The 136,266-nt window shown below is 40.1% G+C and overlaps 4 protein-coding genes and 1 non-coding gene across 12 annotated transcripts; 1 reads left to right on the forward strand and 4 right to left on the reverse strand.

The window, feature by feature from the left end:
* Positions 1 to 2,118: 2,118 nt before the first annotated feature.
* On the forward strand, positions 2,119 to 26,809 carry GINM1 (glycosylated integral membrane protein 1). Of its 4 annotated transcripts, none has more exons than XM_067542386.1 (8): positions 2,119 to 2,236; positions 13,283 to 13,342; positions 13,631 to 13,727; positions 17,831 to 17,982; positions 20,088 to 20,244; positions 21,452 to 21,585; positions 23,671 to 23,834; positions 25,786 to 26,809. In XM_067542386.1, exons 1-8 carry the CDS (start codon positions 2,141 to 2,143, stop codon positions 25,883 to 25,885), a joined length of 960 nt encoding a protein of 319 aa, XP_067398487.1. In that variant the 5' UTR covers positions 2,119 to 2,140; the 3' UTR covers positions 25,886 to 26,809. The 4 variants fall into 4 exon arrangements, with proteins under 4 accessions (XP_067398487.1, XP_067398488.1, XP_067398489.1 ...); XM_067542387.1 differs by having other exon boundaries at positions 21,455 to 21,585; XM_067542388.1 differs by lacking the exon at positions 25,786 to 26,809 and adding an exon at positions 25,301 to 25,639.
* An 829-nt stretch (positions 26,810 to 27,638) lies between these two features.
* KATNA1 (katanin catalytic subunit A1) lies at positions 27,639 to 63,841 on the reverse strand. Of its 2 annotated transcripts, none has more exons than XM_067542385.1 (11): positions 63,754 to 63,841; positions 49,173 to 49,346; positions 48,339 to 48,496; positions 45,310 to 45,493; positions 42,580 to 42,701; positions 41,155 to 41,260; positions 38,204 to 38,362; positions 36,040 to 36,166; positions 34,196 to 34,330; positions 32,914 to 33,040; positions 27,639 to 27,990 (listed from the first exon to the last, which is right to left on the reverse strand). In XM_067542385.1, exons 2-11 carry the CDS (start codon positions 49,341 to 49,343, stop codon positions 27,792 to 27,794), a joined length of 1,488 nt encoding a protein of 495 aa, XP_067398486.1. In that variant the 5' UTR covers positions 49,344 to 49,346; positions 63,754 to 63,841; the 3' UTR covers positions 27,639 to 27,791. The 2 variants fall into 2 exon arrangements, with proteins under 2 accessions (XP_067398486.1, XP_067398485.1); XM_067542384.1 differs by lacking the exon at positions 63,754 to 63,841 and adding an exon at positions 49,878 to 51,347.
* A 319-nt stretch (positions 63,842 to 64,160) lies between these two features.
* Positions 64,161 to 64,231, reverse strand: TRNAG-GCC (transfer RNA glycine (anticodon GCC)). Its single transcript has one exon. It is a non-coding gene; the product is annotated as a tRNA-Gly (tRNA).
* Positions 64,232 to 67,251: 3,020 nt separating this feature from the next.
* On the reverse strand, positions 67,252 to 102,737 carry LATS1 (large tumor suppressor kinase 1). Of its 4 annotated transcripts, XM_067542392.1 has the most exons (9): positions 102,622 to 102,737; positions 92,738 to 93,250; positions 87,808 to 87,958; positions 84,893 to 86,424; positions 80,179 to 80,761; positions 78,835 to 79,017; positions 76,694 to 76,800; positions 72,086 to 72,200; positions 67,252 to 67,731 (listed from the first exon to the last, which is right to left on the reverse strand). In XM_067542392.1, exons 2-9 carry the CDS (start codon positions 93,086 to 93,088, stop codon positions 67,682 to 67,684), a joined length of 3,072 nt encoding a protein of 1,023 aa, XP_067398493.1. In that variant the 5' UTR covers positions 93,089 to 93,250; positions 102,622 to 102,737; the 3' UTR covers positions 67,252 to 67,681. The 4 variants fall into 4 exon arrangements, 3 of the variants coding, with proteins under 3 accessions (XP_067398493.1, XP_067398492.1, XP_067398494.1); XM_067542391.1 differs by lacking the exon at positions 67,252 to 67,731 and having other exon boundaries at positions 67,745 to 72,200; XR_010918660.1 differs by lacking the exons at positions 67,252 to 67,731; positions 80,179 to 80,761 and having other exon boundaries at positions 72,090 to 72,200.
* Positions 102,738 to 114,306: 11,569 nt separating this feature from the next.
* Positions 114,307 to 128,356, reverse strand: NUP43 (nucleoporin 43). The gene is made up of 8 exons (XM_067542394.1): positions 127,969 to 128,356; positions 126,771 to 126,896; positions 126,405 to 126,482; positions 124,273 to 124,453; positions 120,477 to 120,612; positions 119,572 to 119,723; positions 117,025 to 117,147; positions 114,307 to 115,555 (listed from the first exon to the last, which is right to left on the reverse strand). The coding sequence occupies exons 1-8, from the start codon at positions 128,086 to 128,088 to the stop codon at positions 115,344 to 115,346; spliced, it is 1,128 nt and encodes a 375-aa protein (XP_067398495.1). The 5' UTR covers positions 128,089 to 128,356; the 3' UTR covers positions 114,307 to 115,343.
* Positions 128,357 to 136,266: the final 7,910 nt, after the last annotated feature.

The raw sequence follows: 136,266 nt of genomic DNA on the forward strand, positions 1-136,266 counted from the left end.
GAAAACATCTCCCAGCAGGCCCTGATATGACAGAACAAAATGAGGAATCATTACCATCAGTCACATCAAAGATTCACTAACTCCAAATTCTCAAAATAGGTTTTATTTCAACAGACAACTGCAAACTGTCAAGCAAGTAAGAAGGATTTTTAAATGATTGTAAGCAAGCCTAATTATTTTTTTCTTTTCTGTTAAAGTGATTTATAAAAATAAAAACTATTATTTTTTTAAAAAGATGTGTAATGAATAATACTTTGGGGCCCAGTTATTTGTTTTAACAATCTGGGGACCTAATCCTACAAAGAGTTGTCGACACACAGAAAGCCTGATCCAAAACCCACTGAAAGCAATGATAGTCTATCTTCTGACTTAACAGTTTTTGCCTTAGGACCAGTTACTGCTATGCAAAATCCCAGTGCAGTCAGTGGATACAGGAATAACTATAGATGTGTTTGTAACAATTTTCATGATCAGACCACTGTATTATTATTATAATTGAAATAATTTAAAACATCTAATTTTCTTTTCTCCCCTTATTCTGTTTGTTTACATTTGACATTTCATCCAGCTTGAAAAGTTTCATTTTCCACTTATAATAAATTTAATTTTCTAATTACCCTTGACTGGTATCCTGCTATTGTAATGGTATTTTCAGTGAAGTGTCTTAAGGCAAAATAATGGCAGACTGAAAATGACAAACAGTGAGATTAATCTTTATTTCCCTTAGGAACACTGCCTTTTAACAGAGGACAGAAATAAGGTTGTCTGGATGTAATCATGGTTGAGTAGGGTTGATTTGCTAGGGGGAAATAGATAGTGTTTGTTTGTGACAGTTCAAATATGAGAAGGATGTAGAGATAGGATTTTGTGTGTGGTTTTGAGTTTCACAAAGTGTTTTGATGTTTGAATATTTATTAACCTTTGGAAATTTTTCCTTGAAAGATGGCCAAAAATCAACATGCATGACTGTCCATCCTGGCAAGCAATAGTCCGCTTTGGGATCACGTTCAATGCAGATAGATGGGAGAATACACTTGCAAAAATGAAATGCGGATGTGCCCACTCCTTGGCTCTGAAGACTTTCCTGGGCTGGAAGTAGAGCTGGCCTCGTCCCCAAAGATCATCTCCCATAGCAATTATCAGAAGACACAAAGCTTAGGAAAGCATCCCATACAAAACTGGGTACTTTCAGAGCCTGAGTCTTTCTCCAAACACTGTGCCCCTTAGTAGGAGAGGGAAGAGAAGAGAGCAGGGTGGGTTTGTCTCTTTCCTGAAGGCTGCTCCTGCCAGGAAAAAGTTGCCCTGAGACTAGACAGAGCCTTTCCTGCTTGCTGCCTCCTCACCCCACCCTCCAGGATGTTTCTGATGGAGGAAAGGGTGGGTGGAAGGAAGCAAAGAAAGTGGCTTTCCTCATCCCAACACATAAATCAGTAGCTCTCAATGGTTCCAAACGACTGTACCCCTTTCAGGAGGCTAATTTGTCTTGCATGATTCCATTTCAGCTCACTTAAAAACTACTTGCTTACAAAATGAGACATATCAATACAAAAGTGTCACAGCACCCTGTTACAGACAAATTGCTTACGTTCTCATTTTTGCCATATACCTATAAACTAAATCACTTGGCGTATAAAGACTGTACTTACATTTCAGTGTATGGAAAACAGAGCCGTTCAAACAAGTCATGATCTGTGTGAAATTTCAGCTTGCACTGACTTCAGGGGTGTTTTTTATGTAGCCCGGCTGCAGACCTGGGCAAATGGCTGGAGGAGTGGATGCCCTGGAAGACCCAGGGGCAGGTGTATCGCTGGTTGAGACCCCCTGACACAGACTAGTGGGGGGGAAGGGATGGCCGGAAAGCTCAGATCCAGAGGAAACCCCCATCTCGGCCCCTCTTCCAGATCACTCCAGCCCTACCCACCGCCGCCAGGGGCTCCAGTCAGCCAGGGCCGGCTCAGCGCCTCAGGCGGCGGGGCGCGCGCGTAACCCACAGGCACCGCCTGCCCCCCCTCCCCCCGCCCTCACCGGCGCCGCGGCCTGGCCCCGCCCCTCGCCCCGCCCCCGCCTGCCCCGAGCGCCGCCCCCTCCCCCCGGCGGGGCTGTTTGTTTCACGAGTTTGCTTTAATTCCCGGGTCCTAAAATGGAGGCTGCGCTGGGGCCTGGCGGGCTCCTGCTGCTCTTCCTCCTCGGCCCGGCGGCTCCTCAGCCTGCCGCCGCCCAGCTCCTCCTCAGCCAGGTACCGAGAGGGGAGGCTGGGCCCGCCCCGGGGGTGGCCAGGGCGGGGCTGGGCGGGTGCGCGGCTCTGTACAGGGCTGCGCTGGGGGGGGGGGCTCTGGGCATATGGGGGCCTGCGCTGGGCTGGCATGGAGGGGTGGGCAGGGGTGCACTGCGCTGGGCTGGGCTGGGGAGGTAGGGGTGTGTTTGCTTTGCGGGGAGGAAGAGGTTATTTCATTTTTTACACTGGGGGTGCTGAGAGCCATTGAACCCCATTGTAAACCCTCTATATCATGGAAATCACTTCAAGCCAGGGGGTGCGACAGACACCCCCTCCCTCTCCCATAGCCCTAGTTTCAGCACCTATGGTAGGGTGCGCTGTGTGTGCTGGGTATACAGGGGTGTAGGGGTGCACTGGGTATATGGGGTGCGTGCTAGGGGGTAGGGATGTGCTGGGTAGATAGGGGTGTGTGCTGGGGGGCTAGGAGTGTGCGGTGTGAGCAGAAGTGTGCTGTGTGCGCCATTGCATTGAGGGGTGAATGTGCATGGCTAGAAACAGGTTGTCACTTTGAAAATATAATCCTGATTTTTGTTGGGTGCTGAAACTTGACATCCGTGATCTCAGTTTTCCAAATGCATTTTATTAAAAATGATATTAAAATGTACTTGGGTGAGTCCAAGTTACCAGTCTGCACCAAAATTAGTTTACCATGAATGGATCTCCTTTTTTCATTTTACTCTCTAACTTTTCTTGTGTATGAAATGGAATGTTGCATAGTGATAGTTTATGCCCATTTTAATAATCAGAAAAATTGCTGGTTGGGGAAGAGAGGAAAAATACAGGTATTAATGTTAAAAAAAAAAATTAGTTATTGCACATGTTGTATTTTTTCTTTGTGTTTTTAACACACACATGTCCACATCTTGATAGCTCCGTGCAGTAGACTAACAAAGTTGTAGGTCCAAATCTTGCTTTCAGTCAGTGGTGTAGGATAGGGCTAAGAAAATGTGGTATATAGAGTAAATCAAGGGGTGAGGGTTGGTGCTGAAATATTTTTTGTGAGCAAAGGAGTTTATTTTGATACCATTTAAAGGTTGCTTTTGCTGGAATTTGAGGAGACTGCATGAGTCCTGTAAACTATGACCTCTAGGATTACCAAAAACCTCAAAACAAACAAACCACATACAATCTCCTTCCCCTCTTCTCCCTCCTCCTCCCCCCAAAAAAACAAAAAAAAACAAACTGGTTCTATGTTGATACTGAAATGGTGAGTAAAGCAACCTTTAATTACAATAGTTTTGAACTTAAGAGCATTTTATCATAGAAGTACCAAATGGGAAACATCTGTTGAGTTATCTAGTCAATTGGCTTGTCAACATACAATTGATAACATGGACTTTGTTACAAAGTTCTCCTCAAGGTAACTGTGTAAGTAAAGAAATATTTCAAAAAGCCTGGTCGCAAGCCAGTTGCTGGTACACCTTGTACAGCAAGGTAGAAAATTGGAATTTGCTTCCTGGTTTCTGCCTCATTTCACATAGGGCCTTAGTTTGCTAGCTGGGGGACTCTCAGCTGGCAAACTATGGTCCTGATGCTGCAAACACATAGCATCTATGTGTAACTATTGGTAGGATTGGGGCTTTTTGGAGGTTTGCTGTCCTTAAAAGATAACAGCTGTCAGAATTAACAACTAATTTTCTGTGTCAGTGAGATGTATCTACACTGGCCCAGAAACAATGAGTGTGTGGATTGAAGATTGGGGGGGGGGGTCAAATGATTGAATGGGAACAAATGTTTCTTAGCTTGATACATTTCTATAGCATGCACAAAGCTATTTTGGATATAGAAGGAACAAAAATGTGGTTGCTGAGCAGAATTTCTCTTGACTAGATATGAACTGACTTGTTGCAATGTGGCTGCTACAGCAGATTTGGAATTGAAAGTCCCAAGAATTGGAAGAGCATGAGTTTTCCTTTGTCCATGTGGCTTACAAGCCAGGGACTTAGAGGTGTTGTATAAGGACTACAGTGAATGGTAGACTAATCTTTACTCTGAACAGTTCTGGATCTGCAGATCTGTGAGTGTTTCGCAGCTCAGAAAGTCATTATCATTTTTAGCTATGTCTGAATTGGGCATGATGATTGTGGCATTCTGTAACCTTGACAGTATTTGGACGGAATACTACCAATTGCTTGAAGTATTAAACTTTTTAAACATGATGTTAAAGTTCCCCTTCAAGTGTAGGTTAAGACTGTATGTTTGTTTTTAATTTAGGAAAGATGTTATGGGAAAGCACAATGTGAAAAGATTGAAAAACCTTGACATACTGAAATAACTTGAGTATGATTCATTTTGTAGATTTGAAATGTTGTTCTTTAGCTCTGGTGTTTGGGTACGTACGTCAGTTGTTGCTCAGTGCCTGTCATTTCCCAAATAAGCACTTATGAAACATGGACTTTCCCCTCCTTTTCACAGTTTTTTTTGGATAGCAGCACAGATTTTTTCCGTGTAATTTGAGTGAGTCTTCTGAATCATTCTATAGCAGTTCCTGAGATATTTCACAATTGTCTTTTGTTAAGCTCTTCTTTCACAAATATGTTCAAACTAGTCTAAAAGTCTAAAAAATGAGGGAGGATTACAACTGTCTGGATAAAACATCCTTCAGGTCTTCGAGTTCCTTGACAAAGCAAAAGAAGCTAGGAAATCACAAGGCAAAGTAGTTAATAATCTCTGCTATGTAAGACTAGCATGTAAAAGAAATACAATGCAGCTTTTAATGCTAGGTCAAGAGTTAGATTAATTTTAGGTTGTGGGGTTTTATTTGTGTTTATTTTTAATTCTTAATATGATCCTGATGATAAGAATACATGTAGTGTGAGGGAGCTGGCTGAAAGCACAATGGGATGGGTCCTAAACTTTTTTGATTGTTCTGATTTACATTGGCAGTAACTGAGTTTAGTTATCTAAATGAACTGGTATGCTTCATTTTCCCTGGATGATTGTTTCCACTTTTTGTGAATGTGATTTTTGCCTTTTGATTATTTATGCTGATTTTTTTTAAAGCGGCCTACTTACCTGTCAGAAATATGACACATATACTTAATATGCATACCATTATTTTTCCTACAGATATCTATCTATGTTGTTGGATGCTAAAAACATCTGAGATGTTTTTCAAACAATGAAAAACTACTTTTTCTGTGAGATGTTCAGATATTCTCCACTAAGTAGCCCACATACATACTATTAACATATGTTACAAGCACCACATATAGTTATACTTCAGAGGAGTAGAAAAGGCTTGTTGAAAATGACTTATTTAAACCAATAAAAAAGTAACTTTTGCAAGTATCTTGTTTGATAACCTGATATGTGCTTTGAGCTTGTGAAAGCTTGTTTAATTGGTATCTTTCTGTGCATATTTTATTAATTGAATGCAGAATGATGTAATGATGTCCCAATGTCTTGGAATTAGGTATTTGATTTTATAACATTTGGTAAAATAATCATATGAGATGATTTAACAGTGAGACAGCAGAAGATTAATTCTAGCAAGGTAAGTAGGGAAAAGGGGAGAATAAGTGGTGTTTTCCAAAGAACCTTACTAATTAACCCTAGTACTGGGACACCATTGTGAATTAATAAAATGTGCAAAATAGGAAGTAAACAAATATTTATAAGCAAAAAGAAAAGCAAGGCTAATGTATCATAGTGTAATGCCATTTATTTGACAAGTGTAGCTTGATTTATGATTATGCTAATACTGTACTTCTTAGACTAATAAATATAATGAAGTTTTAGTAATATAAGACCTCATTACATGACTGTTCTAAAAACTTTGCTGCAAAGTATGCAGGGACTGCCATTTTTGTCTTACAACCACATTAGGAGACCTGGTTGCAGCATGGAATATTTTAAGGAAGTGTAGTGTAGACATCCACTTGCTGTAACAGGCATTAAGAACTGTTTGGCCATTTCTACCCTAGTATATATGTGTAGGGTGGTGTGTGAGGGGAACGCATGTGTGTTGTGTACGTTGGAGTGCATGCGTGCTGTGTGTGTCAGTATATTGAGGGGTAAGTGTACATGGCTAGAAACATGTTCTCACATTGAAAATGTAAACCCGATATTTATTTGACCTGTATTTCTTCTTCAAGCCGAAGCTTGACAAGGATGGTCTGTTTTTTGAATGCTTTAAAAAAATTATTCAGGTGACTAAGTTATAAGACTGCTAAAAAAATTTAGTTACTTTTAAAAAAATTATTTATAACTTACAACAGCTTTTGGTTTATGAAATGGAATGTTGCATATTGATAGTGTATGTATGTATCAATATTTAGTAAAACTGCTGGCTGTGACGAGGGAGAAAAATGAAGTTATTAATATTAAAGCTATTCCACATATGTATGTATCTTTGTATTTTTAACATATATACATTAATACCGTAACCGCACCATGCTATGGGTTACTGTAGTGTTGTAGGCCTTGTCCTTGCTCCCATGATTTCAGTGCTACAGGATTGAGGCAAGAAAATGTTGTGGTGTACAGTTAATTGTGGTTTTTGTTGTTGGGGGGCAGTGGGGAGAAGGGAGAGATTATAAAGTAAACTTGGGTTTTCTGAAGAGTTGGTTTTATTTTGGTACCATTTAAAAGGTTACTTCTGTTGGAATTAAAGGGTGCTTCATGAGACCTGTGAACTTGGACCTCTGATTTAAAAAAAAAAAAAAAAAGCTGGGTAGTTCTATGTTGATATTTAAATTGTGACTAAACATCCTCTAATTACTATAGTTGTGAACTGAATAGTGTCTTATCATAGAAGCATGAAATGTGAAAAATCTGCTGAGTTATGTGGTCAGTTGTCCTGGTAATATGAGATGGTTGGTGTATGAATTTATTACAAAGTTCTCCTTAAGGTAACTTTGTTTAAATTAAAAATAAATAAATAAAATTAAAAAGCCTGGCAGCTATTCCAGTAGTCGCCTATCCTGCACTGTAAGGTAGGAAACCTGAGTTTACTTCTGGGTTTCTTCCTGTCTTGACGAAAGGGTTGGGAATTGTGCCAAAGCACAACTGTGGGGGGACTTTCTGGGTATGTCTACGCATCAATAAAAAATCCGTAGCTCCGAGTCTCCAAGCCTGGGGCAATTTGACTTGGGCTTACAGGGCTGAAAGTAGCAGTGTAGACATACAGGCTCAGGCTGCAGCCCAGGTTCTGACACACACACACACACACACCCCCTCCCCCCCCCCCCCCCGCGCGCAAACAGCTACACTGCCATTTTTAGCCCCACAAGCCTGAGTTAGCTGACTAGGGCCAGCGGCATCACAGGTCTTTTATTTCAGTGTAAGTGTGCCCTCAGAAAGCAAACGAAGGACCTTGGGATTGAGGTTTAAGAGGTTCTCCGACTAGCTGTAATAGATTATAACTGAGAGAGGGTGGGTGAGGTAATATCTTTTACTGGACCGATAAAAGATATTACCTCACTTACCTTGTCTCACTAATATCCTGAGACCAAAATGGCCACAACGCTGCATGCATAGATTATAACTGTCAGAATAACCCCCTACAGTAGATGCTCGTTAATAGCAACGTACTGGTGCCCTTTTGCTATGTTGCTCCTAAACAGCTGTTGCTGTTATGGGGAGTGTCATCTGATTGAAGGCCTGTGGAGAGTTACTGGTGTTTCAGAATGGGTGGGGCAACCATGGTGTGGGGAGGGAATTCGGGGGGGGGGGGGGGAGGCGGCAGGGGAGCCCCAGTTAGCAAAATGGCTGAGTGAACCACCCAGCTGGTGGGGATGGGCTGAGGATGCTCCCACTTGCAGCTTCATGCCCCACGCTGATGAGGGATGGATGGCTGGAGGGAGGGCACTGTGCACAGCCTGCACTGGAGGTGGCGCCTAGCATGGATAGTGGAAGCCGGGGGGGAAAGGGACAGGTCAGTGCTCGGGGGAGAGAGGTCCCCTGACCCCTCACTGCAAAACAGCACATCCCGGTGCTGGCAACTGAAAGGGGACCGCTCCGTGCGTAGGGGTGCGTGTGTGTGTGTGTGTCTGTCTGTCTGTCCCCGATACTCCCCACTGCAAAATAACATATACATCCTGCCACCTGCAGGCCAGATGCTGAGGAAGGGAGGAGGAGACCTTTCAGCTGCACCTCTACTACTGCCCTGATCATAGCTTCTGCCCCTGGAAACATCCCTGTCTTCCAGACACTCCCCCCGACACACGCTTTCCAGGCAGGCTCTGTCAGGCCAGGCATGTGGACGGGGCTGTGCGCCCTGGAACTGCACTGAAGGGCCAGGATCAGGAGGGGTGTGGAAAGATGCATTTTGGGGGGTAATGCCCCGCCCCATCTCCATTCCTGGATGTGACATCACAATGTCACAAATGTTGCTCTTATGCGGTGGCTCGGTTGCTGTTACTGAGTGGACAATTCACAGTAGGGAAAGTGTTCCCAGGGGAAATGTTGCTCTTAAGCAGTGGTTGCTCTGACAAGGTGTTTCTGCCAACAAGCATCTACTGTATTTGTGTTAGTGCATTGTTTCTGTGCCAGTGCAGACAGTGTTGAGGCAAGGATGACTGAGACTCTATCATTTAGCACCAAAAATACCAAGATCTATTTGGAATGTACCTTAGCCTACTTGGTAATCCCCTGAAGGCCTCTGTTGTGTGGATACAAGATGGGTACATATGACAACATGAATAAATGTTTGTCAATTTTTTGGGGCGCAGACAAGCCAATTATGGATATGAGAGGAACAAAAAAAGTCAAACAGTCACTGAGCAGGAGTTATTCCTAGTTAAGTATGAAGAAACTTTGAACTGAAGACCCCGAGGGTTGGGAATGGAGAAAGCATGATTTCTCTGCTACCTGTGTGGCTCCACAAGCCATGAACAGGGATGGGGCTGTATGTTTTGCAAGGGCTACAGGCAGATGTGAGTGTGTTGTGTAAGGGCTGCAGTGGCAGAGTCATGAGCTGCAGCCATTTTGATGTTGCACACTTCCTAGAATTTTGAATGTCTAGGGACTATGGCTGTATCCCGTAGCTTTGACAGTATATGGACAGAAGTCAGATGATCGCTTTCATTTTTTAAACTTCTTAAACATATGGAATTAAAGTTCCCATTCAAGCAGGAGTTAAGAATATATTTTAATTTAGGTCTAAACACTAGGAGATGAAAGGATTGAAAAACTATGAAATTCCAAAATAACTGAAGTATAATTAACATTAGAAACTTGAAATGCTTGGGTTTGGCTCTGTCTAGTATTTGATTACACATTTTTCTTTTATGCCTTTGTCATTGGGTGGTCCCCAAGGGTCCTTCCCAGCCTCACTCACTCACCATAACTTCAGGTCGTCTTCACCACCACCATACTTTCTTATATTCTTTCCACAGATGGCAGTGTTGTTTACATGTATTTAGAGTCCATAACCAGCTTCCCTACTTGTCTCTAGGGAAGGGAACAGTACTAATAGTAGCCAGTCCTGTCTACTTCTGCCTTCATTCAGGCTCACAGCCTTTCCTTTCTGTCTGCTTACATAAATCCCAGCTGCTGGAGTTGCTGCCCCTTCAATTAACCCCTCAGCTGTAGCTCTACTCTAGTTAATTGGCACCTTGGTCACCTACCTTTCTTCCAGTTATTCCAATTAACACATATGGGTGGGGAGCTGAGTGACAGGGTGCTGAGGTAGCTGCTGACTCAGAATGCCCTTTCATTTCCCAATCAAACTCTTTGGAAACATGGACTCTCCTTTCTTCCTTTTCATATTTTTTTATCAGTGGCACAGTTATTCCTCCCCGCTCATAATCGGAGTAATTCTATAACAGTGATCCCCAAACTGTAGGGCATACCCCCCTACAGGGGTGCAGAGGAATGTTTTGGGGGGCATGGTGGGGCCTGGAGTCAGCTCCCCCGGGAAGGGGTGGGGAGGGAGCGCCACCGAGCCCTGCTCTGTTCCCAGCTCTGGCCCCTAGATGCAGTCCAGGACACAGTCCCTGGTTGCTGGGGGTGGAGGAGGGAGTGCGTGCAGACAGGTTCCTTTACGGGTGGGGGGGGGGAGGTGATGGAAAAAGTTTGGGGACCACTATTCTTTAAAGATTTTGTGTAAAATACCTTTTGCATAAATATGTTCAAAATGCACTGGAAGCTTAAAAAATGAGAGAGGATTAAAACTGCCTGGAAAATACACCCTGTGGGTCACTCGCTTGGCAAAGCAAAAGAAGTTAGGAAATCACAAGAGGAAGGTGGTAGTAGTAGTCTCTGTTTCATAAGGTTGGGATGTAAAAGAGATACAATGCAGCTGTTAATGCTTTATCAAGAGTTAGATTAAGTATACATTTTAAAAAATATTTCTTAATATGGGCCAGATGAGAAGAACATATTTAGATTAAGGGAGCTGGCAGAAAGCCCAATGGGCTGGGATCCTACAATTTTATTATGGATCTGATTTACATTGGCAGCAACTGATAATAGCTATGTACATGAATTGGTGTGCTTCCTTTTTCCTGAATGGTTGTTTCTAGTTCTGAAAATAATGTTAGCGTAGACATCTGCTTTCTGTAACAGACATTGAGTTGCCTTTTGTAATTAGTGGGCAAACTCTTTTCAACCCCATTTGACTGGGGACACAATATCTGTGGTTGATACATCAATAATGATCCATTTTCCTAGAGAACTACTATCCGTTGGGCTTTGAGGAATGTTTATACTCGATTTAAACCTTGTTCCAACCAAATCATTTTCAAATGTGGTTGGATGGGCCAGCGTACATGAGGCTAAATTATTATAATTTGTATTTCAGTAGTGCCAAAAGGATCCACTCATTATGGGGGCCCTGTTGTGCTGTGCACATACAGCAAGACGTTCCCTGTCCCATAGAACTTATTGAAAACTAGATTGGATAAAGCACTAAAAATCGTGTAGATAACTTGGCACTGATGTGGAATGGGAATGGACTAAGTGTCATACTGTATTACCCACTTGTAAACCTTGATTGCCTGTTGTAACCCAGTAAATAGCTCTTGGACAAAAAAAAATATTTCTTACTCACGATACATAACATACATACTAATGTAATAAGTATGCCATACACACCATAGTGGGTAGTTCCTATCCTGTGGGACTCCCTGATCCAGGCATTGCAACCTCCAGGGTCCCAGCACCGTTCAGGTTTGGTCCAGCCCCCATAGTGGAAGATTGGCCAGGCCACCTTTGTGTGAGTGGCATTGCCAGCTGGCGCACAGGGTCACAGCACCACTCAACTCAAATTTGGCCCCTCCTTTTCATTCTGATGGAGGGGTGGCTGGGCCAAATCTGAGTGGTGCTGTGATTCCAGGCAACAGGTTGCAACACACAAAGTGGGAAACTAAGCCTAGCCAGCTGCACAGGACTGGAGTTGCTGCTGCAAGGAGAGTGCGGGATGGGCTCTGCAACCCTGTCTCCCAGGGTAGGAAATTCTTCCCCACCCCTTGCCTTCATGCGACCCATTGATACATTTTGGTGACCCAGTTTTGGGTCACAACCCAGGGATTCAGAAACTCTGCCATATTAGGTCTCTTCTATCTCCATCTACTATACTCATTGTGACCTGTCCGTGCCTAGGATAGCTACCTGAAAATGCCAAGGTCTGTAAAAGGAGAGCAGATTCTCCCAGCACTGGTGGGTGACACTGAAGTCAGACTTCCCAACCAGCCACAAACAGTGCTTCTGATTCCCCACACTGGTCATCAAGAAGTCAAAATAAAATATACACAGCCCCCTTTACTGCATTTCAGTCTCCGGCTCCCAATCAGTCACTAGGTCCAGTAAAGAGACCAGTTATTTAAACTCTATGCTCTTTACCCAAAAAGGTTCCTCCTGACCTCAAAGGGTCAGCCACAGTACCAGATCAATACAAGTTTTGATCTTACCCGAAATACCACGCTGCCAGCCAATCCTTTAGTAAATAAAATTAAAGGTTTATTATAAAAAGAAACAAACTATAAGAGAAATGTTAAAGGATTAAAGCAATCAGATACATACAAATGATTTGAAAGTCCATATATATCAAGTTTCTAGAAGAATTGTGGAGTTTGCAGACTTGTATAGTCCCCCTGGTGTACATCCAGTACCTGGATGGGTCTCAGTCCTTTGTTTCACAGCTTCAGTTCAGTTGTAGATGAGTTGATCCAGAGGTAGGCTGGAGACTAAAGACAGACTAAAGACAAAATGGATGTTGTGCAGCTGCCTTTTATGTCCTTTGGTCTTTGCCATGCTGCTTGTGGAATTTTACAGGAACAAGATGGAATCCAGAGTCACATGAGTAAGTTCTGTTGACTCATCAGGTATATCCCTGGCTTCTCTCCCTGGACCCTTGTACCTGTGAATCTCTTAATGGGCCATTAAATAGGCTATTGCTACAGCCATCCTGTCTGAGGTGTCGCCCAGGCACAACACAATTTGAAATACAGATATATCAAACATATCCATAACTTCCATTACACATATAACACATGAACATAAACATTATCATCTTAATTAGCCTTTTTATAGCCTTTCTAACAGTACTTGACACGGCATATCTCATATGAATTATGATTTTGCCATACTGATGTTAAATAATATAATATAATAATCTAGCCAGCGTGACACCCCCAATGTGAGATTGGTGTAGAAGGGAGTAATCAGAGCTCCTGAATACACCTCAAGGGACCCCCAATCCAGCCAGCATCACACTCATCTCAAGCATATTGGTATGTGAAAAATATGGTAGATTTTCTTGATCTTTAATTGTTTTTTAAGGATCATTCTCTCTCTTAACAGGGAGTGGTGGTAATTCTTTTGTAAATTAGTCCTCTAAAAACTGACGTGTGGGAGAAATAAGCATATTCCACTTGGTGAAGTTTGCCAGACAGTGAGCACAGGGAATGTTCTCACTTGTCCTACACATGTTACTTGTTCTTCAGTAAAGTATGTGAAAGTAGCTTGTAGACTTACTGTCTTTTGCATTGCAAGACAATTCCATTTTACAGGACTTGAGACTTATTTTTTCATTACTGGTTTGTTTGTTTTTTTTTTTTTTAGGAAAGCATCAGAGTTAATGTTACTATGTTGAAAACCAATGAGGAATATCATGAAGCACAGGTTTGTATTTGTTTACTCAGCATATTAATAAGTTATGAACCAAACTCTATCTATGGATGTGAATGTGTGGCTTTCTCTAACTTGAGGATGTGTTGAGCATGTGCATTTGAGGACAGAATTTGACCCCATGAATCTGTATTCATAAGTATTCAGATTTTTCTGATTTATTCATGTCATTATTTTATACAATAGTGACTCTCTAATCTTTTCTTTACATTATTTATTTCTGAAACTGAAAATCTGACAGTATATATTAAATATTTTGCCAATTATCTTTTATTTTTTAAGGTTGTCTTTAATATCACCTACATTAGTGGACAGGTATATGTAAATGACTTTCCTATGAAGAGAGGTGTTACCCGGATTAAGTGTCAAACTTTAATATGTGAGTACTGCTCAATTCTATATCTGAGATATCTTCTTCCATGTCATCTAGAGAAGGACATAACAAATAATTTATTGCAATAGTGTGCTTTGAAGGTCAGCACTGTTTGGAAACAACACATTTCCAGAGTTAGGAAGTGTTTAAAATCACCATGAAACAAAATCTGACATTCTTATTTGTTCCCACGTCACAGTCATGTCCTTGCATTTACATGCTTTCACATGAAATACAGTCCTTATGTATATTTTTGAAAGGGAGGGTTTGGCTCTACAGACTCGGTAATGTAAATATAATGATGCAACGACATTGTTAATGGCTGTCTTATGTTGGGTGGCACACCTCCAAAGAGCATTTCAGTAGGAGAAATAGGAATTAGGATTATATGGATCTTTAAGTATATTTTGCCATTATATTATTATTCCATATACACTGGGACTGCAGGTTTCTCACATGTAGGGTACTGTACTGTAGGTATTGCAGGTGTCTGTAATGGGGGAAGCTGCTGTTTCCCCCACTAATTCAATGTTGTACTTCTTGGGCAAGAACTGCCATTCAGAAGTGTTAAGATTCCATACCATGGATGTCAGAAGGGCACTGGCTTTTTACTTAGAACTAGATTAGGGGGGTGTCCAACCTTTTTGGTTGAGGGACCACATTGCCGTTTTTTTTCTCACTCGGGGGGCTGGTAAGGTATTAAAAATTTCTTACTATTAATCAAAACAACAAAAAATGTGCATTTTTTATGAACGAGCTTCACCCCTACGCTGGCACTGTGGTGACCTCTTTCCCTGCTGCCTCCTCAGGATGCTGCTCCTCCGCTCCGGCCGGCTGGCATGGGGCTGAGCTGCTCCTCCGCTCTGGCCGACTCGGGGGGGTGGGAGAGAGAGAGAAGGGGATCTGCTGCTGTGGCTGGCCGGCGCAGAGCTCCGGGGGCTTGGGGCTGTGCTGGCCCAGCAAGCCAGATAGCAACCTTTGGCAGGCCAGAGTCTGGCCTGCAGGCTGGGGGTTGGATAGCCCAGAACTAGATTGTTTAGATCATCTCCTCAACTATTTGTGGCAGTCATAGGCAGGATGAAGGCCCTTGCCCCTAATCTTGTTGCAGAGGATCTTGTCCTGGATTTCCTCCTGTATGTACCTGGTGCTATGACGTTGCCAACATATCCCAGCCAAGCTGGGTGATAGCACACTTGACAAAATCTCAAGCAGTGTCTGCAGTGTTTTTAGCTCAAGTGCTTATATCAGACATTTGTAGGGCTGCAACTTGGTTCTCGGTACACACCTTTACAATTAACTAGGCCATATCTCAGCATGCCATGGATGATGCCCAGTTCTGACAGGCAGTCCTTCAGTTGTCATTTAGGTGGCTCTGAAACCCACCTCCAGTTTAAACCACTTGTGAATCACCTGCAGTGGAATGGACATGCAATCACTCGAAGAAGAATTAATTGTTCTTTTCCCCACTAGTTCAGTGTTGTACTCTTGTGCAAGAACTGCCAATCCAAAGTGTTTTGATACTTGGATATACACAGTGTATTGCATAATTAATGAAGCTGAGACAATGATAGTCATTTGACTGAAGATTCTTTTAAATGCAGATGCACTAGTTATGGTTAGTCTCAAGGTTGGTTTCTGAGATCATCTACCCTTTTATGATCAGACCTTTACTGAGAAAGTATTAATGGTCTTTTAAATTGCTTTTCTAAGCTCTGACCTTCTCTATTGAAAACCCAAAGGATGACAAATTAATAATTAAACAGTCTGTCTTTTGCAGGGTAGGCAGTAACTCATTGCTATTTGTCTCATGTAGTAAAAGTATGTTCTTACGCTTTTCATCCCTAGTATAGATTTTAAAACATTTCAAAGTGTAACTTAATTCAGAGGCAATTGACTCAAGAAAAATGCAAGACCAAGATTTTATTGACTAATGCAAGTCCTAATCCTGTGAGATGCTGAGCTTTCTCAAATTTCATTTTCTTTCTAATAGTCCATCCTGTGAATCTACAATGCATTTGAAATTTTACAGATACGCTATGTAAATCAGAAACCAGGCAAAAACCAATGATTTGACCCCAGGCCTAGGAACCAGGAGCTCTAGAGTTTTGTTCTCAGCTGTTACTTTAGCACAAGACTTCTAACCTCTCAACAGAATTGTTGTGAGATTTAATTAGATAACATTTGTAAAGTGCTTTGAAGATATAAAGTGCTATAGAAGTACTAAAGTCCTCATTCTGATGTCTCTTATGCGACTGTAAAAGCAGGGTAACTACACTGACTTGATCTGAGATCTGAATCAAGCCCTAAGTATTAAGTTCTTGTGCTGGACAGAAGTCTTAACACAGTACTTCTCAGTAAGAACTCTAACAATTTTGCCAAATGCTGCTTAGCACCTCTTAAGCACTCATAGCTCCCATTGAGATCAATGGGTTCAATCTTGTTACGTGTCGAATGTCTTCAGTTCTCATAAAACTTATTCAGAATTCCGGGGATTTAGCACTTAAAGGTTGGGAGGATTGGGAGCTGCAGGTGCTTAGCATCTTTTAGGATTTGGCCCTTTAACTACATGTTCAATACCGTAATTCAGGAAATGTTCAACAAACTTGTGGGTACATGGGCAGATACCTATATAAATTTATCTTAATATTTTCTCTTATCTGTCTGCAATTTTTTTCATAATGTAAGGCATTGCTGCATAAATAAAATATATTTTTTGTTAAATTAAAAAATAATCTTTGATATTAAGGGGCTTTATTGTAAAAGAAATTAACATTTCAGGGTGTTACTGGATGACTGAAGAGACAAGGCCAACCACCTTGTCCCTCACAACACCTACAGTCTGTGCAGTGCACCAATGGCCTGGACATGAAATCCAGACCGGCCTCAATTCATATGCCTGATCACTTGCACATTAAAACATCAATGCAAACTTTGACTCATTTCCATAACAAACTCAATTTCAGTCTAACACACAGTCACCAGTGGTGAGAGTATGATGTTTGGGGAGGAGGACAGCAGGTGTGTCTAGGAAGCATTGAGAGAGAGAGAGGTGGAGTGCTGCTGAGTGTGTGCTCATGGTAGACTTTGGGGTGGTGGGTATTAGGCTGTTGGAGGTAGTAAGGTCATTGGCAGGGGCGTATGAGGAGGCAGGAGCAGTGGTGTGTGAACAGAGTGAAGAATGGGAAAGGGTGTAGCTTGGGCCCGGGATACCCCATTCCCCAATGTGATGGCGAACCCCTTCCCGGCCTTTGGGCCTAGCGTATGCTGAGTGTGGGGAAGGGTAGTGAATATTCTTCTGAAGACTTTGGTGACTGCTGAGGGGGTAGTGGTTCCTTGGTGGCCACCTGAAGAAGGAAAATGGGGTGTTAGCTAAGCAAGTATCCCTAAGAGTAGAGGGTCGACCTCCCTAAAGAAAGTTTATGCAAACTCCTATTGATATTTTTTCTAAGCTTTTGTATGAGTGGTTGTTTTGTCTGCAGCATCATCTTGTTTATTTCTCTGGACAGCTGACATGGGAAAACAACTGAGGTGTAAAGGAGAATGTCAGCTGGATTGCTTGCATACAAGTTTAGACAGACCATTGCACCTTCTAGTCCCCTGGTGTGAAATTGCAATTTAAAAATAAGCACATATAATTTTTTCTACATTGCACCTTTCCCCCTCCAATTTTCCACAGTTATATGATTAGGTCAGTCAGTGAAGCATCAGTGCAGACAGGTTGAAGGGTCTGCCAGATTTTTAAGCATTATATCATCTTAGATCTGCACTGAATGGGATTAAATAGCACAGCAGTGAAAACACGGATGGTGGCTGCTCTACCTTGGAATTCCCAACATGGCTGCCACCAATGGATAGCAATGACAGAAAATTTTAGAGGGAAAAGTGAAGAATAGACTGCAATGCAGAAGTTACAATATCTCTGATCTTGTGTTGTACTTTGCAGATCTAGTGAGTTTTGACATTGGGATAATGGTGTATTTTCTGGGTACATATTCTTTGTCAATGTTTTGTTAGTCCACCCTTGAGAGAGTTAATTTATCTGTCATTTATTGGGTAGGACTTCTCTTTCTCTTTGTAACATTGTGCACTGCATAATTTTCTGTTGACAGTAGAGAATGTAAACCCTGATAACCTATTGGATCCAAGACAGTTTGGAATCGTCAGCGTTCGCATCATGGTTCATGAATGGCCATTGGCATCCAGTTCGAATTTGCAGCTGATTGTCATTCAGGAAGAGGTGACAGAAATTGATGGGAAAGAGGTAACACTGACCATGCTTGTTTGCCCATTCTAAATCAGAATAGTAATTTACACATATTTTAACACTCATATGCTTAAATGCTTTGCTGGATGGGAATAGAGTGTTTAATACCTTGCAGGATCAAGCCCTAAACTATTTTGTCTCCTTATAGAATAATGTGTGTGAATTTTAAGCAACGCTAACCTCTCTGAAAACTTGGTAGTGCCATGAAAATAATGGTAATGTCACAGACAGGATTTTGGAGAGCGATACCAAGGGCAGATGAGCTCCTAAGAAAAAATAATCTAATTGTCTGAGGAAAGATGTTTCTGAATTATAGATGAGATGGGAAATCAGGAAATATCTGTAAACAGAAAAACTGAAAATATGCAGTGCTTATTTTTCAAAATTTTGCATACGTTGTTAACCACTCACTTTTCAAACCAGAGAAGTTCTGCTCTGAGCATGCCTAATGATACAAGTTGTTGCTACCAGTAGGAATTTCCAGGTTATGGCTTAGTATACACTTCTGTTTTTACACATGCTCTGGTTTTTGTTGAGATTTTATGATGAAATTTACCACTGCAATATAGCAGTGATTTTGTTAATAAGAAATTATCAAAATGGCTTATGCTATCATTTCACTGTGTATGCACAGACATTTAACAAGTAGTAGTACATTTGTCAAAATTGACTATAGCTTATTAAAATGATCTAGTAATTCATCTTTTCAAGTTTTTTAGAATGTAAGTGTATATTACACCTTGTATTTTGAAAGAATGTAGCCTAAGCCTGTATTTCACTGGTTCCTAATGTGTCTGTCACGTAGTAATATTGCTTTATTTCGGACCTTTCACTGGTCTATACAAAATAATTCAAATCTTGACAGGGTGTTGCTACTAGCATATTGAACTGATTTTTCTATCTGGGGCTTTCACCCTTTTCAACCCGAAGAAGCGCTCTGTGTAGCTTGAAAACTTGTCCCTCTCACCAACAGAAGTTGGTCCAATAAAAGATATTACTTCAACCATCTTGTCTCTCTAACATCCTGAGACCAACACCACATACAATCTGGTTGATTATCAGTTGAAAGTGAACAGATTATTCTTATTATGCGGTAGTTGAAATTCAAAGCTATGCAATAGTGTGTGTGCATTGCTTAAGAGTAGGATCCAGCCAATAGCTTACATCCTACTGCATTCCTTTTTGTTGACAAACTTCCATGTTGCAGTCTTCATGCTGGACCCAATGCACAAGCTGGACTTCTGTCAGTTCCTGGCCTTGTATTTTCAACAGCTGTTCTATTGCTATTCACACTGAATTTTTTTCCCTTATAAGTCAATACTTCTAGTGATCATCTTTTTTTTTTTTTTTTTTTTTTTTAAATAAAGATTAAGTCAAAATAATACCAAAGAGATTTTTATTTTATTTTAGGTAAATCTAGTATAAATATGGTTACAAAATATGCATATTCAGTTTGTACTTGTTGTGCCACTCCCTATTCTGAATATTGTAGCTTTAAATAAAGAGAGACTAGATCAGCATAAACTGCTGGAAGGACAAATGGAGATATGAATTATGTGGGCAGAACGTTTTTGTTGATAAGCTGCTGGTCACATCAGAAATCACCTTATTGGGTCAGCAGATAAATACACCTATGTAAAATGCATTATCCCTTGATGTCAGAAGTAGGAAACAGTAGCAATAGTGCCTCATGAAAGACCAGTAGTGTAGGCCTCAGTTCAGCAATATATTAAAACGTGCATTATACTGTTTACTTTATTTGGGACTACTCACATGCTTGAAGTGGGGCAGGTGCTTAAATACCTCGCTGAATCAGGGCCATAATGAGCTAGGTATAACTCTTGAAAATCAAACAGATCATATTAACACATCTTCTTGCAGGAAGAAGCACACATGCTCTAACACACTCATGCTAATGTGATGAGAGCCATAGAAATGTCTAAGTAAATAAAAAGAAATACCGTTCATTTTGTTAGTAATATCTGTGCATCCACAAAAATCTTCATTCTAGAGTGTTTTAATGGGGCTTGTTTTTAGCCAGTGGCCTACTTCACTCTTACTTTAAAACCGATATAAAATTCCAATATTTCTCTTGTTTGCAGGTTCAGCAAGAGGAGGTTACCGAAATAAACCTATTAGTTAAGGGCCTGAGAGTACTTAGACATTCAAACTATACTGTTCCTCTGAAGGAAAGCATGCTGTATTCCATCCCCAGGGACAATGACATCTTATTTACACTTCCCAATCTCTCAGGAAAAGGTATGTAATATACAGCACTTACATAATGCTTTTAATGCATAGATCACAAAGCATTGGACAAAGGCAGGCAAGTATCACTATCCCGGTTTCATAGAGGGGGAAGCTGAGGCATGTAGAGGTGAACTGACTTGCCCAAGACACAATCTCTTAATGAACAGGAAAGTGTATTAGTTGTGCCTTATTTTAGCACTTCTTTAGGATTCTGTGTGCTGTTTCTTTTGTTGTTTTTCCTTCAGAGGTGCTTCTGAAATGGCACTTGAGATGATGGGGATGCTATATCACTGTAGTTTGCCTAGCTGTGTTGTATTTGCCATTTCTGGCCTAGTCCTACAGTAAAGGTTGTTATGAAGCTCCCCTGTCTCAAGACAAGAATTGAGTTCTGTAAAGTAAATTCCTGTCTGGTCCATTTCTATATAGGAAATGGTTTGAGTTAAATTTTACCTTATGTTGAAAATGTGGCCAGAATTCAGTTTCTATTAATCAAATTTTTCTTAGGTTTCCCTAAGGCAGTGATTCTCAACCTTTCCAGACTACTGTACTCCTTTCAGGAGGCTGATTTGTCTTGTGTACCGCAAGTTTCACCTCACTTAAACTATTTGTTTACAAAATCAGACACAAAAATACAAGTGTCACAGCACACTATTGAAAAATTGTTTACTTTCTCATTTTTACCATATAATTATAAAATAAATCACTTGGAATCTAAATATTGTACTTACATTTCAGTGCACAGTATATAGAACAGTATAAGCAAGTTGTCTGAAATTTTAGTTTGGACTGACTTTCTGCTAGTGCTTTTTATGTAACCTGTTGTAAAACTAGGCAAATATCGGGATGAGTTGATGTACCCTCTGTGTACCCGCAGGGGTATGTGTACACCCCTGGCTGACAGCCACTGTCCTAAGGGACTTGATGAATTTCACTTCTCACCTTTTAGCAGATGACAGCTAAAGTACACAGTTGAATGTGGCCAATAATGCTACCTCTGCTTCTGTAAGGGTTCATTGCTGAAGTAAAATGAAAATGTCATATAGAATTATTTGTATTTTCATTATGAACTTAGATGACCAGGCAGTGCGCGCACAAATGAAGCATCACTTTATTTTGCTTCCTGTGTATATCGTTGTATCGTATGCTGCTCCACCAGAAGTTGTGGGTGAAATGAAGAAGCTAAAAATATTTAACTAACTAAGCCTTTCTTCTTTAGTAGATGTTCAAGGCCCACTGCAAACAACCAGTCACTACCTCCTTAGGCAAGCAGAAACTACAGTAGATGAGGAGACATTACCTGGCAAGTTACCGGAGACTCCTCTCAGGACAGAGCCTCCATCATCTTATAAGGTAATTTTTTAAAATAGTTATGGTGTCCATCTTAAGGCCCAGTTAAAATAGAATCAGAAATTTCTCTAATTTTGTGTTTAGTAGTGGAAATGGATAATAAGAGTGAGTGAGAAATCTAGAAGAAAATAACTGCAGTAGGGCGAGTGCAGTTGAGAAGACTGAACAATTAAGTTTCAGTGTTGATTAGTATAGTGCTAATGTTAGTCATATAGTCTCCTCTTCTTCCCCCTTAATACATAGATGGGAAGGGAAGCCAGATGTCCCATCTTCCCTCCAAAAGCATGATTTAGTAAGTTGTGTATTGCAACAGAAAGGCCATCCACATGCTGTTTCAGCAAACATACTGCCTTTCTAGAAGCTTAGAAAGCCTCTCCACCATCCTTTTTTTTTTTTTTTTTGAAGTTCCTAGAATAGCATGTGATTGAGTTTTGTTCTGAAACTCCATCTCTGGATGCTTTTTGTTTTGCATGTAGAAAAAGAAACATGATGCATTGACTTGTTTGTTACAGAAGTATTTTCACTTCTCAGCCCTGCTTTTTCTGAAATTGCAGCTTTTCCAGCTGCCATTTTGTTGAAGGTACACTGTCTACTATTTGACAGTTACTAATATAGTAATTGCTGTTGTATGATACCAATGGTCTATCTATTCCTGTCTCTGACAGCGGCCAGTATGAGATGATTCAAAAGGCAAGTGCAAGAAACCCCTCTATAAGACAACTGAGGAATAACTCACCCACAGTGGGAGTTTCTTCCTAATCCTGTGGTTGGTTTATACTCTGAAAAATGATGAAACTGAAGTGCAACTGATTTAAAATGGAAATACTTCACAACACAAATTGGGGAACTCACTGTCACAAGGCAAAGAAGTCAGAGCTTAGAAGTATTTAAACATCCAATCGGTGTTATAAAATAAGCTCTACAATTTGTGTTGTAAAGTATTTCCTTTCCATTTTAAATCAGTTGCACTTTAGTTTGTTTTTATCCCCTTGTTTCTGTAATCTAGAGGAAAGGTAAAAAAAAATGGGCTAAAAAAGATAATTTAAAGATGCTGGAACTTTGCTTCTGGTGGCCTGGGAAACTTTACTCTGTTTAAGTGCCGGTTTTCTCCTCCTGCTCTTTCTCATCTAGTTATCCGACAGGAAGTCCTGCCTGCTCTTCGAAAAATAGTCAGTTTGATTACAGCAAGAGCAGAGACAGTTGAAAGGAATGAATAGTTCCTCCAGAGGGGGGATTTTCCAGGCACCCCAGCACTCTTATTTCACACTTCTGTATACTCAGGATATGTTTACACAGCAAAGAAAAACCCCTGGCTGGCCTGTGCCAGCTGACTCAGGCTGTGGAGCTATTTTATTGCTGTGTAGACTTCTGTGGTCTGAACCCAAATCAGCTGGCATAGGCCAGCCATGGATTTTACTTTGCTGTGTAGACACACTCCTGAAGGCTAGCAACAATCACACACAAAGGAATCCTTCTGTTCAATACTCTCTTCACCTGGGAGTACAGTTATCACTACAGTGCTCCTGTTTCAGAGAATGTGTTGCAATCAGACATGAAGAGTGAGCACAATGGAAATAAAACACTACCTGCAGGTTAGTGCTCCAGCAAGCTAATGCCTGTCATTGTCTGATAGTTGAAAAAATCACCAGGGTCCTCCTCCAAACATTCTACTCTTTTATAATCTGTCAGGCATCCTTCAAAGCTGCTTCATAGCCAGTATAATGCTGCTGCAGCACCCTCAGTAACTCTTTCCTTGCTACACACTGCAATGGGAAATGCTGTTCTGGTCCCATGCAGCATGTGTAATCTATATCTAAGATTCACTGTAGCCCCACTTCCAGCTGCCTTGCGGTTCTCAACTCCCCACCCAAAAATGGGATTTCTTCTCTCATGACTATTTCAGATTTGCATGTGTCAGATCTTCCTGATCAGGGAAACTGTCAATTAGAAAACAATCAGTGTATGAACTCTACCTTATTATCCATTTAAAACTGAGTGAATCCCTCTTGTAGTGATTCACCAGTAGCTAGACTGTACTTGAGATGTTTCAGAAACAATCTTGTTCTTTAACATGTTTGTTGGTTTCAGGTGATGTGCCAGTGGGTGGAATACTTGAGAAAAGAGCTTTGCAGATTCTGGCTTAAATCTTTTCCTGTGTTCTTTAATCTGATGGAAGTAATTGGGACTGGAGTTGTAGGAGCAGCTCTAGTTTTAGGAATCTTAAAGGTGCTTTTCCCTTCCTGCAAACACAAGTGAGTAATTCTTGCATACTTCCAAAAAAGCAAACTCTGTATAGTAGTAAGACTGGTCAATGAAAGGAGGCAGCTTCATAATGGTAGCAGACTCTCCACAAAAAGCCAATGATTAGCTTTCTGGGGTAAGTGATTTCTTGCTAAGGAAGTTTGGGGGGAAAAAAAAGTCAGTACCACCTATTAAATTGTTAATGCATTATCACTATTTCACATGCATAGCAGCAGCTTGCTGAAGACAATCTGAGACAGGTTTTTCTCAACAGCATTATCCACCTCAGTAAATAGGCCAAATAAGGTTAAGAACCATAAACTCTTTCTGTCCTAACTCTGCCACACAGCCTGGCTTTAGCAGTAATTCTACATTTCAATTAAGCCATTAAAGTGCTTTGAAAACACTGAGTCAAGTATATACACATTCTCACTCTACAGCAGTGACGTCACTTTCTTTTTCACAGGAGTGAGGGGAGAATTAGACTTTGTCTAGACTGAAAAAATAAGTCGACATAATGTGTCCACACTGCTGTCCTTGGGTTGGTGGAGTGTGTCCTCACCAGGAGCACTTCCACCAACCTAAGATGCAGTGTGGAGAGCTGAGAGCTCCCGGGGTTCCTGTAGACTGCCTCCCCACTTCCCGGTCCTTGCTGAGAGCTGGGGGAAGCTGCACAGGGGACTCCTTCCAGGTCTTGGCAGGGAAAGGGGAGAAGCTAGGTGGGAGACTTCTCTGTTGGCCATTCTTGGGGGAACTGGCAGCCATGTCAATTTCAGATGTGTAACTGACAAGGCTGCCCCAGCCAGGAGCTGGTGGAGAAGCTCCTGGACTTGGCTTCCAGCCCAGAGCAGAGACCAGCAGCCCTGGCTGGGAGCAGGGTGAGAAACCCAGGCTCCTGCAAGCTGGGGTGGTTGGTTTTTAGTCCCAGCTGGGAGTGGGGTGAGAAGCCTGGCCTGCTAGTCTCTGCTCTGGGCTGGGAGACAAGTTGAGAAGTCAAGGAGCTTCTCCACCTGCTCCCTGTCCAGGCAGCCTTGTCAATTACACAGCTGAGTTGTGAAATTGACAAGGCTGGCCACCAGCTGCCTGGGCTTACAGAAGCCTGGGCTTCTTGCCCTCTCCCAGGTGGGCCCTGGAACCTGCTGCCCCAGCTTCCCCTTTCTTGTCAATTTCACTGCTTCAGCTGAGTGACAAGAATGACAGCCCCCCCTGCTGCTGTAAGGGGATACAGTATCTACATTTGACATGGCATCACCTTAACTATGCCCACAAAAGCCCTACACCTCTCCTCAAGGTGGTTTTATTTTGTTGAAAAAACAGGGCATTTTGGGGGAGGGGGGAGGAGGGATGTGATTGCAATGTGTACACCAGCACTGTTTTATTGAAAAAAGCTGACTTTTTTTCAACAAAAGACTCCAGATTTGATAGCTAATTTTTCAATTGCAGGCCATGTTTTAAGGTTGAATTTTTTTCTTTATAGATAAAAAGATCACCTTGGAACAAGTAGCAGTGTCAGGTCAAGTTTTAGTGGAGGACTTACTAGGGGTCTCAAGCAGATTGGGAATGCTCATCCCCTAAATTGAACAGCAGTGTGTTGAATCTTCAACAGAGCTCTGTCTTGTAAACATGTTCAGTCACTGACAGGCTCTTTATCTTAGCACTAATGTAGCTCCTGGTGGTGGTGTTTAAACTGTTTTGAAATCAAGTTTTAATAACTGTGAGGTAGGAACTGAATCATAGGTGGATATTTTGATTGGAAACTAGCTTATGTGACTTGCCCAAAGTCACCAAGTATCAAAACAGGCTTCCTCAAGCCTCAGTGCCAATGCTGCCTCTTCATTCATTTACCAGGTAATAAACTAAGCCTGCACTGATCTCAGATGTTGATTTACAATGAAAAGTTGATAACATACAAGAAAAACTTGCATTCTCAAAACAGAGCTATCCTTCTCTAATGTCTTTCAGAGGAATCCTTCACCTTGATGATATCAACAGTGTGCCTGTGGCTGTGATAAATGTCTCTTCAGATGTTTCAGAGAAGACAGACAATTTTATGGAGAAGTGATATACTGAATACCATGTTCACTTCTGAATCTTTGTACGAATCTTCGGTTGACCTGACATTTGGCACTTGAACTTTAAAACCTTCTTTGCTTCCTAGTCTGAAAATTGTAAGTCAACTGATTCATGTTTAAAGGGACATTTCAAGGTTGAGGCCCAAAATGATCTCCCCTCTTGCTACCAAGGAACAACAGCTTCCAACTCTGAGGGCTGTGACTTCTTTAAAATACTCTCCCAGTAGCTAGGACAGGGAGTTGGCCTTTCACTCACAGATAAGGCAGTGGGATAATGAAATACAGATTGTCCTGAAATCTTCAGTGATCAAGCATGGGACAAAGGGATAGAGGGAAGAGATTACATATGTGCCTGCAAGCCAAAACAAACCTAGTCAACCTGGTTTTAGACCTACTACCCTTGAATGTACCTTGTAAAAAACAAATGTATGTAAGACAAGGTATTAGGCAATTTTTGATATTTCAAGCACTTTATTCAACACCCAATTTCACATTAAGCCCCCACCTACTGAAAGTTGTAAGCCACTTCTAGATGACTTGTTTACTATGCTTTTGTATATCTTGTGGTGTTGTGTAAAGTTTCTCAAAAACAAGAGCGCAATATCTTGCAAGACACTGGTTTGTTATCTTGAGTACAGGAGGCATAGTTTTCCCACAAATTTACATTTAAATTGTTTACTAAATTCATTATGTACAAATATACTGAAAAATCAACTATAAAGGGGCTTGCAAGAATACATTAGCTGAAGAGAAAATCAGGCTGGATTTTTAGCTTTCCTAGTCCAACTGCTAGGATATTTTTCTTGTAATATCTAATATTCCTAATTAGAGATTCATGACATCAGCTCAGATGTGTGGTCCTGCCTTAAAGGGCAGTGGACCTTGGAATATTTAATCTTTGGACTTCTTTAAAATTTAAGTTAAGTAAAATTCCTGAATAGGATGAACTGGCACATGCACAGATCAGCCTATTTACAGGGGAAGAAGTTATTCATTTTAGGAGAAGGCAACTCTTAAGAACCTTAAAACAGGACTTCTATAAAAGTCTAGGACCTACATTCACTTGTACATCTCCTGAATAGTAAGGTTACTTTAGAACACCAAGATTCCTTCCTTGACCAAGTCATCTGCCAGTAATCTCTTGCACACTTTCTATAAAAAAAATTGTGAAGATATGTTTAATGCCTTGTTCTCCATGTTTTAGAAAGAATTGCAACACTTGTAGCATACAAGTAGACTGCACACCTAACTTAGCAGCAGTGCTGGCCAAATGGTCCGGTATTAATCAAAACTGCACAGCATATCTAAGGATGTGCTTTTCCCAATGCATCTTAATAAGTGAAGTCTTACTTTACTTCAGTCCGACTTAAGTTTAATTCATTAGCTGTTACAAGTTTCAGGGTTTTTGCACCTTAGTCTTGGCACAATTTCTTTTAACAAAAACAGGAACATTTAAAAGGCAAAATTTGCTAAAGATGAAATGGCACCATGGTTTAGTGAAACTCATTCTTCCTATGTTGAGATTCACAGTATCAAGATCTAGCAAGCACAAATAAGACCAGCTTCTGTGCCACTGAAAAAACTCATAAGAATTGCCAGTGAATGAATCCCAGCATTCAATTAAAATAAACACACTGAAGACCAATGCACAGTTGATCAGTGAAATTCATATCTTTGAAAAGTTAGTAGCTAGGAAAGGGAGACTTGTTCTTGAGTTAATTCAAATAAGAGGCAGAAGTGACATGCAATTAAAAAAATGACTTTATTCAGAATCATGTTGTGCTTATGTTTAAGAAAGTTTAAAAAAACAGCACTAAGTGCACTTGACCACTACCTTTCATTACTTTTGAAGCTGTTTTAAGACAGGTTTCCCATGGGAAGTTTGGTTGGGAAGACTTAGCATGATCCAAATTCAACAATCCACTTTTCATATTTCTCAATGTCCGCAGCCGATACTGATTTAGAAACCTTTTTTAAAGCCATTTCAAAATCCTCCATAGTTGTAGGCATGTGCATTTCATCTCTGGAAAGATTTCTGATTTCTTCTGGTGTCAAGCCTTCAATACGCCTTCTCATAGCCATCAGTGATGCATCTCTAAGATAAGTAGGAAACAACTCATTGATATGGAAATTTAGTTGCTTAAGTCTCCAAAGTAAGGGTTTAAAAATTCTCACCACATTCCAAGTGGGAGAACCAAAAATTAACTTTCATGATAAATTCTGTTCTTAGTACTAATGTCCCTGATTACTGTGCTATCCAAGTTTGGGTAAGAAATGTGAAAGATGTGGCTTTCCAGTTTTATGATATAGTTTGGCTTTGTTAAACTGTTCTGACCATCTCTAGAATCTACATGGGTTGGAGCAGTTTAAGATCAGGCACCACAGAGATAGTCCTGAGTTCATAGATATTACTTTTATCATAGTCAGGAAAGTCTGCTCAGTTTTGATTAAGTAACAAAGCCTGGAAGATTCATCATTTGCAGATGCATAACAAAACTTTGTAGAGTTTTGTTCCTTAAATTTGATAATTCCACTTGCTCTGCACAACTCCCTCTTGCATCATTCTAAAGCAGCCAGTCAGAACTGAAATTCCAAACAGGACATGAAATGGATCCTTCTCCTTGAATATTCTTGTATCCTTAGGACTAATTCAGTGGACCAGGACACTAAACATTCAAAGCTGATGCAGTTAATATTTCTGTGCACTTTGCCGTTGTACTGAGCAGGACCTATACATATATCCCTATTCTATGACGAGTACACTTATCCACCACTACTACAGTTGGACTTGTATGGGTAGGCACCCGTGTTAGTCCCACACCGTTTTTGGTTTTGACTGTGCTATTGGACAGTGCTATTTCACTATATCCCAATCATCACAAATGAATGGAATATATACATTTTAAGGGAAGGGTTTTGAAAAAGCAGTTTACTAAAGAAGGTCTATAGTATCTCCAGCCTGCACATTAGGGAGTGGATGAAAACCTATTAATCCATATGCACCTTAAATTGCTGAGTGCAATAAGTGTTTATAAAAACTGTCCCTATAAATCTTTTGCTGCTGCATTAAATTATTCTATTTCAATTTCCTGTGCTAAGCAAGCAAAGTAACATCTACACACATACTTAGTGAGGGGTTGGACAAATGTCTGAAAAGTCTTCTGCTTTCAGCTTGCACTGACTGAAGTCATTTATTGAAAACAAGTTATGAAAACAAATTTTTATCCAAAAAGAAAAGTTCATGCACTGTAATAACTAAGTAACAAAAACAGTTTCATTGTCCTTCAGCTACTGTTTCATCTTTTTCACTAGCAAATGTGAAGGATAGACCAGGCCACAGGGGGGAATGTGCTGATAAAATCATATTGCTAGATAGAAGCTAACAGACCCAGAGCAGCAGTTAAAGCCATCATCAGGAGATGGCCCAAGTGAATAGTGTAAAAATTTTATTTCAAAGCTCCCAAGGACTTGAACTAAGCTACCTAATTTTTTCTTCTATATTCATCCCCAGGTAAAGAGTATACATTACTCAACACCATAAAAATTAATAGGGTGGAACTTGAGTGTCAAAACAGACAGCTAGATGCTCATCAGAACTCCTCTTCCTCCTGCATACCCCACTCCCCACAAAAGTTGTACACTTCCTTCTGCTCTCCCAGTACTAGATGTTGAAAGTTAGTTTTCCCACTGTGACAATAAAACTGATACTAGTTGAATTAACTGGATTGTGTAGTAAATCTAGTGTCAACCAGCAGAAGAGGATATTTTAAGACACTAGAAATTTTAAAAGAAAATTTAGTAGCGTAGTTATATCCAGCCTTCTACAAACATTTTGGCTAAGTGCTCCTGTGCTTCCCTCATTCATATAAATTGAGTTGAAATAAAAGCCATTAGTTACACATACACACAACAAGGAAGGAGGTACTTACATCTAACACTATTTGCCTCAACTCACTCTATAGTGGTCAAATATTTAGAGGAGGCTTTTCTCCATTTGCTGCTTTTTCACCATCCACTCCTTTGGTCTCCTCTATAGTATCAGGTTACTTATTACTTGTTTTGATAACACACCAAAGCTGCCCTCACATTGGGGAAGTCCTCATCATAGTAGGTGTTGCATAAAGTGGAGGACAGTTCTTGCCCTGGAGAACTTTCTTTCAGTTCAAGCAGACAATGTGAAGGCTACTCAGAATCAGGTCAGTTTACATTAAGACTACATTAAAACTTCATGGCAAAGTTTGTATTTTTTGAGTACTGTTAATTTTATGTCTACCATTAACTTTTCTCACATATGCTAAGGGTCAACTGTTACTCAACCACTGACTCCATGTTTCACCATGGAGTGACAAGATTGGGATTTCATCTCAACATTCTTTAAATGGTTGAAGTTGTTTTTTTGAGCAAAATCAGAGTTCTTAATTTCTTCCACCTACTGGCTTCCATTCTCATCTTTCAGTACTGTCACTTCTCTTCCATGTCTGCTCTACCCACAGCACCTCCAAGTTATCCACATAGACTGCTGCCCTAAGTCCATCTCTGCCAAAATAATCAAGTCTCTCAGTGATGAATATGGCAAAAACCAACACTACTTTGAGGGCCTTCTCTATTACTTCCCCGAAATCCTAGTTTTCCAGTTGTACTTACCAAAGTTAGTTTTGGAGACAGTACAGAGGCTGACTGGTACAACCAGCAACAGATTCAAAGATTAAACTTTTACTGATTGGTTGAAGGGTAGTGACATCTGATGCGGATATCATTACAGAAACATGGAATATTTCAAGATTATTATATTGACATAATGGACGCTATGGAATAGTGGATTGTTCAACATTGTTGTGTTAACTTTGTAAAAGTTTATGTATCTTTATAGGTTGGCTAGTGATTGTAGTCCTGGCTAAATGGGCAACAAAAAATGTTTCCTGCAGGAACTAATGAGAGTCATTAATGCAAATCTCCCCTACTAAAACAAAGCAGGTAACAAGTCTAAGTTTTGCCCTGTGGAGAACAGTACAGAGACTAGTATGACCTGGTTCAAAGGCCTTGAGAAGACAACTTGAGGTCAGAAGTGTTGTTTTATACACTTTAATGAGACAGTCAGACATCATCTGAAAATTAACAGGCATGAGACTATGTCCAACACAATCAGTTTCTACAGGATGACCTGAAGTGTTTTAGATCTAGCAAGGCCTCCAAATAGAAGATGTGTGACCACATGGTAAGCTAGGCATGCGTATAAGCTGCTTATTGTTTAAGACAAGTTCTCTCAAGTACTTTTTATTCTGAATAAATAGTACTTTTCTCTATGAAAGTTGGCTGGTCACTGGATAACCATGTCATTGTCTCAGAGAACAGAACTTTAAGGTACTGAACTGAAGTCAAATCTGAAGGGGGTATAGTCCAAGACTTTGGTTGGGAGGTAAAGAATTGCCCCCCAGAACATAGACAGGAAGAGGCCTGAGACCTCAGCAGCATGCCCTCAAGGAGGCAACAGCTGTAGTTTAGTTAACTCTGGAACTGTGACAATATCTTTATATACAGCACAATTATTGCAGCAGATTGCACTCACTAAAAACTATTTGAAAACAAATCAAACCTTATCCAAATCTCTTTACTTCTGTTTCAACCAAGTAAATATACCATAGGACAATAAAACTAGTTTAGAGTATAAATACTGAGCCCAAAAACCAAGTCTCCATTCTCAACTAGAAATTTGAGAAACATTTTTCATTTGCTATAGCCAATACTCCCTCTATTTAACAATGGATCAACTCATGTTAACTTGTCTATTGATAAATAAAGGACTAGCTTGTTTTCCATAATTGTTGCCACATTTGCTGACCGAATAATCTGGTGTTTAGGACTAATTCTAATGAATTTAGAATTAATGTTTGTACAATGCTTTGAAAATGTAGTTATATAAAAGTAAGTACTATGCAAGACGAAGGCTTCATCTGCAGTGATGCCTTAGTTCTAATACACTGATTGATTTATCAGAGTTTTCTTGCACAGAGTATTGTAACTAGTGACAGAGTATGCATACAAAACAAATTCCCTCCATGAAAGTGTTACCGACCTACTGCCTTCTAAATAAGGTTTGTCAGTACTTAGTACTCAGTATTGTAGCACCCATTATTTCAAAACTTTAGAATCACCAATAACATCAAGACCTGTGGTGAAGAAGCACAACTGAAGACTTATTCAAAATAAATATTTAACTGCAAAAAAAAAAAAAAAAAAAAATGCACGAATTGGAAAACCCAATAGACTATTTGTATAAATGTTTATTTGCTCTATTTGTATTATCCCAGTGCCTAGTACAAAAATTCTTTTAGATCATGTCTGACAGCCAATGCAAAATCATCCTATGGTGATGTACCCACGAAGAAAGGGAACCTGTGCAAATTGTGGTCCAAAGTGGCTGACATGCACTAGCCTCCTCCCGATACCTGATGAGATGCTTGCAATCTTAGTTCAGTGCAAGTTAGCTCCTGTACCACCCTGCCACCTGTGAGGGTATAACTCATGTTGCCTTTTGTTGCCCTAATCCCTGAGGGAGATGCATACATGGGATGATTCCACAGACTGCTGCAAATTAAAAATTTAGTTTCTAGTCCCTTGAGATGCTTCCTATAGAAGGGTTATGGTCTAAATGAACTACTGTAAAATTTCAAATATAGAATAGCTTCATCAAAATAGGAAAAAAATTGATATGCACTAACATAACATATGGAAGTAAAACATGGGATAGAAGAGCAGCATTCACTTATTTTGCTGTAAATAAGATACAAAGACCCTACATTTCAGTCACCAAATTAGGTTCACTACTTGATATGATTAAGGCTGACCTGTTCTTAAATAAGTGATTCAACAAGAAACACTGTTTTAAAGTAAAAACAAGAAGAGTCCTGTAGCACCATAAAGATTAACAAATTTCTGCAGCCATAAGCTTTCGTGGTCTGCAACCCACTTCTTCAGTAAAGTAACCATTTGTCTTTATAAGGTTGCAATTTTGACATACCTGCATACATTGGTAATGTCTGCACCAGAATAACCTTCCATTTTTTCAGCTATATTTGTAAGGTCAACATCATCAGCTAGTTCCAACTCTCGCAGGCTTATTCGTAAGAGTTCCTCCCTGCCTTTTGCTAAACAAAAGTTAAAAAATTGACTTAGAATCAGGGTTAGAAGGGACTGCAAGGGTCATCTAGACTAACCACCTGCCAAGATGCAGGATGTGTGTCTAAACCGGTGTTTCTTAAAAGTGGCCACCAGGGGGTTTTCCTGCAGCCACGACAGCCTCCTGGGCAGAGAGAACAGAAGGGACAAAGCAGCAGCCCCTCCTTGCAGCACCCAGAGGCTCCAGGGGAGAGCTTCAGCCCCTTCTCCTTTGGTTCAGCTGCAGGCTTAACCTCATCAGCCTTGGGGCTCTGGGCGTCAGCCCCCTGGGGTGGTGGGGCTCCCGCCTCCCCCTTCCTGCTCTGGGCTTCAGCAGGGCCTGCCTTACCGAATGCTGTGGTCAAGAGGCAAGGAGCAGGGTGAGCCTGGGGTGCGAGGCTGTGGAAGGGAGCTTAAGGTAATGGGGGGAAGCAGCAGGGGTCGGGGAGGCAGCAGAGGGCAGGGGCACCAAAATACATCTGTACATTTTTATTATTGAGTCTGCAAAAAAAGCCCTACATATAAATAAAATTACAATGACTTGGACATGTGTGTGTGTGTATTTATTTGTTTTTCCTAAAGTTAATTCAATATTTTAGGAAAATTTGTCCAACAAGAGTTGGTGGCCACACTTTGAGGCCACCAAAAACTTTGGTGTGAGAATCCCTGGTCTAAACCATCCAAGACAGATGCTAGCCAGCCTCCTTTTGAAAACCTCTAAGGAGGTTGTGGGAAGCTCCTTCACTAGACTTAAACGATTGCTGCTGGGCACTCAGCATTTCTGAACAAGTCAGGCCACTTTTTAGGAGTGTTAATTCTGCATTGCTACCCCACTCCCGTCTCCCCACTTCTCCATTCTAGGTTAATCTTTGTATAATGCTTTGTCTGTGGTGTTATGGAACCTGATGCTCTCTCCATCACTTGGCAGTTATCTTGCATATCCAGACTATGAATGCATTCAAACAAAAAATACACCCAAGGGAAAGTGCCTTCAAAGTTTAAAAGTCTCTTGGGAGCCCAGATGTCCGATGCAATACAGTAAAATACTACTAAAGTCACAAGATTTATCACAAAATTAAAGGAGCAGTAAGCAGTTTTTGGGTTTTTTTTTTTTTTTTTTTTTAAATTTAAGGAAATCTTTATACCTGATGGTAATGGAATGTAAATTCTCTTTTCTAGTCGTCGTCTTAGGGCCTCATCAATATCCCAAGGAAAATTAGTAGCAGCAAGTACCATAACCATTTTGGAAGGATCATCATTTTCAGCAGCTCCTCCAACACCTGGGGTAGGAAGAGAAATAGTTAAATCTATTCAGCTAATGTGGGAAGATCCGAAGTAGATACAGCTCAGAGCATTCATGGTTCTGTAATATTAAAGTGCTAGTTTAATTTTAGTTCTCTCTGGCATTTTGTGATTAAGAACAGCAAATTCCAGGTTAGAGAACTGAGGTGAACAGTAATGTAAGTTTCACAAGATGGGCAAATCCTTCTGAATCAACATACAGATAATTCTGCAATAACTTCTTGCATTTCTGCCTTTATCAGAGGGTATAAATGTGAAAACCCAGAATGGAACTAAAAAAGGGGCACTCAAAAATTTCATTAACAGCCATGCCAAAAAGTGGAATAGCTCCTTTCAAAATAAGATTAAAAGTGCCCTCTTCCCCTCCAATTCGTAGGCCTGATACTGCAATATCTTACTCAGGTGAGTAATTCTTATTAAAACAAGCAGTCCCAGTCAAGTCATCATTCTAACCAGGTGGATTAGGTCCATGGACTAAACTCTTTTGAACAGAGAGGAAGTATTATGTAAAGCACTTGTAAATTAGTGGCATTATCGAAATAACTTTTACTAAAAAAACAGCCAGGATGTATTTTACTAGAACTGTCAGGCCCTACATGTTACCAGTATGTTTATTTGTAATTAATTCTAATGACAAAAACTACAGATTTTGCTTGTAATAGCGTGATAGACCCTGGAATACCCACTGTACTGTTTTCCCTAATATTAAAGCATATCAAGACACCATTTATGAATATGCCAAAATCCCCTGGCTAAAAAGAGCTATTGAAAAAATTAATTACTGATGCAAAATATCTGAGTTGCAAGGAAAGTGTCAAGGGCTCTGACCTTATTCCTATTTAAGTCGACAGAGAAACTCCCATTGACTTAAATGGGTGCAGGATCAGAACGCTTGAATTAAAAAAAGATTTTGACTCCTGGAATCCTAAAATTATTCTGCAGATTAGCAAAGGATTTGAAGGTTTCTTTAACTGCATATTCAGTAATGTTTAGCAAAAAAGCTGAAATTAAAATTAGCTAATTTTCTGCATAAATACAACTGGTATGGGTTTTTCCTATAGAGTAAGAATTGCTTGAATTAATTGTAGAAAGTAACTGAAGTATGCAGTTTTTATTAAAATGCTGTTTAAAAAACAGTATCATAATGTGAATCCTTTTTGACAAATCGCTGGGCAGTGATGTTAACTACCATTTGAAGTTTAAATTGGCACAGGTGACAGTTATTCAAATCATTTGTATAAAAGCAAAGTCTGGCACACTGATTGAAGGATCTCTTTGAAGACTTTCTGCTACTAGAGCTATATTTGATTGCTTTACTTTATTGGACTACCAAGGGGGAGAGGTTGGATGTAGGATGGGAAAAAATCACTTGTGAGAAGTGTAGGGTTACATAGGATAAGAGTCATGGCTGTATGGGGGAGTTCAATGATTCTAGATCTTTGAAAAAACTCAGTTATTCTGAAGTTACAGTACGAAATTGTGATTCAGATACAAAAGACTGTGGGAGTAGAGAAGAATGCTCAGTATATTTGTAGTGTCTTGTGAGTTTGAGTAATATCTGTGTGTTTATCATTTTAATCTGCCATTTTAAAAACAGCCAATTAAGTTCTTGTGCCTAAAGAATGAAATTCAAACTCTTTATTTTTCCCCGTAACTAGAACCATCACCAATGATTAAATTCATTTACCATCCATCTGAACCAGTAGTTCTGCTTTCACTCGTCGACTGGCTTCATGCTCCTCTGAGGTTCCTCTGCGACTACAGATAGAGTCTATCTCATCAATAAATATAGTAGTTGGTGCATAAAATCGAGCCTAGAGAAATCAGAAACTGAAATTGCATCAGTTTATCTTAAACTTTATTTAACTTATTTCTTTGGAATTGTGGCAACTCCTAGAGCTGTGCTATCTTGGTTTGGTGATTCAACACAATAGCAGTAAATAGCCAACATCTCTTCTCCCTCACCTCCACCCTTTCAAATATACATACCATGAGCAATTATGCTTTCAGTCACAATGATATAAAAGCAGAATACTGCCATACAAAAGTGCAATAACTTGTAGGGTATTACATGCCAGTTATTTAACAGCCCACAGCAACACTGTGCAATAATTTACAGTAGAAATGACTGTCACATCCAGCTCAAACTAAATGTGCACCCCAGAATATAACTGAAATAGACAGAGTAATTAACAAAGGTAGTATCTGACCAGGGCACTAAAGTTAACACCTGTACATGTTACAGGTGTTACAGGATCTTTAACAAAACCGAGGTCAAATCTCATTAAAAGTCAGCACTAAAATGATGCTGGGATAATCAGTTCAATACTACTACAAGGGGCAAGTGTCACCGACTGACTTATCCACATCAACTCCTGTAGTATGTTTCCAAGAAGGATGGCAACCACATGCTAATCTTAGCCAGCCCCTGAGATTTGATAAAAAAGTCAGAGAAACGTACCCACGAAATTCAAATATATTGTCCCACAGCAATTATAACACACTGCCTTGTGCACACATTTTCTGTTGCTGTATGGGTGTTAATTTTAATGCCTTTATCCATGTACAATGTGGTCCAACTTCAATCAATTAAAACCTGAAGTTCCCATGGCAGTGTGATGTGATTTGTAGAATTGAGAGAATAACCACATTGTGGCAAGACTATGCACCCCAGAATGCACTGCATTTGAACTTGGCGATATGGGAAAGCCTTTACTTAGTCCATCGTTCAAGTGTCACATGCTCTGCAGACTACTGAGCCTTAGTCACATGATATGATTTGAACTGAAAATTGAAATTTCTTATGCTCTTCCACTACATGGCAACACTGCACATTTTATATAGTGGATGACTATGTTACCATACCTAATTATTTAATTGGGACCTAATCTTGCAGAGCAAGATTTTGAATTTTAGCGTTATTTCCATCTGGGTTGCAAAGTCTATTTGTAGAAAGCACAGACCCAATAGGGTCTCAGAAAGAAAATGTTTAATTTAATGCATCATATCATTAGTAGGTATGAGTAAACCTAGTTTAAAGAAATCTGGAGCTTCAGGGCATTTCTACTAGGGAAGTTTCACCTATTATATGTTTGTATAACTAGTGATTTAGCTATAGTGATAATTATACTAATCTCCCTGTGTAGACATTTATTCTGGAATAAGAATGGCTTTTTTCAGTGTAGTTTAAACTATTTTCAAACAGACATAAGCTAAACCAGAAAAAAAGCTCTCATACCAGAAGTAGCGTGTCCACATGGGGAATATCGTGGTACAACTGTAATGGTTTAAATTCACATCTTACTGTATACAAGTATATCTTTCCCATGTGCCTAAAGTCTTGTCTACATCACAGTATGTCAAACCCCTCCTCCCACCACTGAGCTATTGTTTCAAGCGGTTTGTTGACCCAAGCAGACATCACTACATTGGTTACACTATTCATGGTTTTTCTTAAAACCATGAGGAATAGCAACCTTTTATTAAAATGAAAGTGGAGACTCTGATGCAGTCACATGAATCCAGTAACTGTAGCCATAAACATGGCCTGTAGTGCTTATGCTTTAATTCAGCCTTAGGTATGAGTACATATGCTAAGTAGAAAGCTGGACCCTCAATTTTTACAAGGATTTCCTATAAATAATATTTGCATGCATATATTTACACGCACGCACGCACGCACGCACGCACACACGCACACACGCACACACGCACACACACAGAGGATCTTAAGCTGCAATATAACTATTAAGGCTTTAGCTTGGAGACAAACTGCCACTGCATCTTGCCTAGGTTTCATTACTCTAAAAGGAATAGTGGGCTGTAACTCTGTTCCCAGAGTTGTTAGTCACCATTTCAAACAGCAGGCGGACAAGTTTCTCAGATTCTCCTCTGTATTTTGATGTAAGTGTTGATGAAGAGATGTTGAAAAATGTTGTTTTGCATTCAGTAGCTACAGCTTTTGCAAGGAGAGTCTTTCCAGTACCAGGTGGACCGACCATCAGCACACCCTATTTAAAAAGACAACCCAAAGTGATGTAACAAAATCTGTTAAAATCTGCTAGTGAAAACCCACTACAACAATCATAGCCTAAGAAACTGTTTGATAAATTCAGTGTTAGAATATTTATTACAAACTTTTGCTTAATTATATTTCCTAACCTGGAAGAGGGAGTGGATGAGATTTTTTTTTTTTTTTTAAAAACAACTAACAAAATCATCCAAAACACAGGACTTGGCGGTGATTTCAACTACCCAGACATCAGCTGGGAAAATAATACAGCAGGACAGAGATTATCGGACAAGTTCTTCGAATGCATTGGAGACAACTTTTTATTACAGAAAGTGGAGAAAGCAAACAGGAGAGAGGCTATTCTGGATTTGATTCCAACAAATAGGGAGGAACTAGGCAAGAATCTGAAGGTGGAAGGTAGCGTTGGTGAAAGTGATTATAAAATGACAGTTCATGATTCTAAGCAATGGTAGGAGTTAAAACAGCAGAATAAAAACAATGCACTTCAAGAAGACAAACTTTAGCAAACTCAGAAAATTGGTAGGTAAGATCCCCTGGGAAGCAAGTCCAAGGGAAAAAGAATCCAGGAGAGTTGGCAGTTCTTTTTTTTTTTAAAGAGACATTATTACGGGCACAAGAGCAAACTATCCCAATGCTTAGAAAAGATAGAAAGTGTGTAAGAGGCCCCCTGGCTTAACCAAGAGATTTTCAATTACCTGAAAAATAAAAAAAAGTCATACAAGAAGTGGAAACTAGGTCAAATTACAAAGCATGTGGATGTGTATTCTCTCACACACAGACATAGAAAGGCCAAGGCACAAAATGAGATTAAACTAGGCAGGGATATAAAGAGTAATTAAGTATTTTACAAATACATGGGAAGCCAGAGGAAAATCAAGGATAGGACAGATCCAATACTCAATGAGGAGGGAAAGACAGCAACAGAAAACGCAGCAATGGCCAAGTGTTTAAATGCCTTTTTGTTTCAGTTTTCACCAAAAAAGTTAACAGAGAACTTCAATATAAATGGGATAGAATTTGAGGCTCAAATAGGAAGAGAGCAAGTTAGATGTCTTCAAGTGATCAGGGCCTGATGAAATAGATTCTAGAGTACTTAAAGAACTAGCTGAAGAGATTTCTGAGTTGTTAGCAATTATCTTTGAGAATTCGTGGAGGATAGGAGAAATACTGCCCCACCCACCTCAGGTTTTCAGGTGGGGGAAGGCACACGCCAGGGTCTCTGGGGGTGGAGCCAGCGCTGTGTGTGAAGCCTGCTGGGAGTGGAAATCAGCACAGCTGTGGCAGATGTTGACACTGACTGACCCACAGGCTGGATGGCCCGTTGAGGTTAGTTGGGGTAGAAGTGGCACACCTCCCCCACCAATGGGCCTGGCCCAGGCCCTGCCACACGAGCCTGGCACGAGCCGCCTGGCATCAATGCTCATCCTCTCCTAATGTTCCTCTATGCCCCCATATGGGGGCACATTCCCCAGTTTGAAAACCTCTGAACTAGAGAAATGTAGCCTAGACAAATCTACAATAAGGTGGGTGCACAACTGGCTGAAAAAACATATTCTGAGTAGTTATGAATGGCTCACAATCTACCTGGAAGGCCATATCTAATGGAGTCCCATAGGGATCTGTCCTGGTTCTATTCAATATCTTCAAAAATAATTTGGATAATGGCATAGAGAGTACACTTATAAAGTTTGTGGAGGATACCAAGCTAGGAGGGTTTGCAAGCACTTTGGAGGACAGAATTAAAATTCAAAATGACCTTGACAAACTGGAGAAATGATCTGATAAATAGGATGAAATTCAATAAGACAAATGCAAAGTACTACATTTCCGAAGGAATAATCAGTTGTACAGATACAAAATGACTGCCTATGAAGCAGTAATGCAGAAAAAGATCAGAGTTATAGTGGATCACAAACTAAATATGGATCAACAATTAATACTGTTGCCAAAAAAAAAAAGGGGGGGGGGGGAGAATCGTTCTGGGATGTATTAGCAGAAGTGTTGTAACCAAGACAAGACGGAATTCTTCCATTCTACTCAGCACTGATAAGGCCTAATTTGGAGTACCATGTCCAGCTCTGAGCAGTACACTTCAGGAAAGATGTGAACAAACTGGAGAAAGTCTACAGGAGAGCAAGAAAAACGATTAAAAGTCTAGAAAACATAATTCATGAGGGAAGACTGGGAAAATGTGGATTGTTTAATCTGCAGAAAAGAATACTGACGGGGGACATAGTCTTCAAGTACATAAAAGGTTGTAATAAAGAGATTTTTCTTAACCACTGAGGACAGGACACGAAGTAATGGGCTTAAATTGCAGCAAGGAAGATTTGGGAAAGACATTAGGAAGAACTTCCTAACTGTAAGGGTAGTTAAGCACTGAAACAAATTACCTAGGGAGGTTGGGGAATCTCCATCATTGGAGGTTTTTAAAGAACGTGTTAGACAAACACGTCAGGGATGGTCTAGATAATACTTAGTCCCGCCTCAGTGCAGGGAATTGGATTAGATGACCGGCTGAGGTCCCTTCCAGTCCTAAATTTCTATGGTTCTATTCAAAACTAAAGCAATACTAACAGAATGCAGCACATGCCAGTATGTTTTAGCCTACACTAACTTCATCTGTATTCAAAAGAGACATAATTGCCTTAAAAGTATTGGATTAAGATAGGTAGATATACTATACACAGAACATTTGTGAGTTCAGGTGCTCCTTTTAGGACAGATCTCAGAATTACACTGCATGCTAAGAATCAGCAAATTTCTTACCTTCCACGGTCTTCTAATTCCTTTAAAGAATTCTGGCATCCACATTGGTAAGACTACAGCTTCCTTAAGCAATTTTTTGGCTTCAACTAAGTCAGCTATATCATCCCTGATAGAGAAAAAAGAAATTGTTTAACAGTTTGTTCAATTCAAGATGTGAACACTTTCATTACCATCTGATAGCTATTTAGTAGCCTCTATGAATGTGTTGGTCTAGCTCTGTTTCTAGGGAATGTCTGCATTGGAGTTGGAAGAGGCAATTTCCAACTCAGTACACAAACTTGCAGGGCAGCATATTAAAAACAGAAGTATAGCTGTGGCTGCCTGACCAGCAGGAAGGGCCAGAAACCTGGAGTACGATCCCATCCAAGACCATCAGTACATATTTGGGGCAATTAGCCCTTCCCGCTGCTTGTGATGCAGCAGTTACACTTCCATTTTTAGCACACTAGCTTGATCAAAGCAGCATGGATGTGTCTCCTCAAGCTAGAAATTATACTTTCCAGCTCTAATGTAGACATACTACTAGTAGGCAAGTTCTCTCACCAATACTGCCATCACTACAACTGGCACATCTGTTGGCAATTTCCAAAGAAGTGTCAAGGACTGAAAAGATATTGAAATTAAACTCCCTTCTCACTTATGCCCTCACCCTTCCTGTGCAGGTCAGGGAGGAAAAACATTGGTAAAAGGCTGTGGTACCTGTGGTAGTGGTAGCTCTCCTGCTAACTGAGGACTTTGACAGCCCAGGAAACCTAATCTTGTGGCATTTTGATGAACATATTCAAGGAAACTATGTTGCCCTTGTTGACTGGTCAAATTAAACTAGGCAGGGATATAAAGTGTAATAAGAAAGTATTTTACAAATACATGGGAAGCAAGAAGAAAACCAAGGATAGGATAGACCCATTACTCAATGAGGAGGGAAAGACAACAACAGAAAATGCAGCAATGGCCAAGTGTGGCCAAACTATGAAACTATGTTGCCATTGTTGTTTGAGACAAGGTTTCAACACTTTCTGTAAATGCGGAAAAATGATTGTCTCCCACACTGGATGTTACACTATTTTCAGCACCAATACAGATGGACACAGTGACAAATCAGTTTCCTACCATAGACCTTACAGCAGAAAAGCCTTGCCAAAAGACACTGGCAGACCCACTATAATTGTACATATACTCATGCATGAGTAACTCAGACGTTGGGCTATAGGATTGATTTGGAGAAGTTTTCCACAACGTAAGATTTCCTGTAGTTAAAAGTAGAGTGCTAGAAACATTCAAGCAAACAAATTTACTTTAATATTCAAAAAACAATGTAGCTGTAATTATCTAATGTGTCAAGAAACTTAATCCCCAAAAGACAGCCTCCACTTTATAACACAAAAAGCACAACCTGGATATAAGCTTAATTTTACTCAGACTTACCATCGAACATTGGGATTTTGAGAAATAATATCCCTTTCCAAAGCCTCTACTAAGTCTTTATCATATCCAGTACCATCAAACTTCTTTGGCTCAGATTCTGAAACATCAGATAATGACTTGTTCTGTTAAAACACAAAATTGACATGTGCATATTGCATGTGACAATATGAATTCATGAGAGGCTGTACTGCAGTATTATACATTGGCTTTTCAATGCCAATGCTGATAGCACCAGACAAAACAGAAGTTCAGATCCTATTGAGGAACTTAGACATTGTTTCAACTACATAAACAGATTACAGGCACCCAAAAATTGCATAATTCAAGATAACACGAAACCATTATAGCCTCACTTTCAAAATTTGATACATTTGAATTCATTACAAATATAAAAAATAAATAAAAGACTTAAGTATATACATGGTGAATATTTTTCCTATGTCTCCTGGTTAAAGTTAGACTATTTGAAGCGAGCAAACAAATCACAACTAACTGGCTTTAGAGGCCCAGTGTACAAGAGAAAATACCATATAATCTCCTAAAAATACTAAGCCACATTAGATACTAGTGTACAACTGACTTCCAAATCAGTGTGCACAACTGATCCTGTGTTTCCTCTAATGAAAGACATGCACTATTATGTTGTCAGAGTGGACGTTTATTAAATAGACTAGAAAAAAATCAGTTCAACTTTAAATATACTCATTATTACTTTTATTGCAGAGTGTTTCATACAGCGATATTACAGGATATGTGCACTGTCTTAATGCATGCAGATGGTGCAATTATGTGCAAGAGAGAAATTCAAGTGCAGTAAACTAATACAAGTTTTAAAATCAATGAACTCCTTAAAAACACTGTACAATTTAAATATTTCCACTGTAAATTAAAAGGAATTTTATCTTTTTTACTTAACCTTATGCAAAGGAGCAATTCATTAATAGTACTTTATAACAATTAGTATTCGATTAATGTGAATATATAAGTGTCTCACTGAAAAATGAACAAGAAGAATTTGTCCTCCTATTAGGACTTGATCCCACATCAAATGAAATCAATGGTTTTTTGCCATTGACTTCAATGGGAGCAGGACGGGGCCAGGACTGAGCAAATGGCCCTTTTCAAGGAGAAAAGTGAAGTAGTTATCACTAGTTGTAATGTATGAAGATTTATTCGTTTAATCACTTTTAGTGTCCTAAAAAGCCATACCACTAAAACAGCCATAGCCAGTCATCAAAGCTGCTTACGTCCTATATTGGTGTTTTTGGTTTTTTGCTCTCTCTAGGACTATATCCACACTAGGCTTCCTTTCCTCCACAAAAGTGCCTTCTCCAAGGTAGATCCACCAGTGGCACCAATGGCTGGAATTCTGAGGGAAAAAGGGATCCCACCCAGCTCTGAAGTCCTACATAAAGATTCTGCCTCTCTGATACTTTTGAAGTGCCTTGACTAATAACCAAATCAGTTCGATATTTTTTGTTAAGAAAAAAAACTTTTCACCATCAGCAAAGCCCACTAAAGGAATAGAGGCAACATTTTAAATAATTTATTTCCTTCCTTTCTAAAGATTCAATGTAGCATTTTACTTATTAGGGTCAATCCTGCTCTTACTAAAATCAACTCCAAGACTCACACTGAAATCCATGGGAGTAGGATTTGGTACTATCACTAGTATAATGCACTGAACCCTGCCTATCAGTTTCATTCCCAAGATAATTGTTTAATTTATAAAAATATACAATATATTGTACATGCTATTACATTTGCAGGTGTCTAATTCTAACTATGCAGTTTATATTATGCATAATATATCCGAACACTTAAGAAATTATCGAAACTGAACCCTGGATTCTATCCATCAATTTTGTGGACAGTAATAGGTTGGTTTTGATTATTTGGCAAAGACTTTGGTTTATTTTGGAAAGTTATGTCAAATTTGGATTTTACATGTTCAATGTGATCTTTTATTTCAGCCATTATCAGGTTAATCTTATGGGATACTATTCTTCTGGAAATTGTATAGTTGTGACCAATAAAGGTCCCCCGAGCTGATTGCAAGAATAGGTCAGTTCTTCTTTGATTGAATCCAGAGATACAAATCTTTTTTTAAAAACAAACTAGCAACAAAAAACAAAGCTGAGATCAGACTGACATTCTAAATGAGAAGTTAAGAGTTAATTGAATCCTGAGAAATTTTGCTTCCAGATGTTTTGAAAAATACAAGGCAACAAAACTTCACACTGTTGTTTCCAAGAGTGGTATGTAAAAAGTAACTCACTTGGATTCTCAAAATTTTAATCAGCTACTGAAATCAGGACTGAAGTAATACCATTTTGTATTTCTTGTAAACAGCTGTCTCCAGGCAGTTCCAATGAACTCATGTGTAAGATCTGAGTTACACAGCAAGAAAGACTTACAAAGAGGCAATATGGTCTAGAGGAATGTGTACAGGACTTGAGGTCAGAAACCGGCAAGTTCTATGCCCTGGCTCTGCTAATTAATGTAGTCTTCAGCCAATTACGTTGCCCTTCAGCGTTCCTCTTCATTCATTAAACACCTTACAGATAGGTTGTGAGGTTTCATGTTTGTACAATGTTTTAAATATGAGAAGCACTATACAAGTGTTAAGTTTGGTCAAAGATAACATCTTCTGCACTAGTCATTCCCCTGCCCCCCCAACATAAGGCTGCAATGAAACCACAAATCTCTAAACTTTACCACAAGTTTTACCTTTTCCTCTCTTCCTTTATTCTGCTGATCCTTCTTTTCTCGGCCACGGACTGCTTTCCCTTTATCATTAGGATTTCGAGAGGAGGGCCGGTGAGGGCCTTTTACTGCTGCACTTACACGGTTATTGTGACCTCTGCAATCATTGCACTGAGCAGACTGACGTTTTTTGGGTCCTGGTGAAGGTCTGATTGGTCATAACATATACAAAAAGTTGTAATTTAAAGTCTATGGTGAGCTTCATCAAACCTCAAAATCTTAATTATAAATTGCAGAAACCATATGCCCAAGATAAAATCTACATGTGTTAGATTAAAGTTAAAAATTACTTATTTAATTTTAAGATGCCATCAATATTACAAGTTGCCAATATAAAAGCCATCTAAGCCCAAAAAATAGGACTTTTATTTTAAAATAAAGTCACTAGATTTCATACTTTTCAAACTCATTTCACCATCTGTCTATAGCCTACTTCCATCAGAAGCTTAATACATTTATAATGTGTTAAATACAAATCTTCTTGGTGCTGTACACCACTTTGATAAATGCATTTCTAGTGCTGAGATGCACATGATCCAAGAGAAACTGAAATCCCTTTACCAGAACGTTCTTTCATCACTGGCACAGAATGAAAAGGCTTCTTATGAATGCTGGGTCATTGGTTTGTAAGAGTCAAAAAACCACTGGAGCATTTCACCCTCAACAGAAGACGACTGACACAGGCTTCGCAAGCCAAGGAGGGGAAGAAAGTTTTGGGGACTTCCAACGTTGCCCCTCTCCATTTAGGTCCTTCATCAACAACAAAAGGCTATGTCTACAACTGCAGCTTTTTTTTTTTTTAAAATGCCACAAGAACCATCAAATTCTGACTCCACAGATGAAATGTTAGTGCACTAATCTACAACATTTCCTAGAAGCAAAATATTAAGAAAGCTTGTTACTGATAAAAGGTAAGGTTTCTTAATACAAAGTTGCCATACCAGGATCCAAGTCTCATATCAAGCCTCCAGAAAAGCAACAACTCCACCAAGGTTGTTTTCTAACCCTGCCCACACACACTCCCTTCCCAAAAACTCCTCAATACGATTAGTGTAACCCAAGAGAAAGCAATTTTTTCTAAAAACATGCAAATTTCCTACTTTGGGAACTCTCATTTTAACTACTAGATGGCTCGCCTGCTTTTCCTGACACTCTTGGATAACCTTTAGAAGCATGCATGCAAAAAAAGTATGGAAGGGTTCACCAAATTATTTTTAAATTCAAGGTCTCTTTTGTAAATACATTTGACACACAATTCCTTCACTTTGATTAGTATGTTTATATAGCAAGAACCTTATTTTACATTCTGTGCCTTAATAAAGCTTAACAGCTCTCTGGCTTCCTTAGCAACGCATTTTCCAACATGGTTCCTACTCCCGTGGCAAGCAGGAGAGGAGGGAACCTACATAAACTAATGCTTATATGGTCAATGTTAAGCAGCTGACCTTCCTGCTCCCTAGTAGTCTGGTGACAAACAGAACTTTCTTTCCCCTGGTCCCTAAAACCTGTAAGGAGACAGAAGGGTAGGTTTCTGGCATCTGTTCAAAGAGGATTGTTATGTTGCAGCTAAAGTGCAGCATTCTGAGGGCACAGTAATGTAAAGTATTTCACTGTTTATTTAAAGGACAGATGAGATTAAATAAAAGTAAAAAAAGCAAGGGTTAAAAAATAAAAATGTGCAGATTTAAATACAGAAATTATAAATAGAGATGGATGGGGTTAATTTAAAACTAGATCAGGCAGGGTTAAATACTTAAGTCTCTGGTTTAGTTTATTAAATTTTATTTTAAAAGGAGGGCAGAATAATAACTATGATGAACATCTGTCATCTTCTGACCATCTGACCCTTTCTCCACCCCATATTTGAGTGTTTTCCCTTTCAGAATGTAAGCTATTCAACACAGGGACTGTCCTAGCACAATGAAGCTCAAATCCTCATTGGGAATTTTGGGTACTACCACAACTCAGGACTAAAGCCAGTAAAATACTGAATTCTAAAGTAACAGTTTAAACATACTTCTTGATCAACATTAAATACTTTACTAACGCCCATTCCTTTAGGACCACAGTAACTGAAACCTTTACAAGAATTACACTTAGTCAAAAATCACAACATTGTTAAAGACTTTGATCCTAAACCTGCAAGCTGTTCCTCCCAAGGGAAGTACAAAAGAAGTCAGCGGGTGTTTTTCATGGGCACAGGAATCAGTCTATGACAAACAGCTTATGGGAGCAGGATCCAAGTCTTCAATTTCTAGAGAATTTAAACTTTTTTTTTTTTTTTTTTTTTTTTCAAATTTTAAAATTACATTGCAAGCCCTTTTGGTTGCAAAGACAACTTTCCAAATAAAAATTTAGACAAATATCTTCTTTAATCTGGAGACATCGCTCCAATGCCTCTGCTCATTGACAAAGCAATTTGTCGAAATTGGAATTACCAAGATTAATAATGATGAAACTGACAACTCAGAACCCTGGGCAGCAAAAAATTGTGCCTACTGTAGGCTGCTGCTTGAGAAAGCTAAAAGCAGAAGCAAAGGCAAGCCTAGGAGTTATGCACTAGGAGAAGATGGCCCTAAAAAGAGGGGCTGTAAAAAGTGTAAAGTAGCAGATATGTCTCCCTCTCATTCACACCAGCTGCAATGAGTGCAGGGGTGATGAAGAAGGAAGAGAAGTACAGCTATGAAGAGCCAGCTTCCTTGGAACTTCCAGAAACTCATGTCTTCACGCTCTACTTTCTTTCTGCAGCTAGAAAGTTGACTGAAGCTTCACATTTATCAGACTTTTTTTTTTCCCCCCTTTAATAAAGGCATCCTGAAGTAAGATCCAGAAATCACCTTTCACTGAATCTGACTATTTAGGTGTCAGAGTTTCCAAGCCCTATACCTTGGCCCTAAAAAAGGGACGACTTCTCCAAGTGCAGACTCTCATTGAAGCCGGAGCATGTTTTTCCTTTATTACATATTATCTGCTTCTACCAATTTTCTTCTTACCTACGTTCAGCTGGCACGGGCAAAGACCACACTTCTCCAACACGAGCTGGTAATTCTTGCTGTGCAGCTTTCAAAGGAGTGCTATCTAATTTAAAACTTTCTAGTGTTTTCATTATATCCTTCACATGTTTAGCTTCCACATTTATTTCCTGCCAAACCTGATGCAAAAATATGAAGTATATTAAAGCATATAGCTAACAAATTTGTAACAGAGCTCTGCTAAAGCCAATGTGAATGCACTGTGCTGGATTCCACAAGATCTCTCGTTATCTGAATCCTGATGCTTGAAATTAGTCAAATACATTTAAAGTGCTATTTATGTTGTAGAACATGAAATAATATACATCAAATTTGTGTGGGGGGGGGGGGGGGAGGAGAGAGAGAGAGAGAGAGAGAGAGAGAGAGAGAGAGAGAGAGAGAGAAGGTGCAATGAAAAAAGACTGGGTTACCCTTAGGAGGCTAAGGCTTTACAATACATCAAGGTGAAATGTGGGTTTTAACTTTCACTGTATTAGACAGCCAAAACTACACCACTGAAATTCTCTGATAACAACAAGAGTGATAAGAATTTCATAAACTTAAATGTAACCAGGGCACTCATCAATGCAGTTAAACATCAAACTGGCAGACAAGTTAGTACAATACTAACTCAGTGTTGTTCTCCACTTTTTACTTTGCCAAGGGCCCGAGAAAGAGAAATTAGCCAGTGAAGTCTTAAATAAGAATATATAGCAGTATGACCAGGGAATATTTTTGGTATTTTTACATTTCTTATTCAATACTAGTTTAATACTTTACCATTAAAATGTTCACTGGCAAAACAGGACTGCTCACCTGTTGCCATTTCTGTTGCAGATATGTATCTTTGATAGAGTAGAGGTATTTGTTCATTTGGTCAAGTACTCCTTGGTAGTAGACCATTGCAGAATCATAGTTTCCCAGCAAGGCATATTCACGGGCCAGTTTTACATTCTCGCTAATCATAACAAGACTCATACTCAACATAAGCTGAAAAAAATTAAACAGTTATACGGAAAATTCAGTACAAGAATACAAGTCAAAGCATGTATTTGAAATAATTTCCAGATAATTAAATATATCTGTCCATGTCTAGGGTAGCCACCTGAAAATGCCAAGGTCAGGGCAGGCTGTAAAAGGAGAGCAGATTCTCCCAGCACTGGGTGACACTGAAGTCAGACTTCCCAACCAGCCACAAACAGTGCTTCTGATTCCCCACACTGGTCATCAAGAAGCCAAAATAAAAATATACACAGTCCCCTTTACTGCATTTCAGTCTCTGGCTCCCAGTCAACCACTAGGTCCAGTAAAGAGACCAGTTATTTAAAACTCTATACTCTTTACCAAAAAGGTTTCTCCTGACCCCAAAGGGTCAGCCACAGTACCAGATCAATATAAGTCTGGATCTTACCCAAAATACCACACTGCCAGCCAATCCTTTAGTAAGTAAAACTAAAGGTTTATTATAAAAAGAAAGAAAAACTATAAAAGAAGTGTTAAAGGATTAAAGCAATCACATACATACAAATAACTGGAAAGTCCATATATATCAGGTTTCTAGTAGAATTGTGGAGTTTGCAGGCTTATATAGTCCCTCTGGTGTACATCCAGTACCTGGATGGATCTCAATCCTTTGTTTCACAGCTTCAGGTCAGTCATAGAAGAGTTGATTCAGAGGTAGGCTGAAGACCGAAGACAAAATGGATGTGGTGCAGCTGCCTCTTATGTGCTTTGGCCTTTGCCATGCTGCTTGTGGAAATGTATAGGAATAAGATGGAGTCCAGAGTCACATGAGTAAGTCCTGGTGACTCATCCGGTATATCCCTGACTTCTCCCCCTGGGCCCATTGTACCTGTGAATTTCCTTATTGGGCCATTAAGCAGGCTAGTGCTGCAGCCATCCTGTCTGGGGTGTCACCCAGAAACACAGTACAAATTGAAATATAGATACAAACATATCCATAACTTCCATTACACATATAACACATGAACATAAACATTATCATCTTACTTAGCAATATAGACTTTTTAACGGTACCTGACATGGCGTATATCACATGAATTATTATGATTTTGACGTATTGATGTTAAAAAAAATATAATAAGTGCCCCTCTCCCCAATCCAGCCAGCGTGACAATATCCTAATCATCTAATTGTTTAGCAGGGATTCATGGAGTAGATTAATTAAGAAGAGTTTCACACTGGGAAAAAAAAAACTATTTGGTCAATATAAAATACAAATCAATTACACTTGTCCATAACCACAGAGGTATGTTAAACTTAATACACAAGTTTTGTAATGTAGAACCTACTGTAAAGCACACATGCAAGTGTGCCAAGATTACATGATTTTGGGAGCCATGACTGAATACACTCCTCTCTACCTTTTCCCCCCATCCCTTCAGATAAAAGAATCTGGAGGTAGTGGGTGTGATATTTTGGGTTTGGGTCACCATCTTCTCTTTGTAACCCTGGGTGTCTTGTGGCTGTGCAGCTTTGATCCAGAGCTCTGACCCAACAGCCTGCCAACAGCCCACACACACACACCTCACCCTGGCTTTGTCCAACCTGGTTACCCCTGGCATGCTGACCTTAGTACTCTTCCACCCCCACACTTGCCCTAAAAATCATCTTACTGCAGGGACCAGTTCCTTCCACTGGACCTTTACAGAAAAGTGTTAGGTTTGCTGCCTTTACAGAGACAGAAAAACATTCCAACCTGTTAGTTTTCTGGAAGCATGCACTTAAGTGAACTTGTGTGACACTGATTTATAATGAAAACAAAACACGTTTATTTACAAAAGAGAATGGATTAAGTGATACCAAGTGAGATAAAGACAGAGACGGTTACAAGCAAATAAAAGTGAAAAGTGAATCTAAAAATCTAAAACTTAATCTAGTAAAATAGAAGCCTGGTCTACACTGGCAATGGAGGTCAACGTAACGCTGCTTATGTCGACCCCCAAAGTAGGTGTCTCCACTAGCACGTAAGTTCTGTTGATTTAAAGCGCAGTAAAAGTCGACCTAATAAAACCACCTCTGCAAGTGGCGTAGCAGTGATTTTGAATTCCATGGGGTGAATTTGCATCAGTGTAGGCAGAACGCAATGTAAATCAATGCCATTAGCCTCTGGGAGGCATCCCATAATGCCCTGTTGTGACTGCTCTGGACATTCATGCTCTGCTGTAATGTGGCCACGTAAGTAGGAAATGGCTCCTTCCCTCAAGCCCTGGGAAATTTTTAATGTCCATTTCCGGTTTAGACAGCATGGAGAGAGCTTTGTAGCTGAACTTCTCATGGCGACTGCACGGCCCAAACACGTTCCAGCTTTGAGTCGACCAGAGATCGTGGATCTAATCGGTCTGGGGGACAAAGATTCTGTTCTGGCTCAGCTCTGAGCCATCAAAAGAAATTTAGATATCTATGAGAAGATATCTTGTGGCATGTTGGAGAAGGGGCACAACAGAGACGCATAGCAGTGTTGCGTTAAAATCAAAGAGCTGAGGCAGGCTTATCAGAAAACTAGAGAAGCTAACAGCTGTTCTGGTTCCTCACCCAAAAATGCCGCTTTTATGAGGAGCCGCATGCAATTCTCGGTGGTGACCCCACCACTGTGCCACTATGCAGCAGATACCTCCAAAGAATCCCAGTTCAGGACAAATGAGGAGGACTCTGTGGAGGAGGAGGATAGCAGGGTGCAGGAGAGCAGAGTATCCATTCTCCCTGAGAGCCAGGACCTGTTGGTTACCCCAGAGCAGTCCAGCCACACAAGACAGGGGGACTGATCAAGATGCAAAGGCAGGCACATCTGGTGAGTGTGTGGGGCAAATCTTTTCTTTATGGTTATGTCCCCAGTCCAGCTTCTTAAAAGGAGTTTGTGGTTTTGAGGGGACGGTCTTACAGGGTGGTGGCAAACTTCAGTGGAGGGTTACTCCTGGAACAGACCATTAATGTGCAGAGGTATGCTCCGAGAATCCTCTGTGGGTATCTCAAGGAAACTTTCATGTAGGTAATCTGTAATCCTTTGCAGAAGGTTTCTGGGGAGGGCAGCCTTATTTCTTCCACCATGGCAGGATACTTTCCCCCCACCACTCTGCTATTAAATGAGCAGGCATCATTGTGGAACACAGCTTAGCAGCATAAGGGCCAGGCCTGTATCCCAATGCTTGCAGCAAATCTTCCCTTTCCACCTGTGTTACCCTCAGGAGACTGATATCACACATGGTGACCTAGGGAAGATGGTGCAAGTTTAAAGTACCCGACCAATACAGTCACTCCGTTTTATTCCTCTGCTGTGAACGGGACCCCTGGCTGCCTCCACAAGACTATTCCTAGTCCTAGTACTGTTGCACTGGGCATTATGGATCAGGACACTGGTTGCCCTGTATTTTCCACTGCTAAAATTCACCCACCGTTTCCTCTAATCTGTTCTACCCACCTCCTCCCAAACTGATTCTTGGCACTTTGCAGGGGAGCCCGGTGATCCCTATTCTTGCTCAAGTGTGGATTGTGGATTTTAGTGCTAATGAAGCCTCTCTATAACAGATGCAAGGGCCCCTTGCTTATCATGTCTGTAATGCCAGTCCGACCCTTCCGAGATGTACAGAATGGAATGCGAGTCTGGCTTAGCCTTGTGAACATGAAGGGGGGTACTTTTTACATTGTAACATTTTCTTTACTACTTTGGGTCAGCTAACAATGGCAACTTTGTACTTTGCTTATCTTAGTGTAGACACCTCGGCCTTCAGCCCCCCTTGCCAAACTCCCGCTGAAGAAGATTTCCCAGAATAGGAAGTGGGGAAAAAAAGTGGGATGACATGTTCAGCGAACTAATGAATGCCTCCAGGGCTGCTGAGACAGAGCCTGGAGGATGTCCTTGTCTGAAAAACTAGGCATAGACATGGAACACAGAAGATCTGCATATGTTCAAGAGTGTGATACACAACAGGAGATGCTGAGTATTATGACAGATCAGTCCGACATGCTGAGGCATCTGGTAGAGTTTCAGGAAGAGCAGTGGCAGGACAGAGTCCCTCTGCAGGCCCTCCAAAACGCTCTGCCACCTTTGTTATCAGCCCCCACCTCCAAGCAGTCTAGGAGGAGACTAAGCAGGGGGAAGTACGTGCTGCATTCCACACTGGTGGAGGCGAGCAAAAGGATGCAATGACCCCTTTAAGAACTGCACGCAACCACAGTTGCTTGCACAGTGACTTTACAATGTTAAGTTATACTCTTTTCTAGTCTATCAGCCTCCATGGCGCAACCCTGGGGGAACTTTTCCCCCTTTCATTTCACACAAATTATATATGCATGCTGTGTGATCCATAACTGATGGGATGTTCGTTTCACTGATGTCAAGCCTAGTGAGTAGACATCTGGCTTTTAAATGCCCAAATGCACATTCCACCCCCATTCTGCACTTGCCGAGCCTGTTATTGAAACACTCCTTCTCGTTGTCCAGGTGTCCGGTGTAGGGCTTCATTAGCCAAGGGAGCAAGGGGTAGGCAGAATTCCTCAGAATCACTATTGGCATTTCAACATCCCCAATATTTATTTTTTGGTCAGGGAAGAAAGTGCCTGCCTGCATCTTATTGAACAGACCAGAGTTCCTAAAGATGTGTGCGTCATGCACCTTTCCAGACTACCCCACATTGATGTTGCTGAAACATCCCCTGTGATACACAAGGGCCTGCAACGCCATTGAGAAGTATACTTCTAGTTTATGTACTCTGAGGCAAGGTGGTCAGGTGCTAGGATAGGTGATAGGATATGCATGCCATCTATTGCCCCCCTCTCCAGTTTGGGAACCTCATTGTGGCAAACCCATCCAATGTCCTGCACATTTCCCAAAGTCACTACCCTTTTTAGCAGAAGCTTATTGATGGCCCTGCACACTTGCATCACAGTAGCTCCAACGGCGGATTTACTGATTCCAAACTGATTACCAACTGACCGGTAGTAGTCTGGGATTGCCAGCTTCCACAGAGTAATGGCCACTCGCTTTTCCACTGTCAGAGCTGGTCTCAAGTGAGTATTCACCTGCTTCAGGGCTGGGGTCAGCTCCACGCAAAGTTCAAAGAAAGTGGCCTTTCACATATGAAAGTTCTGCAGCCACTGCTCATCATTCCACACCTTCATAATGAGGCAATCCCACCAGTCTGTGCTTGTTTCCTGGGACCAGAACGGGCGCTCCATGGACTGAAGATGATGCATGACAGCCTGCAGCAAATGGGAATTGTTCCGCTCTATGCTTGTAACAGGGTGGCCTCAGTAACATTGCTATTTTCTGTGCTGTGGCTCCGCTCTCCCCTTTAAAAATACTGCAGGATAAGCCATGATGTATTTGTGATGCTCACAATGATAATGCAGAGCTGAGTGGGCTCCATGTCTCTCCGGCAATGGAGTGTGTGCGGCACAGAAAGACGGCGCGAAAAAACTTTTGCTGTTTGTTTGGGACAAGGAGGGAGTGGGAGAGGGCATGCTGCATCATGGGAGGATGACAAGCTTCCCAAAAGCCTCTGGGGTTAGTTGCACTGTGGGATAGCTACCCACGGTGCATTGCTTTGAATGTCAACCCAAGTGTTGCGAGTTGGGATGCAAGAGCCCGGCACAAGAAGCATGGAGATTAACATTTAATCTATTTCTGAATTTTAAGGATCACAATTGCTGCTCAGACCATTTGATTATAGGACTGAGGAAAATAGAAAGGAAGAGGGGTTCCAGTGAGAAAAACCATCCAAATACTGCGAACATAAACATTTGCACTGCGTTAAGAGTCAAAGCACAAAGTATATGCAACTGGTGCCTCTGTAAGTAACAGCAGAATGAAAAACATGCATCTTTCAATGCACAGAAAAGAGGGACTTAAATACTTACAAAGGAAAACAGGTATTTGAAAGAGAACTGAAAAACTAATATTTAAGAAACACAGGAAAACAGCAGCAAGTACATTCAAGATGCTGCAGTTGCTGCCAACAAATTTAAATGTCTTTTCTAAGATTTTTTTTTTAAATAGCTACACAATAGTTAGTATCTTTGTATTGGCACAGCTCCAAATCAAGAAATGGGACATCAGTCAAGCGTAAAGCATCTTCTGTAAAATTGCTAGGCAAACTGATGAAGTTTTTCACATAAACTGTGTGACAATATTTGGTTCTTTATTTGACATAGCACTAGGTTTGTCATTATTTCCTGAGTACAGAGAAGTTTTGGATTAGTGGTGCATCATAATTTAAACAAAATAAAAGTAAATTGTCAGTCACCTTGCTGATATACTTGGAAAGTTTACCTTATCTCCTAATCCCATAATAAGAGTAGAAGACAAGCACTGACTCTGGGAAATTTAAATGCTAGCCACTAAGCGAGGTCCCAAGCATGCCTAGATTTCACTGACAGAGCCTCAATATGTGAAGCACACAAATAGGTACACACAGAATCCTCCCCAACCTCGGTTGGTCTTGTTCTCAGAATAGAACTGTCTACCTCATCTGAAATAAGATATATACGAATATGAGCCCTATGACATCTGAACACCACCCCATTTCTAAAATTTTTCTCTAAAAGCTAAACAAGAATATCTTATTATGTCATATATTTAGAAAGTAGATCATAATTGACAATATTTTTACAATTCTCAAAATCTGAGTTTTAAAAACAGTTTGTACTGAAATTCAAAATATAACTTTTATACTGGATCAGACCTGTGGCCAATCTAGTTCAGTATTCTGTCTCCATCAGTAGCCAGAACCAGATGCTTCAAAGGAAGGTGGAAAAGCCCATATAGTACACAAATTTGGGATAATCTGCCCCCATTAAGGTATCATCCTAAACCCTAACATAGATTACCTAAACACTGAAATGTGAGGGTTTTTTTCAGTTCCAATACTTTTTATTAGCATTAACTATGAAAACTCTGGATATTCTTATTATACATATAAATAGCAAAACTCGGAGAGATTGAACATGTACTTGGCCTTAATATCCCATGGCACAGAGTTGCTGAATCTAATTATACATTATGTGAAAACGTTTTTAATTTGCCATGTATCTGTTTAATTAAATATCCCCTTGTTCTTGTGTTATGACGACACAGAAAGAATATACGCTACAAATCAATGTTCCCTGCACCATTCATTATTTTATATACTATTACATTTAAAAATTTTAAAAAGGTTAAAGTTGCAAAGATAAACACTTACGTTAGGAAATGCCAGAATTAAGCTTTCATGTGCAACCTTAATTTGCCCCCTCATGTATATGAATTATGGTAGTCTTTAACTACATCGACTCAGACTATAAAGTCAGAAGGAACCATTGTGATCATCTAGTCTGATCTCCTGGACAACGCAGGCCACAGAACTTTACCCAACCACTCCTGTAATAGACCCCTAACCTAAGACTGAGTTATTGACATCCTCAAATAATGATTTAAAGACTTCAAGGTACAGAGAATCAACCAGCAAGTGATCCATGCTCCATGCTGCGGAGGAAGGCGAAAAAGGCAAAAAACCCTAGTATAGTATGGTCACATGCTATTTTTCCATGGGATCCCTGCCTCAATGAAGTAGGTATTCAACATTTTTCCTCCACATTCAACATGTGGACACACCATCCAAACCCTACATGAATACAAGACTATTAATTTATTCCTGGATAGTTCTATGGTGCTCTCACCACCCTATATGGGAGGTTCACAAACATTAATTAATTTTTCTTAATGTCCCTTTGGGATTAGGTGGTATTATACCCATTTTATAGATGGCAAACTGAGGCACAGAGATTAAAGCTGAAATTGTCAAATGTCCACTAATTTTGGGTATCCATCTTGAGACACCTAGGACCTGACTTTTCAGAGTACTTTGCATTTTTATGGCACTATATATGTTCAAAGCACTACTCCTATTGTTTTCAATTGCAGCTGTGAGCACTCAGCATTTCTGCAAATTTGGCTCCGATGTCTCATATTGGGCACCTAGAAAGTGAACACACAAGTATTGCTCTACTATGAAAACTTTCATTTAAGTGACTTTCCACATTACTTGGGACTCTGTGACACAGATAGGTATAGAATCCATTTCTCTGGGATAGCATTCAATTCCCTTAGCCATGAGGCCATTCTTTCTCTCTCTGTAATTCCTGACCTCATTCATACCTTCCAAATTCTCAACAAATAAGGTAGGGGGGTCTCACAGACAGTCAGTTGCCCTCACTACATATGCCTTATTCATCCATGGACCCTGTTCCATCCTATGCACTCAATGAGGCAGGGGTCCTACAAAAAAGAATACATGCCCATGAAATTAAAGACCATCATAATACATACACATAAGGGGGACAAATTAAGAGTACACAGGCAACAGTTAATTCTGATAATTCCTAACTGTTGAATGCTTGGCTTTGTAACCTTAACATTTTTAATGTAATGTAAGGTTGTTTTTCTAAAGCATGGACTAAAGCAAAAACTGAACTGTGTTGCGCCATAACGACCTCCACCCTGAGTCATCAGCAGGGTTTTAACCTTTAGATCCACAATACAGAACTGTACCCATTAAGCTAACACAGTAGCAGGTAGCAGTAATCATCAGTTAACCTTTGTGGACTAGCCATTAGAGGGGAATGAGTCATGAGGTAGCAGTAATCAACTTTTAACTTTTGTGGACCAGTCAGAGGGGAATGAAACATAGCTGGACAATCCATTGTCAAAGTATTTACTGACAGCAGAGAAATACAGTGATTAAAGACTCCTGGGTTCAATTCCAGGTTCTGTAGGATAGTGTTTTCTGGTGGTTATAGACCCTTCTGCCCTTGTTCTTGTAGCCTGTCAGTCCCACTCTGCTCCAAACCACTACCTGTGGCTTCTGTCCCCTTTCCCTTCTGAACCTATATAACCCCAGTCACCTCTGCTCACACCCAACCCCAATTGGCTCCTGTCTCCTTGGCTCCTCCTGTGCTTCCCCACATCCACTGGCTCTTGCAACCCTCCCCTCTACCCCCTTTCTGCATTCCAGTGTTGCTGCTTCTTTCTCCTTCAAACTACATGGCTCTACCAGTGCAATCACTGTGCACAAAGTATAGAAGAGAGTCTCCCTGCTCAGTTCCTGTGCCCAGCACCATAGTGGCTCCATGAGCATCAGGGAGGAGCAATTAAAGGGAAAGTATTTCTCAGCCCTGGGACAAGGCATGCTTGGTACAGCTGGACTCTGAAGAATTTAGGTGCAAAACTGACTAGTTGACACTGAACACATGAAAAAAAAATCTCAATTCTCAGAGGCTTATAACTTGGCCAAGTTTGGGCAAATTTCCACAGAGGATACAGTAGGCACATCCCTGACACTCAGGTGACCTTCCTCTCCCCCCCCCAACCAAATTTCAACTCCCTGCTCCAAAGCATAGCGGTGCTAGAGCTCCAATGAACAGTAGCAAGAATTTAGTTGAAGATGGGCAAAACATTCTATTATTCCCTAATCTTGTTCCTGGAAATGGCTGTACCATTTTGACTCAAATTTTCCCAAAAATTCAGCTTGAAGCTGATAACCAACAGGAGAAATTTCAGCTTGAATAGTTAAAGTTCAGCAACATTATACGCAAGTATAAACACTGCGTTAAAATGGGAATTGTCGGGCAACCTGAAGCATGGGTAGTAGCACCAGTTCTACCTCTGATCATACTTCCTCTGATGTGTTTCCTTTCTGAGACACAATCCCAGTTTTTTCAGTGTCTTCATGTGAGAGTTTTCCCATGCCCCCAAATCAGTCTCATCATCCTTCTCAACACCCTTTAATTCTGCTATATCCTTTCTGAGATGGAATGACAAGTACTACATGCAATGTCTCAAATGAAGACATACCATTAATTCACATAATGACATTTTTTCCATATTATTCCCTATAGCATTTCTTATACAGCCTAACTTTCTTGTCTATTTTTTTTAATCACAGCTGCATAACATGAGTTGATGATAGTTAATTTAGATTTTAGGAAAAAGCTTTAACTTAAGTTTTCAGAAGAAAACTATGTAACCGTCTCTTTTTACGTAGGAGAAAATGCCTGAGGTTTGTCAAGGATCACTACAGATAGCATAGGTTTTAATAGTGATATTCAAGGGCAAGCTTTTCCATGTGTGCTCATCCTACCAGATACACCTGTTTGCCTGTCCCATGAATTTTAACTGATGACTAAACCTACTGCAATCACAAGTTAAGCAAGATGCTAATAAATATTTTAAATCAAGTAATGGCATGTTACTAATGTAGAACTAGGCTTTCAAAATAAAGAGTAAGGAAACACAGCATAGCCACATACACTAAAGACAGTGCAGAACACTGAGCAGGGCAGGCATTCTCTAGGATAAATTTGTGTAGGGGAACAAATAGTTCAACAATATTAGTGTTTTTTCTTCTAAATATGGGGAGTAGCAAAGAACAGAGAGGAAACAAAGGAAATGAATGATCCCTGAATGGAAAGAGATGAAGGCATGGAATGCCTAGCCGGGAAAAGGGATGAGGACACTGAAGATGGATTCTGTGCTGACTTACTAAATGAAGTTTCCAAGTTAAAGAAAAATGAAGAAAATAAGCAATATGCAAAGGAACAAAATAGGCAGAGAATGCCAGTAGGAAGAGAGACATTTAGATCAGTGGATTTGTGTTTCATCAAAACTCAGGTGTTTCTCCTAAAATTATCTGAGGGCTGTCAATTTAGCTGTGGGTGCTAAAGAGGTAACACTAGAGTGTTACTAGCAGAATTTAGTCTATTTGCTACCCAATGTTTACCTTGTAATCAAGGCTATGTCTACACTGCAATTCCAGGTGTGACTACAGCACAGATAAATAAAGCGAAAAATAGGTATGCACTCGCTCACTTTGCTAGCCTGCACTGAAGCCTGTACTGCTGCATCTTCACTGCTAATTTTAGCTGTACTAGAATGGGTAAAGCTAATAGAGGTATGCTCTGCTGCAATCACACCATGAATTGTAGTATAGACCTATATCCTGGCAAATAACCTAATTTAAAATGCCAAAGCAGCAGGTAATTTTTCTTTCAAATTTTGAGTCCTAGAGCTTGACATGCTGCTCTTTTGAGATTGATGATTTTCATAAATACCAAGGCATTCATTTTTGCATCACAGTTATACTATCAATTTTTATTCAATTATATTGTTGGATAACACATTCATCCTAGGTATTTAAAATGCCCTTGTCACCATTTTAGTAGAGCACTATATTCTACAGTATCTTTTAAAGAACAAGAATAATTGCTATGAATTAAATGGACTGTGTAATACTATTTCCTCTCTACCTTTACTGTTATTGAACCAGAATACATACACATTTTCTTTCAGAACTGTCCCAGACTGGTTCTGTTATACAAAGAATCGTATGCAAATATATGACCCGACTAGAATAAAGTAAAGAAAATCAGCCCCTGTACTAGACAAAATATTTTAACTTGGAAATATCTAGAAACACTGTGCACACAAGATAAAAAAGCAGCTAGCCTACATAGTACTTTTATCAATTAGAACCATTCTCTGACTTGTACTCTATGAAATTATCTATAGACAGCCATCCACTAAGGTGAAGATGAGTTTGTAAAGTCGCCACTAGGCAGGAAACAATGCAAAGAACCCAAATAGAATTTGCCCTCTTCAATGTAATGCTATGCTGAATCCCCAAAAAGGTTTCAGAATTAGAATAACCTACTCAGAACACACTGCATAGGATTTCCCAGAGATTATTGATATAGAAATACAATTACAACTCTTGACAAATCATCCTGTCACACTAGCCATAGACTTTAGCCCAGTTGCCTTAAATACTTGAAGAGCATCCAGACTTTGGGATGTCCAGCAGGGAGGGGACGGGTTGAAGGCTCCTGGCAATTTCAGACACATAGCACTTGTGAGAGGCAAGATTTAAATTTAAAATAAAGAAAGAGGCTTTGGCTTTGCAATGCCATTGTTAATCCCTGAGATTAAGAGAAGTAGTTCACACATATTAAGGACAAATCACGCCTTTTCTCTCTATGGAAGAGCCCTCAAGCAGCCAAGAAAGTGCAATTCCACCATACAAGATTTGGGAAGTCTATGTAATAGCAGAACACTCTCTACCCCTCAACACACAGAATTTAATCAAATCTAGTTCTACAAGGGTATTCAATATATTATGTGAAGATTGTATGTGTATCCAATACAGTACGTGGATCCACCAGCTACTCTGTCCATAAACTGTGAACCACAAGTGGGCTGGAGACAGTCCTGGGGCCAGAGTAACATTAATGGAAGAGTTCCAATGTTATGAAGAGTATTAACAATTTTTTTCCAGGTCCAGAGAAATACTTAGCCAGCTAGAACCAGGTTTAGGGCCTTATGCAGTTTCTATTATTTCAGTTTATGATATATACTCAGGAAAACCCTGATATCAGTTCACATTCAGAAAGTTTTATTAACCATATGAGCTAGGAACTTTATTAAAGAAAGGTTTAAATTCTGCAGAAAATGATGGTAAAGTCCTCTAGCACCCTCTTGTCTCATGAGGGTCCTCAATATGAGGAAGCGGATTTATTAAGTCTGGCAACTGTATATTTATGTGGTATCCACAAATAAATTGGATCTCACTTCTTTATTGTATTTCTACCAGAAAGCTCAGTAAGTATAATTAATATTTTATGAGTCAAACATACTTTTCTGTTTACGCAGAAAAATTTTCACTTGGTACTTGTGTTAGAAGTCCTTTTCTATTTTCTCCTTTCAAGTTTTAGTCTTTCAAATGAGTCAGTACAGAATGCTGTTAATGCCTTACCTCTGAGGGTCTGACATCCATTTAGGCAACCAATCTTGAAACACAGACCTTTTCAATTACTAAAATAAAAAGGACTGTTCCTGAATAAAATGTTTTTTTTAAAGTTGCACACCAATTCTGTCTATTAGGAAATAAGCCACTGGCACATTTCAGAAAAGCCAGGGGGAAAAAAACCAGAATTGGAAGCACAATCCAGAATACATAATGCATGGAGTCCTGAGAGCAGACACATGCACCTAATTTCATACACTATTCCATTTTGGCAGCTAAGGGACATACATCTGCACATGCATTCTTGTTTTAAACTACTTTTTCAGAAGGACAAAAAGCACATGGGATAAGAGCTACACACTACAAGTTACAAGTTGTTATAAGTATGACTGGTATAGACAATAATGGCAATTACTGTAGCAACTCACATTATAGAAAATACAGTTTGATCTCGGTCTTTAAAAAGATTTTAATAATGTCAGGAATTATAATGGATTGCAGGATGCTATGAAAGTTGGGATCACCTTAATATCTTGTTTTGGTATTTGCTATTAGATGTTACAGTTGGAATAAAATTAAGCATTAGAGGATCTTCAATTGAGAACTACATGACTTAAAATCCATTATCAGACTAATTACACTTTTGCTGTGATGGCGAATTTTGAACAGAAGTCAAATTAGCAAATATTTTAATAGCAACTAATGATGGGGGGTGGAGGGGGAGGATTAAAAGGAGCCTTTGCTTCACCATGATCCTTTTTATTGGCAGAGGCCTCACTTGAAACGATAAAGGCTTACTTAGCAGAAAGCCTTAATCTGAGATACAAAATGAGGGAGGCAGGCTGGAAACACTGTCGAGCCAGCCGCAGGAATATTTAGAAGAGCTCCAGGCAGAGAGAACTTCCGACCTGTTTGTTTTCAAGTGACTTCCACTTCACACCAAAAACGCTTTCCCTGGAGATTCCCCGCCGTCCTGGCTTTCTCAGACACGACCTCGACACCCCACAACAGCGGGGACCCACCTGCTCGGGTGGAGGGGGGGGAATGGCCGAGGGTGGGACCAAAGCCCCCGTGTGACAAGGGAATCGCTCCGGGTCTCACCCACTCGCCCCCTACCGCGCTCGCTCTCCCGCCCCCCGGCAGCGATCCGCACCTTCAGCGGCTGAGCGAGACCGAGCCCCGGCCCGCAGCGCTCCGCGCTCCGCACACCCGGCCCGACGCTCTGGCGAAGCCGCAGCCAGGAGCCGGCGCCGTGGCACGAAGCGCCCGACGACTCGCCTGCAGCCGCCCGCCCGCCCGGAGGCACCTGCCGCGGGGCGACCTCCCCACCCCGGGCAAGGCGAGGGCCCGCCCGCACACGCACTGCCCCGCCTCAGCCCGAGCCCGGCAGCTCCCCCCCAACCCTCCTCCTCAGCGCGCGGCGGCACCGGGGGTGGGGTGAGGTGGGGGGAGGTAGGAGGGCGACGCGAGCCCCTGGAGATGGGGGTGGGGGGCAACGGGAATATGGGGTGAGAGACCCCGTAGGGGCAACGGCGGGCAGGGCAGGGCAGACCCCGCGAGCTCCTGGTGGGGGGAGGGGGAGGGGTGAGAAACGCGCTGACACTCACTCGCCTTCAGCTTCCTCCGTCACCTCCGCCGTAACGGCGGCAGCGCCACCCGCGAACCGCTCCCAGCGGCTCCACCCCTTCGCCCCGCCCCCCGTGACGTATACTTCGGGCCGGCCCCGCCCACTACCCGTCGAGTTCTCCTGTATGGCCCGTTTGAAGGCAAAGCCGGTCACGTCACTTCCCGGCGCGGGGCGCGCGCTCCCCCAGACAGTGGTGGCGGGGGTCCTGGCTGGTTGTGGGTTGCGCCTCAGGGCTTGGGGTGGGGCTCTGCTGGGCAGCGCGTGATGCGTCACCCTCTGGCGTCCACGCCGTCCCTTCAATGGAGAAAAATGAGGAGTGTCTGCCCCCTCTTCACTCCGGTACTTGTGGAACTTGAACCAAAAAAAAAAAAAAAAAAATCACTCAACTGCATTGGCCGGGAATCGAACCCGGGTCTCCCGCGTGGCAGGCGAGAATTCTACCACTGAACCACCAATGCAACTGTGAGGAAAAGGCCTAGCTATGCCTCCTTCAGCTGTGTTGCTCTCATTGAGCTATTTTCCAATAATTTTGCTTCAGTGCAATCCTGTGCAAATCACTATGGGATCACTTTGGATAACACTAACAATTTGCTCAGGACTAGCACTAGGGTTTAAAACTTTTTTGGCTCTGGACCATCCACAAACCATGCAAGAAAAAAAAATCAAAACCAAAGATTTGGTGCCACCAAATGGTGCATGGGCTGTAAATTTAACCATCAATCCTTAAAGCCTGCTCTCATTTTGCTACCGGGGGTAGAGAGTCACTTGCTTTAAAGAAACCAGCAAATGTCTGCCTGTTACCCTACAGAAACAAATTACAATGAACATTTTTATGCACCTCAAATTTTTGCTACAATGTTTCTCTTCTGTAATTTGTGGCATAGTGTGCTCAGATAGGCATAGCTAAGTCTCTTTCAAACGTTTCTGTTTAAAGGGGAACTATCATTTTAGATTTGGCCTTGACTTCATAAACTGTTGATAAGGGAATATATATATATACACACACACTCCCCTCTCTCTCAGTTGTTTCTAGGATGTGGACATTAGATTTTTTTTTCATAATGTTTAGGCAGCCCACGACAAATAAAGATATTCATAAAAATGCAATGGAATTTTTTAAAAATACCTTGTAGTGTCTGGAAACTGTATATTGCAGCACTGTGCTCCTGCATTAGAACCTAAAAGTGAAATCTGCTAGAAAATTGCTATAAATAAAAGCAAAACTAAATCCTTTTCATTTCCTGTGGAGTGAGATATATAAGCAAATATAAATAATATAAAGTTGTTTTGAAAATCATTAGCATTACTAAGCTAATCTATGAGTGATACAAGAAAGAGAATTTATGTTTTAGAGGACATCATTTTTAACCTGGCAATATCCCTTTAATCAAGTCAGACTGAATGGCAATGAAATCACATCATAATGGTTTAAATTGTTAAATCATTGGAATACATTCTTATTTAGGAAGAAGGGACTTTGAAAAATTATAGTCCCGTGGCACAGCAAGACATGTGTGATGTATCCTTTTTACCTTTCCCCACATTGTTTCTGGGGGGCAGGATGTATGGAGCCTGAGCCTTGTTTGTCACTTAACATACATCATATCAGCTATGCCTGCTCTGCACCTTTCATCAGGAAGTGCTGCATCAAGCAAGCTCCATTCAACTTCAGTACTAGGAATCTTTGTTATATTGCCTGAAATTGAAGGCCCAGTAGAATAATCTCTTCGTTTAAAACTTTTAAGTGATGTGACCAAGTTGTGAGCTATGCTCACACGGCTACCAATCCTCCAAAATTTCTTTTGCCCCCTATATCTTAAATGTAAAGGAATAATTATGTAATTTTATCATTTTCTATAGGATTGCCAGCTTCACTCAGGGGCTATAGGGCTGATTGTATTAAATTGAATCAGTGAAACCCCCAAAGCATATACTTATTTGAGATTGAATGCCATATTTTGATTTTGCTTGAGCTGATTAAGTTTCTAAATCAATGATTTTAGTGCTCAAAATGTGCAGACAGGATCCTATTAAAGTTGAAGCGAGGAGCAACAGTGCTCTGTTCCCTTTAGCAAACCCCTGACCATTTTCCAGTTTCTTTACATGCCAGTTGAAATTATTTTCTTAGAATAAAACATGTAAAAATAATATTTTAAAATTAAATTAATCATTTCAGAGCAGAGCAATTACATTTCTTTCTTTTGCTGGATTGCTTCAGTAAAATATGCAAAGCCAGCAAAAGCACCTCTAAAATTAATGGAACCACTGTGAGAGTTTGCGAATATTATTAATTCCATTTTGTTTTGTATCATTTATGATTGTAAACCTGCATTGTGGAGTAGAACTTCCAGTTTGTGCATGGGCCTACACTGCATCAAGAGCCAGTTTGAACTGATATACGCATAGCCTAAGAAGATGCATAGCAAAGCTGGAGAAAGGAGCGTTCCTCACCTGCAAGAGCTAACCCAGGATGATCCAGCCAGACTCCAAGGACTACTGACTTGCTAATGATGTGTCTTTGGTTTACCTCGCCTACCATGTGAACCAAGAGGTGTTGAGTATGTGAACTAGGGGGTCTCACAATGTGGCTAGGGACCAAGTCAGTATATATGAGGGCTTTTGTCTGGAAGGCGCTGACTATTACTAGCAGCAGGGATGTGCTGCAGGGGAGTCTTCACATACCTTGAACATGGATGGACCTCAGACCCAAACCAGAAAACTGAGATCAGGCTAAGTGAAGATTTGCATTTAGGTATTTGTTTTTTCCATAGATCTGTAAAATTTTTATGGTTCTGAGAGTAAAATGTGTATATGTTTATAAAGTTCCTTTGCAAAGACTGTGTGTTCCTTCTTTTAACTGTTACATGATCCCTGAACAATTAAACTGGCGTGCCTATGAGGGTTGACCTCTGAGTAGAACATGTATAAGCTACTGGGGGGGGGGGTGCTGAAGCACTGGTTCTAGGCTTTAAGTGGCAGGACAACAGGGTCCCATCGCCAAGTGTCAGAAACAGGGTCTGCACCAATACAATGTGCCTGAGTGACCCAAAGATAGGGATAGTGATCAGTCACTACCCAAATCCAAGGAGCTTGCATGTGGGAATCTAAAGGTTGGGTCCAGTACAGCAAACCGGTGACTATCTACTAAGGGGAACTCAGTTGTATTTAACTCAGTTGATAATTCAAAGCTAGTAACAGTTGGTTTCATCCTCTAGGTAATGTAGTCAGTTGTTTCTGAAATCAGATTCACTATAATGGAACTGCAGTTATGAACACTTTGGGAATGGAGGTTATTCATACCTCTGAGCAAAATGTGATGGTTGTTCTTTCAAAAGTTTACAACTGAACATTGACTTAATACAGCTTTGAAACTTTACTATGTAGAAGAAAAAGGCTGCTTTTAAACATCTTAATTTAAATGAAACAAGCAAAAAAACACTTTCCATATCTTCTCAATTTTTTTTAATCTTTCCCTGTATTGTTTAGTTTGTTTAACACAGTATTAGACTTGCTTTTTGTTTTTTATGTATTTTGCTATCAAATTAAAGCTATGAATGTATTCTAAAACTCTGTGCTTATTTTGAGCTCAGTTTAACCTGTCAGTGAAGGATCACTTCCCTTCTGATCACTAGCCACTCATGAACGTCAAAAATATCTGCATATTTTATTTCAAGCCAAAAGATGTCTAAGTCAGGTAGAGGAACTAGCATATAACATACCTCTTTAGTAAAGCATGGATTTTTTTAGATATGCACTTTAAACTGAAGACTATCACAGAAAAAGTCAATGGTCCTATGTTTGGATAGCATTCTGATGGTAGGAATGGTTTTCATAACTTGAGCGCTGCACTTGCTCTAGCTCTTCAAGGAAAGTAATGATCTTTAAAGTTGTTGTCCATGATGTACTGTCTATCTATACAGATTGTGTATCCATTCATTGTCCACTGAATAAGTAGATCCTGAGCAGGGCCATTTTAATCATTTGTTGGGGAAGAGGAGGAAAGAAGAGTGATATAAATTACAATTATTATATTACTTGAGTTATAGAAATTCTAGGACAGAGATCAGAAACTATGTCCAATTATAGCTAACACAGCAACATCACTACCATTAATTGCATGATGATGTATTGGTTCACCAGTTCTGAGCTGCTATGCCATATGCATAGATTTAAGAGAACAGAGGAAGACCAACAACTTTTGAACAATATAACATTTCAATTTGTATTTGATTAGTAGAACCAGAATTTATTTACCATTTATAAGGAAAAAGATTCTGTACTTTATTCTTTATTATCCCAGCAGATATTACACTAGAGAAATTGATTTTTAGAAAGTTGAAACAGATTTATAAAACAGTCATAGGGAATGTCACTGATTACCAACAGCTGTTACATTCAGAAATATGCAAAGATGATTTAGTTATACTGTTGACCAAGGCTGCAATTCCTTCTCTTAACCTACTGTCATTTTATAAAACTGTAGTGTTTGGTTAGCAGAACATTTATCACACAAAAGACATATATACACACGCAATACAATACAAAAGTAAACTTGTAGTGCCTTTTCTCAAAAGCATGTTAAGGCGCTCATAACATTTTCACTATTATGTTGACTGAAATTTATCATCTCTTTGCTTTGGTCGAATTAAAGCAAACAGATTAAATGTCTGATTTTAAATACCAAAGACATTTGGAACTGAGTCTTAAGGTATGTGGGATAACAGCAGCAGCATCTAAGAACCCACCCACTGCATTAGTTAATAGCTAAACAAAATTAAGTCCAAATAAATCATCCCCACTCTCAGCTTTACAATTAGCAACAGCAGAAGATTTTTTTAAGTCAGTCTCAAGATGACTTTCTAGTCATACATTCTATAGATTCTATTAGAAATATAAAGATAGAAAAGATACAGCAAGAGGGCCTGCCCTAGGATAGAATATCATTGAACAATACATCAGAACAGTATTTACAATACTTACATGATTACAGAACATTTTATAAATACAATTTATATGTATACAGGAGGCAAAAAAGACAGTGACTCATTTTAATTCTTTACAAGTGAAAATATTTAAGAAGTCTGAACTAAAACTGTGACTATACAATCTTACAGCTGCTGGTTATAAGCGTCTCTTCTCTGTTGTCAGTATAAACTAGTCTGATCACAGTTCAATCTGAATTTCAATGCCCCAAAAGATTCTAGAGCAAAATTTATGAAGGACTGAAATACCAATACTGTAAATAGTATACACTAAGAGTTCACATCATATCCTGGATCCATGTTTGGAACTACTTCTGTAGTCAAAGGGAGTTCCACACACAGGTGCAGGGCAATATATTGGAGAGTTGAGGCAATACAATTGCTTATGGAGATATCTTCTGTTCTCCCAGAGCAGGACTTAACGCTGTAATGCACTGGGGGATCCAGAAACGAAATACATGTATGGAGTACTGCAGCATCTAGACTGCAAACTTCAGAAATTAGGAGCATCAGAAATTTAATAGTAGATAATAGAAAAACTGAAATACCAGTTTCTCATGATATGGAGCTCTTTTTATATATATCTGTAAGTGTTCCAAAATGGCAAAGCAGTATCTCATATTTCAGTATCCTGCATATTAGCTTAAAATACTCAATTATTTGGTTTAATAAAAATTATTCCTTTTGGATTTAACTTCCTTACATAGAATGGAAGTGTCTTGGAAAGGACATCTTTCTTCAGCTAAACCCATCACTGTTTGGCTAAGACCAGTCAGAAGTCTAGATCCCAATGGACTGGGAAAGGAGAAATATGCTCAGATCATCAATTATTAAAATTGTATTTGTAACTAAGAGTTGACATTGCCTTCTAAGGAAGTTTTACTTATTACATGCCCACAAATAAGGTTCACTTGATTAAATTGGTTTTAACCAATAATATATTACACTTTATTGCAGGACAAGTAAAGAAAATTAAAAATGCCAGTTTTACTGGGACACTTACCAACATAATGAATGAAGATAGTCCTTTAAAAATTATTTACTTTGAAATAAAACTTATTTTTACAAACAAATAGAAAGCTGAAGTATTTATATATTGCATCCATTTTATAATGTTGAAGCTAAACATTAAGGATCTTAGAAATGTTGAGCTAAAATAGCTTTCTTTAAGACAGGCACACAGGACTTGAATTGCCTTTTACTGATTCATTTCCCATTTAGACTATAGAAAAATATCTATCTTTATTATTAAAAGGAATGCATATTTTTACATAAATATCTTTTCACCATGATAGGTACTTCAGAACAGAAAAATAAGTAAATAGCTAAGAAAAAAACAGGACACTCCTCTTTAAATTATTTTAAAAAGGCATTTATCATGATAGCACTATAATGATACTGCACATACTCCTTACACTGCTGTGATACCAGCTCTGAATGTGGTTTCATGATGCTTAGGGAGCAAGAATTCTAATATAATCGCCTGGATGACCAGAGTAAACAAGAGGCACTGAACTTAAAAATGTTAGATTGATATTAGCAGATAGGGGAAGTAGGGAAACTATTGTTGTTTAAAAGTATGTTTAAAACAAACTTTTTAAAAAAAACTTGCATTTCCCTCTTTCCCTCAAAAAAGAGCTGGCTATGGAATGGAGGGGCATTACTCTTTCTTCCCACTTCTGTAACAACTGCTGGTCTTCTGGGTGGGACAGCTGTTCCCCTCTGAGCACTACAAAAGCTTTATTAATTCTGGATCTCCAGGGTGTGATACTAGGACTTCTGCTTAGCTGCTGCTTGATTTCTATGAAACCAGCATTCGGAATCATACAGCACTAGCAGATGCATAAAACACCACAGAGGTAGCTCTGCTTTGAATTAAGCTGTGAATGACAGAACACCAGAAATGTAACAAGGGAAACACAGACAGCTTAACTTGATTGTTCCCAGGCACATGCACAGCAGTGTTTCCCACTATTTAAGGTTTAACACATTAAACTAGTCTTCCCAGCACAAAAGCATCATAAAAGCCATGTTGCATACTCTCAATCCTTCCTTAGAACCAGCTCAAAGACTGGAGCAAGAAATAGAACCATTTTTAAAAACAAATTTTCAATCTATAAATTTTCTGATTGGAGCAGAGTTTGAGACCTTACAGTTTGTCTTCAGTCAAAAAATGAAGTTGCAGCAGATTTCAGGCTATGTTTTCCCTAAAGCTTCATTCCTCCCATCTCTAAGAGTGCCCTAAATCTAGTTATAATTTCAATATAATTTTAAGTTAAATATAAATAAAAACCCTAAGATTTTTTTTAAACCATTTATAGTCACATTAAAACAGAGACTGATGCTTCCTAGTTTCAAAGCTGTGAACTGTGCATTACTGACTGGGAATTACTTACCAAACAGGCTTAATTCGGCTAACAATCTATAAAGGAGCTTGATATTGTGGGAAGCCATGGGACAGCAGCCTTGTATCAGAGAGGTATCAGTTAGTTTTGTAAGTGTACAATAAAATTTATATTTGGTAAAAGCAAGGCAGAACTGTTGTTCAGAAATTCTGGAACAAAGTTTTTTTTTGTTTGTTTGTTTTTTTAAATTATTTAGCATATGTACAAATAGATAACAGGCATCTCCTTTTAAGAAATCACTATTTCCTATAATAAGTACTTAAAGTACAAAAAACTGATCATAAAACTCAGTTCATAATTTATTTTTCCTAACATCAATTTTTTCTAAATTAATGATTAATGCTGGAATAAATTAACATTTTTAAAGGATTTCCCTGCATTTTGGGGAAACAAAATGTACAGAAAGCAAAAATATAGAACTCTGAGATAATGGTAATTTTAATGAAGTGTGCATATATTTACCCAAGCACTCTTATGTTAATTGTTTTATCACAAGGGATTTTTGAAAAATCCCATCTTCAACTTCTTTGCTAAACATAAACTAGATCACGATTTTTAACCGCTTTCCCTGCCTGCTCATCATCATCATCTGATTGCTGCTCCAAGTTTTGTGGATTATTGTATTCATATTCAATGGGTTTTGGATAGTTGTAAGGGTAGCCATTGTCATCAAAAAACCTTCGAAACGTGAATTCATAAAAAGCATGTTCAGGATGTTTCCCATTTTTGTACCACCCATTAAGTGTGTCATTTACATTTCCTTCCTTATCATCATCACTCCATAACTTATCTGGATCAACTGGGTCAAAATTGGATGTGTCTGTAGGATGTGTAATTTTAGGAATATATGAAGCAGTCTGCTGTCGTAGATCACTTGAAAAATCAATAGTTTTAAAAAATGGATGAGCTTTTATTTCATCTGTACCATTCTTGCCTAAGCGATCGTCTGGCCCTCGGCAGAGTTTGATAATTAGGTCAGAAGCCTCTGGAGTCAATTTAGCTTGAGGTGGGATGTGAAGAGCTGTCTGCCAGTTGATAACCTTTACAAAGAAAATGTAAAAAGATCAGAAAATAAAGTTATTTTTCATTTTCTGTTTGTAATTTCTTTTAAAAAAAAACAACAACAAAAAACCCCACAAACCAAGTATGAAATGCACAATAAATCACTTAAAAAAAATTCAACACTGGTGTTCCCCAAAAAAGACAATAGCACATAGCTTCATTTATTTTACCATCATCTCTCTCTTCAGTATTTAGATGATCCTCCTTTACCAGAGCAACTGAGTTGCCCCAAAATCTTTAATGTATTTATCTCTCAACACCCCTGTGAGGAAGGAAAGCACTATTATCCTCATTGTAGACATGGGGAACTGAGGCACAAGATATTTGTTTTCATACAGCCAAATGCAAGGTAGTTCATCTAGGAACAAAGAATGTAGGTCATACTTACAGGACTGAGCGTAGGGTGGGCTATATTTTGGAAAGCAGCATCTCTGAAAGGGTCTTCAGGGTCATGATAGAAGATAACCAATTGAACATGAGCTCCCAGTTCAATGTTGTGATTGAGGGCAAGTCTATACTTAAAACGCTGCATCGGCGCAGCTCTAGAGCTTTAATGAACACACTCTAAGATGACAGAAGAGAGCTCTCCTGTCAGTATAGTTAATCCACCTCCCCGAGAGGTAGTAGCTATGTCGGCAGGAGAAGCTCTCCCGCTGGCATAGTGCTGTCTATGTGGGAAGTTAGGTCGGTATAACTATGTCGCTCAGGGGTGTGGATCCTTTCACATCCCTGAGCGATGTAGTTATACCAATACAGTTCTGTTCTGTAGACATGATCTAAGCAAACTAATGTGATCCTTGGATGCATAAGCAGGGGAATACCGAGAAGTAAGAAGGTGATATTACAACTGTATATGGCATTAGTGAGACTATTACTGGAATATTGTGTCCAGTTCTCACGTACACACTTTAAAGAGGATGCTGATCAATTGGAAAGGGTTCAGAAAAAGAGCAACAAGAATGATTAAAAGTTTAGAAAACCCATCCTCAGTAAAATCTATTTACTTTATCCAAGAGAAAATTAGAAGGTGGTTTGACCACAGTCTGTAAGTACCTACATGAGGAGAAGACTATGATAGTGTAGAGCTCTTTAATCTAGCAGAAAAAGGCATTAGAAGATCCAAGGTGTGGAAGCTGAAGCTAGACAAGTTCAACTAAAAATAAGAAGCAAAGTTTTAACAATGAGGGTAATTAACAAATGGAACAATTTACCTAAGAATATGGTGGATTTTCTGCCCTTGAAGTCTATAAATCAAAATTGGACATCTTTCTAAAAGATATGCCGCAGTTCAAACAGAAGTTATGGGCTTTATGCAGGAATTACTGGGTGAAATTCCATGGCCTGTTATACCTACCATAGCTACAATGCTTACAGATAATTGTCAATGCCAGTGGTCACATTAGATTATTATTATAATGATCCCTTCTAGTCTTAAAAATCTATGAATGTATTTTCCTCCAGGAAGCATGAGACAGAATGAAGAAAGACCACGAGATTTTATAGGGTAATATCTGGCTAAACTTTCTAATGTCATCTAATATTCTCTTTTGTAACTAAGATTTCTAAGAGTTTCACCAGGGCCTATAAATAGAACTATGAACAACATGTATTACATTCTAAATCTTCTCTTACCAATGTTTTCTCTAATGCACTTCAAAATAAATATATAATTTGTTTTAGTCACTCTGGATTGAATCTAGTAGTGCTATGTGACTGTTACTGTTCTTGAGGAATATGCTCTTTACTTGTCTTAAATTCTGGAAGCAGGTAAGAGAAAAAGATAACTATCTTTGAGGTGTTGAGGTGCACTAGGCCTTTGGGTCCTCTGCTGGAGGTCTCACTACTCTGCTATACGTTGCCCCAGGAAGCAGCAAGGTGGGAGGAAAAGAGCAACAAAGATGGGTCCTTCCAGGCCTACCTAGAGACCCCTCTCTGGAGCAGTCATCCTGAAAGCTAGCAACATCAGGGCCTCCAAGGGCTAGTGACAGCCAATCAGAGCTCAGCAAGCATAGACAAAGGAGCTGCAAGGCCTTAGCAATTCAGTTTGCCCTAACATCATGCTTTGGGAAAATCATGGTAAAAAGTATACACAAAACTAGGGGAATACTTGGAAAAAAAATGATAACAGTACTAAGTGGTTTCAGAAAAGAAAGATGCATGGTTGACCATATACATAGAAATGAAGATACAAGAAAACATAAGGACAGAGAACTTTATGGTATCAATCTTTCTGGACGTTGAAAAAACATATGACTTGTTATGGAGGGATGGCCTCCAATATAAATTAGCCAAAATTGAAATAAAAAGGAGAATGTTTTGGTGGCTACTGGACTTTTCAAGTGATGGAACTATACAAGTCAAAGTGGGAACAGCTTTATCAAAAACTTACAAGCTTACAAATGGAACTTCACAAGGGACTATTATCAGTATTATATACTTTGTTTTCCATTATGATAAATAATTTCCCAGAAATTATGTGAATAGGTATTTCCCTTTTTGCAGACAACTGTGTTTATGGGCTAAGTATAAAGACTAAAAGTAGCCATGGAAGAGAAGCAGCAATTAACTGAATCAAGCAGTATGTGGCTGCTGTTTATAGGGTCCCTGGGTTGGAACCCAGAGTGTGTGGGTTTGACGGAATACACTCATGTTCACACCCTACACACTACTGTAATAATCTTTGTACAAGGTATGCCTTGTAAGGTATAATTTTAAAACTCATAATTCGCTGATCAGTACTATCCTGATAAAATGTGTGTGGTAACATTGCATGTGAAATTACAAGATTCTCCTGTATAATGTTAACACAGGTTCCAAAACCCACAGCCGTACTCAGGCAGAAGTTAGGTCTGTCCTAAACAAAGGAATGTGTGCTTGCCTTAGTTTGCATTTGAGCAGTAAATAGAGTAATCAAGCAGGAAGGGGAAAAAAAGGAAGTTAGAACAGGTGAAAAAAATAGGGACTATCCTTCCACATTGACTCTGTCTCCTGGTTCTCAGCTGGAAACGTATTTCAAGAGGGGCACTAAAACTACAAAAAGGAGGGACAAATACCCAAGGGACCCCTCTCTCTATCCCTGCCCACCTCATTCTCTGCAACTGAGAAGATAAAGTCAACAGCTGTTGGACTCTGGGGGAGGGGTCCTGACCTAAAGAGCTTGGTTAGTAACCTTGCCGGAAATATGTGGTGAGAAAGTTTGCTTTGCAACTAAGATAGTTTCTTAAGTACGTAACACTAAGAGACTTATCTTTATTCTTCTTGTAACCATTTCTGACATTTATGCCTCATTACTTATATTCCCTTAAAATCTCTTCGTACTTAATAAACTTGTTTTAGTGCTTTATCTAATCTAATGTGTTTAATTTGAAGTGTCTGGGTAACTATTTAAAGTAGTAAAATAGCATATTATTCCCTTAATGGAATAATAGATGCAATATATTTGTACTGTCCAAGAGAGACTTGGGCAGTACAGGACATACATTTCTGGGGGAAGATCCAGAACTGAGGGTGTGTTGGGGTCACCCTGCAATATAACCAAGGCAGGTAGGAGCCAGGATGTAGCTGGCAGGCTGCAGTTACACACAGACACTCATGGTGTGGCTTGCATGCTGGAAAGCTGTCTGTGAGAGGCCCAGGTGGGACATATTTCAGCAAGGCATCATAAGGCACCCAAGGTTGCAGGGCAGAGGTGATTGTGCTCCAGAGTCACAGCGGGCCCAGATTCCCCTTCTGGCCCCAGGTAAAGTTGTGTAAATCCCAAAAAGGGTACAAGGCTTATTGGGAACCTGAACAAAAGGCCAAATTTAAAGAGCCCAGAGCTGGAGATGAAGACTCTAGTAAGGGCAAATAGACTGTTTAGTTATTGGACTCTTAAATAAAAGTTAAAGGGTTCATTTGAACTTTGTAACTTGGCTGAAGGGAGTAGACACTGAAGACCCGTCAAGGTTGGCTGGCAGCCTGCAAGGGATGCTAAGGGTAAGAAAAGGACTGTGCTACTAAACCCAGACACTAGGAGGTGTTCAAGAGGGGAATGCTCCTTTACACTATTAAATAGCTTGTCTGACGAAAAGGATGATGGGCCAACACACATACACACGCCCCTTGTCATTGCACTGTTCGAGAGAAGAATGGTACTGAGAAGGTCACAGTGTAAGATGACAAAAATGGTTAGCTCTGGACAAAGCATGACCAAATGACAAGCTAGGATTATTATGCAAAATTAAACAAATCAGATCTTACAATATTCAGCCTCACTAAAAGAGACCCTTTGGTTTAGAAATACGGTTAGTTTATCACCTAGTTGGGCATAGCGCTTATTCATTTAAACATCTCCTCTCACTTTATATAATTAGAAAGGATTGCACAAATTCTGATGCTGCTTTTCCAGCATGGTAATGCTTATAGGATTATACATATTACTACTTTTGCACATTACTATTACATAATATTAATACCTGATTTTCTTAATTACCTTCATTTGTGTTTCCAATGGTGTTTGTGCCAAGAAAGGAGGCTGCCCTACTAACATTTCAAAGAGAATTACTCCAACACTCCACCAGTCGCACAGTTGTGTATATCCTGAAACAAAAGCAAACTATAAAAATGGAACTAGTACTTTGGTTACTTAGATTTACGGTTAAATGGGTAACCAATGTATCAAGTTACAATTATTTATTGCATCATCTTCCAGATTAAAAATCATCATTTAATATTTACTTTTGGCCCAAAAAAGCATAAGAACTACCATACTGGGTCAGACCAATGGTCCATCCAACCCAGCATCCTGTCTTCTGACAGTGGCCAGTGCAGATGCTTCAGAGGGAATGAACAGAACAGGACAATTATCAAATGATTTATCCAGTGTTGTCCAGACCTAGCTTGTGGCAGTCAGAGGCTTAGGGAAACCCTCCCAGAGCATGGGGTTGCATCCCTGACGATCTTGGCTAATCATCATTAACAGACCTATTCTCCACAAATTTATCTAATTCTTTTTCTGAACCCAGTTACACTTTTGGCCTTCATAACATCCCCGGCAACAAGTTCTACAGGATGACTCTGTGCTGTGTGAAGAAGTACTTCCTTTTGTTTGTTTTAAACCTGCTGCCATTAAATTCATTGGGTGACCCCTGGTTCCAGTGTGATGTGAAGGGGTAAACAACGCTTCCTTCCTCACTTTCTCCACACCATTCATGATTTTATAGATTGTTATCATATCCCACTTAGTCGTCTCTTTTCTAAGATGAACAGTCTTTTTAATCTCTCCTCATATGGAACCTGTTCTATACCCTCCTGATGACGTTGTTGCCCTTCTCCATACTTTTTCAAATTCTCTTTTTTTTTTTATTTATAAAGAGGCATTATGATATACTTTGTCTTATTATCTATTCCTTTCCTAATGATTCCTACCATTTTGTTAACTTTTTTGACTACCACAGCACATTGAGCAGATGTTTTCAGGGCACTATCCATAATGACCCAAGATCTCGAGTGGTAACAGATAATTTAGACCCCATCATTTTGTATGTACAGTTGAGATTTGTTTTCCAATGTGCATTACTTTGCATTTATCAACACTGAATTCCACCTGCCATTATGTTGTCCAATCACCTAATATTGTGAGAACCCTTTGTAAATCTTCACAGTCAGCTTTACATTGACCTATCTTGAGCAATTCTGAATCCTCTGCAAACTTTGCCACCTTACTGTTTATCCTTTTTTCCAGATCACTTATGAATATGTTGAATAGCACTGGTCCCAGTACAGATCCTTGGGAGATCCTGCTATTTACCTCTTGCCTTTGTGAAAAGAGACCATTTATTCCCACCCTCTGTTTCCTAACTTTTAACTATTTACTAATATGTGAGAAGTTCTTCCCTCTCATTCCAAGACTGCTTACTTTGCTTTAGAGCCTATGGTGAGGAACCTTCCAAGGCTTTCTGAAAGTCAAGTATACTATATCCACTGGATCACCATTGGCCACATGCTTGTGGACACCCTCAAAGAATTCTAATAAATTAGTGAGGCATGATTTCCCTTATCAAAAGGCATGCTGACTTTCCCCATAACATATTGTGTTCACCTACGTGTCTGATAATTCTTTTCTTTACTACAGTTTCAACCAATTTGCCTGGTACTGAAGTTAGAATTATTGGCCTGTAATTGCCAGAATCGCCTCTGGAGCCTTTTTTTTTTAAATTGGCCTTACATTAGCTATCCTCCAGGCATCTGGTACAGAGGCTGTGTTAAGTGAAAAGTTACATTTCACAATTAGTAGTTCTGCAACTTCATATCTGAGTTCTTTCTGGACTCTTGGGTGAATACCATCTTGTCCCGCTGACTTATTACTGTTTAATTTATCAAGCTGTTCCAAAACCACCTCTTATTGACACTATAATCTGGGACAGTTCCTCAGATTTGTCACCTAAAACGAATGGCTCAGGTGTGAGAATCTCTCTCACATCCTCTGCAGTGAAGACTGATGCAAAGAATTTACTTAGCTTATCAGCTACTGACTCCATTATTAATTAATTTGAACAAGTGCTGGTCTTCAGAAAGGGTGAAAGCCTTCAGACATCAGTCATTTTGCAAAGGGATTGAACTAAAAAGCTTTACCTGTTCGTAACAGTACTTCTGGTGCAATATAATTAGGAGTGCCGACAAGTGAATGTGCCAGACAGCGTTGATGCTGACGCGCTGCCCTACGCTCAAGTGGCTTAAGCCTGTCTCCACATCTGCAGTTTGCTGGATCACCCCATTCATTACTGAAATCCATGCTGTCTTGACGTGAATGGTCACCTACAACATAAAAATGAAGGTGCTGATATTGTGGATTTTTACCTTGGTGCTCAACTAAGCCCAGTTTCTCTCCAAATTCTTTCACGTTCCTCTTTTAGGAAGAACACTCTCTAGTCTAATGAATTCAAGTACTTCAAAATAAAAATTATTAAAAGTGGACTTGTAAAGAACTTAGAATAGTGGGCTTGTGTGCTTTTTTGCATAGCATGTAAAGAATTCTTGAAAGTTGAGTTGTTTTCTTTTGTTTGTTTTTAAATTGATTTTTTTGCCTAACAAATATTAGAAAATGTCAGTTCTGATCTTCCCTAGTTTTGCTACTGGACTTATTGGAGGTATAGGATGTATACTGTTCTCTCTCTCAGCTGAAGTGAAAGAGTGCCATTTCCAAAGTATCAATCACCGAAGTCAAATAGGTGTTAAATTTTTTTTTTTTTAAAAGTCTGATTAAAAATCTTACCTATCACAATTGTTCAACTTTCATTCTCATGTCATCCCTCTTGCTACTTCTCCAATCACCATAAACTATAGCAGGCTAAAGAGGCACTGAATTTCTAGTGTAAAAACAAGCCAAAAGAGTGGGTTTTGAAAAATCTATTGAAGGAAAATAAAGCACAAGCCCATTTTCATTTAATTCTTTGCAGGTTACCTATAGGAAAAATTACTGTAAAACAAGGAAGGTTGTGGAATCCAGATACTGCCACTCACAAAACAAAATTATCTTTTGCTATAAGCTTCCCAAAACTACCTTGTAGGCATTAAATAAGCTTAAATCTTTAAAAAAAAAAAAAAAAAAAAAAAGAGGCTTAATTAGAAACTTCCATATAACTGCAGAAGAGGGATGAATACTATAGATCTTGGGTAAAATTTTCAAAAGCATCTATATGACTTAGGCTTCTAAGTCCCATTTTCAATCTGGTCTACACACAGGTTTTGTACTGATATAAATATTTCATTTAGAAGTGATTTTTTTTTCACCAAAATAGATTTAACAGTACTACTCCAAATGTGCACACAGTTATAGTGGTTTAGCTTATTCCCTTTCCCTTATGGGTATTAAATTCTAACTTTGTTCATGTCATGCTCATCTTTCTACTCATGCTTATTATTCATGAATTAGCATGGAATGCTACATCAGTTCAGGTAACAAAAACAGCTTCTTACCACTTTGATAGTATTTGGAATCATGTGTCCATCGAAAACCAGTACAAAGCCCAAAATCAGTCAGTTTAATATGACCATCACGATCAATCAAAATGTTATCAGGTTTGATGTCTCTGTGAATGAAGCCCATCTTGTGAACGCTTTCAACTGCGCAGGTCAGTTCTGCTATATAGAACCGTGCCAGATTTTCTGGGAAGACACCCATTCTAATTAACAGGCTCATCATATCACCTCCTGGAATGTAATCCATTACAAAGTACAAATTGTCCTTATCTTGGAACGAATAGTACAGGCGAACCACCCACTCATTGTCAGCTTCTGCAAGGATATCCCGCTCAGCTTTAACATGAGCAACTTGGTTCCGAAGCAGCACATCTTTCTTCCGCAGGGTTTTTGTTGCATATAAAGCATTAGTGTCCACTTTCCTCGCTAAGCAGACTTCTCCAAATGCCCCAATCCCAAGAGTCTTAATTTTTACAAACATTGATTTGTCCATTTTAGCCCTTTTGAGACGAATGTAGTTAGACTCCTTCTGGCATAGCATTTTTCTCATTTGATCCTGGGCATCTTGGGACAACCCAACCTATGTAACAAAGTTAAATTTGACAAGTGAAAAACACTTTTCTCTTTACGGTGATCATCATACATTCAGGAGGCTCAGGCACAGGAAAGTAAAAACTTAAATGTAAAATGAGTAATACTTCAAGTTGTTTCCCTCAAACACATTAGGATTCTATAAAAACACTTAAGATTGAAACAAAAAGCAATCCCCATAAAATGTGCAACCTAAGGGATGGTTATAACAACAAAATGCACAAGGTACCATGCACCACCAAGCTCTTAGTTAGGGGAGCCGTTTTTGGGGAAGGAATAGGATGGGAGAAAAAGAAAACCTGGTGGTGGTTGCCTTCCATGCCTCTATAGAGGAGACAGGATTGTGGGGTAGGAGAGAGGCCACTGATAACCAACCCACTCTTCTTCATAGAGATGTTCCCTCATGGGAGTATTCCCTTACATATTAACAACTGTACAGATTTGTCCATGACTTTGCATACTCTACTTTTACTTGATTCTCTGCATTAATGGAGTCATTACTTGCTTGATTCCTGACACAATTAACTGAATGTATTACTCTGTAGATTTTCCAGCTAATTAGTTATCCACTGTTTGATCACTGATTCTTTGCATACTTAATTGTTGTTACATAACTATTTCCATTTCACTCTCTTATTTAAAGGTGTCCTTCAAGACTTCTGCCCCTTTTTTGCTTCTTATGACACACTGAAAGGTGGTTCTGCTTGTGTTTTTACATTAAAAATTTAAGTCTTCTCTATCCTGGAAGACACTATAGTGATTGGAGAACTAATGAAATTATCAGCTAACAGAAGCCAAGATAGTAGAAGTTGAGCAACTGAGAGATTTTCAGTCAGTCTGCTTAATACTCTTGCTTTTGTTTTAAAAAATAAGATCAACTATCCAAATGGCATATAACCAGACTGTAGCAGATTTCTTAAAGGCATCACAGAAAAAGTAGATTTCAAGGAGAGATTTTAAAATCTGATTTTGTGTCTGTCCATACAACAAAAAAAATTTGGTACAGTCCTCACTATCTTCAATCTTGACTACTGCAGCATCCTCCTCTGTGGCGTTTGGACATCCACTATAATCCCCTTTGCTCCATCAAAATGCTGCCAAGATTATATTCTTTATCCATCAGTCAGACCATTCCATTCCCTCTAATCTCACTGTACTAGCTCTCCCTCCTCTATGGTATAAAATTTAAGTGTTTTGCCCTTATATTTAAGAACCTGCAAGCCTGTGCCCCCTACTAGCCTTATCTCTTCATGTTGCTTCCCAACCCCTTTGCTCCTTCAAAAATGTCAGCATCAATAGTATCTTATTTGTCTTTTCACCAAAAAGATGTACACACTTTCCTTCATGCCATCTCACATTGCACCTCAGACATCCTTCCTGAGCTGATCTACAAAGTTCCCTCCTTCTCCTTATTAAAATTGCTCCTTAGGACCCACTTCTATGATTGCTACAAGAAATTAACCAAGAAATCTATTAATTTTAAATACACTCACACACAAATACTCCATTCTCTTTACTCCATGGCATGCAATAGTCCTTGCTGAATAGTCATGTGATCTCATTGACATTACCTCTATTTTCCTTTCCTATGGTCTTGTTACTCCCTATATCATGACTAATTTTTTTTTTTTCATGTTCTTCAGGGCAGAAATGTTTTTTGTAATTCTGGGAGGTGCCTGGCAGCACTTTTGGCACCATTAGATATAATAAAATAGAAAAGTGCATACTTCCAAAATACTTTACTACTCCACCTGTGAGACAGCTGCTCCATGCCCAAAAAACCCAGTTCTCTCCAAATAAGCACCTTCCTTTAAACACCTGCCCTCCCATCGGGGAATACACACTCACTGAAACATTCTGGTGGCCCTTTTCCCTCAACTTCCTGCAGAAGGAGAGAAAAGAGGAAATCCACTCCTGGTTTACTCTTTTAACCCTCCTGCAAATAAAGATGAAAAAGTGCTAGAGGAGATAAATGGCCATCAAGTTTCACTTCTTTTCCTCCTACTTAGCATGTAAGGTAAGTTGGCCTATTCCTGTCAATTTCTCCCCCATTGCATACTGAACGGATCAACTTCACCATGACACCCCAATTTTCACCATCCAACCCCAAATAAAGACCCTCCTTTTGACTCAAACACATTTTATGTGAGTTGAACACAATTACCATAAAAATATATTTGGTGTAAATAAGAAAAATAAAAATTTGATTTTAATTGACTATGTTAAGCATGAAGGGGGGAAAAATCAATATTAAGAAGAAAGAAGTGTCAACATAAGTAATTGTGCTTACATCATTGCAGAGCACACTCAATAAAATGCTCCAAATAAGAAAGGAAAGTGAGGTTTGCAAATCAAAATTAGTTATGATCTTGCACGAGTACCCAAATGTAATTTTAAAAAAAATACATCAACCACATGCTTTAGTTTTGATGCAGGTATACACATGCAGAGTCCTTTGGAAAGGGTTCATGCTATTCTTAATACAATACTGTTGCTCCAAAGTCTTACTTGACCACATAGTAATGGAGGCTAGAGAGGTCAGCAAAGCTTCCAACACCATAAGAGTTTAAATCAGCTGTTAGTGAAAGTGAAAAGGAAAAAGAAGACTAAGAATAAACATCTAGAGAGACTTCTAGGAAGAAGTATTATCTGCTTACTTATGTTGTGATTAAGTAGATACTTCCATAACAGTACAGTTCAAAGCAAGAATTTCATAAACAGCAAGAGAATATGGAGTTAGAAATGATGGTTCAGTCAAGCCCCCCTCCCCCCCCAAGAAATCTTTCACAGATTCAGTCGAAGGTATCAACCTTAAAAAAAAAATTTTTTTTTACTTCTGTCACCTACTATTATTCCAAGACAAACTAATATTATAACTAAAACCCAAGATCATAGCTAAAATCCCTCTCTGCATTTTCTTGTTTTAATATGGATATTTCTCAGTGCTTTCTATGCAGTCAGTTTCCCTGTTTTCCCTGTTGTGAGGGTTTTACATAGCTTTACATAGCAACATGGAAGACAAAAATATTTTAGTATAAAATGTGACTGTAAAAACACAAATTGGCCAGGGTCATAAGGTACATCATTTAAAGCCAGTTTTTACACTAAAAGGTGTCCTCATTTTAAACTTCAACTAATAGAAATGTACTCGTGGGTTTAGGCCAGTGCCTCCATCTACAGCAATGAGGGAGTATAGGCTTTACAAACTGTGGCATTTTGGTTGCTTGATGCAGTGTTTTAAAATGAAGGTTAAAGTGACTTTTAAATTCTCTAGCCAAGGTTCAGTTAATATACTAGGGTGACCCAATGTGCACACAGAACTTTCACTGATATTAGTAGGATTTTTGCACAGGACGAAAGGCACATGGAACAGAGGATCAAACCCTTAGTATATTTAGTGAAAGCTGACTAGAATATTTAAAAGTATAATTCATTCTCTACTGTCACATACCTTACTTGGATAGAAATAATCCATAGCTCAGCAAACAGACCATGTCTCTTTTTGTTCTATAATATGCCTTTTAAACTCTTTTGAATGTTGAATAATATAAAGTATGTTTTTAGAATGAAATTTCCTGGACAAATACCATACATAATGGTATCAAACTAGTGAAAGTGAAGGGAGTAATCATTTTTTGTGGCTCTATATGGAGACTGTAACCAGTCCTATCACTGCTTCTTCCTAAATTGCATCTACTTATATCTTTAATACTTAACTGTGACAATCATAACAAATAGGTTTCTCCAAATTAGCATTGATGTCCATGATAAAAACCCAGGAGTCATGCAGCTACGCCCAATGCAAGCTTAAATAATTTAATTCAGTCTTTCCATAAATGACTCCGATTATTAGCATTTAGAATATAAAATAAGATTTTTGGTTTGGATTAATTTAAAACCTTTCTAAAGAGAGGAACAGGATTACCTAAACAAATATTGAAAGGTTGGCTGCTTCTTAAACATGGACAAACTAAAAATGAACGTCAAAGCCAAAAGATACTAAAACTGCACACAAAATGGCAGCATAAACCAGGAAACCGCAGAGATGCAGTTTTAAAAAAAGTGTATATCAAAAGATAGAGTAGTTCCATTCAAATATTAAAGAAAATAAAGATTTTACCCGCATCATTTCATTCTCTAGTTGTTTCTTACGATGCAATCGTTGCTGATGAGACTTGAGTATGTTTTCCACATGTTGTTCCATGAAGAATTTAAAGGCCTGAGGAGAATAGCTCTGAATTCGAGACTCCCTTCGCTCTTCATCTCTCTTGTTTTTCCTAACAGGAACAGGCGAGGTTGTTATTTGTTTCTTTTCTTTATCTGTCCCATCAACACATTCATTATTCTTTTCACTCTCTTCTTCCTTAGGTGAACTGGGCTGATCTTCTTTGTTAGGTTTGGTTCCTGTCTCGTATGGATTGACAGATGGATTCTGGTGTAGCAAGTGTTTTGGGTAAGGTGGTGGAGGACCTTGGTAATTTGGAACTTCTGCAACAGGTGACATAACTACCATATTTGTAGATGGACTCTCAGAGAAAGGGACTGGCTGGACAGCTTGCATTGGCTGCGGCATCCAAGAAGGGTGAGTTGGTGCTAAGGCAGTCTGTAGCTCTGGTTTTAATACTCGCATACTTTTTACTGGCTGCTGAATGGGAGCTGGTGTTATAGCTGTTACTGTGCTGGCTGAAGGCTGAGAACTGCTAGAGTGACTCTGTCTATTTCCATGAGGGTTATTGAAAGAATTTGATCTTACTGGAATGTTGGGTTGCCATGTAGGGATTTCAAGTCCACTGCCAGGTGGTGATTGGGGCTGAGCAGATGAAGGTTGTGACCAGGACGCAGGTATTCCAGGTAGATTTATATTGAAAAGTTCCATGTTGTGACTGTTTCTATTTGGCACCATCACGGACTGAGGAATGTTTCCGTTGGTGTATGCTGAAGGAGGAACAGATCCTCCTGCTTGCATCTGCAAAGCTGTAGGACTTTGCCTGTTAGTTGGAGATATTGGGTATGGAGGGGGTGGTTGACGACTGACTGAGTTTCCAGATATAACATTCTGATGAACCATGAAGTCTGTCTGACAATTGCCATTTTGTATTCCAGCTCTTCCTGATGGAAAATTAAACTTGCTATTGGCAGAACTCTGCATGATTATTGGTTGCCTGCCAAGTGGAACAGAATTAATGCCTCTTTGTCCCTGCGTAGAAGAACTTATGGGTGACGGATTCATTGGTGGGGGCGGATAGCCATCCTGCCACGCTCCTGGTGGTACTGGAGAAATGCGAGAGATCATATATTCCATGCTTCCAGAATAACGTTTTGTTTGAGCATTTGGTTCCCAAGAGGGAGGTGGAGGAGTTGTTCCTCTTGGTGGAGGAGTCTGCCCTCTCGGAGGTGGAGGAGGGGGAGTAACACTCCTTACTTGTGGTGGAGGTGGTGGATTCACTCTTTGTCCATTGCCAGGATGAGCCTGAGCAAATGCCGTTAATCCAGAACCAGATAAGGGCCTTCCTACATCTGACTGAGAACTTGGACTCTCTGAACGATAAGCTACACTATCTCCCAACGGAGGGCCATGTCTCTGAGGTACCAAGGACTCTTTAGAACCTTTCCAGCTCTGTTTGCGGTTAATTGATTGCTGCACACTACCTGCTTTAAAAAAAGAAAAGAAAAAAAACCCACAACATTTTATATTTGTGAAACAAACTCTACTTATGGCTTGTAATATTTTATTACTATTCTAACTCAGTTACTTTTCCTTTTTGCAAGTTATCTTGCTGCTATGAAGTAGATAAGAAGTTTTAATGTAAGCCACATGAGGGTTTATTTGCAACTAATTAGAAAGGAAGGAATAAAACTCTCTTTAGCAAGGAAAAGCTGAGCAAAGAAAAAATGTATTGTCCTACATTTTACATAACATAGATATTATCAATGTTAAATCAAATCAATTTTATAAAGTGACAACTCAGTTATGTACTTGAGAGGTCCATAACCTTTGAGTGAGTTAGTCAGCTGAAAGATTGCTCGGATGTGTAAACCTGTAAACAGGCACACTAAATTAAAAAGATCATGCACGTAACACAGTTTTATCTCAGTTTATTACATTCCTTGTATGCAAAGTTCTGTTCATCAACAGGTTGTTTTAAATTAGTGTGAAAGAAACTATATGTTTGTAAGCGTAATGACTGCATGCATGCAAAATTTACAATAACAATCTCCCATTGTATTCTGAAAATTTAAGTCCTTTAAAAATTACATAGCAATCTTTTATTGGAGGTACCAGAAAGTAACTACGAGATAGATTCATACTGTGTCACATGAACAGGGCATCTTTGTAAGACAGTTGTGTACCCTTCATTTTTTTGCATTGCCATTAAGTGAGGTATGTGTAAAACTACTTTGCATTTAATTTTGAAAGATTTCATTTATTATTTTCAATGCTGCAAATCAACATTTTTCAATAGTGAAAAATGGGTAAATTGTGATAAATTATGCAAGTTAAGAATGAAAATCATGGCTAAATACCAGTATCCCACCAAAAGCTTTGTACAAATTCTAGTTAACTTGATTTTACAGGTTGAAAGATAGTGGATTGAAAATGAAAGACCTGTCGTACTTTGCTAGTGTTGTTTACTATGTTATGTTCTTGTACATAAATTAACAGTTTATCTGCAATTGCGCAGAAATTAAATGATATGACCCCAAATTAAAGAATTGTATGGAAAGTATTCAACACAGAAAACGAACACCAAAATTAGAGGTCTGAATGTGATTACTTGGGTGTGTGATGTTGAAAACATAAGCTAAAAACTTGTCAGAAACTTACGTCAAGCACTGACATTTTAAAATGGATTGTACATAAATTATACTAAAAATGGCACCATTTTCAAGAAAAATGGTATCTCAATCACCTATTTAACTGTTATCGTTTATGCTCCACTTCCCTTCCATCCCCCAGTTGTGAGTGCATTATTGGAAATGTTAAGCTAATTTATGATTTCTTCCTATAAGAAAATATATACTGGATACACATACCTGGGGGTTTCATGCTTGCGTTAACAGGTCTGGCTGCTGCTGCAGCCATCTGCTCCCGACGAGGATCTTGGTAGCTCATTTTACTAATGAATTCAATTGCTGCTTCTATACTACGGCTGTTAGTTTGCCTAAGAGCACGTACAACCATATCCTAAAAGGGAAAATGAAGTTAAAGAGATTTTATTTTATTTTTAAAATTAACAGAAGGAAAATAATCAAAAAGCACCAACAGTTGAGATTTTCAAAGCACTGGAGGGGGATTTAGCCACATATTTTCCATTAATTTTAATAGCTAAATTAAATGGATAAATTTCACTGACAGATTTGTAAAATCTCAAAGCACCTCCCTGCGTCAGAAAACCACAGTTACATCACACACCGCCAAGATGCTCAGAAAAACAGTTAACTTGTTAAAGAGTCTCATTTTAATGTATCTACTATGCTGTTTGAACCTTAGAATTACTGTTATAATTTCTTTCTGTGCCTGTATATTATGGAAAGGTAGTAACCTCAACACAATTAAAGTTGCAACCAGCTTCCAATATGGAGTCTCTATTCTTAGCCCTTAATGAATCTTTTAAAACTGCTAAAAGTTGTTTGGCTGAAAATCAACTTATTTATTGTGAAGGCAAAGGAGATATTGAATTACAGGTCACAAAAATTACTTGGATTTGAAATTCTGAATTTTGCCCAGTGCTTATCTTCCTTTAACTCAAAATGGCTTTTTAGTTTACTTCAGCATTAATTATGAATCTCCTCAGACACTAATGCACTGACTACACTGGAAGAAAATAGGCTGACTTCAGATAACATTAAAAGCCGTTGACAAGGTTCCTCATTAAAGGCTCTTAAGCAAAGTAAGCAGTCATGGGATAAGAGAGCAGGTCGTCTCACGGTTCAGTAACTGGTTAAAAGACAAGAAACAAAGAGAAGGAATAAAAGGTCAGTTTTCAGAATGGAGAAAGGTAAACAGTGGTTTCCCCCAGGGATCTGTACTGGGACCAGTGCTGTTCAACAGATTCGTAAATTATATGGAAACAGAGATAAACAGTGAGGCAGCAAAATTTGCAGATGATACAAAATTACTCAAGATAGTTAAGTCCAAAGCAGACTGCGAAGAGTTACAAAGGGATCTCACAAAACTGGGTGATTAGGCAACAAAATGGCAGATGACATTCAGTGTTGATAAAAGCAAAGTAATGCACATTAGAAAACACAATCCCAACTATACATACAAAATGATGGAATCTAAATTAGCTGTTGCCACTCAAGAAAGATCTTGAGTCATTGCGGAAAGTTCTCTGAAAACATCTGATCAAGGCACAGTGGCAGTCAAAAAAGTTAAGAGAATGTTAGGAACTATTAGAAAAGGGATAGACAATAAGACAGAAAATGTAATGCTACTATATAAATTCATGGTACGCCCACACTTTGAATACTTGCATGCAGTTCTGGTCGCCCCATCTCAAAAGAAAGCTATATGAGAATTGGAGAAGGTACTGAGAAGGGCAACAAAAATTAATAAGGGTATGTAACAACTTTAATATGAGGAGATATTAAAGAGAGGAGGCCTTTCCGGCTTGGAAAAGAGACAGCTAAAGGGGGATATGATAGGGGTCTATAAAATCATAAATGGTGTGGAAAAAAACAGGGGTCACCCAATGAAATTAATAGGCAGCAGGTTTAAGACAAACAAAAGGAAGTACTTTTTTATACAGCACAGTCAACCTGTGGAACTCATTTCCAGGGGATGCTGTGAATCCAAAACTATAACAGAGTTAAAAAAAGAATTAAGTACACTCATGGAGGATAGGTCCATCAATGGTTATTAGCCAAGATGGTCAGGGATGCAACTGCATGCTCTGGGTATCTCTAGCCTCTGACTGCCAGAAGCTGGGAGTGGTTGCTAATTTGATAAATGTCTGTTCTGTTCATTCTCTCTGGAGCGCCTGGCATTGGCCACTGTCAGAGGACAGGATATTGGGCTAAAGGGACAGCATCAGGCATTATGATGGGATTTTTAAATAGGACTAAGAGTTAGGCACCCAAATCCCACTAAAATTCAGTTGGAATCGAGTGCCTAACTCTCCTAGACTCATTTAAAAATCTTTATCTATATGATTGATCATGTTGCCTTCTACTGACTGGTTGTAGCTTTTGAGAACAAAAAGAAGCATAAGGGTTCTTCAATGGGTGACAAGTAAGAAATTTTCCTGTAGCTCAAGTAATAAATGCCTTTAGGACCAGATGACTATGCCCCGCTCAGCCAAGGTGTTCAGAGTTCACTGTGAAGCAGCAGTAGTCTTTCCTTAGGCCTTGTCTACATTCAAAAAATAAGTCAACATAACATATGTCAACTTACAGCCACCGCAGCCTCCTGGGTCAGTGGAGTTCATCCTCACCAGGAGCACTTCCATTGATCTAAGAGGGGTAGCGTGGGGAGCTGAAAGCCTAGTCTCCTCAGCTCCCTGCCAGGAGCCCCAAAGGCTGACTCCTGGTGGGGCTGCCCCGCCCATTCCCCGCCAGGAGTCAGCCCCAGGCTTCTCCCATACCCGTTCCCCACCAGGAACCAAGGTAAGCTGCCACTGTCTTCCCTCCCCTCCCGTTCCCAAGGGGAAGCAGCCCAGGGCTTCTCACCCCTGAGGAGTGGGGTCCAGCTTCCACCCCTCCCTGCTCCGTGCCAGCTTGCTGAGGTCCAGCTGCCCTGGCTTGCAGCAGCCACGGCTTGGGCTTTGTCAAGCTGGAGCGGTGAAACTGACAAGAATGACAGCCCCACCACCAACGTAAGAGGACGCAGTGTCTACATGGACGCTGCGTCGCCCTAACTAAGCCGGCAAAAGCCCTAGACCTCTCATCGAGGTGGTTTATTTTGTTGAAAAAACATGGCAGCTTTGTCGGTGGGGTGGGGGTGACTGCAGTGTGTACACCAGCATTGTTTTGTCGACCAAAGCTGACTTTTGTCGACAAAACTCTCTAGTATAGACCAGCCCATAGTTAAAGTTGATTTTGATCCTTCTTGTAACCACCCTAAAAATCCTTATGCTTTTTAAAATTTAGGATTAAGTCTCATTGACAATTAGAATGTCTGATATTTTAAAATAAATTAAGCACTTTTTGAGATGACAAGATTCCTTTAAAAAGGCTTCTTTTTGAAAACCCTGTGACATATCTAACGTCCCTGTACCCTTTCTATCCACTAGATGAAGTCACACTACATCACAAATTCCAAAATTTAAGCAAATTTTACCTGAGGCAGTGTCTCCATTTCTTAATCCACATACAATAACAGAGTGATATTCTTTATAAATGCCAACGGTTTAGATACTGGTTTGTGTGACATGCAGTTTTCAACAAGGATGTAGTAATATTTTTAATTGGATATTTGAAAACTAGACACAATTGTCTATCATTGAACAAAATGGAGAAAAGAAAGCCAATGAAGAACAGATGTTGTTATGACTACCTCTGTTGTCAATGAGTTCTTTCAGCACCAAAGCAAACATCCTGAGTTGAAATATCATTTGTACACAATGATGAGCTGAATGCGTTTGTATGTCATTGAGGAGCTCTTTTCATAAGCTCTCTGTATAGGCAACAACATGATGATCTCTTAACCACTCCTTCTTGAAGTTTTTGCTAACAACACCATACAATGGAAATTTGGTGTTCGACTAACAAATACGAAACACCAAAAACACTTTGTCTAACCTTTAAATTAGTACAAAATATGTTGATTCTTTGATTTAATATTTACGTGCAATTACAACTTTTGATCTGATCATTATTTTAATACGTGCAATTATGAACGATCCATTCAATCTTGTTTGCTTGTAAGCTATCTTTGGCTTGCTATTGTGTATCTTTGAAAATGATGAGCCTGAGATTTGTGCTCATGTTGCATGTGTACTTTGTGCTCAGGTTTTCAAGTGCACATATAAAAAGGATCTTTTTGACCCACCTGCTCATATTTACACTACAAACACACAAGGTCTCTAAATTTATTAATTCTTTATTCTCGGAAACCAGATATTCTGTCAATAAATGACATTACACTTTCCCATACTAAAGTGAACTAATGGAAACAAGCTCAGCTGGTAGTGACGTAGATGACAGGATTTCAGACAGATACCTATAAATCACCTCACCTGTGTGTTTATACTGCACAACAATACCAACCTTCAAAGTCATCTTTATGGGACTTTGGCTACATAATGTCTACATTTTTTCTTAGAATACCCTACATTATTGAAGGTATTCTGCACTGTTCTCCTTGCAGTATACTTTATTGTACTATCATGATATATTCTATTGTATCTGATTTAAGGTAATGCACATCATTTGAATGTAGCTAAGATTCAAGTGCTCAGACCAATAAGACAACAAACGCAACTTTATGTTAATATTTAGCCCAGAAATGAACCATTTCTCTGAACAAGTCTAAGTTACTCATGATCAGGGGTTTTGAAATACTCATAAAAAGGAATAAAAGAATTTCAGATTTGTCAAGTCACTCACTGCCTTAGAATTCTGAATTGTAGTGTTCTCACAACACATTTAAAACCACATAATCAAAAATTCCATTAAAGTATTCTGAGGAAAATTCCAGACTTTGAGGAGTCCACTCCTTTCCATACACAGGGATGTAAATGACTAAACCAACTACTGCTAATCTTATGGGAAGAACAGATTACACTGGATGTAGGGGAAAAAAAACATGGCTTACTTTAACATTACCATTTTCCTTTTTTTCCCCCCTCCCCTTTTTTCCTTTTTGGCCAAGTCACAATTAAAAATTAATTCGTATGTCAGGGAAACATTTTGATTATGATACTTATTCTCTTTAATTACAAAAAGGGTAACATACAATTAAAATATGTATGCATGATTAATAGTTAGCAAAACATTAAGTCTTGGAAACAAAAATGTTTACCTCATCAAACCCAGCAGCTTGTAAGTCTTGCAGCATTTGTCGATTGATTTCAGACGTTCCCCTGGCTGAGGAGCTGGTTTCATTTGCAAAAGGCAGCAGGGAGTTTCGAATTTCTTGCAAAGCTTTATGGTATGTTACAAATTTGGGGGGATTTCGGCCTTGTCTGGGATCTTCAGTTGACACTTTACCCATATTGTGCTCAGCCTTAGCAGCATCTGAGGGCTTAGGCAAATTCCTAAGGCTCTCTCGTATTTCTTGTAACATTTGTCGACTGCTGCCAGTGTAGTTACTGGCAGGAAAAGTCTTGGGCCTCATTTGTCTATACCCTTCGGGCTTCTCACTTCTCTTCATGAAAACATGTATCTATGTAACCTCCACCAAGGATTCAGCCACAAAAATTTCAAGAAAGGCTGGCAGGTAGTTTCAGAAATCACTCTTAAGCAAGAGTGAAAACATTCACCACTGCTTGTGGTTCTAACAGTGCTGAAATTCTTGACAACCAAGTCAGTCACCCTGTAACAAAAGAATATTCCAGTTACACATGCTGTTAGCAGTGAAAAGTTTGCAATTTACAGGGGATCCATGAATCATTTCTTCCATATTTAGTAAATTCATCATATGTAATTTATCTAAATTAAAAAACTATTTTGCCCTGGCAACATTTAATTAATATTTTGGTTGCCTCTCAAGTCTAAAGATCCCAAAGTTGGGAGGGACTGAAATCAGGTTTATCAAACCTAGGGAGTAAACTTGTCTTACAATTATTGAGTGATAAACATTTCGTTTGTTTTTCAAGCAGGGAGTATACAGCCATTAGTTAACTGCCAACAGAGTTGGAACCTTCTAAGGGGTCCTTGGTACCTGCTACAAAGATTAACTGCATGTTTGAGTTATTTTAAACTATGGTCCAAATGTTTAAGTCCTGAAACTTGCTTGAATTTAATCTCACCTAAAAGACAAGACAAGAAAAAATACATAAATTTATTTTCCTCTTGACAGTAGTTTATCCTGGTCACTGTCCTAACAGGTTGCTTTTCTACGCTGCTATTTGAAGCAAAGATCTACACATCAAAAAGAATGTGGTCTAATGCACTGTTTCTCAACCTGTGGTATATGTACCCCTGGGGGAATGCGAGACACAGGCAGGGGGTACGCAGTGAAAAACCCAGTGAAGGGAGGCGAGTGGCAGCCACCGACTTCTGGGGAAGCCAAGTGGCAGCCGCCTGCTTCCCACCCAGTTCCAGCTCCCAGCTAGGAGGCAGGCGGCATCTGCCGGCTTCTGGGGCGGGCAGGCAGGCGGCAGCCGCTGGCTTCCTGCCCAGTCCCACCTCCCAGCTGGGAGGTAGATGGCAGCTGCCCCAGTCCTGGGAAGCTGGGCAGCAGCTGCTGGCTTTTTGGGATGCTGGACAGCAGCTGCCCGCATCCCGCTCGGTCCCAGGTGGGAGCCTGGCGGCAGCCTCCTACACCCTGCAAGTCGGGTTCACGGCTGGGTGGCTGCCACCTGCATCCTGGCTCTGAGCCAAGAGACAGCCTCCCACACCCTGGCTTGAAGACAGGCAGCAGCTGCCTGCCGCCTGCCCACATCCCCAGGTGCATGGAAGTCTCCTCTGCCCCAGCTCGGATTCGGTGACAGTCACCCACCTCCCGGGCTAGCAACCAGACAGCAGCCACCTGCAACTTGCCCAGGTGGCAGCTCCCCTGCCAAACTCAAAGCCCAGTGCCCAGAAAGCCAGGCGGAGAGCCCAGTAGCTTGCCCAGTCCTGGAGCCAGGCTCTACCTGCAGGCTTACTTGTCAATTTCACTGCTCTAGTTGTGCAGTGAAATTGACAAACTATGACAGCCCCAGATTTTACCAGTATAAAAATATTAAGAGGGGCCCACACAGTGTGATTTGCCCCAAACCCGCAACCCCCTAGGGACAGCCATGGGGAGTGTTGCTATCCACTCTGGCGGGCCGCTAGTGCCTGCTCATACCTCACAAGTTCCTGCCTGTGTGAGGAGAACAACACATGACCCCACCATCAGGCCATAGCGATTGGCTGGTGTTGACCTTTGCTCCTATATGGAGGAATGGGAGGAGGAAGGAGGGGAGAAACAGCAGCGGTTTTGTGATCTGCCACAGCCACACAGCACTGCAGAACTCAGAACTCTCCTGCTTTACGAGAAATACAGTCGTCCAGCGGTAAAGGGGGGAGGGACTGTATTTCTCAGAGTGGAAAATTGAATGTTGGGGTACTTATTAACATTTTCAGATGTTAGGGGGTACTTGCTACCTAAAAGATTGAGAAACACTGGTCTAATGGACAAAGAATGGGAAGTATGAATCTGGACTCCTTGATCCTGTTTCCTGCTCAATTACTACCACTGTGATACCTTGATCAAGTCATTTAGCTCTCCATCCCATCAACACATTCCTCCCATCTTTCATTTTATTTTTAGTGAAAATGAAGGACACTGCAGAATTTAATCAAACAGATTTATTTATTTATTTTATAAATATTGTCTGCCTCAACCTCCTAGCTCAATGTAAATGTCTGATACCAACTTTGCTTGAACAGAAGTGGGTCTTTTTAGATTTAAAAAAGCACAGAGGCATTTAAAAAAAAACCCTGCTCCCCTCCTTACTGAAACCATTAAATTTGGCTGCAATCCCAGTAACATTTTTTATTATTATGTATCTTGGTATTTTTGAAGTTGATCATTTCAGATAGCGAATCAAGGTGGGTGAGGTAGTATCTTTTATTGGACTAGCTTCTCTTCATGAGAGAGACAAGCTTTCAAGCTTACAAAGAGCTCTCCTTCAGATCTGAGACACAGAAGAGCACTGTGTAAGCTTGTCTCTCTCACCAACAGAAATTGGCCCAATAAACAATATTACCTCCCTCTCACCTTGTCTCTCTCATATCCTGGGACCAACATGCCTACAACAACACCGCAAACTATTTCAAATAGTCTGCCAAGTGGGTGATATTGTAAAAACTTAGGTGCAACAGACTGTGTGCTCTTACAGCATCAGAAAAAAACTGAAATGTACTTAAATTAGCAAAAGTTAATTTAATAGGGTAACCTGTTTCAAAAGAAAAACAGTTTTCAGTGTTTTATTCAAAATGATAAAGCCACTAGTTCTCATTAAATACAATTTTAAATACAAATTTTAACACATTTGTATGTTGGTTTGAAATAGTACAGGGAACTGTATTTCTTGCATGCAGAAGCACAGCACAAAAGTTGTTTCTAATACTACCTTTCTTAAATCCTCTACATTATTCTCTTATATTCAGGCATATATTGAGCAAAGTCATTAATTTTTAAGCACCCGAATGCTTGCCTTACAAAACCAAGCAGAAATAGTCTGCTGTGTACAGGTCCACCTTGACAAAAATAGGTATCAAACAAACAAGTTGGGGAGGGAAACAACGGGAGAGGCAGGATGAAGGTAATCTTCACGACTAATAAGGTCAGGAATTAAAACTAGCATACATACAAACTTTAATGGTTCTAGTCATTTATTTTTATTATGTTAGTCACAGATTTTAAGGTCGGAAGGGACCATTATGATCTAATCTGTCATGCTGCATAATGGAGGCCAAAACCTCATCCAGTAAATTCTACATTAAATCCATAACTTTTGTTTGAGCTACAGCATCTCCTTTTAGAAAGATATACAGTTCTGATTTAAATATTGCACGTGATGGAGAATTCGCTATGTCCCTAGGTAAGTTGTTCCAAGTGTTCTCTTTCCTCCAACAACACTTCTAGTAATGGGACGTGTGATTAAATACTCTTTAAAATTTCACAGAGTAACGAACAATAAAATGACTATATTTACAGAAAACTACAAACCTATGTACTTCAGACTATAAAACAAAGTATGGGGTAGGCATGTGTCTTCCTCTTACACTTACAATCATTACATCTGGAGGGAGGGTAGATGGGCCAAATACTTGCAGCTCCAGTGCTGTGGATACTCTGCACCTCTTAAAAACAGGCCAACTAGTTTTTAGTTCTGCAGTCAGATCTTAAGCATTGTTTTTACCCACCTTGGGCATAAAACAAAACATTTTCCTGCAATTGTCCTGTTAGTGACAGTTACAGTTAAGGTTTCTATGCCATTTCCATTCCAGCCCAGTTTTAAGGTGATCTTAACCTTATAAAACTGTCACCACCTCTTAGATTAAGTTCTCCCATGCCTAGACATTGTCCAAGGGTCAGCCATTTTGAGATGAGAAGAATGGGGGGAGGGGTAAAGATGAGGGAGGCGGAATAAACAAATTCAAAAAAATGTTTACAATAGAAAAACCTATTTTAATTAAAGAAAGTTAACTCTAATCTCAAGGCCACTGCTGGTAGCATCATGAAATTTGGCATGGAAATAATCAGTGAGAGATGCCTTTGAATGTTCTTGTAAAAGTTGGTTTATGTTTTGAGGGAATTTTGACTCAGTAAGGAAACAAAATTACACTGTATACACATATACACAGAGTAAGTTTTTAAACCAAGCTCATAAGAGTACACAGCTAAGGAATACCACATTGGTTAACTTATATTGTAAAAAGTCTGAGGTGGTGCAACAAGAGGTATGCGGAAACACACATGGACCCCTGCTTTACTCAGCGTGCATCTCATACAGTAAAATCTGTGCAGCTCCTAAGGCTCCACAGGAAAGGGACTTCATCCTACCAACAATGCAAGATGCAAAGAATAGGGCATTCTTGTGATGTCTTCTTTTTTTCTTTACAGGCAGCCTGGAAAAGGGGGATTTGTGCTCTTTTTATTTCTTTATCACATGTAAAGGTGGCCTGAAAGTGCCCCACCGTGACCACCCAAAAAGGTTTTTTACCACCTTAGAAATATCAGCAATGTCAAACCTTCTCTACCTGGTTTTGATGGATGTTTTCCTTGGAAGACCCAGATATGTGGAAAGGGCACTCTCTCATCCCTTATTTAAAGGGAGAGTGTGTCCTTTGTCTTTGTCTTATCAGGCATTTGAGTTTAACTAGTGTATTTTAAACAGTCTGCATAAAAATTATTTTCCCTCTCAGTCCCAGTTTCATTTTTATGATATCTCTAGCGCAGTGGTTCTCAAACTGCGAGCCGCGTGCGGTCAAATCAATACACAGTTGCAACCCATGTGACATCCTTAGCTCCATACAGGTAGTATATCTATTGTGTGGATCTAATCCATGTAACATAGAGAGTTACATATGTGGCCCATAATGGTAAACAGGTTGAGAACCACTGCTCTAGTGTCATAAACCTGTTAGTTATTCAGTGTTCCAGAAAGAATATGGCACATAATTTATAATGAATGTATAATGAAAGAGTAGCAGAGGAAAAAAAATATATTTTTAAAGCAAACAATAATACCCCTCAGTTTTCAGGCCATGTTCTTATGTGGATAAACAGCAAATTAAATTAAATTAAATTAACGCTGGGGAGGAGGAACGAGAAGGGCACTAGCTCAATTCTCTCTCCCGCTGCAGATCAGAATTTCCAATTTTTTTTTTCAAAGCTGTTAGAGAAACTACGTGACAATAAATATTAAAGTTAAGGCTGTGCCCACAAGCTTTTATCACCACTCTTGTAGGCATAAATCTTTAAGTGCATGATTTTTTAAAATACAATATATAATCAATTTTTTTCTGCAGTCTTGTAATGTGCTCTTTTATACTGCTCAGTGAACGAGACAGGAAACTTCAGGTATATACTTCCAGTGACTGTCAGATATATATAAAATGCTACAAGATACTACACATTTGAATACAAACTGTAAAAAACCCTGTACTATATCTATTAGAGAACTAGTATGGGATTAAATAATTTAAGTGTTATAATGCATATAGGCAAGGGAACATAGTTAAGCTTCCCTGTGCAACCTTAACTTTTACATTTCCTGACTTGAGTTTAACTGAAACTTTAACATTAAAAACTAACTTCAAAAAGTCAAAAGTTTAATAAATAAGTAGCTGAGGTGAAATGTGGTAAAGCAGAAAGTGTGCCATCAGTTTTTAAAGACTGTTCAAGATCATTATGCTTAAACAAATTGATTTTTGTTCTTTACTTAGTTTTAGTCTATTTTTTATTGCTTTTAAATAATGTGTAAAATGTGACCTCAGTGAAAGTGTTTCAATAAAGACAAATGTTCCAAAGCAAGGTGAAGGCAAGGGTAACTTATTGCCAATACTAAGTGGGACTTGTTCTTGCCTGGCCAAGCTAATGGAGAAGGATATTTTTCTGCCTCCAAAAGATTGCCTTAACTGCTATAAAGAATAATTGGCTAAAAAAGTGAACTTGGAGTTACATTTTAATGGGACTGGAAAAAATCACCACCAACCAGGAAGAAAGTAATCAGGGAGCGTAAACTTATTCAAGACCCTATACAAAATTATTTGTAACAGAGTAGATGGCTCAGAGGATTAGTAACAAGACATTTAGATTATTGATTCAAATTCAGCTGAAGTTGGTAGCACCCAGAAGTAATTACTAATTGACCACTACCACCTAAGTTACTTAAGATGAATTTGTCAGTCTATATATATGCCTAGTTTTACAATAGGCTATATAAAAAGCACTAGCGAAGTCAGTACAAACTAAAATTTCATACAGATAATGACTTGTTTTTACTGCTCTATATTCTATACGCTAAAATGTAAGTACAATATTTATATTCCAATTGATTTATTTTATAATTATATGGTAAAAATGAGAAAGTATGCAATTATTCAGTAATAGTGTGCAGTGACACTTCTATATTTTTTGGTGAGATTTGGTAAGCAAGTAGTTTTTAAGTGAGGTGAAACTTGGGGGTATGCAAGACAAATCAGACTCCTGAAAGGGGTACAGTAGTCTGGAAAGGTTGAGAGCCACTGATATAGGGGATAAGCACCTTTTAAGTACCTAAGCTAAACAGACTTGCCACCCCTGAAAGGCTCTGTGGTCAAGTGGATAGGGCACTTAACTGGGAACCAGGAGACTTGGATTCTGTTCTATTTGACGCAGTTACTTAAATGACTTGCCCAAAGCCACATAACTTTGTGCATCAATTTTTCCCCCATCTATAAAATGGGGATAATTATACTTATCTTCCTTTGTAAACTGCTTTGAGATGAGGAATGCTATGTAATAAGTGTTGCATAAAATTTATTGTTTTCTTGGTAGTCTCAGCGAGACAGACCAAAGACTAAGTGGGCCTGAAAACTGAATCGCCTTGAAGCCAAATTGAGCTGGTCCCTCAACTGAGATTGTCCCTCTATCTTAGGGAAGTATGAGGAAGCAAGTATTGCCACAGACTGTGGTATACCTGTTCTGTGTACAGGGAATCTTAAACCCCAAGGCTGTCGATTTATCACGTTTCACAAACAAGGAATTTACACACCCACTTTAAAACTAAAAAAGGCTTTGCTATGTGGTCAACACCACTCACTTCATCTTGCACATCAAGACAGGTGACAATAATTACTCTCTCTGCACCTGAAGAACTGATGATGGCCCCAGTTGCAATTCTGTAAACATTGTCCGTAAGTACATTTTCAGATGCATCTATCTCCACTTCTGAAATGAAGCTGTATCAGTTTGCTCCTTCTTTTTTTTTTTTTAAGGAGATACAAACCAGGATATAAGATTTCTTACTTTCCAGACCAAATTCTCATAAAATGTTGACTGGGTCTAGAAATATCTGTACTGGTCTGCCACAGAGCTTCTAGCCCCTGTATTTAACAAAATACTGGGCCTTAAAAATGGATGTTGTCTAAACCAAGAAAATATCAAATTTGGGAGCTGGGGAGAGAAAGTCTGATAATTTAGGCAGCTGTAGCTTAACTTGAATGTGATACTGCAGATGAAATTCAATGTTGCCAAGTGCAAAGTAATGAACATTAGAAAACATAATCCTAACTACATATACAAAATGATAGGGTCTCAGTTAGCTGTTATCACGCAAGAAAGAGCTCTTGGAGTCATTGTGGATAATTCTCTGAAAACATCTGCTCAACATGCAACGGCAAACAAAAAAGCAAACAATCTTGGAAAGCATAAGGGAAGGGATAGAAAATATCATAATGCCAATATATAAATCCATGGTATGCCCACTCCTTGAATACTGTGTGCAGTTCTGGTTGCCCCAGCTCAAAAAAGATTAGACTTGGAAAAAGTACAGAGAAAAGCAACAAAATTACATTGTATACACATATATTAGGAGGGTCTGGAACAGCTTCCACATGAGATTAAAAAAAGACTGGGACTGTTTAGTTTAGAAGATATGATAAAGATCTAAAAAAATCACAAATCGTGTGGAGAAAGTGAAGAAGGAAGTTTGTTTACCCCTTCATGTAACACTAGAACCAGAGGTCACCCAATTAAATTAATAGGCAGCAGGTTTAAAACAAACATAAGGAAGTACTTCTTCATACAACACAGTCAACCTATGGAACTCATTGCCAGGGGATGTTGTGAAGCCCAAAAGCATAGTTAAAAAAATAATTACATAAATTCATGGAGGATAGGTCCATTCAATGGCTATTTGCCAAGATAGTCAGGGACGCAACCTCATGCTCTGGGTGTCCCTCAGCCTCTGGCTGCCAGAAGCTGGGACTGGATGACAACAGATCAATTGATAACTGCCCTGTTCAGTTCATTCCCCCTGAAGCCTCTGGCACCAGCCATTTTCGGAAGCCAGGATATTGAGCTGAGGCAGTATGTTTTTATGATGTCCTCTTCCATATTGTATTATAATGGTTAGTAGCTTTTGTTTCTAACCTTGGTGGTTTGCAAGATATTGGAACAAAACGGTCACTGATCCCTCAGATCAACATTGTATTTTGGCACAGACAATGGATTTATATAGCAAGTATCAGACCTTGGACCAGTTTAGTTTTCAATCCACATACAAAAATTCAGAGCAACAAAAATACCATCTCCCAAAGTATCAGATTCTCCAGCATCTTCTGAAAGAAGATCATGTACAGTATAACAGCTGAGTACCTGAAGATGTAGCTTGGACTAACATGTAAACATCCACCAAGTTTAAATCATAATAATGGTAGGATTTTCATGAGACACCAACAGACAAATAAGTATGCTCAAATGAAAGTATGCTAGCCAAAGCTGCTAATTTCATGTAACAATGTATTTGAATGCAGAGGTCAGTGCCAGTAACAACTGAAGAGGCCATCTGGCAGCATTCATGTTGAGGTAATAATCTCTCGTTCTCAGCCCCCGTGTCCTCCCCCAAACCCCAGTCTTCAAAAGATTTGGATCTCCAATCAGTTATGCACACACACAAGCTTTGAATCACCCTGCCCCCTGCTCAGGTATCTTTATTTTGCTGGAACTAGGAGAAACGTTTCAAAGTATAATCCAGGGTCGAAATACACAAAAGCTCCAGCTGCAGACGAGGAGCCGGCAGACAGAGAGACCGACCCCAGACCGTACCCACCCCGGGGCACAAACTGGATGCCAGTCGGCGCCCCCCACCCAACCCCTCCCCAAAGCAGCTAAGGCGACGCGCAGGCGTTGCGGGGAGAAGGCAGCAGAGGAGGCATCCCCGCTGGAGATGGAAGCGGAGAGGAATCTCCCCAGGGGCAAAGCGCTGGACCGGGGCGAGGGGATCGGAGCATGGAGTGGAAGGGAGGGTGCGCAGCAGCCGGGCACGGAGCTGCAAGCGGGGCGTGCGAGGCGGGGAGCCAGGCGCCGCAAGCCCCCTCCTGCGGGAGGCGGGGCGGCGGGGAATGGCTCGCGAGGTCACCGACCTGCGGGGCGGTGGGGGGCGGGGAGGGGCAGTTATTGTCTCCGCTCACTCGTGGGGGCAGCGCCACCCCCCCCCCCCGCCCCGAGACGCTGCGGCCGGGGTCACATCGAGGCGGGGGCACTCGCGTCGCCGGACCTACCTGCGGGGACAAGGCGTCGTCGTCGTCGCCGCCGCCTCAGGCCCACGCGTGTGCGGGGAGCGGCGCGCGCTGCGTGCGGCGCTGGGCTCCGCCCGTCGGGCGGCGGTGGCGGCGGCAGCGCCCTTCGGGTCCCCGGTGCTGATGGCAGGTCGTCCCCTCCCCCACCCCCCCGTGGGGCTCAGTTCCGGGCCGCCATGTTCTCGCTGGGGCTGTCGCAGAGTTTCCCGGATATGGGCCGTTCCCGGCCTCCTTTGCGCGTATCCCCCCCTCCCCGCCCCCTGGAATGGAATGTGTGAGTCGCTCTGAGCTCGCGGGCCGGGCCCTGCGCGGGGGGAACGAGCCTGACGCACGCCCTTGTCTTGGCTCTGGCGGCGGCCAGTAGCTCAACCCCTCCCCCAGGACACTATGGCCTATCCCGCCGGTCGTCTAGGCGACGTTTCTGGTTGGCTGAGCGCCTGAGGATTCCGATCCCTTTCCCGCCTCCTCCCCCCCCGCCCCCCTCTCGTCACCCAGACCTGCAGGCCGCTCCTAGTGGCAATGAGTTCCACAGGCCCTGCGGGGCTGTATTCAGCATGCTCCTGGCCTCAGCCGTTCAGTTTCAACCACGCTGTACTTGCTCGTATTATGCTCCCCTTTCTCACCACTTCAGTAGTGCAGCTCTGCTGCATCACTCCTCTTTTGGCTGCTATGTCACCCAACCAGCCTCCGTTATCTCTCTCAGGCCCTAGAAGTTTTCTAGACTCAATTCCTAGACTCTGCTCCCACTCACTTATATATCCTTTTTTGGGGTAGGTAAGACACAGTGCTAGGTGAGAACATACCCTTGACTTATATAATCTAGTAGTTTTATCACCTTTCTACTTTAGGCCCCAGGCAGCCTCCAAAAACAAACACAAACAAAATTAGTGCAAGGTCAGCACATATTTTTAATAAGCTGCCCCCACCCCCCGCCAAGTTTTCACAGGTGCTTCCAGTTAATTTAGAACACAGTAATATGTCTGAACAGCTAAAAACATTCCACTATACATATCATGGCATAATAATAAATTTCATGTGATATCATACTGGTCTTGCTGAAGTTCCTTACAACCCACTAAATTATTATCTTGCTAATTTATTTCATTAGATGCTTCCCTCTCCCAAACATTGACACTTGCTCTACTTAGGCAACACATATCTTGATCCTTTCCCAAATCATTGATTAATATATGAAACACCATGTTGTCTAATCCTACTCTAAGGAGGTTAAACACCTGAGCCCTTTCAACCCTACTTCCACTAGTGGTGAATTCAGGCATCAAGATTTGCTACTGTAAGCGCAACTTTGATGAAGTAAAGATGAAAGGAACAGACTGGAGAGAGAAATTTGGAAGACAGAAGGGAATCAGGAAACAAAAATCAGTGAAATAGGCAGAGACCGTTAACTAGACAAAACAAAGTTGATGCAGTAAAAGGACAATGAAGGGATTCAAAAGAGGGGGGGGGGGGGAAAGGAATAGTCAAAGCGGGGGTGTTTCTAATGGGGTATGACAAGTTTGTTCTTCACCTAACCTTAAAAATATTTTTATCAGTGACCTTGAAAAAAACATAACATCACTACTGATACAGTTGACAACTGACAAAGATGGATGGGATGGCAAATAATGAGGCAGACAGGTGGTAAGGTGTGTTCAGGTATGGACTATGTGGTAAACTGGGCGTATTCCAACATGCTTTTTAATATACCCAAACTGAAGGTCATACATTTAGGAAAAGACGGTTACTTACCTTGTAACTGTTGTTCTTTGAGATGAGTTACTCATATCCATTCCATAGAAGGTGCGTGCGTGCCCCGTGACCAGTTACCGGAAAATTTTTCCCCTTAGAAATCTCATAGGGCTGGCTCCAGCACCCCCTGGAGCCCCACGCACATGCCGCGGTAAATGAGGCTCTGCCGGCCCAGGGCCTCCAGTTCCTTCTTGCCATCATCTCTGACAGCTGGGACACAGCACGGGTCAAGGAATGGACATGAGCAACACATCTCAAAGAACAACAGATACAAGGTAAGTAACCGTCTTTTCTTCATCGAGTGCTTGCTCATGTCCATTTCATTGTAGGTGACTTGCAAGCAGTACCTTGGAGGCAGGTTCAGAGTTCATAGGGTGGTTGATTCCAACACTACCCTACCGAACCTGGCATCATCCCTAGCCTGTTGCACAATGGCATAGTGAGACGTAAATGTATGAACCAACAACGATGTAGCAGCTTTGCATGTGTCCTGAATAGGCACCTGCGCCAAAAATGCTGCAGAAGACGCCTGCGCTCTGGTGGAATGAGCTGGGATATTGCCCGGAAGCAGAACCTTCACCTGCTTATGCAGGCGGTTATCCAGGAGGAGATTCATTGCGATGAGACAGGTAAGCCTTTCATCTTTTCAGCCACCGCGATGAACAGGTGCGTGGACTTATGGAATGGCTTCGTCCTCTCTAAGTAGAAAGCCAGGGCTCTGTGTACATCCAGTGTATGCCATCTCTTTTCCTCTTCGGAAGTGTATGACGTCAGGAAAAACACTGGGAGGAAAATGTCCTGGTTGGTGTGGAATTGTGATACCACCGTGGGCAGAAAGGCTGGGTGAAGCCTCAGCTGGTCCTTATAAAAAATTGTATAGGGCGGCTCCGAGGTGAGTGCCCTGATTTCAGACACCCTCCTACCTGATATGATAGCTACTAAGAAGGTCACCTTCCTTGACAGTAGCAGAAGTGGGCAAGTTGCCATGGGTTCGAATGGTGCCCTCGTGAGCCTAGAGAGGACCAAATTCAGGTCCCAGGGCGGTACAGGATCCCTGACCTGTTGCTAGAACTTTTCTATGCCCTTCAGAAATATCGCTGCCATGGCATGAGAAAAAACTGATCTCCTGTGAATCAGGGGATGGAAGGCTGAGATGGCAGCCAGATACACCTTTAGCAAGGCAGTAGCTAGACCGTCCATAGGGTCCAACTCCCCCTGACTCGGAGTCATGGGCCTCCATCAGCGGTGATCAGGTCCCTGATTGTTTCCTTGATGAGACCAGGGAGTAGGGACCCAAGGCCCCCTGTAACTCCACGGGGTTCCAGAATTGCCATTGGTCTTGAGGCCACTGGAGGAGACAGATAGGGACCTTGCTCTTGTCCTTTAGGTCAGGAAGGCTGAGTGGGGGGGAGCCCCTGGGTCCTTTCCCTTCCTGGAATCACCGGATTCTCCTGCCAGAGACCAGTGTTGCCCAGAGCCTGACCGTCTCCCTGTACCACGGTACCAAGGGGACGGGGAGTGGTATCTACGCCTCTTATCCCAGCGCTCCCTTGACCGATGTCTTGGTGATGGGGAGTATGATTCCGGTGACCAGCGATGTCGCTGCCTGGACCAACTTGTGAGGAGGACAGCCTGCAGTAAGAGGAGGAGTGGCATCTGGGTGACTGGGAGCCTCTCGGTACCGAAGCCCGCTGTCAGCGGGGGTCTTCTCTAGGTGAGCGCTGCAATGCCGGTGACCGGGTTTTGCGCCACCCACGCATGGGCGAACTCATCGGTGCTGGTGACCTAGAACGGTGCCTGGCCCCAGATGGGGAGTGTTTGCTCGATACCGAGCAGGACCTGCGTCGACTGATCGATGCCGCTGCCCTCGGTGCTGGTGATCGTGAGTGCCACTTCGGGCTGTCTGGGCTCCTGCAGTACTGGTGATCTGCCCCTGGAGACTGCCTCAGTGCCGGGGAACGTGCCCCAGGGGATCGGCCTCTCGCTGAGACTGATCTCCATGGTGACCCGTTTTGCAGAGGTACCTCGGAGGTCCGGTTAGATGTGCTGCCCCTGGAGGGACCCCATTGGGGGTCTTCCCCTCGATGTGGGTGCTCTACCCCTCACCCTTTCCATCCGGGCTGATGAGGTGTGTGGGACGGGCAGGGCCAACAAGTCGGCTGCCACCTGAAGCGCCTCCGGTGTCGACAGCACTGCAAGGTGTAGCGGTCCCCTGCTGTACTCTGGAGATGGGGGATGCTCTGTGGAAGGGCTCTCAGTTCTGGGCGAAAACTACCCCTGCGGTGGTTGCTCAGCGCACTGGCTCTGAGCTGCCCCGGAACTCAACCCCATGTCATTGTTTCCTGGGCTTCTTCCTCAGTGAAGAGGTAGCCCAGTGCCACGATGGAGCCAGTGCTGGCGGAGCACTCTGCACCGACCCACTGCTCGGTGCCAAAAGGGAGCAGGATGGTTCCGATGCCAGTCTCAGTGCCACCTCCATTAACAAGGCCTTCAGATGGAGGTCTCGATCCTTTTGAGTCCTCGGTCTGAACGCCTTGCAGATGTGGCACTTGTCCTTTCGATGAGACTCCCCAAGGCACTTTAAGCAGTCTTTGTGGGGGTCACTAATGGGGAAGGCTTTCCTGCAGGATTTACAAGGCTTAAAGCACCGAGATTGGGGCGTACCCCAACGCCAGGTGGAGGCCCCTAACAGGACTACCTTAACTACCACAACAGTAACCAAGAACTAGTTAAACAACTACTTAACAAGTACTTATAAAACAAAGACTATAGCTAAGAGGTACTCAGCGAAGCAAGCAAGAACAGAGTTACAGTAACTGTCATTGGCGGAAAGAAGGAACTGAGGGGGCATAGGGCCAGCAGCACCTCGTACCCCGGCATGTGCGCGGGGCTCCATTGAGCGCCAGAGCCAGCCCTACGGGATTTGCTAAGGAGAAATATTTTCCAGTAACCATGCACAGGGCGCACACGCTCCTACTATGGAATGGACATAAGCAAGCACTTGAAGAAGAACAAAGAATATAGCTCATACTTAAAAGGATGTGGGACAGACTCCAGGTATGCATGACAGTTAAAAGGATTGAGGATCTTGGTGGACCAACTTGGAGGATAACCAATGAAGCATAGCTTCCCAGTGTAATATTCTAGCCAAAATGGGTTTGTTGTATGTATAAATAGGTGATCATAGAGTATGAGTAAAGAAATGATATTACCTTTGTATACAGCAGAAGTGAGATTCATAGATTCTATGGCCAGAAGGGAACACAGTGACCATCTAGTCTGACCTGTTGCATAACACAGGGTCTAGAACTTCCCTCAAATAATTCCTGTTCAAACTAGAACAGATCTTTTGGAAAAAAATCCAATTTTTGTTTAAAAGTTGCTAGGGTTGGCGAATCCACCACAACCCTTGGTAAACTGTTCCAATTGTTAATTACCCTCTTTGTTAAAAATGTACACTAGTGGTTTTCAACCTGTGGTCTATGGACTACTGGGGGGGCCGCTCCTCCGTTTGAAATTTTTAAGAGGTCTGCAAATGAAACCAGGTTGAAAACCACTGATAAACATCTTATTTCTGATCTTAATTTGTATACCTTCAACTTCCAGCCATTAGATCTTGTTATACCTTTCCCTACTAGATTAACAAGCCCATTATCAAATATTTGTTCTCCGTTTAAGTATTTGTAGGCTGTGATCAAGTCACCTCTTATCCTTCTCTTAAGACGAACAGATTGAGCTCCTTGGGTATCATTGCAAGGCATGTTTTCCAGTTCTTTAAATCATTCTTGTGACTCTTCTCTGAACCCTCTCCAGTATATCAACAAACTTCTTGAATTGGGGACACTAGACCTGGACACAGTACTCTAGCAGCAATCACATGAGTGCTAAATACAGAGGTAAAAATCCTTTCTGCTCCTACTTGTGATTCCCCTTTATGCATCCAAAGATTATATTAGACACTTTTGGCCAGTCTCACACTTCAGCTGATTATCACTTTACTACTGCTTCCCAGGGTAGAGTGCCTCATCATGTAAACATAGTGTACATTCTTTGCGCCTAGAAATGTATATATTTACATTTGGTTGTACTAAAACACAGTTTGCTTTTAACTAGCTTACCAAGCGAGCCAGAGACCTGTGTAAGAGACCAGTCTTCTACATTCTTTACCACTCCCCCAATTATTTTGTCATCTGCAAAGTATCTGTGATGACTGTTTTATTGCAGGTTGTGATGGAGTATACAAACCCCACACTGGGCCAAAAGGGGTTAAAGGGTACTACTGGGCCCAGCCAGGCCCACCCACGGCAATTCTGGGCCCCAGGCCAGAACAGTCCCATCCTGCCTCTTCCCAGAATTCAGCCCCGCTCTGCCTCAGGCTCTTCCTTCCCTCACCCACCACCCCCTCCCATTCAGTCCCCCTCCCCTCAGGCAGCAAGCAACAGCAATGGGGGCTGATGGTGGGGGGATGGAGGAGTGAGGAAGAGAAGAAATGCAAGCCGGGAGGCCGCTGAGTGGGGTGGGGTGGGATGGAGGGAGGGAAGAGGGATGCAGCAGCAGGGCTGAGCAGGGCCTGGGGTGGAGTATGGGCAGGGCTGTGGGCAGAAGAGGCCTGAACCTGTTTAAATTGCTGTGTCCCTGGGCAATTGCCCCCTTAGACCTCGCCCACTCTTGGTAGGCCTGGACCCAGCTAGCTCTACCCCTCCAAAGCATGCTGCAACTGGAGACAAGGTTGAAAAGGGAGCAACCAGCTCAGAAGGAAGAGGCTGGGGAGGAGGACAGAGCTACCTTCAAGGTTGATGCCCAAGGACTAGAGAAGCCTCCCTGAAGGAACACGACTATATGCTGAGCCCAGCTGGGGCTGGCAGTTTGAGTTCATTTTCTTTTTCTCTTTATCTGGGACCAGAAGCCGAGGGAGTGAATCAGTGATGAGAAGGGACACAGGGAAGGTAGCTCACAGCCCCCCACCTCCCTCAAGACCAAACACTGCTGACCCTTTTAGGGCCCTGGGTCAGAGCTTGGTGGAGCGGGTGAGCCTGCGTTCTCTTGCCACTGCCACACAACCAAGTAGATACTAACCCCTAGACCTTTTGACCCTTTGGCCCACGGACCCTCTTACACTGGTAATTAAAAACATTAAATAGCATAGGGCAAAGAACTGTGCACTGCAAACCTCTACTAGAAACACACCCACTCAATAATTCCACATTTACAACTACATTTTGAGGCCTGTAATTAACCAATTTTTAATCTGTTTAATTAGCATCGTGGTAGTTTTATATTGTTCTGGTTCTTTTTAATCAAAATGTTGAGCAGCACCAAGGCAAATACATTACAGAAGTATATTACATAAACGTATTTATCAGCTAGATCAATACTGGAATAGTCCCTACCCCATATAAGACCCCTTCATCCCTTCCCTACTAGTGCCCTCTTCCCCTGCAGTTCTGGTATCCATCCTTCAAAATGGAGTTGAAAAACTGGAGAGGTTGCCAGCCATATATCTTTTTAAAATTACTGAAATGCAATTAAAAAAAGTTATTCTCAGTGATGTATAGAGTGCATCCATGAACTATCATCTCCTTATAACAACGTAAAAATCAAGATCTGGCATGATGTCAGAAAAGCTCTTTGAATACAATACATAACTTCCCAGATACAATTAATTAATAGGAAATAATGGCTTTTCACAAAGTAAAATTGATCCTTTATCTCTAATGTGGGAAAGTTTGGGCCTAAAAGGGTATTGGGAAATGCAAAAAATCCTCAGAGAACAGTTTTCCCATATCTACAATAAAAAAGTGGTTTAAACAAGCACTGGCTGCACTGCCTGCAGATTTTTAAATGAAGACTACAGAACTGCATCCCACTGAAAAGTTGTAACTGAGATTTCATTAAGACTAAAGGGATTCTCTCCGCAGCCTATAAAATATTAATGAACCTAACACAGAGAAGCTGTATGTACCATCACCGTTTGGAATAAAGATTTAAACATGTCAATCAAACCAAAGGCAGTGGTCTGAAGTTTCAAATTCAAAAGCTTCCAGTGCTTCCTAATGGGACCTGAATTCACTCCTAAATCATCTTCACAGCTTCTAGCTAAGAAGTGTGCTGTAATTATATCCACTTGTAATGCTTTCTATCATCTCCAGGTGGCTAGAGACTCTGTCCTATCCTGACAGATTACAATTTAGCCTCAGTTACTCATGCCTTCATCACTTCTTGGCAGACTACATCAATGTGATTTACCTGGGCATGAAGCCTTCAACCCTTAAGAAACGCCAGCTAGTACAGAATGCTGCCGTGTACTTCGTCAGTAACAGAGGCTTCTGCAAACACATCAAACCAGTCCCTCTGCTCTCTACACTGGCTTCCCATACAATTTTAAATCAAGTTCAAGGTCTCAATCCTTATTTTCAAGGACCTGGACCCAGGATATAAAAGGTACCACTTAAAACTCCAAGATGAAGGTTATTGTTGACAACTATGTTCCTGGCACAATGGAACTCTCAAAAACAAAGATAATCTGTCCAGGAGACAGAACTTTCTTGAGGGCCAGTCTGAGACTGTGGAATGAACTCCCCATCAACTGAGGACCTTCACAAACCTTACTACCTTCTGCTCCAATAGCAAGACAAATTTGACATTGCCTTCTCTAACAAATATATAGCAACGTGTATAGTTACAAAAAACCCTATCAAAACAAGACATTTCGCTTCACACACTTCTCTCCTTGGGGAGAGGATAAAAGAACAAACAACATGAGACAGATGTGTAGTCATTGTTTAACTGGAAGGTGCACATATACTATGATGTCAAGCACAATAGAAGAATCTATTTAGAATTGACAATATAGAACAGTATCACATAGCTTCTACTCAGTTAGACTGTGGAGATACTGAAGAGTTTTTTTAAAACAAACTTAAAAAAAATCATGAATCTATTCTTTATCAAATATTTAGCTACATAAAAGTATAACTAGGATTCCTGGTGTTTTTCCTGGAATGGCAGTTAGATTATGACCCATTTTCAATCTGTTGATTTTGGATTTTATCTGTTAAAAATATTTTTTCAAAGCATTTTTGTCCAAAAAAAATCAATATGTTGCATAAGTTTTGACAAACTAATTTATTTCATCCTTTGCTGAACAAACAGGTCTCTCTTCATCCCTTTGTGTAAAGGGAACTGGAAGAGGTTACAGAAGTATGAGATCTGGAAGACATAAATGTCCTAAAAAAAATCAAGTAAAAAGTCTGAATCACTTATTAAATGTATCATCCTAATTAAGACATTTCATACAAAAATAAAGTAGTGATTCTGAACAGAAGTTTGAGCTTAGCTTGTGAGGTTTGTTTTGTTGCCAAAACTCTTCAGTAGAATTCTTTATAATTCACTAAATCATATCTATTATGAAGTTAAGAGTAGTCTTGTGACTTGACGAATGTAACTTAACATCCAGCAACTATAATATGAAAAGTCAAAATCAAAGTACATTTCTTTACCATAGATCATTTAGTCACCCTCACCTCCCAACAATCAGAAGGAGAAACGATGTTAAGATCCTTGGAAAAGAGGCTGAGCCAGGGCAGTAATATCCATAGGCTCCCGTTTTGCTAACAAGCAACATCAGGTGACCTCATGCTTCCCCTGTCATTACCACTTTCTGGGCACAAAGATACAAATCCCCCTCCTCCCACGCAACTGATGGTAACCTAAAAATCTCACCTCCCAAAGTCAGTCTGAATCCTCCCCCACAGTGATACTTTCCATTACTATGAATGGTGAGGTTGTTTAGGTGAGAATTCATGTTTTTGTTGCAGAGGGGTAGCAGTGTCAGTCTGTTTTCAGCAAAAAAGGAGTTGTGTCACCTTAAATACTAACTAATTTATCTGGGCATAAGCTTTCATGGGCAGAAACCCACTTTGTCAAATGTGAGAACGTGTTTTTGTTGATGGTTCAGACTACCATCCATGGCAAGTAGGGTGAACCACAGAAAATGTAGTTCATCACTACAGTGCACAGGAAAAGAAAATTTGAAAGTTGCTGTTAGGCATGTTCTGTTCTATAAAAGTGACCTGCAAAATTTTTGAAATATTAGATATATGTCCTCTTTAAAATGTATTTATGAAGGAAGTCTGACAAGTGTTTTTTAAATTAATTTGGCTCTTTTTTTTTTTTTTAAAACCTTAGAAATATCAAAAGTGTGAAATCTGGTCTTTAGAGGACCAGCAAGAGACATTAAGAAAGTCAGCGCTCACAATACCTATCTTAATTGAAGGGGCCAGGGTGTTGAGTCAGACTTCTATTCAAATTGTCATAGAAGTTAAATTTTTCTTTTCTGGGGTAAAACGTAGTTTTGCAAGGTGAATAGAAAATCCCTTTCCCTTCTTATTGATGGTCTCTTCGCTATTTCTCCAACCATCAGAAATTTCCAGCTTAGACAGGATCTGAATTCCCATTTTAAGAGAATCTAGCAGAATTAAAAAACAAAAAAACCCAAACCACTCACCCACCCACCCACACACGAACACTCCCACCCCGCAAGCAATCACAGAGAAGCAAAGTGAACATCTTTCCCCGTTTCCCCCTTCTGTAGGTCACCTTTAAAAAAAAAAAAAAAAATAATGTGCCTTACAGTTTTGAAAGTTAACCTTTCCTATGCATTTTAGAGACAACCAGTTATTTAGTATAAACATGTTTAAATGTGTTTATTAAGTTTCCTGTCAAAACCTGCAGACTGTCAAGATGGCAGTTTTTTAAATTATAAATGAGACATTTAATTTATTAAGTGATGTACTCTTTCTCCTGTTATCTAGAATACACTCCAATTTTCCAGGGGTTATTTGATGGCAGACAAGCCTATCCTTACACTAAGGCCTCTGTCTGGATTCTAGATCGGCGGTCTTGTCCACGGCTGGGATTTGTGAAGATTCATAGCACACCAAACCAACAAATCATGTCAACTTATAGCAGTGCATCTTTTGGGGTAAACTGCTTCAGTACGAATTATGGTTTACAATGGGGTAGTATGCATAAGTTAGTGGTTTGCACCAGTATACCTACATCACCGTAGTTAAACTAATGCAAAAACAAATACAGAGTGTGGACAGGACCCCACCCTTCAAGAAACACCACCACTTTGAGATAGCAATTCCTAAAGTGAATGTAATGTGTCACACATAAAAGCATCAGTTGACAAATTAGTTGTAATAATAAATAGTGAGCCTGATTGCTAGTAGGAAAGTTAATGTTTTACTGTCATAGTGATAACATTTGATATCTATATAGTGCTCTTCCTTCACTGAGCTCAAACTCTTTTACAAAAGGTGAATAAAAACTGTTAGCCTTATTTTACCGATAGGGAAACTGAATTAGAGATTGTTACTTTCCCACAGCAAATCACAGGCAGAACTAGAAACTCCTATCTCCTGACTCTTAGTTCCTATCCTGTCAAGCAGTTCATCTTGATTTACCAAGTGTTAAACCTCAAGCATTACTTCTTTAGAAATAAAGTTGCATAGAAGGGTTAGTGACTCTCTCAGAGCCACAAGGCAAATCAGCAGAACAGAATTCAGAATATATGACTTTCTGTTCTGTGTACTCACCACTAGTCATCATAGGCTTTCTAGCTTTATAGCCACGCAATCATTCCCACTGCATTCTGTAGATGAAAGGCTAGTTACTCACCTTTGCATCAAGATGTAGATATTTCAGTATACTCATGAACTGCAATGGGATTAATCAGTGCTCTACACCTCTAGGAAGTCAAACTATTAGGGCATAACAAGGAAAGTCCTAGTCCCGCAAGATAATTTGCGCAGGTGGACCCTGGGTCCAGTGTGGAACTGCATTGGGGGCCTTAAAATGGGTGTGCTGCATATTAAGATTAACTTCTATCAGTCAATTTTAATGACACCAAACTAAGCCAAAAATATAAGCCTTTTATTATAAAAGTGAAGATAAGGGATAAGAATGAATAAATAAAATTCTGGTGGAAAAAACATTTATTAAAAATTTTGGAGGAAAGGCTCCTTGGTACATAAGATTGCCTAATTTTTCAATATGATGTCTATTTTATGATAGCTCTGTTTGGCAACTTAGCACTCTATTAATTTTGGCAAAACTCATGACTAAAGCTTTGTCAAAAACTGTTTATCATATGAATTTTAGCTTAACAGATAGTGCTGGTCAGATGTCTGTCCAGCATCCAAAAACAAACATAATTTTTCCCCATATTAGAAGTGTACAAGCAATGTCCATATCGAATTTTAACATGCCTGTATCAGTGTTGTTTCCATTGTCTTAGATTACTACAACTTCAAGATTGTAACAATCTTATGGGACTTTTCACCATTGAAATAGTTCTTCTTGCATTTCACTTAGCTCAGTTTCCCTTTCTAGTTGTCATGCAGCAGCATAACAATTGCATTTCTAATAGTGTATGAACATGTTTAAATATAAAAATTTCAAATTAAAAGTAATTTCTATTAGGCGGTCTTTAAAAGAATTTAAGAATCCTAAGTTTTGGCTCTGAATGAATACGTCAGTGTCATTACATTAGCATGAACATTAAGGGAGTTCAAGTATTTCATACATTTTTAAGCTTCTTAACAGCCTTAGAATATTTAAAATACAAATTTATTTCCCTACTGATTGGTTTTTTGCCTGCCAAATAAGAAATGCAATAGGCAGTGGAGAAGAAAGAAGGGTGCATTTACATAACATAAGGTAACTGCTGTTTCATTCACTATAAACATAAGCATCAATGGTGATGGAACAGCTCTCAAGAGCCTTATGCAGCCTGTTTTCTCTCTGCATTACCAGGATTACATTATAGGCCCCTATGTTACCAGAGTTCTGTAAAAGATTCCATTTAAAAAAAATTGGAATCCTCAGGACATTTCCCACTAGTTCTCAAGGAGGGTATACTACTTGGGAGTGTCCCTTTAAAAGTATACTCAAGCAAAAAGGTGCCTATTGACATAAATGGCTTCTGCATCAGTACCACATACTAAACACGGTCCTAAAACATCCAAGCTATTCACAGATAACGTCTGATTTGGAACTAAATTTGTAATCTCCATGCGATCTTTAGTAGGATTGTTGTTTAGCCAGGCACTTATTACAGACTGATTAGCGCTGTGTGACAGAAACGTAGTACTTCTTCCACCTTAAGGAGAAAAAAAAAAAAAAAAAAACCTGTTAGTTTTGATTTTATTTACTTAGCTTCAGGATTGGGGTAGCATATTAAGTATTCAGCTAACATGGTGGGAGTATGAGGGCATGTCTGTGTTTTAAACTGAACTGATTTGATGGGTTTAGTTGAGTCTCCAGTGGACCAAGATATATTCTACATTATCTAAAAGACAGAAGTCACTCAGAATTGCTAGTCTTTACTAGCTCTTTACCAGATCTTCCCTCAACTGAGAGAATTAATGCCATCACAACTGTAAGGAATCACCTCCTTAGGGTACAAAGAAGAAGAACTACACTATGTACTAGATACATTAACCTCTTGATTAATTAACTTTTGCACTGAAAGCAAACCTGTGCAAAAAGTTTGCTTAAACTATTTTCCTATGTTTATTGCTGCTTTAGATTTGTGTTTAAAATATGGATCTAAATCATCCCACTAACTTCCTACTTATCTTTCATAAGTGATACACCTGTTTTTGACTTGGGTTTTGCTATGGAAAGAAATGCAGAGTCACATGTTTCACAAAATCAGAATTATGATTTCATTAGAAGATTAAAATTGGAGGAAGAGATGGACTGAGGAAAAATTATTTGTTTAGAATCCAGGGTATGTAATAGGCAAATTACTTTAACTGGTATAACTGAGAAGCAGAGTACAACTGGAATGATTATTTAAATCTCATATTTGTATCAGCTTTCCTCTATATAAAAATCCTTCATAGCTTTGAGCCCAGAGGAAGGGCATTTAAGGCTGCTACATTTCACAAGTAAATATGGATATTTTCCCTATTTTTAGCTACCCTGACGTTTTGTACCTAGAAATTTCAAGTGTATTTATCATTAACACTATGCTGTAAGTTTTGTTTTTAAATGGAGGAAGAATTTTGTACCCCAAAAATTAGGACAAGAGTGAAAACAAAAGGCAGCAGAAACTGAGCTTAGTATTAGGTCACATTTTTCCATTAGAATATATTTTCCTCTGAAATGATTTGTCTAGTTTAATGGGCACACTAAAAGTTTTCCATTTAGTCTCTGAAATATTTGTCCAGTTAAAAAAAAATAAATAAAAAAAGAAGAGTTCCCTATTCATACTTTAGTTTCCTTATGTCCTTATTACAGCATCCCAGAATCTTTTGGAAAGTGAACTGGATTTAGCTTTGAAAACTCTTGACCCATTGTTGGTGAGTGCAGTCACATCAGACAGGAGGCAATATTTAAGGAAACAAATCAAAGCAGTGAAGTTGTCTTGAAGAGGACCACTAAGGTCTTCTCTCTCTAATAATACACCATCATATTCCCATCTTCAACAGCCCTTTTGATATAAATGAACACAGTATGAAATAGTGTCCCCAAGCCAATTACTTTAGTTAACTAACCCCTCTACGCAAACTCAGCATAAGATCTTCATCTTCCTAAAAGGAAGTTTGCTTCAAAAATCCTTACCTTGATGGAAGAAAGATGGCTTTTCTGATACCTCCATGGAGGTATCCCAATGCCAAAGAGATCCATCTTCAGAACACGTAAATAGGTGATCTGGGTTGGAAGGATGGAAGTGAACTTCCCACACTACAAAAATCAAGAAATTCAAGTTTAACAACCATGATTATATAAACAAGTCTATATTACAATGATATCAAAATGTTTGATTCTCCAAGAGAAACAAGGAAATTCCAAATCAAGGTGTTTGGTGTAACTCCACTCAAGGTACTGAAGATAACTAAAGACAGCATGGAAGCTCTATAGACAGTTAACTGTTAAAAAAAAAAAAAAAAAAAAACCCACCAAACAAAAACAAAACACCCACACAATTCTCTCAATCATTTCTCTGTCATTGTAGAGGCCTCGGCATTGGTGCACCTCAGTCCCTCCTATTCTCTGCCTGTGGCACACAACAGCTTAGACTTCTGGGAGCTGTAATTCTTTGGTCTAATTTCAATTGTTGGGTTTAGTGTGTGGAGGTACTGGTAGTGTTGATAGCCAGATCATTTGGCCTGGTCACAGAGGTCCCTTCTGGTCTTAAAGTCCATGTCTGACTCAACTTTTAACTGTCACTGTTCTAAATTACACCTCAGATTACTTTAATTTAAAAAGACTTAAGTGTTTTCTCCCAGATTTACATTATGTATTTGACAACACTTTATGTATACCCAGTTTCACTGTTTCCCCTATTTGTGTAAGTCTTTTCTCTCATCTGTAGTTGATACATCTATCCAACTCCCAGAAACCTGCTAGGTGCCTCATAAAACGAGACAAAAAGGTCCCGGCCTTGAAGAGTTTACGATCTCAAATTAAACACAAAAAACAAAACAAGAAGGGGAAATGACGAGAAAATATGAAGTGCATATAGCGTAGTTAATGCATTCTTAAGACTGCACGTTTTCCTCCCTCCACCTTAATGTTTAAGTTACCCGAGTCCTGCTAGACCAAAATTTAGTTTGCTTACTTAAAGTGGAACAATACATTTTAAAACCCATTTGTATCAGTACTGAACAAACACTATTGCATGGACTTTTATGAAGTGTCACACAGGAAATGTTAGAAAACAAATACAAGACACAGTAGAACTTCATTAGTTTGCACTAAAGGGGGAACCCAGTGCAAGTTAACGAATGTCAGTATAGGACAGTTGTAAGTGAAAAATAATGCTATAATACTTGCACACGTTTCTTCTTGTTATTGAGATCAATGGCAATACAAGGACCACCAAAGCCAGGTTATCTAGCCAGTATTCCCTACAGCTCAGCTGGGGTTGTGGGAGTTAAGCTGGCAGGCTTCTGTGGGGTGGACCAGCAAAAACCAAGTAATGGACTGCTGTCTTTCTAAAAGGTCATCCATACATAAACCTGATACCATCACAATCTGCATGCTAACTTCATTGTCACTCACTGTCCCAAGAGGGCTGTTGGAGCAGCATAGACAAGCCTGACTGTAACCATTCCTGACTCATCAACACTTTCGTATCAGAGACTGTACTTGATGGCATGTACTTTGATTAGCCAGTAGATTCAGTATCACATGCACCACTCAATCCATAACTAGAACCTGGCTAATACACCAATAAATAAGCCCCAAAAATTATGTTAGTGTGAATTTTTGGGTTGTCTTTCAGAAAGTATAGTATAATATGACTAGTTCTATGTTAAAATCTGAAGTATAGCACCGTATTAACAGTAAAATTGTATATTAAATGCACTGGATATATAGAGAACTAGTAGCTCTTCCCCTGCCTCTTACCCTACTGCAAATTAAGAAGTGGAGTGTAACAAGTGTAATTTTTTTCCCCATAAACCAAGTTGACATTTAGACGTAAAAGGTAAAGTTTAAAAAAACCAAAAAGCCCTCAATGGGACTTAGGTGCTTTTGATATTTTTACCCCAAATCTTTAAATACAGTTATTCTACTGTCAAGGACTATTTCCAGCACAGTGTTGTGAAAAAGAGCTGCTACCTCATAGCTAATGCTGTCAGAATTGCCTGGGGAAGTGGTTATGTTTCATCATTTGACGTTACATCCCAACCACAACTAGGGACTAAAAGAAGTTATCCCAAAAGAGTATATGTAAAGACTTTTTTTTAAGTTCTTTTTCTCTTTGCTCAGTTGCACATTTTCAGATTTGTCAATTACTATAATCCTGCTCTCTGTACTCATGTGATTCCTATCAAATATTAGTGGGTGTTACATGAGCAAAAAGGACCACTAATAAGCAACCCTTATAGAAATATAGAGCAATCTGTTTAAAGGAGTTTTAAGATGCATTTGACAAAAACCAAACCACGTCTCAATTCTATTTTTGTTTGACTAGACTTTTAGTTAGCCATAACATACAGTATTAACCAGCTCCTGTTAGACAAAGAATAAACCTGGAAGCAAACAGTGTGGATGAACACACATTTAGTAGCTATAAACACACACAAAAAAAAAAGCAATCTTTAAATTTTGTCAAAAATAGAGGAATATTTAAACAGTATCTGTTCTTCTTTAGGTGCTTACTTTCAGCTTCATGAGCATTGAGCAGGGACACAGGCATGCTGCCTTGTCTAACATCCCAGATACTCAACATTCCATCTTGGCCACCTGTAGCTACAATATGCTGCTGGCTGGGATGCCTGTCAACACAGTGTAGTGGAATTCTGTCACCTGTCCTGTGAAGAGGGGGAAAAACAAAAATAATTTCCTGTTCAAACACAATTTTTCCCTCCCACAGCAATATACTGTTGATCAAAACCGGTAATTATATTAACCAAGATGTATAACTACCAGTAGCATCTTACTATTAAGTTAGAACAATTTGACACCCATTAGAACTTTTTTCTTTTAAGTTATTATATCTCTAATTAGACAGGCATGAGGATCTGTACTTTCTGGTTTATTATTGATCATCTATAAAAGCTTAATAAAGATTTCCTTAGAAGTGTAAGGGTGATTTGTGGTAAGAAATACAGATAAATTTATATTTACAAAGGGTTGTTAAAACTGGAATTAGGAATGGAATTGTAACATACAATCGGTTGCAAAGGGAGTCTTAAGGTGAGTCATTTACCCCACTCTATGAGCCTCATTCCCACTGACATCAGTGACCTACATTTCAATTTCTTACCTACCACACAAGGCACAGAGAATTAGTGTTCATAAAGCACTCTGAAGGCTAAAAGCGCCAAGTCTTACATGATGCTCTTAGTTTTCCTAACCAGAAACAATGTATTCAGAGGAGAGGGGAGAAAAAAATTCTATAGATATAAACACGCAATCTTCCAAGTACAGTTACAATATCCAAATTCAATTGTGTATCACCTGTTATCAAGAAAGTATAGTCCAAGAGATTTATATGTAATAGATTTTGTTTTCTGTTTAAGATACATTTCCCAGAAAATCCAAGCTGAAAATAAAAAGCTTACAAGGAAAATATTTGAGATGGCTCATTTCTTTGCTGTCTGAAGTCCCATATTTTTAACTGTCCAATTGAGTTTACTGTCAAAATCTCAGTTGTGCGAAGGAAAGTCACTGCATGGAGTGTACTGCTGTCTGCATTTTCTGCAAAAGGAAGAGATTAGGAAAGTATTGATTAAACAACTAGTAGTTTCAAACACTTAACATCTATTTTCCTTTTACCGGTCAAAAAAACCTATAGTCTGCAGATTAAACTTCATTAGTTTTCAAAGTGGCTGCTCTTGAAACTTAGTGCTAAGAAAGTTCTTCCTTCCCCTTTATATGTAATAGAGTTTTCCAATATGCTCCAGCTTTCTTCATGCTTGTATCTATACACTTTCTACCTAACATTATGAAGGGAGCCATTTCCCAAATCTGAATTCCCTACTATGAGTTTTTGTTTAAACAAAGTTATTGAATCTTTTTTTTTTTTTTTAATTGTATATTTACTGGGTTTATATGTGGTTTATAAAAATGTAAGTTATACTTGAACGTACATAGGAAAAGATATACATGCTCCATTTAGTTTGTTACTGAGAGTCAGGTTATTAGTCTGTGCTTTACAAATTGAGTTATTTTAGAAGAGTCAGATCTGATTTTTGACCTGGAAAGATTTACTACAAGTAGTTGATAAAAGGAAATCATTTAGTCAGTGTCTATTGGCATGCTCCATTGCTTTGCAACAGGGCTTTTCAAAAAAGGAACATATTGCATATCGCAAGTCCACTGTTTCACAATTGGAGGCTGTGAAACTTTCCATAGTATGATTCCATGTTCTATAAGAGCCACACCTCCAACTACTACGATAAAATAAGCAGCTGCCTACAAAAGGACTTCAGTGCTATTTCATCAATTTTTATCAAGACATGACTTATTATGGAAGTATCTTCTAAGGTCCACCATCTACATGATGCTCCTCCAGCCAGTTATCTGACCTTAAGTAGGTCTCCTCTATAGCAGGACTGCCCACTACTGTTAACCTACTAATTAGGGTTAAAAATATTTGTTTTTTATTAGAATATTTAACAGTGTTTTCTGAACAGCATCATTTACCTTCAGATATGAAAGCCAAGTCTAGCATCTTGGTCAATCTCTTGGGGTTTGGAAGACAGTGCCCTGATTGACTGACTTATGCTATGTGGTGTGGTCTCATGAACTGTATTCCTCATACTTTGTTCTTTACTACGGTGGGATAAAGTCCATAAGAAGTGTACTGGTCTCCTTTTTAGATGCTTTTGCATTATACTTGTTAATTCATTCTTATGTTTATGGAAGGGATGGTATGATGGGACTGCCTTTAATGTATGTGGCCAATCTGCGACAACCAGTCGCAAAAATCCCCAATGGCTGGAGACCGGACACTAGATAGTAACTTAGAGCTCTCCCTACAGAGAATTCTTTCCTAGGTATCTGCCTAGAGGGTCTTGCCCACATGCTCAGAGTGTAACTGATCCCCATATCTGGGGTCGGGAAGGAATTTTCCCCTGGGTTAAGTTGGCAGAGACCTTGGAGATTTTTTGCCTGCCTCTGCAGCATGGGGCCTGGGTCACATGCAGGTTTAAAGCAGTGTAAATGGTGAATTCTCTGTAACTTCAAGTCTTTAAACCATGATTTGAGGATTTCAGTAACTCAGTCAAAGATTAGGAGTCTATTTCAGGAGTGGGGGGGTGAGGTTCTGTGGCCTGCAACTTGTAGGACGTCAACCTAGATGATCACGATGGTCCCTTCTGACCTTAAAGCCTATGAAACAAATCCAGGTACTAAAAAGGAGACATCACTATTTTTCTCTTATGGAGATTACTTGAATTGTATAGCTCTCATATTAAGTAAACATTTAAATGAATGTATTCTTTTGTGTTCAGCTGGAACTAGACAACCAGAGAGAATCTTCTTTAAAAGTGAGCTAGACTACATATTATGCATGCTGCACAAATACGGGAAAGGCCAATTCCATTAAAACTTCTGCATATACTGAACTACTACAAGAATTTAGAAAGTTTGCACCCTTTTAGCATTACTGAATATCTGCCTTTCATATGTTTACAAAGATGTCCCCTCTAGCTTTGAATAGTCTGCAAAGCTCTATCTTCAAAATCAATCAGAAATAGAGATGCATTACATTCCTGAACCATCTGCTAAATTCAATGCACTTATTCATAAATAAATTAGAATAGCAGTTAGCACAGTTGCCCAAATAAAGTTTAATAAGCTCAACTCCTATTGCATATTAATTCAGTGAAATTTCAAAGTGAAATAGACACTAAAGGCCATTTCCTATACGGAATCCCATCTTGAAACTATTCCGAAATATCGTCTCATTTCCCCACCTCTACATCTAGAGAAGCAAATTTTTCTAGTTTACTGAGTGTCACATAAGACAAGTTTTGCTGATATGCACCAATTCCTTTAAAGAAAAAAACCATCCTTGCACGTTATTTCCATTTTGCACATACTGTCTCTTCATAAAAGAATATCACCCTCTTATTTTTAATGATTCCCTTTTATATTCTGATATATAAGAGCGTGTACTCCAGTAGAAGTTAATCCAAATTTTGTCACAAGATAGCACACTTGACTATTTAGTGTACATATTAACTAAACAGTAAATTCCTTTTTTCATTATGAATGTAGTGGTAAATAATTCTGTATCTATATTATAGTTGGTTTTTAAACAGTGAGATTATTTTAAATATGCAGAATTTATGTGGGTTAAGTCTTCTGAAGAAAACAATTATACATTTAATACAATGTCTGTGCTATAGCTAGTCACCCTGTCTTGTGCTCCACAGCAGACAGAAATGGGATTCTCAGTCTAGAAGAGGTTACAAATCTCTTACAGGAATTCCCAACAGAATGGTACCACCCCCATGATATATTTTTTGTATATTTCCGTAGTACCTTTCTAAGACGATCCCAAAATACTTTGCCCAATAACTTGCTCATTAGAGTTTGGATTCCTTCATCTACAAAAATGCAGCTACATCTGGGATAAATCACAGCAGCTGTTTAACAGTGCAATTTTAGATAGGAAGTGAAAAATACCAGTCTGGCTAGAACTGTCTGGGAAATAAAGGACTGTTATCAACTTTAAAAAAAAAAAAAAAAAAAATTCTGTCTGAAAAATTTTTACATACCATTTGGGTGAGGGATTTACCAAATATTACTGTAACAGAAAGATTAGAGAAAAATATTTCTTTTTCAGTTTGCTTGGTACATTCCACATCTTTTATGGTTTATTTCTTGTGTGTGAATGGGGCTTTCCCACAACAGAGAGAAAATGTAATTGCAAAACCACAAAAAATGGCAAGAGAACTCAGGGACCAATATAGTACCTGAAGCTACTTTTAACTTTTTCCTCTTTTTTAATTTACAGTGTCCCTTTAGATAGACATAAAATGAAATGACCAAAATTGGAATTTGCCCACCCCAAAGATAACACCTCTATCCATGTGAAAAGAAGAATGGGCTCATATTGACCACTTGTGGTCAAGATCTTGATAGTCATGTTTCAAAAGATAGTATAATTTAAAATAACTGTAGTGAAAAATAATGAAAAAAATTCATGCATGCAGGTAGCTCTAAATCTGGATTTTGTTTGTCAATTAAATGCACTGTAAAATAACAAATATTTTAGATCTGGATGAATGCCCATTACAGGTTCTATGAGAGACGTTTAGAACAATTCTGATTTTAATGGCTGTTTCTTTTTTGGTTGGTCACCTGATGAGTAGATTACATTTGTTAAAAAGTGATTATCTGGCCTACCTATAGTTCTCACAGCCTCCTTGTGATCAGCTCTGAAAAGATTTATTCGACCATCTTCTCCAACGGTGACAATTTCTGGGTTGTTGCAGATGACCCCTGTACATGACGCTCCACCACATGAACGTGTATTTGGATCCACATGGCAATGGGCCCTCTCCCATCGTTGGTTGATTGATAAAGTCTAAGTAGTAAGTAAAGAGAATTTATCAGTAGTACTAAATAACAATCCTGTGACTGTGTCACAGACTAAAGCTTCTAAAGTAAGTTGTATCAGAAACTAGTTCTAATATAACCAAGGCAGACCACACTATTTCAAGGGTCATTCACATCATTATATATCAGAGGATCTCTCGTTTCTATTTAATCACCAATGCACAACTCTGCATTGCAGCCATTGTCCTTCTGCGCATGAAGGAGCAGAGAGAATTCTCTTCTCGGCTTCATCACTGCAGCTCCTAAACAGGAAAAGGACATGTTGAATAGTAATAGCTCTAGAAAGTGAAGAACCCTGCCAGATCAGAAACAGTATTTATTTGCATATTTATTTTTATGAACTGGAAAGTGTCTTTTAAGACAGTGATATTATTTATCAGGAATATAGGGTCTTCCTAAGGTCTGGGTACTGAGCACAGACTTTGAGATCAAAGAATTGGTTTATTCCAGTAAGGAAGTCAAATTGTTGCCAAAAAATAACTAGTTTAGTTATGAGAACAACTATACAATAAAATAAAACACAAATACTGAGCATCCTGTTAAGTGTATACTTGCATTATAAGTTCAGGTTACGTCTAAGTTCTAGACCCATACATATCCACTTTAAAAAACAAACAAAAACAAAACAGGCCAGTATTCTTTCAGAAGTATAGCAAACTACTATATGAATCAAGTAATATACCACTAAGTTTTATATATGCATACACTTTCATAGAACAGACTATTTGTTGACAGATACATTAATGTAATGCAGGAGTCTAGCATGGTTCTTCATAGCTCCTAGGTGAGTGGTCGGTCAGAAAACCATAAGGTCTGTTGTATTGGTTTAGATGAAGTAAAGGGCCCAAAGGTGTTACCATGATCCAACTACTGTTTGACATTGAACAGTGTTAAACAAGGCCACACAGAACTCAGCCTGCTTAGTATCATGGCAAGCACACTATTAAAAGGATTTTTTTAATCTTTTATTAAAAGATATAAAAGAGAAGAAAAAAGTTAAAGCATTTGAAATTTAAAGTATTAAGTAAGGCTTTTATTTTAACAAGCTTTTTCGCTCCCGTTCCCTTTAACTGGAGGGAAGAAAAATCCCTTCTTAGAAAGTCTCTTAGACGGTATTAAAAATGGTAATAATTATCCTTTTTGGGGAAAAGAAGTTGATTAAAAGAGTCTGAAACTGTTGCTGCTGCTGTTCTTCAAGTCCACTCCCATTTCATCCCAGGTGGGGTGTGGGATTCAGCTAGAACTGATGGCATGGTGTGGTCATCTGCATTCTTCTCTTTGGCTCCATCTGGTCAGAACATCTCTTAGGATTAGGATGCAAATGTTCCAGGGCCCAGAAGAATGGAGGAGGAAAATGGGGTGGCAAGCATGGTGCTGAAACTTGCTCCAGTATCCTTCATCTGCTTTTATTTTTGTTTTTGTATTTTCCCCACAAAATTCTCTTTTAGGGACCCTAATTTTGTTTATTAATTAGACTTAATATTTGACATACCAATTTTGGATTATTAATTTCTGACTATATGTTTTCTGTTTTTAAACAAACATAATTAACACTATCTTTGGATTATGTTAGCTTGACCTGTTCGTTTAGACTAATGTAGTTGTCATCTTTTCCTATTAACTTTTGTTATTATAGGTTATTGTAACATCTTATATACTTTTATATACTTTCTACAATAAAGTTCATGATTTAGGTAAATGTTTAAGCCCAATTGTTACAACCGGTCCACTTATCTAAGTACTATCCAACTATTCTACACATTTTAAAAATTAGACTAGTTCTTGCTTTACAGATTTTAGGATTCATGAGTTCAGTTGCTTCATAGGTCTGAGAAATCACATCTCCATGAGCACTAAAATGGCTGTATTATAAGCAAGAGTAGCTGAAACCAAGTGCAACTCTACATCGAGTTATTTACCTGATTATTTTGATGGTGACGGAAGACTGTTACACTTCCTGTTGATGAAGCAGCTACAATTCTCTCCTGGTCAAAAAACTAAGAAGAAATATCTTAAGCTTGTTACAGTTGAGGACATCACCACAGAAACACAAGTGATTTGAATTTGCAGCAGTCTTATTCATTGCTAGATCATCTTAGAATGTACACACACAAAAATTGATGTTTGGAAATGGATGTGGACACTATCCCCCTAGAAAAAGTTATTTGATTCTCAATATTCTGACATCCCACTGATACTTAACATTTTCTTTAAAAGTGGTGTTAAATCCTTATGTTCTTATTTAAGAAAAAAAATAAAACAGCCATTACATATAACTATTTTACCTGCATGTCCATAACATCACCATGGTGTCTGATATCGCATAACAACTGTGGTTCTTCTCCTTGATACTCCCCATTGGGACCCAAACTTCCGAAGTCTCCAACAGACCAAATGGAGATCTTGTTTTCCTGTATGACAAGAGTCTCATCAGAGTAGTGAAGCTAGCATATGTTACAAGATTTTAAGACACCCTTATCCATAAGTCAGTTGAGATAAGGTGGGTGAGGTAATAATTTTTATTGGAGCAAGTTCTGCAACAACAAGCTTGTCTCTTTGATCAGGTTGGTCCAATAAAAGATATTATCTTGTCCACTTTGTCTAATATACTAGGACCAACTCAGCTACACTGGAAACAATAAGTCAGCTAAACTATCTTTCTCTTCCCAAAGAATCTACCTTGAGAAAACAAACAAGCAGACATTACATTTTCAAAGAGATAAATCAGATACATTCAAAGGCACCTTGAGAAAATTAACATGCCATGAAAAATTTTGTATTTACACAGCATGTTAATCCTGCAAGATGCTGAAGCAATTAATGAAATCTACATAACCAGTTAAATGCAGCTGTCCAGGGGGAGAGTGGGAGGAAGAGAGAAAGGGACACAGTCAATGAGCATACACCACAACAAGGAAGAGGAAGGGGAAGTCATGTTGGTGATGGAGCCGGGCAAATAAACCCCCATCTATACCAGGACAGTCAGGCAAGAAATTTTAGCCTTCATGAAGAGAAACCAGGAGCTTAGTTCTTAAGATCTCACACAACCAGCTGCATGGCATCAATGTATTTCATTGAGAAAGAGGAACGCCTATGTTCAGCCTAGCTCCATGTTTGTTACAGGCGTGAGGCGCACACCTCGCCCAGCTTTCGCCAATCCCCGCAACGCAAGGTTACGGGGAAGCACCGCCGGTCCCGGCAGGTCACAGCACCAGTCCAATAAGACACCGCTCGCCCTCCCCGCACCTGGGCAGGAGAGCGTCCGGGGCTCCCTCCGGGACTGCTCTGAGGGGGAAGGAGGAGACCCTCACCCGCGCAGGGCAGGGCGGCAGCACCAGGCGCAGCAGAGAGGCACGTTCTAGGAACGAGCATGGGATGGGACAGGACCTCCGGCCCGGCCACACGGGCAGGGGGCGGGAAGCGGCAAAAGCCCCAGCAGCACAAGGCAGCGCAGCGCAGCGGGGGTAGCGCGCGGGGCGGTACCTCGTTGTCCCAGGAGCCGGTAGCGAAGAGCTCGGGCGGCTGCAGGGCGGCGGTGGGCGCCGGCCGCCAGCGGGTCTTACTGATCTTCTGGGACACGAACTTGGCGGAAAAATCCTCCATCCCGGCGGCAGAGGCAGCGGCAGAGACAAGCGCCAGCGAGCGATAGCCAGCTTCGCCCACAGCGCAGGCCCCGCACCCCGGCCGGCTGAGGGAGGGAGAGAGGGCGGGCTGCGCCCTGCCTCAAACACTGCCGGGATCCGGCATCCGATTGGCTGAAATCTCCCGGCACTGCAAACGACGGCGTCGGCGGAGGGACAAACTTCCTTTGTGGTGCTGGTGACCGCTACGGTCAGAGGTGGGCGGGGCCTGCTGTGCTGGGAATGGGGGGCCGGCGGCTCGGGGCGCTTGGTAGCGCGGGATGCGGGAGGGGGCGGGAGACAGAACGTTGCTGAGTGCGAAGCGGTTCCTGCAGAGCCTGTGGCCGGGCACGCGCTGTCGGTCCTGGGTCTTCCCAGAGGCAGGTTCGGTCTCGTGCGTCTGCATTTATAACGCATCTGTTTCCTCCAAACCCAAATAGTGCTAAACAAAACTCTAGAACAGGATCCTGCTGTTCACATTTCTGGTGTAGGATGCGAGATCTGGGTCTCCTGATTAGCTACTAATATCCAACACTATTAGAGAAAAGCATATATAGACCTTGGAGAACAAGAAAGGCCATTTAACTATATCCTCTTATATATGTTGCCAATATTTGCTGTATTATTTCTACCAACTGCATCTGAGGCAGTGGGCTGAAGCCCACAAAAGCTTATACCTGCTGAAATTAAATTTGTTAGTCTTTAAAGTGCTACAGAACTCTCACTGTTTTTGCTGTATACAGACTAACACGGCTACCCCTCTGTAACTATATCCTTAATATTTTACAAAACATCATTCTCTCCTTCCCATTTTCCAGTCCAATTTTCTGCAGATCTTTTGTGTTCTGAGACAAACATTTGGGGGAGTGTCTTAGGGTGACCAGACAGTAAGTGTGAAAAATCAGGATGTGGGGGAGGGCAGGGGAGGGGAATGAAGGGGTAATAGGTGCCTATATAAGAAAAAGCTGTGAATATCTGGAATGACTGGCCCTATAAAATTGGGACATCTGGTCACCCTAGAGCATCTAGACTAATATTTACCATTATGATAGTAAATTGGAGTTAATTGGAACTCAGTTTAACTCTAGTTGAAACAGAACAGAAACCACAAACCCTAATCCAAACAACTCTTTGGATATGATGTATAATGGAAAAAAAGATGTTAAGTAGTATAGAAAATACCCTTAATTGCCATCATAGGGTCCCCTTGTATTTGCTGAAACTAGTCTACATGCAGAGAGGGAAAAAATGATATGACCTACCAAATTCATATATTTATTTCAGGGAATAGTAAATCAAAACAACAGAGTTACCAGCTTATTTGTTTCACGCAGGAACACACAAAAAATAGTTAATTATGATGTACAGTACAATTAAAGTTCCTTGTTCCACAAGAAATACTGTGCTAGTCTTCTTTGTCTACACTGCTGACTTTTACACTGATAACAAAATCTTGTTTTTGCTATTTTCCAAGTTCCAAAAAATTACAGTACAGAATTTAATAGCATTTCCTATACACAAACAACAGCAGGGGTACTGTATTTATCTTTCCCAGAGATGCTGTGTATGTCCCATTCTGATGGTGATATTCCTAGCACAGAAACATCTTACTGTTCCTTCCCTTCAACTTTATTTTTAAACACAACTCTAAAATCATGAAAGCAAGCATCAATTTGAACTGCACTAATAGCCAGACTCTTTGCTCCTCTCCACAAAATAGCTAGATATCTCTATTTTATCTCTCTATCCTAAACCTGATCCTGCAAAAATTTACCCTGGTGCTTAAATCAATGGGATTACTCACAGTGCATACAGTTAAGCATATATATGTCTTTGAAGGATCAGCGACTTTATTTTTCCATCTCTAAACACACTATTTAGCACCACTGACCTTTATAATAAGTAATCCCTCAGCCATCAAACAAATCACCACCTTGTGGAGAAATACAAAAATGATCCATTGTACCTTTCTCCAAACTGAACTCTCTCCAATTTATCAACTTCCTTCTTGAATTGTGGGCACTGGAACTGGACACAGTATTCCATCAGCAGTCACACCAGTCCCAAATATAGAGGTAAAATAACCTCTGTATTCCTACTCGAGATTCCCCTGTTTAGCTCTTTTGGCCACAGCATCACACTGGAAGCTCAGGGTCCCAAAGGCTGGACTGCTATCATGTAGTATATTGTAGGACAAAGTTCTAGCATTAAATCACTAACAACAATCCTTCAGATCACAATCAATGTTAGGATAAATATGTTGAGACAGCTCTTTTAGTGTTTATGACAAAGATCAGTATGAGGCTTCAAAATACTGCTGCTCTGGAGGAGACAATGTAGGTTCTACAAACCAAAATACTTCAAACTGCCTGGAGGATTTTGGAGTACATGAACTGTTTTATTGTTACTATCTCATTTAGGTTTGCCAATTTTGGTTGGATGTATTCCTGGAGGTTTCAATACATGACATAATATTTAATTAAAGATTAATCTTTAAATCCTGGAGACTCCAGGACAATCCTGGAGGGTTGGCAAACCTAATCTCATTCCTGCCAAGTCCATGGAGTCAAAAACCAAATTGTTATTTTTTCTGTATTTTAGGTTTTTTTTTTTATTCTGTGCTTCAGTAAGATGTGCTCTTCATTTAAATAACCTATGTTCCAGGGAGATAAGACAGAGGTTAGTAAGTCGCAGTGTATCCATTTGTTTAGAAGAAAGACGACTTGAATGCATTCAGGTTTTTACAAAGATTTTTGGCATAAAATGTATCCTACTATTCTGTTTACTGAATGTGGCCACGAAACATTTTCTGGGACATGTACATAATTATAGGGGAAACTGGTAGTGACACCTTGGTTTTGGTTGTCTGACACTTTCCATTATTATAAAAGTTTACTAAAACCTTCTTTTGAGAAGATCTAACATCTCTGTTGTTTGCTGCAGGCCTCTGAAAACTCTGCACTCAGAAAGCTGTTGGCCTAGAGAACTGCCTTCTCTTTGTCCCATGCATTCCATTCAGGCTTAGCTGAGTTGTAGACTATTAAAATCACCATTTTTCTTCCCTCGCTTGCATTCCTTAGGAATAGTTTGGCAGCATGATAGATGTGGAGTTGGTGACAGATTTGGAGCTGCTCTGTAATAATTTTTTAATACTGTATGTTCTATATGCCATGTCAGTCCCAGAATATCAAAGAGACAAGGTGGGTGAGGTAATACCTTTTATTGGAACAACTTCTGCTGGTGAGAGAGATAAACTTTCAAGCTACTCAGAGCTCCTCTTCACATCAGGGAAAGGAACATCCAGTGTCACAGCAAAATGCAACATGGAACAGATTGTTTAGCATAAGTAGTTACCACATATTGTAAGGGACAATTCAAAGTAAAGGGTTAACACATCTGCAGTCATAGGACAAAAAGAGGAGGTTAGTGGGCTATAGATTGTTGTAATAAACCATAAATCCAGTGTGTCTGTTCAGTCCATGATTTTTAATTTAAGCTTCCAGGCTCATCTTTTGAAAGTGTTGTGTAGGTTTCCTTTGAGGATGAGGATTGAGAGGTCAGATCTATATCACTTTGTGGTAAGTGTTCACCCACAGGTGAGAGGGTGTTTTTGTATTTGATCATTTTTCTGTGTGAGTTCATTCTAGAACATAGTGTTTGTCTCGTTTCATCCACATAATTATTTTGGGGCTTTTAGTGCACTGGATTAGGTAACCCACATGTTGTGAGAGGCATATGTAAGATCCCTGGATCGCAAAAGGTGTATTGTGAGGGATGTTGATCACAGTAGCAGTGGAGATATGTCTGAAGGTTTTGCATCTGTTGTTCTGGCAGGGTCTGGTGTCACTTTGAGTTGATGTGTCCTGGTCTGTGGGGAACTTGCTTTTGATGGTGAGCTTGGAAAGGTTGGGGAGTTGTTTGAAGGCCAGAAGTGGGGGTTCAGGAAAGATATCTTTCAGGATGGGATCCCCATTGAGTATGGGTTGTAGTTGTTTGACAATACACTGTATGGGTTCCAATGTGTGGTGTTAGGTGTTGATTATTGTAGCAGAGGAGATATATCAATGATCTGTAACCCACTAAGTCTACAGAAAAAAACACCCAAGCAACATAAGTTACACTGACATAAGTGCTGGTGTGGACAGCGCTATGTCAGCAGGAAAGTTTCTCACAACCTAGTTATCACCGCTCATTGGGGGTGGTTTAATTATGTCAACGGGAGAGCTCTCTCCCATTGGCATAGAGCAGCTACATCAGTACAGCCGTGCCACTGTAAACTTTTTACTGTAGACATGGCCTACGGCTATGAACACGCTACAGAATATTAATGTCTCTGAGGGGCATGAATAAGCCACCCCCTTGAGTAATGTAAATTACACCGACCTAAGTGCTGGTATGGACAGCACTATGTTGGCGGGAGAGCTTCTCCCACTGACAGTTACTGCTGCTCATGGGAGCTGGACTAATTAAGTCAATGGGAAAGCTCTCTCCCATTGGCTTAGAGCATCTGCTGTAGCATCAGTGCAGCTGTGGTGCAGTTAGCTCTGTAATGTAGCCATAGCCTCAGACTTCATAGCTCTGTCCCATTTAAAATTTGGCATTTCCTAATTTTTCAGTGCTTGATTTTGCAATCTAATTTATATGTCATTTAGAAGCAAAAATCCTATGTTGCCCTAAGTTAGCTCTCAGTAAGCTTTCTCAAAGTATACTAAGTAAATTTCACATCACAACCTTCACTCACAAAAGCTTGTGAAAACGGATGGAACTTTCCATACTAGACCAGTGGTTCCCAACCTGTGGTCCGGGGGGCCAAAAGTGGCCCATGGGGGCTTTCAAAGTGGCCTGCCGCTCCCCTCCCACTGGCTGCAGAAGGGAGCCGCTGCCTAAGGACCCAGGCAGAGCGCATTGCCGTGGTGCTAAAAAGACGGATGCAGGCTCCTTGCCGCAGCCCAGGGGACGGGAGATCAGCGCTCCCCTTCCCCTGGCTGTAGCAGGGAGCATGGCAAAGCGCTCTGCCTGGGTCCCTAGGTGCTGGGGTCCCTGCTGGAGCCAGATGGAGGGAAGCACAGATCTTCAGTCTCTGTGGCTGCAGAAGGAAGCCACTGCCTCGGGACCCAGGTGGAAGGCATGGGGCTACTGGACGCATGTGGTTTCCCTGAGGCAGCCAGGGGGACAGGAGATCAGCGAGGAGGCAGCCTCCTTACTGAACTCCTTCTGTCTGGCTGCAGTGAGGGTATGGGGGGAGGGCTGCTGGCAGAGATTGGTGGCTCTTCAGTGTTGTAACAATATCTGAGGCCCTCGAGCCAAAAAGGTTGGGAACCACTGTACTAGACCCTATAGTGATAAATGAAGGCTATTTGATGTTATAATTTAAACAATGAGTTGATATGCAGATAGATGTAATCACTTTCATAGCTCCCAATTTCCCTCCTATTGTTCACTATTATCACCCTCCTAGTTTCCAGCCCCATTCTCTATCCTTGGGAGTCTGTTGTAATTTTTTCTTTGATTAATTTTAGTTAATAAATTCCTTGGAACAAGGGCTGTAGGCCTTAATCCGATGTCACACCAGTATAAATTCTCAGACAAACAGTTCATTAAGATGCCCTTAAGACGGCGAATATATATCAGTAATTTAAGAGTGAAAAAAAATACAGGCATATTGTAATAATCCCAAAAATAAGCATAAACACTGGAAATTCAGAGTTAAGTTTATAAGAAGAAATCCAAATATATTACGGTAAAAAATGCACCATTAAGGCACCCAGCCAATCTTAACTCTGCCCTGTAGTGACATCATGAATAATCATATAGTTATGAAGGTATTTGGGTCCTAGATTAGATTTAACTGATTTCTGTTGACATATTAAAGTTCCTCTTCCCCCACCCAAACACATTTTTCTCCTTGTGTTATTACTGCAAGACAGATTGAAAGTCATTTTTGGGGAATTTCCTTAGTATATATGAAAATTTTAATATTTAAAAAAACCCACTAAACTTTCCATTGACAAGGCACTCTGGTGAACCTGACACTTAATTTGCAATTGAATTATTTGTTTAGAGGACTGTATTACTGAGACCTATGAAGGAGGGGCAGAGAGAGCCTATTCCCTGAGGCCCATTTTGTGTGTGAATGCTTTAAGATGTTCCCAATGTGCCTGTTCTCAGTGTGTGGTGGAGGCAGGACATCAATGCCATGGGAAGCCTTTCAAGTACCAATGTCCATATTAGCATGCAGCCACAGAATCTTTAAGGGACAGTGACAGTTGGACCAAGAATCTGATACATACCACTCATTCATTGTAATCAATAGAATTGTGGCATGCAAATTAGCTGTAGAGGAAAGCATGAATCTCTGATGTCACACTGGCCCCACTTAAGTGTCATCAGAACAACTGACTTGACCTGTCTGTACCTTATATAATCATAGTAATTAGATACAGCAATCATTAATAATGTAGTTTATTGGCAACCTAATTTATTCAAAAATAGCATATGCAAAAGATTTCAGTTAATTTTAACAATATGGAATTTTTTTTTTAAGTGTCCATGTTATTCCATTGTAAAAATCATTTGCAACAAAGAACGGATGTACACAAATATTACATTTTTTAAATCACCATTTAAAATTAAACTCATAGGCTAATTGAAAATTCATTCTGTACTCGAAGAGTAAGCACTGTAAATTTAAGGAGGCTATGGTATATTTTTCAGACAAAACAAATACGTTGAATCCTGCTTTAAATGCAAAATGGAACTCAGCCTTGACTATGAACTTGCAACTAGCACTTCCATAATCATAAATCAGTAATAATTCTACTGAGGTCAGTTGAGTTAATATGGGCATAAAATTGGTCAGAGGAAAGAATGAGAGCCAGTATATATATAAAACAAGTACAGCTCAGGAAACCTACTTTATTTTTCCCATTCTGTTACTGACACGCTCCGTGACCTTAGATAAATCATGTAATCTCTCGTACCTCCGTTTCTGTGACAGACAACTTTATAGGAGTGTTGCAAAATAATTCATGAACACAAGGTGCTCAGTGTCACAGTTCAATGGAACTGCACCTGTATTTCTCCCCCTCCATAGTCCCTTTAAGGCACCCACTGTAGGCTTCTGGCTTTCAGTTGTAACCTCTCTCTCTCTCTCTCTCTCTCTCTCCTTACTGGTTTTTCCAGGCTGCAAGTTCTGTGATAGCCTCAGCAAGCCAGAATGCCTAAAGAGGCCGGGGTCTGTGATTTATTTCTCTCTGAAAGCTACCAACAACTGTAATTGCTAGCAATTACAACCTACCACACAGCTCTTTCTAAGCAAGCATTACAGAGAAAACATAAAAAACAATAAAAGAACCTACATTGTATGCTAATAAACTTACCAAAGATCACTCCCAGCTCCAATAAAGGCTCTGGTAGGTGTCAGTCCTTCAAACCCCATCAAGGGATTTTTCTGTGGTTACAAGTTAATAACAACCTCAGCTCAGAAAAAGCATCCCTATGGGTGGTTGGTCTTTCCTTCATACAGCTTAGGCCTGTGACAGTGAGACTCCAGGAACAGGTAATCAGCAGATAATGGTTTTTTCTTCAGGCTGCAGCTTCAAAAGGCTGACTTTTTCCATAACTGGAAGTGAAGAATTTGCATTCACCTCTTGCTAGAGATTCCCAGGAATATCACTTAACATTGTACGTCCCTATAGTCCATTCCTGTCTGCAGGAGTGCTGGAACAATTTTTATAGTGGGGGTGCTGAGATCCATTGAACCAAACTGTAAACCCCGTATATGATGGAAACCACTTCAACCTAGGGGGTGCAAGAGCACCCTGAGTTCCAGCACCTATGCTTGTCTGGCACATTGTCAGTACAATCCTTTGAAGTTCACTTCCCTGGGTTCACATCTCCCCCTTAGGCAGAGTACATACAATTCTGGCCTACAAACATACATAACCTTTGCATTTAATACAGTGGACTCCGAAGATACTTACACCTAATTCAACCAGGTTTTTAAAGGACATTGCAGGAAATTACCATATTTGTCACACTCAGCTACTGCCATGATGGAAGCCAGGAAAAAAGCTACTGTAAACTCCATCTTTGTTGTCAAAGCGCCATACATTTAAGGACGAGAGATGGGCCAGAACCAGAACTGGGACCACAGCAGTCA

This window comes from Emydura macquarii, unplaced genomic scaffold (genome assembly GCF_026122565.2).
Source record: "Emydura macquarii macquarii isolate MOO-44397 ecotype Brisbane River unplaced genomic scaffold, CSIRO-AGI_Emac_v2 contig_705, whole genome shotgun sequence".
In the NCBI taxonomy this organism is placed as follows: domain Eukaryota; kingdom Metazoa; phylum Chordata; order Testudines; family Chelidae; genus Emydura; species Emydura macquarii.

Coding starts and splice junctions, on each gene's coding strand:
- NUP43 (XM_067542394.1), bottom strand. CDS start 128,088: ATGGAGGATTTTTCCGCCAAGTTCGTGTCCCAGAAGATCAGTAAGACC. Junction 126,483..126,770: donor GTGATGTTATGGACATGCAG/GTAAAATAGTTA, acceptor ATTTCTTCTTAG/TTTTTTGACCAGGAGAGAAT. Junction 119,724..120,476: donor CCATCTCAAATATTTTCCTT/GTAAGCTTTTTA, acceptor CCCTCTTCACAG/GACAGGTGACAGAATTCCAC.
- GINM1 (XM_067542386.1), top strand. CDS start 2,141: ATGGAGGCTGCGCTGGGGCCTGGCGGGCTCCTGCTGCTCTTCCTCCTC. Junction 13,728..17,830: donor TAAGTGTCAAACTTTAATAT/GTGAGTACTGCT, acceptor TTCTGTTGACAG/TAGAGAATGTAAACCCTGAT. Junction 17,983..20,087: donor CAGAAATTGATGGGAAAGAG/GTAACACTGACC, acceptor TCTTGTTTGCAG/GTTCAGCAAGAGGAGGTTAC.
- KATNA1 (XM_067542385.1), bottom strand. CDS start 49,343: ATGTTGAGTATGAGTCTTGTTATGATTAGCGAGAATGTAAAACTGGCC. Junction 45,494..48,338: donor CCCGTGCCAGCTGAACGTAG/GTAAGAAGAAAA, acceptor ATGACCAATCAG/ACCTTCACCAGGACCCAAAA. Junction 36,167..38,203: donor TCCGCCTGCTGTTTGAAATG/GTGACTAACAAC, acceptor TGATTTCTCTAG/GCTCGATTTTATGCACCAAC.
- LATS1 (XM_067542391.1), bottom strand. CDS start 93,088: ATGAAGAGAAGTGAGAAGCCCGAAGGGTATAGACAAATGAGGCCCAAG. Junction 86,425..87,807: donor CGCAAGCATGAAACCCCCAG/GTATGTGTATCC, acceptor CTTTTTTTAAAG/CAGGTAGTGTGCAGCAATCA. Junction 79,018..80,178: donor TTCCAAATACTATCAAAGTG/GTAAGAAGCTGT, acceptor TTTATGTTGTAG/GTGACCATTCACGTCAAGAC.